Genomic DNA, 134,350 nt, shown 5'->3' with positions numbered 1-134,350 from the left:
TGCACGTAGAGCAGGTGCCTCCCTGAGCCTACACCAGCACCAGCAAGCCTTTCCTTACAGCCCAGACTTAATCAAGCCATCTATGGTATGTATTAGTTATCAGGCACTACATATAGACTACCCCAGAACTCATTGGCTTAGAACACAATGTTTATTACCTTACAGTATCTGCAGGTCAGAAATCTGGGTGCAGCTTAGCCGTGCCCTCTACTCCGGGTCTTGCACAGACATTCTGAGGCTCCGCTAGGGTGGGTCTGAGGTCAAGCTAACTTGTGTGAGTGTTGGCATGATTCATTTCCTCACGGGTTGTTGGACTGACAGCCTCAGTGTCTCAGGAGCCATTACAGCAGCAATAGAAAATGAACACAGGCTGTATTGAAGAGGAGAAACATGGGTAATGGATATGATTTTTAATGTACATAATTTGCTGATTTTAAACAATAAGAATCTTAAAAATGCTAAATTTGATTTACAGTCATCTTCTGAAGGAGAAAAGGCTACTTTCCTGGGTATAAGTGGATAAAGTGGCAGCAAGCTATTTCCCCTGAGAGAGAGCACAGTGCAATCTCGTCTACAGTAGAAAGTTCAGGTTCCTTTCAGTGTTACTAAAACCACTGGAAAGACCCACAAGGAAAGTGAAATCAAACGAGACTTTAAGAGTAGGAAATTAAGTTAATATGAAGTTTTGTGAATACGTTTTTTCTTTCTCATCTTCTTGCTTTGTTTTCTATTTCCAGGTATAGAATAGGTTCTTGACTTGTGGTTAGATGTTCAGTGTTAGGTCATTTAGAGTCTGTCCTCACAATGTGTTAAAATTTGACTGGGAATTTGACTTACATTTAGAAGCTGAGAGCTTAGGGCCGGGGCTTGGCATCCTTTCCCTCACCTACTAAAATGCATCCATTCAAATGGGGTGCTCATCTTAGATTCCAAGAGGGCCATAGTGCAACCTGCGAAAGGCAGTAAGTGAGGCAGTATGGGATATCTGCCCTTGGAGCTCTTAGAGAATGTCTGCAAGACACGTGTCACTGTGACACAGTCAACATAGTTGATTGAATGGAACCATAAATTTTTTATAGTAAAAAAGTCAGAATTTGTGATGTAAAACATTAAAGCTAAGGATCCTCCCCCCAAAAAATTGGTCTACAGATCAATATTGCTTTAAATACAAACAATCATTGAAGTTAAAACTTATTGTTTTGTAATTCTGCAAGAAAGATGGGGAGGGTGAATGATTTTCGTTCACCTGAATAACTTCTGCTACCAGGAAACGGAGATAGAATAAAGGAGTAACAATTTCCTGAGCACATGCTGTGGGCATCTTAAATTACTCAAATTGAGATGAGGGCAATGACATTCAGAGAAACAGAGACTTGTCCAAATTCCTACAACTAATAATTGGCGGAGCTGAGGTATGAATCCAGATCTGCACTCCCAGTTCTCTGCCCTCTTTTGTGTAAGCTGTGCGTTATTCCTTGGCCTTGGAATCACAGCATTGTTCTTTGCTGGGAGCAAGGCAACTGTATGGCTTGGGCAGCCAGTTCTGTAGGAAGATGGCAAGCTCTGTCCTCTCATTTCTTAAACTTTCTATCTTAGTGGTTTGTAGCTGTCACTAGAAAAGGGAAGTGGTGACTGGCAGCCCAGACAAAAGCACACTGTTGCATATCAACTGGAAAGTCAACAACCAGAAAATAATGGATTCTTTCCTCGAATTTACATATCAAGTTAGGAGGGCAGGAGAACAGGGCCAGAGGGTAAATCAGTAGGCTGTTCTGCTCAGCAATCATAAGCTTTATGTGAGCCTAACTCCAGGGAGAGAAGTTTCCTGTTAGAGGGCACCTGGAGGCTCCTATCTTGGCACAGGAGAGATACCAGTTATATTTGAATACACTCAAATTCCTAAATTCAGGTCTACATTTCACTCCATAAGTTTCCTATTTTTATGCTTGTGACTGAACATGAGGTCTTCTGTGCTTAGCAAGGGTGTCCCCCCAAAATGTATATATACTTTAACAGCTGATAGCTCAATTCTGAAAATGAAATGTATTTTAATAAACACTGCCTTTATAATTACTCAAAGTGTATTTATACATCTTTTCGGGACACCCTATAGAAATCACCAAGGTTAGGCTGGCAGGCTATGTTTATAATTTAATCAAACCTGGAGGTGCTTAGGAAAACTACAGCCCGTAAATGGAGACCCTAAGAATTTGGGGAGGAGCACTTAGAGACACTAGGGTTTTGTAAAAGGCAGTATTAAAAGACAAAAGCCAATCCAAAGTGTACAAAGAACTCATACTACTCAGCAAGAGGAGGACAAACAACCCAATTAAAAAATGGGCAAAGGACCTGAATATACACTTCTCCAAAGAGGACATACAGATGGCCAAGAGACATATGAGAAAATGCTCAACGTTGCTAATCACCAGAGAGATGCAAATTAAAAATGCAATGAGGTATCATTTCACAACTGTCAGAATGGCTGCCATCAACAAATCAACGAACGACTTCTGCTGGCAAGGCTGTGGAGAAAGGGGAGCCCTAGCACACTGCTGCTGGGAATGCAGATGGGCGCAGCCACTATGGAAAACAGTATGGAGGTTCCTCAAACAGTATGGAGGTTGACCCAGTGATGCCACTTCTAGGAATATATCCTATGAATCCTGAAACACTAATCAGAAAGAATATATGCACCCCTATGTTCATAGCAGCACAGTTTACAATAGCTAAGACCTGGAAACAGCCCAAGTGCCCATCAGTAGATGAGTGGATAAAAAAGCTGTGGGACATTTACCCCCATGGAATACTACGCAGCTGTAAAGAAGAAGGATCTCCTACCCTTTAGGACAGCATAGATGGACCTGGAGATTATGCTAAGCGAAAAAAGCCAGGCAGAGAAAGACAAACATCACATTATCTCGCTTTTATGTGGAATCTAAAGAACTTAATAAACTGACGAACAGAATAAATCCAATGACATGGAAGCATGGATCAGACTGACGAATGTCAGAGGGATGGGGGGGGTGGAAGGGGAGAGAGTAACCAGAGAATTCATAGGTATATATGCACAGCCCAAGGACAGGGACAATGGTGTGGAGAGGGACTGGGGAGGGGATGGGAAGGGGTGGAGTGGGTCATTGGGGTGAAAAAGGGACATCTGTAATATTTTAAACAAAAATACACACACACACACACACACACACGCGCCAAGAATCCAGGGCCGGCTCAGGATCAAGGGATTAGGAGCACTGCACGAGCGGGAGGCTGTGCCACCAGGCGCGCTCCCTGGCCCTGCGCCAGCCTTCATCAGCCATGCGGGCTGGGGTCGGGCTCCGCGGGTGCCTCCGATACCGCAAGCACGCCCACGTACTGATATTTAGGAACCGATGTCTGCCGCTTGGTCAAGTTCAAGTTGGCAGAACAACAATAAAACGAGGAAGGCTTAAAGATGTCGCTGTGAGCCTCTTGCAGGAGAGAGGGGCTAAAACAACTAGCCTTGGGCGGGACGACTGTTCACTAAGGATCTGGCCATTTAGGAGCGTCTGGGAGGCAGCTAACCCGGGGGGAGCGGGCCGAGCGGCAGGTCCAGCGGGGAAACACCGTCTAGATCAGCGCGGGCGGGGAGGAGAGGGTTCGGAGTCAGTGTGCGAGTTTTTCAGCACACGTCCAACCCAGGGGACCTAAAGCGGGGCGCCCAGGCCGGGCTCGGGGGCGTCCTCACCTCCCCGCGCGAGGCCCCGCGCGCCCACCCCCGGGGGAGCGCCTGGCTCCGCCCAGCCGACGCCTGCGAGCCGTCCCTCAGCAACGCCCAAGGCCCACAGCCCCGTTCGCATTTCGGAGGGCGCCTCCTCACCCTCTAATCCACGACACGCCGGGTCCCTCGCCGCGCGCGGGAAGGGACTGGGACGCTAATTTGAGACGGGTACCGCAGCCTCCCGCCCCCTCAGACGTCACCCGGAGGGAGATGGGCGGGGCGACGCCGCTGACGTCCGGGGAGGGGCGTCGGGGGGAAGTGACGTACACGCAGCGGCGCGGCGTTGCGGCGGCGGTCCGGGCGCGGGCTGGCATGTCGGCTCTGACGCGGTTGGCGCCTTTCGTTCGCGGCGGAGGCAGCCTCTTCAGAGGCCTCCGCCCGCGGGCGGCTGGGAGCGGAGTCCGTCAGTGAGTGTCGGCCGGGGGGTGGAGGCTTGGCCTGCTTCTGACGGAAAGCGCCAGGCTCCGGGACGCTCTCACCTTGACGCTGGGCGCCTGGGGAGGATTCGGGTCCCGCGGCGACCTTCACCCCGAGGCATGCTGGGACTTGTAGTCCGCTGCGCGTGGGCGGTGCCTCCATCCAGCTCCGGGACTCCGGGACCTGGAGAGCTGGTTACCGTGGGGCGGTGGGGAGGCTGTTCGCATGGCAGATATTAAACTCTGTGTATGGGGGTGGAGGGGGGCACACATCCCTGCACCAGCGGGATCCTGCGCTCGGGAAATTCACAGTCGGATGTGGACACAAATTGAAACTAGTCTGGATGCGAGAGCAGGAGCTAGGGGAGGGAGGGCGGTCCTGGCCGAGGGAACTATCAGTACCGTTTGTTTGGGAGCCTCAAGGGCGATGCAGAGTGGCAGAGGTGAGGCTGGAGACCTAGGCATAGGGAGGGAACAGTAGAGGATGCTGATGCCTGGTTGAAGAATTTAAAACAGGCGACAGCGGTCGTTGAGCGGTTTCAACCCGCTGTCCTGTGCCCCAGATTATAATTCCGAAAAATCACTCAGGCTGCAGGTTGAAGAATGAGCTCTCCAAGGCACGGGAGTGTATGTAGGCGATCACGCAGAGAGAGTGTGGAAAGGTGGGAGAGGAGAGCGCCAAAAGTGGATGCTTGGGCAATTTCAGAATTTTTTATTTTAAAAAGTAAGATTGGTTTTTTTAGAACAGTTTTAAATTCAGGGCATCACCTCCTCCATTGTCAACATCGCCCATCGGAGTGGTACATTTGTTACAATGGATGAGCCTACATTGACACAGCATTGCCACCCAAAGTCCATATTTTACCTTAGGGTTCACTCTTGCAACACCAGAATTTAAGAGTGAGCAAAAGAGGCACCTGGTGAGGTATGCAGCCCAAGGAACCAACTGGAGAGCATGGTGCTGGGATGCCAAGGGAGGGCACACCTACCAAAAACGAGCTAGTAGTGTAGAGAGGAGAGATTCAGTAAGAGCAGGACAGAAAATAGTACCTTGGATTTTTCCAGGAGGTGTTCGAGGCCCCTTCCCCCATCATCTACACTTTACCAAGAGGCAGTGCAGGATACTGCATGCCACATTAGCTGCGTGACCTTGGAAGTTTCTTCATCTCTTCATTTCTCAGTTTTCTCACCTATATAATAGGAATAATAATGTTAACTTCTAGGGAATCAAATGCATTACAGTTCTCTGAAGTGTAATGTGCATAGTAAGGACCTTACATGTATTGTTCAGCTGTTGTGAGGGAACTGAGACTCAGGGAAATTAAAGGAGTGACTTGCCTAGAGTCACATGTTTAATAAGAATGTGGAGCTGGGACAGGTATGGGGTGTGAAGGAAAAGGTCTAGGTGAACTGAGCAAAGACAGCAATGAACTACCAAGCCGTAGCCCTTGACCCTGCATGAGGGGACTGAGGTCTTGGTACTTCCATAACACATGCAGATTTCACAGTGTGAGTGATCATTAAGTGAATAAATATTTAGGGGGTATCTTAGAGATTCCAGGATCCTTTCTAGGTGCTGGGGATAGAGCAGAATGTAAGAAAGGTAATGGAGCTTCCATTCTGGAGAGGACACAGGTAGAAAGGGAAGAACACGTTTAGGTACCATTAAGTGGCATGAAGAAAATAAAGGGGGGCGTTACTCTAGAGTGCCCAGGTTGGGGGTGGGTGGGTTACTGTATGCGAGATGTAGGAATGCATGCCTGAGAGCATGACTTGAACTAGCACCTGAGTGAGGAGTCCGCCATGCAAAGATGCCAGAAAGAGCCTCTCCACAAAGGCTCTTGAGTGCTGCAGATGGGCTGCAGGACAGGGAGGCTGGTGTGGGGTGAGCAGAGGTGTGGTCAGAGAGACCAGCTGGGAGCCAGATTAGGGAGGGCTTTGTAGGTGACAAAGGCCGATGGGATGGGAAGCCATATAGACTCTTAAGCCTTACAGTAATATGATCTGGTTTATGTTTTAAAAGGTAACTTCCACTGAGAGTTATGGTGCATTTTTGTATTTAAACTTGACACTTAATCCTAGTTTGGAACACCCATTTATTTCAAGTCATAGTTAAAACAACAGGTCACTCTAGCAATAATGAAATGTGGAGAGTGGGTTTGAACTATAATTCTCAATTCATATTTAATTCTTATTTAACTGATGGGCCCTTATAACTAGATAGCATCTAAAACCTATCAGAGGAAGCCTATTGTTACAATACAGTTTCCCATAGAGTGGTCTTTTCATAAAGATTGTAATGGAGCAGAGGACATAATTTGCCTTTGAAATAGATGGCTAAAATAGAACAGAATTATCTTGTGTATTTGGTTTATTTTAGATAAGCTAGTGACTATCGCTACAGGTTCACAATCCCTTAACCAATACACATGCGTATTTCTGGTGCAAAATACATGAATATTCACTAAAAGAAAATAGCCATTAGTCTCATCAGTTTAGGCCAGTGTTTGCTGCTAACAAGTTTAAAGTGAGCTTATGAGACATGAGTATTCTGAGGGCGTGTGGAGCTCTGTCATTCTGTATTTCCTGGAGGACCAGAGAAACGTCAGCTCAGGGTTTTGGCTGACTGAATACTTTGGAGATGTATAAGCTGCTTAATGTTTTCCTTTTGCCTCGCAGTGCTGGTGGTGGTGTGCACATCGAGCCCCGGTACAGAGAGTTTCCCCAGCTCACCAGGTCCCAGGTGATCCAGGGCGAGTTCTTCAGTGCAACCATGTGGTTCTGGATTCTCTGGCGCCTTTGGCATGACTCCGATGCCGTGCTGGTAAGTGCGGGAGATACTCTCCTTTCTGTGGGTGGAGACAGAAGAAATATTAATAGCTTAGCTTGTTTGTTTGTTTTTCTGTGTGCAGACTGTTTTTCTAGCTGTGGTTTTGCTTTCCTCAGTTTTAGTCACCTGGGCCAATCAGGATCTGAAAATATTACATGGAAAATTCTAGAAATAAACAATTTATAAGTTTTCAACTGTGCACCATTCTGAGTCATGTGATAAAAATCTCATGCTATCCTGCTCTGTCCTGCCCGGTACCTGAACCGTCCCTTTGTCCAGCGTCTCCATGCTGTGTGCACTGCCTGCCAGTTAGTCACTTAGTAGCCGTCTCGGTCTCAGGTTCAGTCAGTTGTGGTATCACAGTGCTTTTGTTCTACTCGCCCTTATTTTACTTGATAGTGGCCCCAAAGCACAAGAGTAGTGATGCTGGCAGTGCGGATATGCCAAATGTAAAGTGCTTCTGTTTTTAAAAGTTTTTTAAAAAATTTACTGATTTTAGAGCAGGAGAGAGGAAGGGAGGAGAGAGAGAGAGAAACAAACACTGATTTGTTGTTCCACCTATTTATGCAGCCATTGGTTGCTTCTTGTATGTGCCCTGACCGGGGATCGAACCTGCAACCTTGGCTTATCAGGATGTCGCTCTAACCAGCTGAGCTACCTGGCAGGGGTAAAGTGCTTCCTTTAAGGGGAAAGGCATGTGTGTGTAGGAAAACGCCTTGTATGCCCAGGTTCAGTACTATCCACGGTTTCAGGCATTCACTGGGGGTCGTGGAACATGACCCCCTAGGATAAAGGGGGACTCCCGTACATCCCATCACCATATTGTCCTGTGTGGCTGCCGTAACCTTGTTAGTGAAACATCTCTACCCTTTTCTACTGAAGGGTGCACCTGGAGGTAGGCCATGTTTTATGTTTTGTGTTAGTTTGCGATATTTGGAGGGAGACTAGGTTTGTGTTAGTTTGCCATATTTGGAGGGAAAGTAGAAACTAATTCTTTTTTTTTCTCTTAAATATATCTTTATTGATTTCAGAGAGAGGAAAGGAGAGGGGGAGAGAGATAGAAACATCAATGATGAGAGAGTCATTGATCGAGCCCACAACCTGGGCATGTGCCCTGACCGGGAATCAAACCCTGATCACCTGGATCCTAAGTCAATACTCAACTGCTGAGCCACGCCTGGCTGGGCTAGAAACTAATTCTTTTACCTTCTGAACTCGAGGTTCATTGGTGGGTTAAGTTTCACAGTTAAATTTTTTATTTTTAAAAATATATCTTTATTGATTTCAGGGAGAGGAAGGGACAGGGAAAGAGAGAGAAACATCAATGATGGTCATTGATCGGCTGCCTCCTGCACGCCCCGACTGGGGATGGAGCCCACAACCCAGGCATGTGCCCTGACTGGGAATCGAATCGAACCGTGATCTCCTGGATCCTAGGTTGATTCTCAACCACTGAGCCACGCCCGGCCGGACCACACTTAAATTCTCTGAATGATGTTATATAGTCTGTCTGGAAGCCCAAGGCAGCCAAATTGAGGTGGGATAGATGTGGACCAATTTGTCTAGAGGAGGGAAGGTAGTTACTGGTGACTTTCTCAGCATGTTTTTAGCTTCAACTGAGCTTTTATTGCATTTGCACAGACCCGTTTTCTAGGAAATGATGCCTTTAAGCCACTGAAATCTGTGCTTGCTCCAGAATACTTTGAATTTTAGTCAATTTGGTTTTGTTTTTAGGGTAGGAAAACCATATTAAACAGTGTACAAATGTTAGAAGCATCAGGTTAATACCCTGTTTCTCCTAGAACTTCTCTATGCCCTGTTGCCCAGTAAGGCGCTGCGTTGTGTCTGCACTGGCAGCACATAGGTACCTCTCTCATTGTAGGTCAGCTGTCAGGAGGATTTGTGGCTATTTGGTGTCAGACCACGGTGCAGCCAGGTGCCCCTAGATCGGGATGGAAGATGAACGAATCCACCCGAGGCTCCCAGGTCTCCCACAGGAATGACAGGGTAGTTTGTGACATTCATTGAGTTTTGCCAGGGCTTCAAGACATTGTTGAGATGTGGGGTGTCTTTGAAATCTGTTGCCTCCATCCCCGCCGCCCGCCCTCACGTACACATGCTCAAACCCTGGCTCAGGCCGGTAGCTTCAAAATGGGCAGGCCTTTAGAGTTCAGGCCGCAGCTTGTATCGAACAGAACGAAGAACAGTTGGACCATGGAGTGAAGTGTAGGGTTTGTTCCTGTGGCTTGTCAAGGACTATGTATGTTACAGCCTTATCACATTCTTTCCCTTTCAGGATTTCTTTAAAAATGTACTTGTATGGAATATAGATCTTGACTATTTTTTTAAATGATGTCACCAGGGTCACTTTCCATATCCAGATCCTTCCCAGTGGACAGATGAAGAATTAGGTATCCCTCCGGATGATGAAGACTGAAAGTATGGACTCAACTCTTTACAAGTGGGTATGTCCCAAATTTCTTTTTTTTAAAGTTATATTTACCTTTTGTCAGTAAACATGTTTTGACTTTGTACCTATGATGGTCTTGAAGAAATACACATTTTCTAACAGCGTGAAGAACTACTGACTGTATCATGTGTCTAATTTGTGAATTTAGTATTTTCACATTTGCTGCCCTCCCAACTCCCACTCGCCCCAATTTGGTCTCCCTTTTCATTGTATATTTTTAAAAAATTGTTTTTCCTAAGTTATGTTACAATTTAGGGTCCCGGTTATCCATGAAAGGCTTTTAAGTACCAACTCTATACAGGTGTTACGGGGTGAACAAGACGGAAGCTTACAGTGTATGTTTGTAGTTGCAGAAGTACTGGTGTTCTGCCCTTAGCACTTACATGGCACTTTCAGCATATGGGGACGTTTATAACATGGATGTGCATGGACATGAACTCTTTAAACAGGAGGTTATGACCCTTCCACATTCCAGATCAGGATGTCAGTTTCCCTCCTTTCAAAAGGAAGGTACTCGGAGGATTTCCTTTCCCTGCAACCCCTCAGGGGTTAAGACATTCTCATTTAACATGTTTTTAAATTAATCATTGCACACTTTAATTGCCATCATTCAGAATGCCTTGGAAATTGTTTTAAAGGATAGGAAGCATTAAACGATAGTTGAATGTTCCCATTAAATTGTATTAATATTGCCTTTATAATTTAATTAGAAGTAGCTTGTTGACATGAAAATTACAGCAGTTTTTGGGTAGGTAGGGAGGAGGGGGATGGGGCAAACGTCACCAAAGGGCAGGCAGTTAAGCTGTTTTACAGCTTGTATGTCTTGGTTTGTTATGGACAGTGAGAGGTCCCAGCCCTTCCCAGGCCTCCTGCTTCCCATGCTAATGTGTCTGCCAACACTGACCCCTTCCTATCCTCTTACAGATTTCTTAATATTCCCACACACAGTCATTAACATTTTTAAACAATATATCTTTAATGACTTCAGAGAGAGGGAGGGGGAGAGACAGATAGAAACATCAATGATGAGAGAGTCACCGATCCGTTGCCTCCTTCACGCCTCCTACTGGGGATGGAGCCTGCAGCCCGGGCATGTGCCCTGACCGGGAATCGAACCTCGATCTCCTGGATCCTAGGTTGATGCTCAACCGCTGAGCCACGCTGGACAGGCAACATTTGTTTTAATAACTGGACGATAAGCCCTTTGCAAGAGCAAGGTGATTTTGCTTCCTTCCCACACAATTGGTGCTCAGTGGATGCTGGAATAATTGAATGAATTATAGATTTGAATTCTTGAAAATAAAAGTACTTAAAGCTTTCCACTTTTGTTTTTCTGCAGGAGCCAGGTGAGAATTTCAAGAAATTACAGACTTCATTTTGTATATTGAAGTTGCGAATTAAAGTGTTTTGGTCATGAATGAGGAACTGAGTTGTGGATGTTGCTGATGACAACCACCCTCTATGGTTTATTTTCTGTGCCGACTGCTTCAGGCCCTTTCAGTGGATCCTCTTGGGTACCCCCATGGCGCATTTTTCAGTGAGGACATTGAGGTTCAGGGGGACGGCGTAATTGCTTAGGGTCACTCACTGATGGGTGGTGACATTAAGTCTGACCCCACACTTTACACTGTCTTACCGCCTGCCTCCTTAGCTGATGTCTTAGACATAATCATACTTAATGTTGACAGTTAATGTGAAAACTTGCCATTTCTTTGCTGCTGGTGGATTCCTGCCCTGAGTGTACATAAGTTAGAGGTCAGGGCAGTCCATTTATTGTTTATCTCTCTTGTGGGTTGGGCACTGTTCATTGGCCATTTGTGTAACTCATAACGAGGAATTCTAACCAGGAATTCTTAGGGCTGGAGGAATGGGAGACGGGTGAAATGGGTATTTTACTTTTTCTAAAATTTGTTTTAAAGTACTTTCCAATTGTCTACAGCACCACAATTCTGAGAGTAGGTAGGACAGCATTTTCCTTTACCCACAGATAAAAATCTGCAGTATACAGTGGCTTAATGACTCGCCTGTTTAAGAGTGAGCTGTCTGAGCTGGTAAATATTTAGTCTAAAAGACCATAGAGCCCTGGCTGGTTGCCTCAGTGGTTAGAGCAGCCTGCGGACTGAAGGGTCCTGGGTTCAGTTTCGCCCAAGGGCATGTACCTCAGTTGCAGGCTCGATTCCTGGCCCTGGTCAGGGCACTTGTGGAGGCAACCATCGATGCATCTCCCCCCTGCCCCGCCCCCGTACTGGATTCTCTTTTTCATAGTTGGGCCTGGAAACCAGTTTGAGCTGATGCAGAAATTGTCCCCAGTCTTCTCTCAAAGGAAGGGCCCTCCACCCTGCTGTTACAGCTTATGGGAAAATACTTAACTGGAGAGGGTCCCAAAGAGATGCCTAGCACATTTGGTGGTTATATATGGTTAATAATAGCTAAAACTTACTCTAGGCCAGGCACTGTGGTCAGCACTTTACAGGTGTTAATTTATTAAATCCTCACATTCTTCCCATTTTATAAATGAAGTTGAGCTACAGATGGGTTGGGTAACTTGCCCAAGCTCATTCGGCTGTTAGAGAGCTGAGGTTCAGGTCCTGGCTGGCTGGCTCTAGGTTAAGTCAGCTCATCTCAGTACAGCCTGGTGTAAACCTTTCCATGGCCTACTCTAAGAAATAATTTTACGTTGCGGCCTGAAATATAAATTACATATATATGTATAAAATCTAAAAGTTTCATGAAATAGTACTTACCTGTGATGCACTCTGATTTTTTTAATGTACCTTAAAAAAACTCAGGCTTTGGAGCCAAGCTTGTGGACTAACAGACAGCTCTACCATTGACTAGCTGGGACTTTGGGCAGATTATTTGATCTGTGCCTCACTTTCCTCATTTGTAATGGATTATAACTAGATTAAATGGGTTAGCACATTAAACCCTTAAAATTATACCCCGCATGAATGAAATACTAACTGGAAAGAACTGTTATTTCTAGACCACTGTGTCTAAGCTAAGTTTACATGACCCCTCAATCCCAGTTTGATTTTTATAGAAAAGCCTCCAAATGAAGACAGACTCACCTTTAATCAGACATCCCAGCAGATGCAGTGCCTTCCCTCCCCTCCGCCTAAAACAAGACAGACATTTAGGATGTCTCCCTTCCTAATGAGCCAACGGTGCATTCAGAGCCCGTTTTAGGGTGTGCCTGGCAGGCGGAGAGCTGTACCTTCGTAAGTGGGAAGGCCGCTGGTGAGGAAATTGACGGCAACAGAGATCAGCTGTCAAAGTTTAACACAAATTTGTAACTTAGTTTTCTGTTGGAAACTTGGGGTTACCTAATAAAGTGTGTGGGGGGAAGGTACTGTATAAGGAACACCTGCCATAAGCATGTTACAGGAAGAGACAGGTCCTCTTGGTTCCACTTGCCACTAGGACTATTCTGTAGAAGAGGTCGACCTGGCTGCCTGCTGCCAGCCTCTCATCAGGAGTGTCGTTGGAACTAGTGTGCAGTGGAGGCGGCCGGGGCTGCTCGATCCGCTTCAGCAGCTGGGCCTTTGCCTTTTGTCACCTACACAAGCAGTGGCCTGTCTCATTAATGAAGACAGCAGGGGCAAGTGGAGTATGCTCTGTACAACATCCATTTCTAGCCACAAACTCAAGATCAACACCCGTTCCTATCCCAACTTCGTTACAGGCGTCATGACCACAACAAAATGGTATCACAGAGTACTGATCTTGGAAACAAAGTCCCGACTGAGTCCTGGCTCTGTGAGCCCAGGCGTCATCCTTGGGGCTCCAGTCAGTAACTGCGACGAGACTTGGACCAGGTTATCTGTAACTCTGTCTAGGTGAACTACCTAACCCAGACAGTAGATCCAGTTGCCACAGCTTCTGACAGAATTTCAGAAAAGCCAGTGTGGTAGGATTCTTTATAATAGGATTTTATCACAATAATTATAACATTCACAATTCTTGGCTAAATTTTAAGGAAAACCTCTTATGGAATAATACATTCTTTAAAAATAAGGTCATGATTGTAATCATGTATGAAGGTTATTTAGAAATGAGTTTCTAAGATGTTTATATTCCAGAATCAAACTTTTTAGATGAGAAAACTGCGGTTCTGAGAGCATACTTAAGTCTGGGCAGCATTTTATGATTAGTTGGAGGGGCATGAAGATCAGAAACCAGATTCCACAGATACGCAACACCTGGAAGACTTTTCTGTTCCTTCGCATTGTTCTCAAATGTTGTGTTTCCAGAAGTTTCAAAATCATTTGCTTCTGGAAACTTTCCTCAGTAATTTGACATAGTTTGAAGATACTATAGGTATCTTTTAAACTTCGAGTACTGAAATCAAATGCACAAAATTAACTCTTTGGGGTAGCCAGCATTTAAAAAAAATAAAATAAAAAAACATAGGTGCGTATTTTCATATATATATATATGTTTGTGTGCACATTCTGTGTTCCTGTAGAAAATGTATTCTTGGAAGTTGTGTCAAAGTTTGAAAGCTCCAGCCAGGCTCCTTAATGACTCAGTTACAGCATGCACGCCAGCTGAGCCCTGGGAGGGGAAGTCAGGTCCCAGAATCAAAATACTTGGTCATCACTACAGCTGCGTAGCCAGCACAGCGTAGCAGCCATCCATCACTTTTCTATACTGTTTCTTCCATAAGTAACTTCCACTCACCAAACAGCATTATACGTGTGAAACAAAATGTACACTTCTCAGGCCCTCCACTGCCTGAAGAACTGTCAAAACCCTACTTGTTACTGGATGTGACAGTGCTAGAAAAAGAATGTTGATAAAGACTTCTCCATGCAGTCAATCTTTATTATAGCAGTATTCGCATATTCACATCAAGTACATAGAACTTTTTTGCCTTTTATATAATACAGAGTTTTTAAATAACTTTACACAGAAATAAATTTCTTCAATCTGAGTTTCAGCTATCTTTTTATTTAATTCTTCATGCTTTCTATCCAAACTGAACAATATTTTCCATTGTACAAATTTACATGAGAAAAATTCCAAAGTACAAATGAAGGGACCTGAGCAGGAAAGAGAACCAAAGTATCAAGAAGTAGGTTAGGGGAAGAATTGAACAACAACAACAACAGAAGGTTCAAGCAAACACTGAGGATAAGGGGACAGAGGGAGACATCATCCATTCGACTGAAAATAAATGCCTTTTTTATGAATTGAAAAATAAGTTTTAAAAATAGTTACTCCATAATTTTTGCAAAGCAGGTATAGAGAGGTCTGTGGACCACTGAAAAGTCCCCATCTTTTCCCTGGGCACACCCCAGCATAAGAACCTTGTCAATGCTCGAGTGGGACTGAAGGGAACTAAACTCGCACCTTTGGCAGCGAGAGAGGAATGTATGTGAACTGCCATAGGTCTGGAGTGGTAAACCTGGAGCCATGAGTTCACCTCAGTTAAAACACAAAGAGTTTCCCTTTCCTCTCCCTTACAGAAGAATTGTCCTCAAACCATGAAGGTAAATGAGAAGGGGGTGATGTCCTTTGTCTTGGTCTAAACCAAAAAGCAATCATAACTACTATGTAGAATGCAAAGGAACATGTTGGTAAATGGTCAGATTCAATCCCGATCAGTTGTACGCTCCTGTATTGGAAGCAGAAATTGCTGAGTGAGGAAACGGCCGAGTGTACAACCAACAAGAGAGATTACCACAAAAACATACCACTGTGACCGTCCTTCCAATCAGGCGACATCATGAAGGCCAAACCGAGACTACGATGTGTGGCATGGCCAAAGGAAACAGGACCAGATGATGCATTTTCAGATGGAGGAGGGAAAGGTCCAGCGCACAGCCCCGTATGTAAACTAATGTGACATGAAGTTAAGTAAGACAGGAAGGCTAGCCACTTACGTTGGTAATTAACGTGAATAAAAAGGCATCATGTTCCCACAGCTGGTTTTAAGCAGCTGTGCTCAGAGCATACACACATGTATAAGGAAGGGAGGATTTTTTTAAAAAACCGTTCACAGCTTAGAATAAAAAGCACACTTATTGCACTCTTACATCTTATTTCAGATAATTATGGTTTATTTCCCACCCTCACATCAAACTTTCCCTACCCTCAGGCTTACTCCCACCCCCTGCCCATCCTATTTGGTCCGTTTTCTCTATATTTGTGCCTAGCCTGTGAGCTTTGTTGCTTATCCTAGTCTGAAGTTTCCTCCTATGTAACTCCTACTCCACAAACACACATGGGTTAAAAAAGCTTAATACACAGATGCAACACAGTAATTTTCCAAAGAAAACCAGTACTAAGCAACTTACTCATAATCCCCACCTGCACCCTTGTAACCAGAACCCTTCCCCTGCCGCATCTCCTAAGGGAAACCCACGCGAGAGTCCCCGCACCGGCACCGTGATGAGAACCAGTGCTCACGGGTGCTGGACAACCTGCCCTGCCGCCAGGAGGCGCAGACAGTTTGCACAAATCCTTCATTTTTTTGATACTAACATGAATAAACATATTTCAGTTCTTTGTCTTAAAAGAGTATTTCAACCTATAGAATTCTTTTAAAAAATGCATCACACACACAAAAAAAATACACTGGCTGTGTCCTCATGCACAACTGGTTATACCATTGTAATTAGTCAAAACAGCTAAATAAAATTAAACATTTTAATAAAACCGATTCAGTAAATCAATAAGACTAAATTAACAGTTGAGGTGGTGATGCTGAAATAAAAGATCTACTTAAACATTTTTTGAGGTGGGGACTAACTGTCCCTATGCATTTTAAAATAAAGCACTGTTACCTTAATTTAAGATTTTAGGACTAAGTTTTTCTCTTTTACCTTAAAAATATCTGACAGGAACGGTTAATTACCCTTTCTACAACTGAGAACATTTAGGACTGAATTTCAATGTAAAGGTCTTTGCCCACACAGAAGTAAAAATAAGTTATCTGAAAACAACAAAACAAAGCTTAGCTTACTGTCTAGTGTACTGATATAAAACAATCTCACCAGCGTTTCCAATTTCACCGGAGCTCGCAACACGGAACATGAGCACACCGGCCGCTACACACTCCGGCAGCAGCGCTGCTGCACCCTCCGGGCGCAACCACCGACGGGCCTCAGCAACACACCTTAGTGAGACACCTTAGTGAGAACACGCTGTGACAGCCCTTCTTGGGGTGGCGAGGAATGAAGATACAAGCGGCTTACCCTGGAGCGGGTCCAGTTCATACCCGCAGCCAGGTCATTAATATTCCACTGCCTCCGCATAAAGGAGCCCTGAGACCCCACTGCCCCCACAGCGCCCCCAAAAGCATTAGCAGCACAGTCCGGCTTAATTTGCCAACCAGTCCTGGAAGGTAAGTTTGTATTTCAAACTCTGAAAAATCAGCATCTAGGTCGGCAGCAGTATTCTGGGAACTGATACAATCTAATTCTGCCCCACATCTTAATTTCCTTCCCCCTTCTCACTGTTCACACACATGACTGCTGCCCAGCACAGTGCTTCAACCTTGAACTACAATTTCTTAAAACATCTGTCAAATATTTCTGTTATATAAAAGTTCCATGCTTTGAAGAACCTATGGGAGTAGAAAAAGTTTCTCTAGAAATGTCACTGAACTATAATTTCAACCTATTTGCTCTATGTGATAAATATATCTGACTATACTAGGGATTATGTGCTTTAAAAAAATAATTTTGTTCACTGAAAATTTACCTGTGTGTTTTTTCATTTTTTAAATGTGATTTTGGCTATAAACTCTTTAGTGCATTTATCTTTGCAGTCTAAATTGCACTCTAAAAAATATGAACACAGCTGAGTTAGACCAGAGTGGCTGCTCTCTTCGCAAATCACCGATTTCTGCTAAAATTTTAGCTTTTTTATTGCATCATGAAGGCACAGTAAGATCATTTGGCAAATTGTCAAGGTATTATTCTAGAGCCTCACCTACACCATTTTAACCAATGTATGATCCAGAAGCTATTTCCTGTTCAGCCTCACAGTAAGCCTCCGTGTCCTGCTACGTGTGTGTTTTTAGCCTAGTGGCTGGAATCTGCCAGTCTCGAGAGGTGCTGCTCTTCTAGCACTAACCATGCCAACTTGGACAAGAGGGGGACCTTGAAAGACGGGCAATCGTTCCCCATCCGCTGAGCTGGGCAGTCCGCCGGAGTGCCTGTGCACGTGACAAAGCTGTGGCTAACTCATTAAGGTGTACTGTCCTGCCAAACCCACTGAAAATTAAAATTATATCATTGTTAGTGCAGTGATACCATACTCTTTAATATCATGCAACTGACCTACGGTTGAGATTCTGAAACGTACCCTACACAGGTTCTGGCACCACCTGCAACAACGTTCAGACGCTCCGAGCTACATTTTCAGTATTACTGCTTAAATGTATAATGCCCTTTAGGACAAAATGAGAGCGCTCAAATATAAGCACACACAAAAGTTAAAATCCTAAATCATCTTCATGTTCTAGAGCTCCTGACTTCATATTTAAAAATAAATAACTATTCATTACCTCATTCCGAGGAGGTAGTTTTTTTGAAGAGGTCACCTGAACTCTGCGGTATGTTTCAAACTAAAGCTACATGAGGTTTGCCCGAGGCGGAGGGTGAATGTACAGGACGGGGGTGGGGTGAGGGCTGCGGAGGGGTGTGCAGTCCCGATGAATAAAGGTAACCGTATGACAGAGAGCTGTGACCACCCCCAGGAGAACCTGGGAAATATTTACAGTTTCCGGTGGACAGTGCTGAAGTCTTGAATTCTCTTTATACTAACTATATAGTGTCCTTTCTTCTCCAACACCAACATGAATATAACATGTATACTTTATATATATGATTTTATCTTCTAGGATGTCCCAGTGTGTCCTACAGATCTCACACACACTCAGGGACTGCATGTTCAGGAACCAGACTTTGACAGCTAGACAGAGCCTTCTTTTAAGGTGCATGTGAGTATAAATAACCACACTGGATTTTTCTATTCACAAATCCCTTTTATAAACTACTTGTTGGTCTATTATTTCACTGGCTAAAGTCTAGATCCTAGACTTTAGTTTAAAGATTTAAAAAAAAAAAAAGCCCATCAGGAATACTGTATCTTTTAAAACAATCTTCTATGGTTGTTCTCAAATTTTTCAGAAGGCTTCACCTTTCCTTACCCCAAATAAAATGCCCGACAGAAGGCACTGCAGCCACCTTACGGAAAGACAGAATTACCACCTTGCAAGACAATCAGTGAAGCAGCCACACACTATCTATACAAATTCTCATAAAGTGCTTAGCACATCAAGGAGTTCCTCCTTGCATTCTTAGGAGCTCGGCAAGTTTATCTGTAGTTAAGCATCAAACAGTAAAGCAAGTGAAACCCAGAGGGAAACCCCTTTTTCATGTCAATTGTAAACTAGACAAAAAACAATTGACAGAAAAAAGGAAGAAAAGGGAAATTTTCCAATCTTATTTTTATTTTTGAAGGGCTCTATACAAATTTCTCAAGAATACGCTGAGCCTGGCTTCTGGGCACAGTCACTTGAGATCAAGTCTATTTCTCCTTTTCAAATGAGACAGCAACCTATTCAAAAAAGAAAGGGGGAAAAAAAGTGTATCACCTTGAATTTTACGTGGAAAACTCCAATGCTGAGCTTCGTCCAGAACTAGTTCCTGTGCTGGCTCCTGCTGCCCAGGTAGCCCTGCACCTCTGCCTACTCAGCAGACTGCCTCTAGTTTAAGCCTGGCTCTCTGCAGTCTTGGTAAAGGGAACACAAGCATGCTGAAAAGCATCCATGGGGACATATTAGAAAGAAAAACAGACAATGCTTTTAAAAGAGGCAGCATCACACACACAAGATGCTCTTCCAATGAGCACACAACATTTCTATCTTTGCAATTTCTGCATTTTGTTAAGATACTGCTCTGCTTATGTAAGAATGAAGAACACGTTGCTTTTCAAACTCACTAATAACTTCAGTACATTTTTCATTCCACTGGGACAACCTTTTACAAGTCCATGGAATTTTCAGTAGGTCTTCCTGTGAATACAGGTATTTTAGCAAAAATCAACTACTGGCAGCGAGCTTTAATAGGCTGAAAGATAGCGGGGGAGTTGCAATCTGAAATTTTAAAGTAACAATTTCTAATTCCCTGATTTATTTTATAGGTCCTGTCCAGTTTCTTTCAGATCCTTGGCTACCTAGCTTGGTTGGGCTAAGTACATTTGATTTACATTACCAAATCCTGGTAAGAGATTCTACACTCATGATAGGGAGGTATCTGCCATTAACATGTCCAGAGACACTTTGTCACTCCTGTGACTTACACCACCCTTTAGAAAAGGCCAAAGGAGGCTATGACTAGGTTATATTTTCCATTTACACAAAGACAAAGAATGAGGTTTTTAATATCACAGCAGCTCTTGCTATAAAAACAACTGATGTGAGGCCTCACACATCCTCTTAGTCCCAACACGCCTAAAATTGCCGTATTCTCTGCCTGGGGAACTCAGCTGCCAAATTACCCAACCTTTTGAAGACCAGGCTTGGGGAAAAAGGAAAAAGAAGAGTGAATGGAGACACCACCGTTTTTATTTTAGGTTGCATATTCTGGATAAAAGACTACAAAGAGAATGAGCATGTAGTGTAAGAGTAAATGGGAAGAAACGATGAGTTATTAGCAGAGATGTTAGTGTGGATCCAGCAAGTACCATTATTTAAAAATTATAAATATTTGTCATACGCTAAGACTCCCCATATTTAGGTAGAGAAAAGGAGAATGATTTTTCTTTAAAAGTGGTTTATATAACAAAAATACAATTTTCCAGGGTATATAATTCTAATGGGAAGTATTCTTTTATTCCAATTCAATTAAATCTGAAAATTATTTTCTTTTCAATAAAAATATAATAGAAGAAACTTAGAAATTAAAAGCTGTACCTTACATTTAAATTACACAAATGTCTCACATTCAAAACTGTTATCGAGCAGTTTTGTAGGTATAATTAGATACCACCATGGCATTTTTGTGCCTTGGACAAAGTAGCCACGTAAGTACTTGGTGACTGGAAGAGCTTAGGAGGAAGGTTTTCCTGAGAACTTGCTATATTGTGGAGGGAAAAAAAATCCCCAGACCCTTCTCTTCATTGCTGGACCCAATGAGCAAAGAGGCAATGTGTACCAGCACTTTCCAGCCTGCTTGCTAGGCAGATACCCTCAGGGAGCAGGGAAACAGAAGGCCAGAAACCCAGGTCAGGAACAAGATGCAGCATTCCCTTTCCCTCTGCACCAAAACATGGCTCCGCTTCCCTCATCCTCCGTTTAAATAAAATAGCTTCATTTTGATAAAGCCCTGTCAGGGACTGAACATGCACCACACAGATGGGGCATGCTGCATTTTTGTTCCATCCCTCAGAAATGAACCAGTGGCGGCGAGGGGAAAGAGCTCCACAGCAGAATCCCAGAACAGGAAAGAGACGGTGCTTGGTGATTGCAACTGCCCCATCAGATGATCAGCACACATCGACCTGGTGGTTAGAAGGGCACAGTCGACCGGCAGGCTTTCCCAAGCTGTAGCAGCAGTTTCTTTCCATCATGCCTGACCGTCAAAAGGTCAGAACTCAGGGTCTCTCCTCTTTCTTCCTGGGACTGGGCAGACTTGTATGCACGTGGTGTTTGTGTTGCAGAAGAAACACTGGCAGCAGAGAATTCTGGTTCCTAAACATTCTTCCCTCTTTTCTTGGATGGGAAGTCCCACTCTGTTCCACACCAGCTTAGCACTGACAATTTTGTATCTTTAAAAAAAGATCTGAGGAACAGAACTGTGTTTTGATGTTAACAAATTGTACGAACACAAGACTTAAGAAATAAGAGTAGATGCTGCCATGATGGTGTGGCTACTTGAAGGCTGCAAATTCTCCTGTAGAGGGAGGACAAGAGCTAGTTTTAAAAAAGTTTTCTCAATTAACCTAGACACACAGAAAAGCCTCATTGAAACCTCACTGAAAGATGACTAGCTCCTATTACAATCTAGCATCATCACCACTAATTTAAAAAGCAAAAATGGCTGAAACTGTGAAAGAAGGTAACTTACATAGTACATAGAGTTCAATTACATCAATTAAGTATCAAGTCTGCAGATAATTTCCTAGTTGGGTTTTACATGCTATGGTTCTAATCAAGCTGAAAATAGTTCCAATGAACAAAATAACTCAGAAACTGACTGTAAAACAGTAAGGCTGATTTGCCCCTGAATTATAAGCTTGTTTCATTATAATGCCACTATTAGAAAGGAAGCAGCAAAAATTATCCTCATTTTGCAAAAGATAAAAAAGAAGAGATCAAATGACTTGTCCACATTACACATGACAGCAGGAAAGAAAATCCAGGCTCTCCATCTTCTCGTTCATTTCACCTTTTAAACTACCAACAAATTACATACAGGCACGTCACTGGACATCATTCTCAGCACAAGAATTCTGTCTGAAGTGTGACACTCCTTTAGCTTACTGAATTTGGAGGCTTCACTGGGGGGCCATTATTTTTCACCTGCCATTTTGTCCACAGCTTCTACTTGTAACTGGAGGTCGGTTCCTCTTATTATATACACTATAGTTAACTTCTGGGGGGTGGTTAATAATTGAGAACTACCAGAATTTGGCCAGCCTTAACATCATTTTTCAGTAACAGCAGCTTCTGATGAGGAACCAAGCAATCGTTTACATGAATACACTACTTAACCCAGGAGTAACCTACTCATTTTTGGCCTGCCATTAGATTCTGTTTACTAGAGAACACTCGCACGTTCCAGCAGCCAACAGGTTGCTAATAGCTGGCTGACTGGGCCCTTAGACTGAATGCTGCTAATATTAGCAATTAGTTGAGTACCTGCTATATATCAGGTGCCTCACTGAATACTTCACATGTTTGCATCTGATCCTCATAACTCTACGAGGCAGGTGCTATTACTTCTCTGTATCTTACAAAGGAACAAGCTGGGGTTTACAGTGGTTAACTTGTCTAAGATCTCACAGCTAGAAAATGGCAGAGATGGAATGCAAAGCCAGGTGCTGACTCCAAAGTCCAGGGTCTTAACAATTAACAAGCCCCTAAACTATTTTCAATAATTACTAATTTGTTTTCCCATTCTGGTTACAACTACGAACTGGGCTGCAGATAATGATACTATCTCTTTTCATCTAAAGATTCCTTTAAACAAGCAATTAGTCAAGATACTGGGAGCCAAAAGATCAAGGAAGAGTAAAAGAATTATTACCTCATATTTAAATTTAAAAGGACTAGGAAATTTGCACCAATAAGAAAAATAGCCAAATTACTAAGACCTTGGAGAGAAAACATTTAGAGCATAACCATAGGACAATATTTTATTAACAGAGACTCAATAAATATATAAACATTCCCGTTATGGTCTGAGTACCTTATGGTTTTAAGGTTGCTATTTTTTTTCAGTATTTTAATACATTTCTTAAAAGCAATTTTCAACATTCTTATGAGTAGTCACTGTATCTAGCAGAATCTAAATCTCATTAAAGGAAGCAAATGTAAAAACAGGATTTACCTAACAGAAATCTTTATAAAAAAATGGCTAGACTTTGTCTATTAAGTGAGAATATCAGAAAATGGTAACTCTAAGCCAAATCTTATATATTACATTAAAATATAACCTGACCATCAAGAGGTCAGGTTATATGAAAAAATCTTTAATGTTTCTTATTTATCAGTACAACTTAGACACTCCATTTTCTTGAAGTGCTCTACTCTACAAACTTCAATATTAACCTTAATAATGAAAAGCCTTAAACAACCTCCCAAAAGCACAAAAATCTTACCAACGCAGTCCAAATTGACTACCAATAAGGCAAACACTACCCATCATCCTACCCGAGCCCACTGCTTCTAATGAAATACAGTTCTTTTCATATTCAGACTTCAGGTCCAGGAAAAAACAAGGGCAAAAAGAAGGGATCAATAATCCTGAAGAAATCTAAGAAAAAGATGGGGTTAACAAGTGATAGATCTGCTTTTTGGGGAAAAAAATATTTTCTTGCTTATTCTTTCCTGCATTATCTGGAAATCTCTATTAGCCCACCTCCCGCCCTATTTTATTTGAAGTATGAGTCAATTTTGCTTGTGTGAAGTTATTTGAAGTGAAGTACCCAGACACTCTGTGATTTAAAAAAAAAATCTCGGTATATCATTTTAATTATTAACTGAAAATTCAATGAAAGGCCAAAAAGAAACTTTTTGTTTTTAACCTTGTTTCTGGTTGAGAAGAACCTAAGCTCAATTTTCCATTTGACTTTATTTAGGAATAGGGCAGAGACACTTGGGAAGACCCTGTGATTTTATTATTTTATTTATTTATTTTTGCATGTTGGGGCCCGGGTTTCACCTTCCCACATCAGGTGGGTGGTGAGCTGAGGCGCCATGTGGCTCTGAGCACCAAATCTCACCCACAGCTACGGCCAAAGCTGTGATTTTCAACCAACGCTGAGACCCTGTGATTTTAGACACCTCAAATATCATGGTTTTATTTGAAAACTATGGATTTTATTAACTAGTTTTAGGATATTACAAAATAACTACATTTTATTCCAGAATTGAATGTATTTTTCAGTGGCTGTTATACATATAATTTGATAAAAATTCCCCTGAATGAGAAAATATGCTATGAAAAGTCTAATAATGTTATTTTGTACATAAATCAATCAGTGCTTTAGATAGAGGGGGCAGTCATTTATAACCAGAATAAGCCCCATTCTTTCTTTGTGGTAATCTTTCAGGCTGTTTCAAAAGGATGAAGAACACTCTGGCATAGACACACAGGATTTCTTAAAATTCTTTAGAGAAATGACCCCAGAAGAGATGAAACACTTAGTAAAATAAAAAGTGCTATAGGAATGCTCAATAATTCTCAATTAAATAAGGCTATGACTGACAAAATGCTTTAGTCATGAAGTACCCATATCATAATACTGTATTAAAAAAAAAAAAAAAAAAGGTAAATCATTTCCTTAAATTGAGGAAGTGGCCAACTGGAGAGAAAGGCCAAGTAAGCTGGTGTGTTAAACAGATCCTATTTAAGAGAGGACGATTTTAACTACTGGCTTAGTATTTAAATGGCTAGTACGATACTGTAATATCAGGAAATAAACAGACCTGAAACATTTTAATAGATGCTATGATACCTTAAAATGAAAAAGACAAATCTTATTTCTCATCATTGACTAATAAAACTTCCAAAGTGTGAAACAAACTTTATGAAAAGGCTGCTTCTAAAAAAGGAAACCAACATCAATGAAAACATGTGAGGGCCCAGGTTTTAGGAGAGAAGTCACAAGAGAATGAGTGTCCTGTTGCAATGACCTAGTTAAAGTGATTAACTTTACATATGGTTAAGAAAATAATGTTTTTCTTTATTTGGAGAATATATCTAAAACTCAGTATAAAACAAACAACAGAAAGGGAAACTACCATATGTCATGCTAATGCTTCCTACTTCTCCAGGTCCATGTTATCTCGGCATCTCACCTGCTGCTGTTAATGTTCTTCCACTAACATTTCCAGTGGGCCCCATTTGGAAAGAAAATAATTACTAATGAGACCCTTTGGAGGTAGGTTTCAATGTTTACTGAGTAGCAGTTCTAAAAGCTTAGCAATGAATGCCCTCTGGCAAAAGAGACTGACCAAGGAAGGAAGGGAAGGATGCAGATGCTGGGGGACTGGGGGACTGGGCAGGCGGAAAGAGAGGGTAGAGAGGAAGGGGAAGGGCAAAAGCACACTGGGGAATTACAGAGAGAGCCCTACCAATCAAGAGCCTTTGACTCCCGTGCCTCCAGATGGTCTTGGAGCCCTCCACAGAGCAAGTCAGCCTTGCTAGCTACTTGCCTGCTGTCCAATTGTGAATAAAGCCCACTTAATAATTACTAATAATCATCTGTAGTCACTGCAGGATTTAGAAATCGTGCACTTTGATGTTTCCCAACATGTTACAGTATCTTGTCTTTCTTATTCTTTCAAATACAAAAAGAGTTTTTTCCCACTACTGTTCCCTAAAAGTGAAAACCATGAATCAATTTCTAAAAACTTGAACGGCATTACTTATCTTACGCTACCCAAATGAGGGGCAAAAGTTATGGCATACTTATCACTGAGTGGTTTTCCTGGATGAAATCTAACCTATTCAAATAAAAAAAGTATTTAAAAAACTTGTGATACTTAAAAACTAAGTTATTATTAACTTAAAGTCTTTCCAATTTTCATCTTTACTGGCTTCAGAGGACAGAATTTATGCGAATGCTGTCCGTGTGCCTGAATACCTCTTAGCTGTCGGCTGTATTTAAAACCAGCACAAATCCAAATCGAATAAATGAGGATGCACTGAAGAGGCTGACATTGGTCCCTAGGCTGACTCTGAAGCAGAGATGGCAATTTTTTTGATAAGGGGACAGCAATGCTGCTTCCCAGTAAGATTGTGGTTCACAGCAAGAATACACTGACTGCCACATTACAGTAATTTTCTACGTAAGACAGTGTAAGCATTAGAAAGCGCTAATAAATACTTTGCACCATGGAACACACACAAAAAAGAATGGTGTTCATTCATAATAAGTAGAATTGCTGGACAAAGGATATAAGGAGCATGGAAATTTTATGAGGCACATGGATAAGGTGATTGCTAAAACAGGCATCACAAGAGGTAAGATAATTTAAAGTAATAATAATTTAAAAAAACTCCATTACCTGGTGTTTGGAAACCAGAGATATCTAAAAAAAAGTAAACCTCAGAGTTCTCACAGGATTCTGTGAATATTTTTTGGGGGGAGGGAGCAGTGAATTTATAAGGAAGTTTGCTTTTATGTAAGATATCTTTAATATATAAAGACACATCTAAAAGAAACTCCAATTTATAACATTTCCCCACTAAAAATCAAAGTTAAACCATGTTACTCATGTCAAACATGCTATTCCTCAGCAACAGCTTCAGTTACCTGCACCCACAGTTTATAAAAAGAAATTTAGTCTAGTCTATTGCTTTAAGGGAATAAAGGACATTCACACTTTCCAAACTATAATAAAAAGAGATAGTTACAAGAAAAATATTAAGAATAAAAATAAGCTTATTCAAGTTTAGTGACTTCCTGAATGTGATCTGTCTCGTTTGCCTAACCTGACACAGCCTAACCTGCTGTCAACCTTCCACTGCACACATATACAGAGTGCTGCTGTTCTTGGGAGACCCTAACAGACGGGTGGCAGCTAATGACAAAAGGTACATGGGAAAAATTTAATTGAAGTTTAATAATTAGAATAACCGAGTAAACAAAACAACCTTGGGACAGGAAGTAAAGCATCTGGAAGAGGCATTGCAAATTTTTAGCAATGTCTATGCATTTAAAAAACCCTTGGATGTTAAAAATCCAATGCTAGGTATGAATTTTAGATCAGAAAAAATTACATCCAGTCTTTAAACACATAAGTGTTCTTTGGCTCACCTTAAAAAAAATTCCTATTCAATTTAACAAACATATATAAGCAAACATATGTTCAATATAAGCAAACATATGTGCATTTTCCTTTGTCCCTACCCTCCTACACTCTCACACATATAATATGTTTCAGTGGACAGGAAACGCACCATATCCCCCTGCCTGGATGGGTGTTTTTGGAGAAGCACAAGCATACAGACTAAAATCCTCTGTTTGGAAGCCAGCCCGATTCAAGGAGGGTTCTGATGCACTGCGGTGAATTTTTGGCAATGAGCGGGCCAGCAGCTCAATAGAGGCGAGAATCTGGAAAAAAAAAAAAAGACAGAATGAAAATCTAGGTGGTATTAACCTTTAAGAGCCCCATCATAATTTACAGTAAAGTACCTGAAACCTTACAGTGTTTTCAGTATTATTCTAAATGCTAGAAAAATATTTGAGAAACTGATATTTTTCCTTAAAAAGAAAATTATCAAACTACTACAACTTTAATCTCTGTAAAATGAATGGGGAAAGTCACCCATAATTAGCTTTGATTTACATTTTAGATCATTTGTCAGCCTTGAACAGTAAATAATAAAAAATTTTAAACCAATTACATGCCTATTTCTCACAGATCACAAGTCTGTTTTGGGAAGATGGGAGCATAAATGAGTAAAGCACTATGTGACCTCCTAACAGAACCATCAGAGCAACTCTGTCTTTAAAGAAACTTAGTAATGGGAAATGTTCTACATACATTATTAAACGTATGACCCCAAAGACCCAGACTGCTAGTGGCATACGAGTGTGAAGTGACAGGTGAGAACCCAAGAGAGGAGGAGAAGACAGGAAAACTCACCATAGAAATTCAGCATATTTTAAGGTATAAAGAAACAAGTTATGACTCTTCAAGGCATACAGTGTGGTAATGTATGAATGTAATCATGAGACATACGTATAAAGGGCTTAGCACAATGCCTGGCATATAATAAGTACTCAATAAAACTTTAGCAGCCATTATTATTTTTCTGAGCTACCAAAACTTTTTTTTTCTTCTTCTTTTTAAAATTGGGTAGCCAATTGGATTTTTAAGTTTTGTAACCCTTGAATTTTTTTTTTTTTTTTTTAAATGTATCTTTATTGACTTCAGAGAGAGGAAAGGAGAGGGAGAGAGAGAGAGAGAAACATCAATGATGAGAGAGTCATTGATAGGCTGCAGCCCGCAACCCGGGCATGTGCCCTGACAGGGAATCGAATCCCGATCGTCTGGATCCTAGGTTGATGCTCAATTGTTGAGCCACGCCTGGCCGGGCCAAAACTCTTTAAAATTAAACTATAATCTGTATAATGATTAGTATAAAAAGGTGAAAAAGCAAGCAATGTTACAAATTTTTAAAAATTACAAGCATAACACACAAATAAAAGTTCAAATAACAGGAAAAGTATAAACCCTTCCTTCCAGGGGTAACCGCTGTTGAAGAGTCTATACTTTCTTCGGGACCCTTCCTTTGCATAACATGCACATATGGAAACAGCTCACCTCCACACTCACCACCATTTAAAGTGGTATCCCACACATCTCTGGCTGTGTTGCTTTTTCCCTGTGATATCCATGCCATCTACAGAGCTACCTTGATCTCTATGTCTTTGATTTTCCCTTTTACACTCAAACATTCCTGTACGTATCTGAATACTTGTGGAAGCAGATTCTGTAGTACAGGTTTTCAGGAGTGAAATTATCAGAGCAAAGGGTATATGTAATTTAAGTTTATGGATCCTACCAAGTCCCTTCTAAAGGCCCAGTCAATTTACATGCCACCAACACTGTTAAACTTAAAGGGAAGGATCTTCCTCCATTCCCAGCATGTTCCCCATGCTGGCTACTGCCAAGCTGAGGGGCAAAATCAAAACACATTTCACTACTGTACTGTTCTGCATTTTAATGACTATCACTGAACTCTAAACATTTAGGCCTAAGTTCATTCACATTTGTATCTCTTCTGTGAGATGCTAATTCATACCCTTTGCTTATTTCCTATTGATTATCTTTGACTTATTGATTTGAAGAAGCCCTTTGTACAAGTATTTAATCTTTGTTATATATGCTATAATTATTTTTCTCTGTTTAACTTTCAGTACTATTTTTACTATATAAAAGCTTAAAAACTTTGAATGGAGTAATACCTGCTAATCTTTTCCTTTATAACTTCTGAATTTTATCTCTTGCTTAGCAAAGCTTTTCCTACCTCAAGGTTATAAAAATGATTTCATTTTTTATACAGTTTTATTTTTTACATGTAAATCTTTAGCCACTTAAAATTTGTTTGTGTATGGTGTGAAAAGAGATCCTCTAATGAAAATTTAAAAATAATACTTAAAAGGGGTAGCCTTCAATAATCTGGAAAATTCATGTATGGATTTCATTTTCTGATACCATGAAAAGAATGAAATGTTATTTTTATTTAGGAATATGAACATTTTGTCCCTTTAAACACCCTTTAAAAAGTGGGCCTAAGCATATGATTTGCATTATTAGTCTACATCAACCTTGTTAAGTAGGAAACCCTAGCACCTGGGATGTGAAAAGAACATGGTGTGGGGTCCTGCTGACACTGGCCAACAATACTGGCCTTTTACTCTGATAGCACCTTAAAGCAGTTATTTTCTGGGTTAAAAATACAACTCTTTCTCAAAAGAATTCCAATTTGTAAAACACATATCTACTCAAACAGTTAGCCTCCCCTCCCCACTCTGAGATAGCCCCTGAAGAGACCTGGTAAAACAATAAATTCCATCTTTAATTCTTTTTTTATTTTTAAATCCCCACTCGAGGATAATTTTTCCCATTGCTTTTCAGAAAGAGTGGAAGTGAGAGAGACAGAGAGAGAGAAATATCAATGGAGACACACACTGATTGGTTGCCTCCCACTTGAGTGCCAATGGGGGCTGGGGATTGAGCCTGCAACCGAGGTATGTGCCCTTAGCCAAAATTGAACCCGGGACCCTTTAGTCTGCGGGCTGACGCTCTAATCACTGAACCAAACTAGCTAGGGCTATCTTTAATTCTTTAGATGGGGATAAAAGGTTCACTCACTCCTGTTAACAGTGGCCTTTGTCGAAGAAACTTAGTTAGGACTGGGTATTCAAAGGCATAGGTTTAGAAAGGACCAACTCAGTAATTACGGTAGCTGAGTAACTATGGGAGTCAGCACTTCCCATTTGAAAACTGTAGTGACTGATTGAGACACATTTATACAGTTCTATCAGGAATTCCGAAGCATCATAAAACACTACCAGTGGGCTACTATGTTACAATATCTACTACAGCTAAACTTTCTAAGCTTATTCAGGTAATTGTTACAGTTTGTGAGGCTTACTGAAAGATTATTAATTTAAGGGCTTTAGCCTTATAACAGAAACAGATAAAAAGGAATGGAAAATATCCAAAAATCAGAGAAAGGCAGACAGTGCTGACAGCTGCCTTTTCCTTTAGACCAGGTGGAATGCCCCTCAAAAAGATCTAGTATTAAAGGAAAGTTTTGAATTTGTTTATTTTACCATCAAGAATAATTAAAGCAACAGTACTCAAAGTGTGCTCTGTGGAAAAGTTATCTTCATCATAACACTAAGGTATTATTTGCCTTTGTCACTGTCATTTCATAGGTATAAGTGGTGTTTTCAGAAGCTACATGATGTAAGATATTACATCATAATGAATGCAAACCAGAGAATCCAGCTGTCTTCTTTCTGCAGAGGTCTGCAAAAAACGTAAAACAATGCTACTTTTCTCACTCATTTAAAAAAATACATTTCTGTTGATTTCAGAGAGAGGAAGGGAGAGGGAGAGAGACAGAAACATCAATGATGAGAGAGTCATTGATTGGCCGCCTACTGCACACCCCCTGCTGGGGATCGAGCCCATAACCTGGGCATGTGCACTGACTGGGAATCGAACTGGGATCTCCTGGATCATAGGTCAATGCTCAACCGCTAAGTCACGCCAGCCAGGCCTCACTCATTTTTTGTTTTGTTTGGGAAAACACAATTAACTTCATAAAAATATTACTTAACATGTAACAGTTTTATTATGTTTAAATAAATTTATAAACATTTTTAAAACTTAAAAACTTAATTTTAAGTTCTAAAATGGTAATTAATAATTACTTATATACAAAAGCTCTTTGGAGGTCTTTAATCGTTTTAAAGTGCGTAAAAGCGTTCTGAGACCAAATGTTTGAGAATGGCTAGATAGAAGCGAAGTCTTTCTGAACATTGTGAACTGGAACCCCAAGTTTTTAAGGTAGTACCACTGTTCAATCTTTATGAAATCATCTCTGTGTCTACTTATTTGGAGTCTGAACATAATCACATGAATCCAAATCCATGAACTACAAACTGTGCGCTCTAAAAAGTGGTTAAAAATCTGCACCTGAATATTAGTCTGTCCTTTTAGGTAAGATAAAGTTTTTTCTTACTTGGGGAAAGAGTGGTCTCTCATCTCTCTTCTTTTTTAGGCACTCTGCCATTAATCTCTTCATGGCTTTTGGGCAGTTACTTCGTACCTTACTGAGATCTGGAGATAGATACCCTCGTCCCACCATAAAAATTATCTAGGAAGAAAAAAAGGCAAATCATAAAACTTGTAGATCTACAAGTTGAAAAATACACAAACATTGAAAATTCAACAAGCTGTACACTTAAGGCATGTGTACTTTTCTGTATGTACACTTCAATGAAAAGTTTAATAACACAATGCTAATATTCTGATGCCTACGTATACACTGGGAACCAGTATTTCATGGGCTGTAAGCTGAAATCTTCATGACCCCTGGGCTCTTGTTCAGGTCTCTTCAGGGTTCCCTATACTCCAGCTGCTTCATGAAATCCATCTTCCCACTGGTAGGGTCATCGTGCTAAAAGAGATCAGATTAAGCCTCTTTTCTACTTACATAATTTATTGGCTATAGTGCTAAGTCCTTTATATACATGTAGCAGGAAGCAAAAAAGTTAACCTTTTAGAAATTGTTTTTACATCAGCATTTTGAACTCTTTTGCTGAGGAAACTCTACTGGGGCATTTAGTTGTATAAATCTGAGAATCAGAGCTTCCTCCAGAGAGAACCAAAGTCTTCTGTTTAATAAGTAAAAAGGCTCGTCTTCTCTGTGTGCAGAGATTTGTAATTTTTCTAATTTCTTAATTTTTGGCTCTTTTGAAGGTGGTCAGAGACAGATGCGAGGATTCTTGGGACTCAGAGAGGAAAAAGGGGTTTTACTCTTAGAGGGAACTGGTCCAAAAGGGACAGACTAGAGGCTGATGTAGAGAGAGCCAGTAAGAGATCTCGTTACAGGGCAGAGCTAATAATCTTAAGGAAGCCAAGTTTGATATCCTACTTTATGTTATTTCCTATTTGGCGCTGTAACCACACTTGTTGAACTATAAGCTGACTGGCTAAGTACCACTAATGTGAAGGTATAAAGCAAATCCTCCTCCTACTTTACAGAAGTTACCTTCTACCAGCACAGAATTTCACTGCAGTACCCAGCTCCAGGGCGTAAAACTGCTGGGGTACCAAAGGGACACTTCCAAATACTGGTGTCTAACTGTACTCCAATGGATGGGTAACATTCCCTTTACTGGTTTCCAATTCTTTGCTTTTGTTAAATTATTGAATTGTCAGCTGATTATTAAAATAGTTATTAATGACAAATTATTATGTAATTTTTGGTATGTTAAAGAAATGAGTTCAAATAACGGAGTGGTATGGTGGATGGTAAAGAATTAATCTTGCCCACATGGAGGGCTGGCCTTTGCCTTTGGTTCCTGGGAGATAATCCCTAACCCTTTGGAATGTCCTGTCTGGTAAGTGTGTCTTTGTTTACCTGGGGCCCTGGGAGATGTCAGACAGTCTATGCTAAGAATGTGATTTATAGAGGGAGCTTGGACTCATGTGGTACCGGCTTGCCCTCTGGAGGGGCTGAAAACTAAGGTTGGCCACAGAGGTGGTAAAGCATATCTACATGGCTGAGTCCCAATAACAACTCTGAACTCCAAGGCTCAAGCAAGTTTCTCTGGTTGGCAATATTTCATCCCTGTTGTCACAACTTGGGTGCCAGGAGTATTTAGTGCTGTCCACAATTCCCCTGGGAGAGGCAACTGGAACTTCCATACCTGGAACTCTCCTAGATCCTTCCCTATGTGTCTTCCCTGGGCTGATGTTAATTTGTATTGCAATAACTACCTGTGAGAATTAACAACTTTCAGTGAGTTCTGTGAGACTTAGTGAATTACTGAACCTGAAGGTGGTCTTGGGGACCACAGAACTCTGCATACAGTTATAACGAAACCCCTGATTTTCTCATCTTCTTACTTATTTGTGCAATATTTCTCAGTGGAAAAGGACTGATGCTAAGTCCAGCTCATTCTAGCAAAAGTCATATTTATCCACAGATACATAAATGAATTGAAAAGAAAGGCAACACGTTGTTCAAGATACACATTTCCAATAAAATTTTACCTTCAATATTTTTATGTAATCAAAACTTGTTTTCATCACTTATAGTTATTAATAATGGAATGAGTCACAAATTAACAACTCATACCTGATAAAACCACAGGAAAAAATTTTAAAATTCTAAATTTAAATACTTTTGGTTGTTGCAGAGATGTAACTTGAGTGATCAATAAAAGAATTTAAAGCATAAAACTGTGTTACATTAGGATAAAATTCTGCCGGGAAAGTAGAATACATGTAGTTCACAGAGGAAAAAAAAGAGCCATGAAAAATTTCAAAAAAATTAATGAAGAACTTTTGTATTCTTTAAACAAGTGATGACAGGTATCAAATCAGTATGGCTTTTAGATTTTATTGGGTATATTTAAAAGACGGCTATCATGGCTGTATTTTGAAATGTTAATATAATACACAGGAAACTGCATTCTTCGCAATTATTTAAACTTAAGAGAGAGTCCTTCTTGGATGTAATTTATGGATAGAAGATTCAAGTGGCATATACGCTACAAAACCAGTAGCTTAGTTTGAAATTCTGGGGCTGGTTATTTTTATTCTCAATCTGCACTCAGCACTCCTGGCATCTCTACCCCTTCACTCACTCCTCTGTATACAGCTTGCTCACCCCCCTGCACTGCCTCAGAACCGTAAACTCCACCGAGTGCTCAGCCTGTGTTTTATTCATCTCTGTATCCCTCTATATCCCACAGTGCTTTGCATTTAGTAGGTATCAAAAAAAATTTATTAAAATAATTTGTGTATTGATAAGACACTGGTACTTATCATTTCCTGTCTCTTGAGAGCTTTACTTAGCACCCAGCCACCACGCTGTGAGCAAGTCCAAGTTTCCTGTGAAAAGATCTTCACATAAAGACCCAGGTGGAGAAGAACCGAGGGCTCTGGCTGGGCTTCCACCTGACAATCTGGTAGCACCTTGTAGGTTTGTGAATGAGCCATTTTGGAAGCAGATTCTTTAACACTCAGCGGATCTACCCCAGACTATACCATGTGAAACAGAGATAAGCCTTCACCACTGACAGCAGCCCAAATTGCAGATGCATAATTTGCTTAAGCCACTACGTTTTAGGTGGTTTGTCATAAGCAGTAAGTGGAATACACTTGAAACAACAGGTCAACATGTTATTTTCTTCTAAGGTGACACAGCACTTCTCCAAGAAAAGAAAACCATGAAGGTAGACAGTTAATATACGTAGCCTATGAGCACATTATTAATCTCAACTTAGAAGAGAAGCTGTACTGAAAAAGGGAAGAATACAGTAATTAGAGAACAAACTGGAATCATAAAGAGGAAAAAAAAAAAAAGAGCAGTTTCTCAGATTTTCAGCACTAGGGTAACTAAAGAGGCATGCTACTCTGCAAAGCAACACAGGGCTGGTCATCCCTCAAGGCGCTAAGAGACCTGTTTTAGATTTTTTTAAAAAATTGATTTCAGAGAAAGGGAGAGAGAGATAGAAACATCAACGATAAGAGAGTCATTGATTGGCTGCCTCTTGCACACTCCCGACTGGGCGTGTGTCCTGACCGGGAATCGAACCAGGATCTCCTGGATCCTAGGTTGATGCTCAACCACTAAGCCACGCTGAATGGGCAAGAATCTGATTTTTATAACTGGAAGGAATTCTTTAGTCCAATTTCTTATTTTTATAATTGAAAAATAAATAAAAAACCACCTAGAGAGATACTGTGGCCAGGTTATGCAGGTTGTGAGTCCCAGGTCTGCCATTACATCACACTACTTTACCAGAGTCTGCCTTGAATTCACTGCCACTAAATTTACTGCCTCTACCTCCGATTATAAGGGCGAGAGCATAGGGGACTAGTTCCTGTTATACAGGAAAAAAGCAGCTTTCCCATCTCCCATGAAAAAGAACAATATTCCCAGATTTTCAAGCAGAAGTCCCATCTGAGAGCCATGGAGATCAACGTGTAAGAGAAAGGAAGAAAAACCAAATGAAAGGGATGAATGAAGTAATAACTGTGGTCACACACACTTCACTGAGGATGACTAGAGTTATCAATTCAAAAGAGGGAGTTTCATAGAAAGTGCCACTGGAAGAAAACAGATGAGAAGATAATGAGGATGGTAATGGGAAGAGGCTATCATTCCTTTTTTTAATGATTTTTAAAAATAGATTTTTAGAGAGAGAGGGAGGGAGAGAAACATCGATGTGAGAGAGAAGTACCAATCGGATGACTCTTGCACCTCCATGAAATGTGGGGTCGAGCTTGCCACCTGGGCATGTGCCTTGACCAGGAATCGAACTGGCAACCTTTTGGTACACAGGACGATGCCCCATCAACTGAGCCACACTGGCCCGGTGAGTATACCATTCTTTTACCTCCATTTTCTTTATCAAATTCTTAACATGGTTTTAGGCTGGCAAATTCCACAAGCCTCTAACTATACTACCGGAAAGAATAAGTAGTAAAGGCCTTACCCTTCTGTTGGTCACTCATTTCTCTCATGGAAAGTAGGCCCAGGTGACATCGCTTCACTTACTACACTCCCATGGGGGACAAAGTACCTAAAATGCCAATAACTCTGGGATGCTTTTGTCTGTATTTTGGAGGTAATAACACTTGTTTTCATAATATAATTTTATTGTTTTATTAAAATAAGCATATTCACTGGCAAATGGATGTCATCTAAGCTCACAAATTTTTGTTATTTGTAGCCTCTATGATAAATCAACTAAAACTAAACTAAAATTTCCATGTAATTCCTCTAGAGAAATACTATGCACAGGAAAAGTGAACATGGCACAGGGGATTGTGCTGTGTGGCCGAGGAAGTAAGACTGCAAAAGGCAGAGCTCACAAAGCTTGCAAATTAGAGACAACAATCTTGCTACTGAGACTGCTGTCATCAGATCAACATCTCAGGGATCTAGAATCTGCTACAAATACAACAAGTAATATGTCTCGATTACATTTTTTTAGCTAGCATTGTGGTCCATCCTGAATCTAAGTTTTATGTGGGCTTAAAATATCAGATCATCAGAAGCCAGGTCATAGGTTTTTTTTAAAACACTCAAAGCTAACATTCTAAAGGTATGAAATAGTTAGAAAGACCAAATAACTAAAAAATTAGTTTTGTGTTGACTTGAATAGAAATATAGTCATTTAAAATTTTTTTCAAAATACAGAATTAAGACCACTATTGGGTAAGGGCCACATGAGCATATACCAAATACATGATAACTTAGATGACCCCTCTGACATCACATGACAGTGAAAGTTCCTAGTGAGAAAGCTACTTAGAGCTACCATCAAAAAGACGGAGTTGAGCCTTGGACTAAAACACACAGTACTTAAATGAAGTAACACATTTACACATAAAATTATCATTTCACTAGGCTGGGAGGTTATGATGAAACACATAAAATGTTTGCACTTTCAAAAAACAAAAATATCTTCAGATTGCTGATTCTCGACTTTGGTATGTATCAGAATTCCCTGGGAAACTTACTACAAATGCAGGTGCTCAGACCCTATCCCATTGAATTAGAATCTGCTCCAGCATCTCCCCTTTTTTAAACAAATTACCCAGGTTATTCTGACACAAACCACAGTATAAAGTATAAATATTATTTAATCACAGTTCATATGTCAACTAATTTTTTTATATTAACAGTGTAACTGCAATCTTTCCCCCCTCCCCTCTCTCTCTCACACACACACACATACACACACACTTAGTTTTAAAAGTTGAGGTATACAAGATAATTTCAGTAAAGACAATTCCTTTTCTTGGCCAGTGTTAAAAGCCTAGGTGAATTTAATAAACTGGGATAGAAAAGGCAGAGTTGCATAAGGCTATACATTAGTACATTTGGGAAGGTAAGGGACAGAGGAAGATAGAAGTTAAAAAATTCCCTCCTACTAGAATTCTCATTATTGAAAAATGAAAGCATGATGTCACAGTTCTTCCAATTACCTAGTTTTAAAAATTAAAAAAAAACCAACCCTGAGAAACCTTAATGATTTTAAAAGAATTTGCTATAAAGAAGCTCATGGCTGAGTATCTGCTCAAGTAGCACACTCTGTGAGAGAGTAAAAGGTGCTGTGGTAGCAGAGCTCATGCTTCTAATTGTGTCATGGTCAAGAAGCACGAGGAACAGCGATTGTTGCATCTCCAGGTTCAGAAGATCAGGAATTTCACTCCATTACAACACTTAATTAAGGATATTGGAAGGAAAGGCCTTACATGCTGCTATTACTACAAAAGTATCTAAAAGGTATCTACACTGGTAAGAAAGACCCAGAGATCTACCTTTCATACTTATCCAGGATTTAACACTTCTTTTCTACAATGAACTGGAACTTTATATAAATAGTAAAATAAACCCCAAGAGATGGTAAATATTTACCTGGTCCCTGTTGTTGATGTTTGAATAAGGTAACTGTCCAGTCATCAATTCATACAGAACTATCCCAAACGCATATACATCTGATTGAAAGCTATATGGGTTTTTATCTTGCATTCTGATTACTTCTGGTGCCTGTTAGAACATAAAAAGAAAAATATTGTTTATTCTTTTCTTCAACTGAATAAAGATGGAAAATCAAACTATTACTATTCCCAGAAAAATGCTTTTATCATTAAATAACCCATCCAATGTGTAATTAATTCTCTTATTAATGGTCAAAGAAATATAACTGATTAAGAAAGAGTAAAAAATGCCCTGTAAACTCTAAAAGAGGCAGTACTAGCTGGGATTCTTTCTACATTACTAGTGTTTTTATAATTTTAGCAGCCACCCGCTTTTACACAAAATACTGTCATTGCCATTTGAATTCCTCCCTTGACTTACCTATCAAGAATCAGCTCCCATTTCCCATTCCTGATTCAGCAAAGAAATACTATGCCTGTGGGTTGTAAGCTGTTTGGAGCAGTACAGCCATTATGGTGAATGTCTCAGATTTAAGTCTTTCCATTGGTGCAAACGACTCTCAGGGCACTGTACACAACAGTGGTACAATTTCAAGATAGACCAACTCAAATCCCTTTCCTGCCTCCAAAAGTGGCATAAACAGGCAAAGGGTGTCTTATCAGTAAAAGCAATCGGCAATGGGTGGATTCAGTTGAAGATGGTATAAAGAACCTTTTGGCTGCTACTTCTTGCGCAAAGATATGGACCAAATCATATTTGCTACATTTTCACACATTTCAGTCACTGATTTCTTATTGGCTACTTACATGAAATACAACAAATGGCTGGTTCAATATTAGCTTTAAAGAGTTCTTTCACTTTGAATCTTTCGTATTGTTTCATTTGAAAGGAATTAGCGAAATTGCAGGGTATTAATAAATTAATAAACACTTTGTGATAACATTAATTTGATATCAAAACCAGGACTAATTGCAAAAATGGCTGAAAGACCTGGGACAAGAGTCCTGGCTATTGGTCAGAGTGAGGCAGGTGAGACTATCAATAGCACAAGGTAGGCAATAATGGCACTAGCCTCACCTGCAAATCAGCCTCACTTGTACAGCCTTGAACCTTTCTTAAAGTCCATACTACGTCTCAGCCCAATAATACAACATCAGAATCTGGGGGTGCATTATTAGTTTTTAAAGCTCCCAGGTGATTTTAATGTCCAACCAAGGTTGAGGACCACTGATGGAAGATGTGTGGGAGGGAGATCCTGATGAGAGTGAAAGGACAGGAGTGAAGGAGAGGGTCATATCTACTTGTTTTTGTCTTACATTTTACTGATACTGCTTTTCAGTACAAAATAAACCACATTACAACTGTGATGCAATGAACAAGCCCGAATACTGAGAGGCTGGTTATGATACAGGCATAATTTTCAAAGCCAGAACAGAGTTTTTGTGAGGGACAGGGTAATAAATCAATTGAAAATTTGCCTTTAAACTTTAGTTTTACCTCACTGCCTCACTGTTGTTGGCAGATGGCTTGATGAAAAGTTGTATGTCATCTATTTACAAGAAATGCATTATTAATCCTCAGTTAATTTATTGATTTAATTGTAAAACTTTTTTTACACAAAGGTTTCTTTCTCCTCTAAGATATAAATAAGGCTGAGAAGACTACTGTAAATAATTCAGAGAACTATATAACCTTCGTTCTGACCAAACTCTTCTTTCCTAGTCTATGGATATTTTAAGTTTGTTTCTGAAGTCACTATCAACCCAAAAGGATTTATTCAACAATTAAGTGTACTATTGGCTAATCTCTTAAAACTCAGCTTGGTGAAATAAAAAATGAACCCATCTATTCAGGTATCAACAAAAAAAGAAATTAGAAGAAAATATAAAACTTCATGTGTAATAATCTATTGAGGTTTCAGAGAAAGGATAAACCTGAAGACCTGACTGAGCCTCTCCTATACTAATTAAAATAAACACACCTCTGAAACATGTATCAATTGTTTCTTTATAATTTTAATGCTTTTGCAATATCAGTACTTTAAAATCTGCTGCCCCCACTTCTTAGGATACTGCTGCCATCTTTTTTTTACAAAGTGTGTGCCTTAAAGGGCCTGAGATCTGCATTACAATTATTAATTAGTCTCTTGTTTTTAATTATTTATTAGAACAGCTAAACATATAGTAAAGAAAAATTCATGCTAGCTCTAATGCCTGAATCTTAGAAATAGAAGTGGCGTTAGAAATCCATGAGTGCAGCCCAACATTAAAGATGGAGACTTGGAGGAGGTTAGAAAAGGTGCAGGTAAGAGTCACACAGAGCATTAGCGTACACACCACCTAACTCTTAAGTCCAATCTCCCTCCCACCTTGCAGCTTGCCCTAATTTCAGTTACTACTGCAAGAAGTCATAGCTCAATTTAACCCTAGGCTTATCTTGACTAATTCAGAATCCTACCTTGCAATTCCCTTCCTGAGAGTTCAAAGAATTTAGGCAAAGGTGGCTTTGAAAGCCCCTTGCAGCTTTTCTGTTTCCAGCAGGGTGTCCCAAGTGCAGGTTCTGTTATTAAAAACTGCACTAATAGTTTTGGGACACCCTGTATTCAGCTTAGAGCAGCAGTTTTCAAACGTTTTGGTCTCAGTACTCTTACAGTCTTGAAAATTACTGAGGACCCCCCAAGGAGATTATGCAGATTATATCTGTGGATAAATAATCATATTAAAACAACTGAGAAACTACTAAAATATTTATTAATTCATTTAAATAATAAAACAGCAACCAGTAAATGCTAACACAAATCATGCATTTTTAATGAAAAATAACTATATTTCCAAGAAGAAAAAAAACTTTAGTGAGAAGACCAGTCCTGAAATTCTCTGTTTGGTTGAACAGTAGCCAGTTTGGGTTAATATACATTTGCTTCTGCATTTAATCTGTTGTGATGTGTATGAAGAACAATCTGGTCTTACACAAGGATGACCTTGGGGACTTTTAAAAGGGTCTTGGGGCCCCTTTTGAGAACTACTGGCTTAGAGAGTGACTCCTAGACTGCCCTGTTCATAGCCTGCTGAAGGTAACTGCACAGATGTTTTGGTTCCCTTCTTTCATATGTTCTTTCTTCTTTTTTACAAAGTAGAAACAGGAATAAAGAGAGAAAGAGCGAGCTATGCAGGGCAGCACAAAGCTGACAGTGTTAAAAATCTACCTCTCATATTTTTGCCTCTCCTTTTCCAGGTGCCCCATAATTATATGGTTCTTTCTAGTGTAAAGAAAGTAACTTTCCAATTTAGGCTTAAATAAGACTGTGAAACAGCCTCTCCCTCTTTTTTTTTTTTTTTTTTTTAAATTAACTTTTTCAGAGAGAGGAAGGGAGGGGGGGAGAGAAAGAGAAACATTTATGGGAGAGCCCTCATGCATACTGGGGATGGATCTGCAACCCAGGCACGTGCTCTGACAGGGAATCAAACCAGCAACCTTTTTGTGCTCGGGAAGACGCCCCACCGGCTGAGCCACACTGGCCAGGGCAAACAGCTTCTCTCTTAAAAAGAGGAGTTCTCTTCACAAACCTTAATAATGGCTGCAGATCACACCTGCTTAAATTGCATACTTTTTTTAAAACAGTATAAGGAACATTTGGAACAAAAAATATTCTAGAGACAATTTAAATAAACGTATTTAAAAATACATAATTTTGAAAGATACTGAAACTAGTTTCATAATATTCTTTTTGCAGATAAACAAAAAAGTTAAGATCTATTTACATAAATAATAAGATCAACGTTGACTTTTGTGAATACTGGGAACTATGAAAACACTATAGTTAGACTTTCAATGACTTTCTAGTACTCCGCAGCATCTCAGGGTCCAAAAAATTAATGGAAAAAAGCCTCAATTCTTACCATCCACAAGATGGATCCAGACAACTGTTCAAACTGATGGGACCCACTCCATCGAGATTTCACTGTGGCTAGGCCAAAGTCACCTATTTTTACTGTGAGGTCTTCATGAAGAAAGATATCTGTGGTGCAGTAAGTAAAGGAAAACCATAGATCTCACTTTCCTGTCAGAGCAAGCATCACAAAAAATTTAGGTAAGAGATATAATTTCTGTAATTCTGTAATGTTAATGAGGTCTATTTAGGCCTGAATAACCTGCTTTTAAGGTTTTTAGGGGTTTGACATGTAGCAGAATGAGGTGAGATGCTTTCCTAAGATTATGGGAGATCCTGAAACTTCCTCACAGGATTTCAGCAACATAGGCACAAATATCCTGCAGGCACTGTTGGCTCTTCACTGGAATGAGGGTGGATGGCAGACGGGATCTTAATCTGAGTTTATGGAAGATGAAAAATTGTTTTTCTCACCTCATGTTATTTGTAACTTAGAGCCTTTAGTTACATCTTAACTACTGCTGAGCAAGGTCAGAGTGCCAACAGAAACTAGCAGATAGCTACAAAACTTCCTGTTTTATAGTGCTGATAGTAAGGAAGCAATCAAAAAGAGCCCTGCTACCATAAAGATCCGATAGATTTTTATTGTAATGCTCAATCATTCAGAAACCAAAAGCAGGTTGTAGTACCTTGCTCTACTACACTCTCATGCAAACCCATTTATTAATTCTCTTTACAGTACATTGAACTTAGCATGAAACTGTTTTTACATAATGTGAAGACAAAATGCAGAAGAAAAGTCAGGATGTTTTCAAACTTCGCAGACAAATTTCAGGAAGGATACTATTACTCTTGAGGTCTCTGTGGATGATTGACTTGGCGTGTAAGTAACTGAAAAACAAAACATCATTTTAACCTGAGTAGGGCTAAAGACTCTGGCCTCAAAATTTCTAAAACATATTTAGGGGTATAAATAAAGATGTATTTTGAATCATGATACAACTGCAAACTGTACAATGTGATTAACTCCTTCATATAAGAAATATTAAAATAGACTGTGAATGAATTTAGGATTAGAGGAACATATTATTACTAATATGGTACAGCCCAAATCTTGTTTTCTATGAAAAGACTTTACTTTATCTTTTACTATTTACCAATACAAACCTTTTGCTCCAGTCAAGCCTATTTATCCATGTCCTTTGTACCTTAAACACCCCCTCCCCCGTTCCACCCCCAAATTAGCTTTCATTCTATTCTCCGCCTATCCATGCCTATCCTTGAAGGCTGAACATACGTTCTAACTACTGAGCGACCTTTCCCATGACTGACTTAGCTGCAAGTGACCTTTCACTGCTCAGTTACACAGAGATCACTGTAACAGCCTGATTCACGTGTTTATCTGCCTCTGTTCGATTTCTACTTAGAATGTAAAACTCTACTAGAATATGGAAGTTTAACCGATAAAACCATTCTTAAAGGTAGTATTAATATATTCTTAAAATACCTACTTAAAACTAATGAGTAGCAAACTTCCTCAATAATAGCTTTAGTTGAGTTCATTGAGGGAAAAGAGCTGCGCCAACTTATTTCTGTTTATCCCCAGTGCCAAGTACAGTGCGTGGCATAAGGTAAGTATTCAAAACACATCAGTTGAGTCAACTACACTGAGATGCATATAATGTCCTAGTCAAGGTTATCTTTCTTCATTTAATGCTGGAGAAAAGAGCTATATAAGACTCCTGAAACTTGACAATGACCATTAGGAAATAAGTTTTGCCTTAAAATGAGATTATAATATCACTGTTAAAAATAGGTCTGCAAATCATTAAGCTTATAATTTACGCTTTCCCATCTTCATTTAAACTTCCACATCCTTCCAGAGAATAAAATTTTGAAACTTTTTTTCAGATAAAATTTTCGTTTTAAATTAGTTTATACAAAGTAGCCCCTTCTCCAATTACTCTCTCACTTCACACTGTTTATTTCCTTTATAGCTTTCACTACAATCTAAAATTATCTTGTCATCATGGCTTTTTAGGCCTAGTGTCATTTTACAACACAAAAGTCTACTTAGAACCCAGAAGTTCTGCAGTGACAAAGAAAGGTAAAAACATATAAAAAAAAACGGGTCTCAGTCTAAAGTGTTTTCTAGAGGGGAGACCTTGTCTGCATTAGAAGGGGATGAATGATGGCAGTGGTGGTGAAGCTCCGTGCTTCCGCCAGGGGGCTGGTGTTCAGTTCACAGAAGGTGTTAGTGTTTGAAGAGGTTCTGTCTCCTTTGAAATAAAAACAACGGACGAGTGGTTCATGTGAAAACACAGCAGCATGATGAAGTGACAACAAAGGAAGATAAAGGTGTTCCTGATGGATTCTGTCAATCTTTCCAACAAATCTAATACAAAGAAATACAGCAAGAATAAGGTAGACAGAAATATAATAGAGGGCTGAGGAGAGAAAGTTTCTCCCCAAGAAAGTACTAGATAACTAATAAGACATAAATTTGATTGCTGAGCTAGCGATACAACCGTAGAAGTTGTTTGGCATAAACTATTACAGGTCAAAGTTGCATATAGCTGCAACTTGAAATAACATTATCTTATCCTTTGCAATCCTTTATTGTTTAAAACTTTGCTTTCCTAACTTTTATCTCATTTAATAAATTTCTTTCTGTAACATCTCTATAACAAAAACAGCAAAGGAACAGAAATCCAGGTCTATGTAATAGAAGGTTGGGGGGAAAAAGGGACTCGAATTCCCTAGCTGAAAAAATAGGGTGAAAATCATACCCCGCCCCCCACGTAATATAATGTCCCAGAGGAATTACTACACAGAGTGACACTGGAACATAATTTCCTAAGCACCTACCAGTTATAACCAAGATGCCAAAAAACACATAACTGGTTGAGGGTAGAAAAGGAAACAAGAATAAATAAACTTTACTTTCCGCAGATGATGCACAAGTCTAGCCATATCTTAAGGTAATTAAATTACCTCCTTCTTTTCTAAGATGTTAATGAGAAACTTACAGGTTTACAAAAGTAGTAGGAAAGAAAACACATATGCTATAAACTAAATGAATACCACTCTCGATAGGTTTCTCTTAGGAGTCTCCTTCCTTGAAGAAAAAAATGTCTATCTAATCTTAAAGCTGGGAAATGATCTAGTAAAATCTGTTCTCTATGCTGCTTCTTTCAAACTCTTATCCAAGATTCAGCTTTGCAACGTTCTTTTTAGAGCATAATATGAAGCCCCTAAAATAAATACAGTGCTCTAGACCTGATGTGACCAACACACTAGAGGGAGGCTCTCTTCTCCCTTTTCCCCTTGAATGTAAGAAACTCCTCAGAGAAGACAGGTGGTAAGCTCCTGTCATTGGTCTTGGTAATGATTTGTTTTGGGTTTGACAAACAAAAGCAAAAATAAACAAGTGGGATTACAAACAACTAAAAATCTTCTTCAATGCAAAGGAAACTTCCACCAAAATGATAAGGCAACCTACCATGAGGAGAAAATACTTGCAAATCACATATCTGATAAGGGGATATCCAAAAAAATACATAAAACTCTTACAACTCAATAGCAAAAAAACTTGAAACAATTCAACTTAAAAAATAGACACTTTTCCAAAGAAGGCATACAGATGAAGGTACATGAAAAGATGCTCAACATCACTACTCATCAGGGAAATGCAAATCCAAACCACAGTGAGACATCACCTCCCACCTGTTAAAAAGGCTATTATCAAAAAGACAAGAAACAACAAATGTTGGTGAGAATGTAGAGAAAAAAAGAATCCTCATGCACTACTATGGGAACATAAATAGATGCAGTCCCAATAAAAATCAATACAGTGGTTCTCAAAAAACTAATAGAATTACCATATGATCGAGCAGCCCCACTTCCGGGTATATATCCAGGTGAATCTCTATTAGGATACAGATGTCTGAGAGAGACCTGCAACCTCATGCTCACCGCAGCATTCTTCAGAACAGCCCAATCTGACCCAGGTCTTAAAAGGACCACTCTGGCTGCTGTGTTGAGAAGAAACTGAAGGTGGTAAAGGTGGAAGCAGGCACTACCCAGGCAGGAGCTAATGGTGGCTCGCATCAGAATGATAGGAGAGCAGATGATGAGAAGGTGTAAGACTGCAGATCTAGTTTAGAGATAGGGCCGGCAGGAGCTGATAGAAGACTGGTTATGTAATGTGAGAAAGAGAGGAGGCAAAGGTAATTACAAAATGTTAGACTAAGTGGCTGAAAGAACAGAGCTGCCAACTACTGAGATGAAAAGAAGGTACGAAGAGTGAGTACCAACAACTCTCCTGGGCAGCTTTACTGTAAGTGGAAGAGGAATGAGGTGAGAGCTGGAAAGGGAAGTGGGACCAAGGGAGCAGCCTCTACAACTTTTGTATTATGAAATGTATAAGCACAGAGAAAAGCTGAAAGAATGGTACAACCACCCACCAGATGCCTTCCACCTAGATTCAACAATTATCAATACTCTCCCAAAAGTGCATTATAAGAAAAATGTTTTAAAATGGAAGTCCAGTAGAAAAGAAAAACCTGATGATGAATGGGGGAGTCTATCTGCTCAAAAAACACAAGTGAGTAGGGAAAAGGGATGGGATCTAGTGCACAAACTGGAAGGACTGGCTTTTACTCTTAGTGATAAGGCAGAAAACAGCATGCATGTCGGCAGGTGGGTTAATGTGATGGTGCGTGCTTCTAGTTCTCTTAGTGAAGCGGCACGCTGACTGTTCTGGGAGAAGAGGTGCTGGAGACTGGAGGGCAGGCGGTACAGCAGTGTCTAGCAGAGGAGCCAATGAACTATGGAACTGAAAGCATGACCGCTATAAGGCATCAAGGGCCCACTTGGGGCTGTTGAAAGAACTGACTAAAATGGAGCAGCAGCGCGGTGTAAAAGGTTAAGGGAGTGCACTCTAGAGCCTAAGTGCCCGGGGCAAGTTACTTAACCTTTCTATATCCTAGTTTCTTCATCAGTAAAATGAGGCTAATAATAGGATCTATCTCACAGGGTTGCTGAGGTTTAAATGAGGCTATATGTATATAAAGTACACAGAACAATGCCTGGCACATAGTAAGTACTATAATTGCTAAATACATCACTGTATAAAAACCACAGAGCATAGTGGTATTAAAAAAAGAGGGAGAGTGTGAGTTACCAGTACGTAGCAGAGCTGGGGTCAGAACCTAGTATTTATTGACCAGTAAAGATATTTAAAGTAAGAGTGAGTGAAAAAAGGCAACACCACGATGATTCCATATTTAAAAACAGCAACAAGAAACCACTATATATAGTATTAAAATAACAAATTCTGAAAGAACACACAATCAATGGTAATTACTGGTAAGTCTCTCTTGATGGTAGATTACTTGGTGGTTACTAATGTTTGTTTACATTTTCTGATTATGTATTTCTTTATAAGTTTTATTTTGAAATTAAGAAAAACTGCAACAAAGGATAATGTAGAATCACTCATATTCTTACCATAATCAAATGTGTAAACTTTTTACACATTTTGCCTCCTGTTCCCCACCTCCAGTTTATACTTGTAAAAAGGTTATGAAAGTAAAATATATCTTTTTTATTAAAAAGACATAAACAATTAGAATGTTACAGGTAAACCTAAAACACTTCTGCTTCACAGCTGCCCCCATCCTGACCCCTTTTGCCATTCCCGGAGACAAACATTACTGAGCTTGGTGTGTGCCTTCTAATCCTATTTTTTAATACTTTTTCATATAAATATATGCACGACTTAAAAAACCCCAAATATAAAAAGTGTTGTTTTTAAAATATTAAGTGGTTTCATGCTACAGCTAGCTTTTCTTACTTGATGTATTTTAAAGCTGATGTTGATACACACATAATTCCTTTCTGCCGTATACTATTCCCTTGTACACATGCCAATATTTTATCTATCCAGTCCTCTACTGATGGCCATTATGTTTCCAACTTTCCACTATTAATGTGTTTTCCTATAATACGATTCTTCCTATACACATCTTTTGGAACAAAAACTTGTGTTTCTTGGGGGTAGAACACTTATTTTCTGTTTCAACAGATACTTCCAAAACACTCCCAGGGTGGCTGGTTGCATCAGGCCTGTCCCAGTAAACAATTCCTCTAATTTTTACCAACGTGTGATCTTGTAAGAATACAGGCATTTGTTCAATTCCAATGGGTAAAAAAATAGTATCTCTTTGTTTAGTTTGCATTTTTCTGATTATCAGCATCCTCGTTTTTGTTTTTATCCACCAAAAAATCATATTCGCTATATTTTTTGATCAGAGTTATTTTCAATCATTAATACATGCTCACCATCTTTCAGCTTCAACTCATGTGATCTTTAAGTAGATTTATTTATGAGTAAAGGGGGCATACCCTTCATTATTTTTATAAAAAGTAAATCGTGAGGTTTCATCCCCAAATTATTATTATTTATTTATTCTTTAAAATATATCTTTATTGATTTCAGAGACAGGAAAGGAGAGGGAGAGAGATAGAAACATCAATGATGACAGAGTCATTGATCGAGCCTGCAACCCGGGGATGTGCCCTGACCGGGAATCGAACCCCAATTGCCTGGATCCTAGGTCGACGCTCAATCGCTGAGCCACGCCCGGCCGGGCCCCAAATTATTTTTATTTGCCTTATATTCAGAATATAACACTTCTGTGAGTATAATGCCAGACCACAACTTTCTCTTTGTGCCTCCTTGATTTAACATTTAGTAAAGTTTCTAATAAAGCTAAGTTAAAAATTATACCATAAATATTATACTGACATTAAAGGTCCTGCAAAGAAATGACACAATGAATTTGACCATTCCTGAACTTTCTTTAGTAACAATATTCTTGAAATATCGTGGCCCTTAGGCTGAATCAATGACTGTCAGGTGAGAAGCTGATGAACATACTATATGAACCTTGATTTCTATGAGTAAGTCTGTAGTTATCTACCATTTGAATAGCTCTGCTCTCTTCAGGTAAAATCTAGGAATCAGAAATGATCATTCATTGAGTTCTGTCCGAAGACAGAATCACACAGGAAAAATGTCACCTATCCACTATCTGCTTATATTCTGTACGCAAATAAAGGCGACACATTTGAGAGTCCTAATGATTTAACTTTCCTAATGACTAAAGGTTTTATCTTATGAGTGACTGCAACCCCAGCACTGAGGTTGGTATACCCATGCAATGAGTTCAGATGCTCTTATTCTGCTTATGCCCTGGGACTTTAAAATACATTCTGGAAAGTAGTCAGAAAGATCAGTTTCAACAGCACCTGGAAAACATTCACATTCAAGAGGCAGACTATTTTGAAATGAGGGCTTTGCAAAAGCATATTATTAACGGCCATTTAAATAATGTATGGACGTGTGAAATGATGGTGGAGGACATGAGAGAAGGAACCAAACACTTGAAAGTTTAAATAACTGCAAAGGATGTCATTTCCAGTATACTATAAACATCAATATTTTAACTATTTTTTGTTATTGGAAAGTTTCTTTTAAAGCATCTGATCTGTTTTTGTTTCATGGATAGAAAAATCTTCTTTTATTGCTGAGGAAACTGACAGTTTTTTTGGGGGAAGGGGTATCTCTTCTTGCTTTGTGTTTATTTCTAGTTGCCTTCTCCCCAACCCCCATTTGTTTTGGTCTCTCTCATTGGCATCAGAGATTTTCCCTCTGATGTCTGAGGTGAGCCAGAGGTAATCTGTCTTACTCAGACTGCATGAGGAACTAAAAAGCTGTCTGAGAGCTTTAGCAAATAGATGGGCTGCTTGTTTTTGAATTTCCCTGTACAGTGATCTAGGTGGAATCCCTGATGTCACCACCTTTGGGTCTTTCCTCTTGGCTGGTAAGATTCTTCACAGAAGACTCTTCCAACGTCTTGTGTGAAGGAGAAGGTCTGGCTGCTCGCATTCTGGGAACCAATGAAAAGAGAGTGCGAGGAACTCTCCATTCATCATTCAATAAGCAGTCATTCAGTCCCTGTTTCTAGTAATGTATCCATGTCCACATTCCCAGTCCAGACATATTTTTCTCTCTCTACAAAATAAACGTCCAGTCTACCACCAGGGTAGGGACGGGGCCGCCATCCAGAGCACAGAGCAGGAGATGAGATTTTTGAGAAGCTTTTCAGACAGGCCTTTTCATTTATGCCCTTTCCCTCCTTGGGAGATACCCAATTCCTGAGACTTTTGAAGATTCTGTGGTATAAATCAAGTTAGCTTTCATTTCCCCATTGCCAACTAATGATTTAGTTTTTCTGGGTCTACTAAGTCCATGATTACTTCTCCATCTGCTTTCTAGCTTTTAAAATGTTGTTGACATTATTTCCTTCCTTTGTTTTATTTCCAACCTTATATGTTGATGCTTAAGAAACAATCCTTTACTATAGTTTTAGTGGAGTTTCAGAAGATAGCATAAATCTCTCACCTTATCTGAATCTTGCACAGACATTTTATTTATTAACTTTATTGTGGTAAACTATATATAGCATAAAATTTCCCATTTTAACCATTTTTAAATGTACAATTCAGTGGCACTAGGTAAAGTCCCAATGTTGTGCATCTACTACCATCTATTCAAAATTTTTCATTACCCCAAAATTCATTTCTTTTTTTTTTGAATTTCTTTGAGCAGTGTTTTATCCTTCTGGATACTATGGAAATAGAATTTTTTCTTTTTAATTAATTATTTTTAAAATTAAATTGGTTAGGGTAACAATGGTTAATCACACTATATAAATTTCAGGTGTACAACTTTACAATATGACATCTGTACACTCTATTGCGTGCTCACCACCTGAGGTCTGGTCTCCTTTCGTTGCCTTGTATCTGACCCCCTTTACCCTCTTCATCCCCTATCGCCCCCTTTCCCCCTGGTAACCACCACACACAGCCATGTGCTACATTCATAACCAGGGATACTCATTATATAGTGAGTGTTACTTAAAATGTAAGCAAAGTATTTCGAAGGAGATAAATAGACCGCAAAGGTCTACACTTATAGATTCCAAACTGGAAGCAATGGAAAAATATTGCCCCTTCACTGACTATCCCACAGACTAGAAAACTATTCCAATTTGATAGTGTTCTTCTCTACTGTCATCTTGTCTTAATCAATACCGGCATTTGACTGCCCCATCACTGTTTCGAAAAATAATTTTTATTACTATTCTTTGCTACCTCTCTTTATAGCAAAAGCCCTTCCTCCCTGCTATACTTTTATTACTTTGTTGACTAGTTTTCCTTTTATTGACATTTCTCAATTTTGGTATAAGCAGGATTTGGCTTCTCTTTTTTCTAAAAGGTAAACTTAATAATACTGAGTTATTTCTCCTTCATTTTTTTATTTCACAGATATGTACTGAGTACCTATCATAGGCCAGGCCCTGTTCCAGGCATTAGGGATAAAACAATGAACAAAACAAAGCCCCTGCTCTCATACAGCTTCTATTCTAGTGGGAGTGACAGGTAATAAACAACTATGTCATATGGAACTGGGTGTTAAAAATACAAAAACAAAGATCAGGTATAGAGAGTGACAGGGAAGGGTAGGGACGTTAGTTATATAAGGCAGCGATTTTTAACTGTTTTCATCTCAGGGCACACATAAACTAACTACTAAAATTTTTTGGCACAAAAAAAAATATTTTCAGCTGATCTGACAAAAAAATAGGTGTCATTTTGATTTATTCACACCAGATGGCTATTGTTATTTTTTTACCTGACAATCTAAGGGAAAACAGAAAGAGTCAGGTGTTGCATGTTTTAAATTTCTTGCGGCACACCAGCTGAAAATTGCTAATATAAGGTGATAAGGAAAGGCTTCTTTTAAAAGGTAACATTTGAACAAAGACACGGGGAGCAGCTCTGTGGATATGTGTGGCATGAGTATCCCAAAGAGAAAATAACAAGTAGAAGGCCCTGAGGAGGGTGCGTGTGTGGGGTGAGGGCTGGAGAATAAGCTTTGTCTTTTTCTCAATGCTTACTATTTTTGCCATTGTTTACTCTTCATAATATTTTAATATAACCTTTCGGATTTGAACAGATTCAGATTCTGGCCTATAGTAAATTTTATAAAGTTATTTTTTATCTTTTAAATTACAGAGCATAATTCAGTGGATATAAACAATCCAACTTAAAATCCTCTAAAAGGATCAGAATACAGATTTTCATTTTACTTTATTATGTGCAAATGACTATTTTGCAATAGAAAATATGGGCACTTGGAGAAAATAATTTGAAAGGATAACTAACAATTATTTTATATACTTCTATAACTGCTAATGATTTTTTAGTAGTCTTTTTGTTTTCTGAACCATTACTGCTTAGCTACATTACTGCATGCAAACCCTAAGTTTGTAGTCACATACTTATTATCAAATACTTTGTATGTTTTGAAGACTGTAGTACAGACTATTTTATTTCTTAGCATCATATTGCAAGTGTCCATATGCTATCAGGCAGTAATTTAAAAAGCAATCCAAAAGATTATTATCTAAAATCTTTCAAACACCCTCAATGGTCTTCAAAAATAATTTACAAGAGGTTTAACAGAATGGAACTTACTCCATGCCCTGTGCAGTCTGCCGTGCAATATCTATAAGTTTGATCATCTCGAACTTGGTCTCAATGATGTGGAGATGGTGATATAAGCTGGAGCCCTCACACCACTGGGTAACAATTGCCAACTGTGGCTTTGTTGAATAGCCCATGAAGAGTAGAATATTCACATGTCGAGTTTTCCTACAAAAAGAAATGTGACAGCAAACGTCAGCAAATCTTAAAAAAGAGGCCAAAGCGGTCTACTTATCAGTAAGATGTCAGAAAAAGGTATTTTTTTAAAAAGCGGTCTACTTATCAGTAAGATGTCAGAAAAAGGTATTTTTTTAAAAAGGCAAAAGAAGGATAAATTTTTAAGAGACTTTAATAATTATCTAGTTTAACATTCTACTCTTTTCAGAAATATCTTTTTAAATATAGCAGACAGGCAATGAGAGGTTGCTTAAATACCTTCAACTACGGGAAGCTCACCACTGAGGCTAAAGCGTATTCCTCCCCTCCCCTTTTTAAAGTGGTCCTAGTTTTAGAAAGTTTTTTTGGGTTGAGAAAAAATCATTTTCCTACAACTTCCCCACTGGTTTCCTGTTCTACTTTCTGCAATAAGAGTCTGTACCCTCTAGAATGTAACAGCCTTCTATGGACCCAATATCCTCAGTTCTGTTGATTACTTTCCCCCCTAAGTTACAGTTCTAGAATCATCCCCATCTAAGCTGTCCCTGCCTAAATGTACTCCAGTTTGTTAATGTTCCTCAAACTCCAGGGCATGATACAATCTCTAACTGTGTTCTGATAAGATTAGAATTCTGAGAGTACTATTTCCATAAGTGGAAGTATTACTTCTCATAATCAGAGCTCTACATTTCCATTAGTTCACTCTAGGCTTAATCCACCTATCAGCTGTACAATATAACACTGCACATCACTTAAAAGAATATGGTTAAAGACAAAATATTCTCAAACTTTGCTTTATGCACTTAGAGTAAGTCTTTATATCTAACAGCGGTGCCCATTGGAAAACAGAAGTTAAAGAAGATAATGTCGCCCAGCCGGCAACGGCTCAGTGGTTGAGCATTGACCTAGGATCCAGGAGATCGCGGTTTGATTCCTGGTCAGGGCACATGCTCGGGTTGTGGGCTTGATCCCTGGTTGGGGGTGTGCAAGAGGCAGTTGATCAATGACTCTCTCATCATTGATGTTTCTCTCTCTCTCTCCCTCCCTTCCTCTGTCTGAAATCAATAAAGATATATATATATATATATTTTTAAAAAACAAGATAACGTCTCTGGAAAACAATAATTCACACTAACTCACCTGAGTACTCCTACTTCATTTTTGAAGGCCTGTAACTGCTGAGGTGTGGGTGCTGTCACATTCAACATTTTCACTGCCACATCACCTAAAAGGTAATTGTCATTCCAAATGTCATTCTGGTTTTTTAAATTAAAAAATATTAAAAAAACTCTTGGGTATTTTCACTAATTACCACAGCGTTAAGTCCACACCACTATTAAATTGCTTTATGGTGTAACTTAACAATAAATTATATCATACCTTCCTTAACTGCATTAATTTTCTAAGGATAAAAACTAAACTAACAATGATTCTCTTACAGCGGCATTTCAAAACATCAATCCAAAAAAATAGCCAACTTGTTTTTCCCCTGGGAATTTAGTTTAACCAATTAAGGACCCATGGTATTTTCCTGGTTATTTAACAATATTAAATTAGACACATTTACTAACTGTTAAAACTACAAATGACAGGCCCAATGGAGCTTGGCTGAAATAGAAAACTACAAAACTTCTTTATCAGAGTAGTTAACATTTTTTTTCAGATCTATAGATGACTTGTTGCTTTGCTTAGGAAAGTTATTAAAACTGTAATCATTATTTTTAAAAAACTTTATGTTGCCCAGCTGGTGTTGGCTTAGTGGTTGAGCATCAACCCATGAACCAGGAGGTCATGGTTCGATTCCTGGTCAGGACACATGCCCAGGTTGCGGGCCTGATTCCCAGTGCAGGAGGCAGCCTATCTCAATGATTCTCTCACATCATTAATGTTTCTCTCTCTCTCCCTCTCCCTTCCTCTGTTGGAAATCAATAGAAACATATTAAAAACCTCCCGCAACTTTATGTGAAACAGGTAGAACTCAAACTGCCAGTGGGTGTGTAAATTGGTACAACCACTTGAAACATTGTTGGCAGTACCTACTAAAATGGAACATATGCATATCCAGTGGCCCACAATTCTTTCCTAGGTATATACCCAGCAAAAATGAACACAAATGTTCACCAAATGATGTGAACGCACTAAGAATATTCACAGAAGCAGCATTTGTAATAGGCACAAACTGGAAACTATTCAAATGCTCATCACACAGTACATAGAAAAAGGAATCGTTTTATGGAATACTATATAAAGCATGAATGATCTACAACTACATACAACAATATAGATAAATCTTATAAACAACGTTGAGTGAAAAGGGGTGAGACACAAGAGTACATACTATATGATTTCTGCTAAAGTCAGAATAGTGATTATCCTTGGGGTAGGAAGACATGAAGAGGACTTCTACAATACTGGTAATGTTCTGTTTATTGACTACAGATGTGTTCACTTTGTGAGATTTCAGCTACTTGAATGTTTAAATGCACTTTTCTGCAGGTATATTATACTTCAATATAAATGATTTTTCCTGATTATCAAAGTCATACAGTGCTCATAGCAAAAAGGTAAAATATTTTGAAAGCATAAAGAAAAAATATTTCCATAGTCATGTCACTCAGAAGTGACCACTGTTAATATACTGATGTATATTCTATTAGGCTTTTATATGTATCAGTGTGGATATTTATGAATTCATATGAAAAGATAACCTAAGAAGGTAAGTATTCAAATACTGATGATCATTTTAAATATTGTTAAATATATTTCTACATAGCAGCATAATATGGGATATTATACATGGTGCTTTGTAAAATTTAATATACCACAGGCACCTTTCCATAGCAGTAAACATAAATCTACCATACTATTTTAATTTCTATTTAATCACATATGGAGGTTATCAACTTATTTATATAATACTCTATTAATGGGCACTTACATTTTTTCCATTTTTCATTAATAAATCTCTAATTAATGTACTTGCACCCACTTCTGTTTATTCCTGTCCAATTACTTCCTCATTATAAATTTCTGCAAATGGAATTACTGGCTTGATGAACATATTGTCAAATTTCTCTCCAGAAAATTTGTAGCAATTTATTTCCCCACCAGCAGCATTATAATCACAACTCTGATTATGACCAATCTAAAAAAATCTCTGTCCATTTTTATTTCCCATAATTTTTGTAAGAAACCTTTAGGAACTCTTGAATATGATCAAAAAAGTTTAATGATTCAGAAAGTAAATACTACCTTTGATTATTTTAATTAAAGTTAGATATATCCTATTATTATAACTTATGACAAGGTCACCGTATTACATACATACCATGCCACTTTCCCTTGTAGACTGTCCCAAATGACCCAGATCCAATTCTTTGTCCCACTGTGATCTGCCCATCAGGAATCTCCCAATCATCACTTGAATCCCGTCTACCAAGTGTTTTCTTGATAAAAAGTACAAAAGTCAAGCCAAAGCAAACAAAAAAGGAAAATCTTATGTTTTACACTAAGTACATTCCCCAGTTTCTGAAAGGGACATAAGTTAGAAAGTGATAATATCTTCTAAAAGGAAAAAACACACACTCTGGCAGAATAATAGAAGTATGATTCTTACAATAGAGAACTTAAATTGAAGACCTAAGTCAGTATTAGGATGGAAACAATTTATTAAAAATTATTTATTGGGTATGAGCAGAAATATGTATCACTAAAATCAATAAGATAAGTCTTTTATAATTTGGAGGACTACTAATGGGCAAGGTAAGTTCCACACATCTGTGACTAATTCTGGCTCCAAAGGTGAAAACTCTAAGTTAACATACTACGGTAACTGTTGATTATTTATCTACTTACCTTCTTCCAGTCAGCACCAAATTTCCTAATATATCTTATCTGATCCAGTCTCTTAAAGAATTGTCAACATACGCAATACTTTGGTAGGGTAAAGAATACACCTATCCCCCTATTAATAAACTATTAATACACTATTGCTAAAATTAAAGTATTAGTTTTTAATATAGACTTACTGTGCAGCAGAAAGTTACTTTTTCAAACAGGAAAAAATGTCACTTAGTAGGTATCTGAATTTCAGATAAGCACTTAAGAACATTATGCCTAATGATGCTTCCTAAAATACTAGCTTACTCTTCCTTCCTTATTTTAAAAACAGTACACTACAGTTGACCCTCAAACAATGTAGGGTTAAGGGGTGCCAAGCCCCAGTGCAGTGGAAAATAGGTGTATAGCTTTTTCACCTAAAACTTAACTATAATGGTCCCTTGGTAGTTGTTGGGAATTGGTTCCAGGACCAATACTGTTTTCAGTCCTCGGTTCCTTGAATCATGGATGCAAAACCTAGGGATATGAAGGGCCAACTGTATATTTATTGAAAAAAATTTGCATGTAAGTAGATCCATGCAATTCAAATTCATATTATTCAAGGGTCAACTGTATTCTTACTCTTTCAAAACCACCTTTTACTTAATTACATTGAGTTGAGAGCAAAAATCTGTATTGTGTGAATATGCTTTAAGCAAACAATTATCAGCTCTTAATTTTATCTGATTATGGGAATTCTGTGTCACATATGGACATATCAGTATGTCTAAAAGGTGACATTAGATTTGGCTGTGACTTCTATAAAGAAAGACCACAGAAGAATAAAGGTACCACATGCTCTTACCATGCGATTCCTGTCTTCTGAGGATGAAGATGATTTCCTTTCCCGCTGAGGTCCTGGGGATTTCTGCAATGCTTTCACATTAGTAAGTGAGCCAGGTAATGAGGCAGGGGGCGTGGCAGACAAGCCTGTAGTTGATCCTAAGTTAGTGAAAGGAAAGATGTATCCATTAAAGGAAGATCAAGCTTGTTGATTTATTGGGGGCGGAGGGTAGGGGGAGATTTAGACTTATTTAAAAAATGCAGTGCATGTTCAAGTACAGACCTTTTAGAAAGGATAGGCCAAAAAAGGGCCTCACTTGGTAATTAGTACTACAATTTCTTTTAGTTTTCTGGCCAATTTAATGACTTCTGAAATGTCTGATTATAGATATACATTTTGCTTTTTGATGCATAATCTAAGGAAAAGAATCTCTCTAAAATAAGAGAAAAATCCAAAACAATACTCCCAAGGTCCTGATTCTTTGATTTAAAAAATTAAAAAAGCAAAATCAATTTAAAAGCCTATATAAAAAATAAAATTTTAATTATTTTATGTTGCTTCAGCAGCCAAGTAATATAAAAAAAGATGGAAATCCCCAAATGGAAACATATTCTAATAATGGCCTTAATGCTGAAAATATGTGGCTTTTTTGTATTAGCCACAAAAAAAAAAAAAAAAAATCCTACACCACACACTATACTACTTACGAGTGAGAGATACTGGTCAGTTTCATCAGTTCCTGAAGGCTTATTCTACTAAACAAAGATTATTTGTTGCCTGCATACAAAGCCAGCAGGTTTCTCAAGACTCTCTGAAAAATCCCTGCCTTTATAAGTGAGAAAAAAGTAAGTGATACAGCTTCTCAGCCAATTTACTACAAATGGAAACATTCTATCAGCCAACTGAGCCTAAGGGGTGCAATTCTCTGAAAGTAGACTCAGTTGGCAAGGTTGCATACCTTTCTGATGGGTACTTTTCTAAATACTGGCTCAGTGGCAATAATTCTAAGTTCATGCACAGTAGGGCCTGGTTCACAGAAGTTCAGGGCAAAGACTCCTAGTGGGGCCTGACTATAGTTAAGTAGGACTGAGATGTCAAAAAATATTTGCACATACAGAACAAAAAGACTTCATGGTTTTTTTTTAAAGAAGACTAATATTCTTGGGGGGGGGGGCAGTCACTATCTTTCAAAGAACAGGGATACCAATGGCAACATTTAAATGTTAAATCTGTGTAAAAATCTTCTCATTACTTCATTACATATGTTATCATGTGGAATTTCCATAATCTTATATTGAAATTTCTAAAAGAAAATGGTATCTGGAATGTCTATTAACTAGAGCACAACCCATTTTCTACCTTCCACTGATAATTTTCAACATCATAAAGCCTTAACTGCTTGCCAGGCTTCTCAGCTGTAATCTACTTAGTACTCGAATGCTATTACTTAAATTATGCTACTCGATCCTGTGTGACTTCCAGCCCATTCTGTGGATTTTCTGAGAAACAGTTCGGCTGAGAGCAAAAATTGGAAACACCACCACTATGCACAGAATAAGTGACAGGCACTAACTTGCAAAAGCCAGTAAACTCTTTAAAACTATTGATAGCAAATTCCTGTCTCAATTTTGACTTAAATTTTTAAAAAATCAGTTTAACCACTAATTAAAGTATGTTAAGATAAAATGAGAGATTGGAATTATATTGCTAACTTTTTCCTCAAATTAAGGCATAACTGAAAGTATCAATTCTCAAATTTTTAAGTATGCTAAAATACACCAAATATATGAAAAATCTTTTCAAAGTTCCCTATCTTTGATAATATAAAATATACATGCCCTACATTTTAAAAAGGACACTGTTGCTATTACAGAAAAATAAAATCAAAACTCTAGTAAAATCTCATAATAGGGATTTTCATTTCCATTTTTACTTTTTAAAAAATCACAGAAATTGATAACAAATATTAACAGTCATCAAGGTGACCACTTAAATGGATTAAAATAAAAGGAATTCAAATAGGACACCCCCTCCCACATTATTTATTACCACCCACTGAGTTTAAGATGTTATCAAGACCAAAAAGTAATGTAACAAAAAATATGATGGAAATCTCAGACTTTTTTTGCTTTTAAATTTTATGACAGACAGCATACAGAAAGCTTGTGGTAGTGAGTATGTGTGAGAAGCACATTCAGAGCATTCCAGCCAGGCCAAGCAGAAATTTAGTACTGAAAACTCTCACACTTACAAACACACACAGTGAGGGTGAGGCACAAACAGTATCTGTAGTTTATATTTAGTTTGTTTTGGGTGAAACAAGAAAGAAGAGCCCAACTACCTCTGAACACTGGGCCAGGCTCAAAATCAAACACTATTTCACTGGGGACAGAATGTAGGAGGGGACTGGGAGTCCGGGATTGGTATTTCCGAAGACAGCGCATCAGTTGGTTCAAAGGGGCTGTTAGAAGAGAAAGAGAGGGGCAGGCAAACACAGGAAGACAGACACACAGAAGAAATGAAAGAAGTCATGGGGAATAAATAAGATGAGTCGAAGCCTGCTTCACAAAATAATTCTGGATGTTTAAAAAACTGCTTATTTTCATAAAATCCCAATGATTTTTTCAAAAGTGACTCATAAAAAAGGACAAGAAATGCCACTTCATTTTAGGCACTAAGCAGGCAGTTTTTATGACTAAGTTAACTTTGTGATGCTAAAATGATGGTAACATTTAAATGCTGGATGTATTGGGCAAAATTTTCAAAAGCCACAGCTACTAAGACATATGAAAGTCAAACCGGCAGCAACATTAATCGGAGGGTTCATGGATAACAAACAAAAACCACTCTCATAACTATGTGCTACAGCAAATACGAAGTCCAGAGTACATAATGCAGGGTTATTACTTTGGTAGCTTCACAGGTACACAGAAACACAACAAAAGATGGTTTATACAAAGTTTGTTCAATAAAGTATCTTTGAGGCTGGGCTTAGACATTTTGAAGATAAAGCGGGTCACAGTGAAGAGACCAACTCTAAGCAAGATAAGCACGCGTATCGCAGGCCTTCCTTATCATACAGAAGACAGCTGAAAGGTAAGCATGGAGAATCATCTAGAAGAAAACTTTAAGATAGTTTCAGATACCATCTCTTGGGAAACATTATGTGGGGGTAAATTCTCATCTAAAAAGTATTTTTCTTAAGCAATGTTTTCTTATGCCCCTTATTTTTACTGGGTGCTAGAGTGAATGTTGGATGAAAATTCTATAAGAAATCTCAGTTTAATTTGTCATTTGCTTATTTTATTTACTGGACAAAAAAAGGCAACTGGGCTTTTCTATTAGGGGTCTATTATGTAAAATGTACATTTCAAACCCTTTTATAAGGCTGAGGGAAGTAGCTGACAATATCTATCAAATTGAGAAGTTGTGACAGACAATCCAAGGGATTCTCCAAGAATGGTTTAGGGAAATCAAGTTTTAATTGATTCTAAGCTCAATCTTTAAGTATTGGTGGAGGTTCCCCCCCAAAATTTTGCTTTTCAGCTTTGGAGATGGTTTGGAATCAATAAAGTGGGTAAAATAACTAAAAATCTCTCCTTGATAACCTTTTAAAGCCATATGTAGTACATTTCATAATCATTTTATGTCTTCTTTTTCTCTACTCATGTTATAAATTAGTTAAAATTTTACTAGAGATAATACTAAAGAAAAACAAAAAAAAATTTGGGTTTTCTCTACACATTTTTCTCTGTGTCTGTGTTTCATGAAAGAAGCAAATATAAAGGAGACAAGCAGCAAAGCAGTTGCATTTTTCCCTGAGTTTTTAAAAACTGAAATCACCACTTACCTCCATCACTACGAAACCCTTGGTCTCTAATCAAGTCCTACAAATAAATAGTAATGTATATTTTATTCAAAGCATGTGGTAATAACAATGAATTTTCCTTTAAGCATTAACAGAAAGGTTAATAACTGTCTTATAATTACTTCACAAAACAGAAAAATATGGAATTAGCTAGTGAATGTGATAAAATAAAAATGTGAAGCACTTGCCAACCTAACCCTACATTGAAGGGATTATTAGTCCTGACCAAATGCTGAGATCCACTTCAGGCCATTCAAAACCAATGGCTGCATCAATTCTTAAAAAAAATTCTATTGGCACATATTAAGAGCCATAAAATGTTCATACCCTTTGATCCTGTAATTCCACTTCTGGGAATTTTTCCTAAGGAAATAATTCAGAAGAAAAACAATGATATGCACAAAGATGTTTACTGTAGCATTATCATTCATACTAAAAAGTCAGAAATAATTATTTCCCTCATCTAAGCTTATTTCTATATTTGCTAAGTAAATTATGGTGTGTAAATTTAATAATTATGCAGCTACTAAAATAATTATGAAGACTGAATCATGAAACATATTTACAATATAATTAAAAAAATAGAATACAAAATTAAATGTAATTGATTACAATCATAAAAATATGGTACGTGAGGAAACACTAGAAGGAAAATAACCAAAATGGCTCAAACAAGGGTTCTGTTAAAATTGCTCATTATTAAAATACAGTTTTTTACATTTTACAACAGACAGTGTTAGGGGTGAGGGAAAGAATCTTCTGGCAAGGCAATGCAATGCAATTTGGAGCTTAATAGGAAAAACTTAGATTTAGTGTGTTAACCCACAGGATAATTTAAATGTGAGGGACTGAATGGCCCCAAATGTCTCTAAATAGGCCCAGAGGCTTTTTGCAAATAGACAGCTTTTTGTTTATGGGTTAAAACAAAGAGTGAATTCTTTACAAATGCATTTCTATCATGTTCAATGTATTATATAAAGCCTTCAACATTTTCTACAGAATATCAACAAGCTCTCACAGACCTGCAAACAAGGTGCTAAGTCTTATATGGCTACTAATAAATATAAAATCTCTAACTTTCTGTGTAAAGGTACTTTTACTTTTGCATATACTATTTCCTTAACAAATTTTCTTCCTAAAACCCCAACTAGTGCTTATTAATAAACTCCTACTCATTCATCTTTTATAATCTGGCTTAAATGTTGTCCCTTCTCTGCTAAATATTCCTAGATCCAATCAGGTAGAGTTTATCACCCCCTTCAATAAACATCATTATATATTTTTGTGATATTTATTTATACATCTGATTCATCCATTAGATTATGACTTTGTTGAGGGTAAAGATTGTGTGCTAATTTGTCCTTAATTCCCAATTCTGACACAGTGTCTATCCCAGAGTCAATAGTAAATCTTGTTTACTGGAATAATAATAATAACTGAAATTGAATGAAATTATTTGACACTGAACGAAAATGCTTAAAGGGTTTGTACTTTATCTTATAATTAATGGGAAGTTAACGACAGTTTTGGAACAAGGAAAGAGATGATTGAGGTGTTGTAAAAAATTAATATGGTGGTAGTGTAAAAAATAGAAATGGAAAAAGGGAAATCAACCGCAGGAAGTCCATTTAGGAGATTAATGTAGTGAGTAGTTCAAATGAAGAAATATGGGCCCAGCTGGTATGGTAATGAGAACAAATCTCAGTCCAACCGGTGTGGCTCAGTTGTTCAGCATGGACCCATGAATCTGGAGGTCATGTTTTGATTCCTGGTCAGGGAAACGTGCCAGGTTGCAGGCTCAGTCCCCAGTAGGGGGCGTGCAGGAGGCAGATCAATTATTCTCATTGATGTTTCTCTCTCCCTCTCCCTTTCTCTCTCTGAAATCAATAAAAACGTATTAAAAAACCAAAAAGTAAACCTCAGATGCATATCAAGAGGAAAAGGTGACCCCTTATGACTACCTGCTTAAAGGGGAGGACGAAAATGCAGTATACAAAGGCGGTGCTCCAGATGTTTAAGCCTTAGAGGATAGAAGTTCAGTGGTGGCAAGGAGAGAGAAAGCGGAAGAGCCTAAAAGCGATTTTCAACCAGAGTGCTGCAAGACTTTTTAAAACACGCAATACTGTACTATTTAGTCAGGGGCACTGACCTCTTTTCCCTTAGATTGTCAAATAAAAAAAGGACAACAACCAACACAACAGTAGCTGTCCAGTAAAATTAATCAAAATTATATCTATTTTTTTGTCAGATCAGCAAAAAATTATATTTTTTGGTGTGCCGCAGAAATTTTAGTAATTAGCTTAAGTGTGCCATGAAGTGAAAAGGATTGAAAATCGTTGGTCTAAAAGAATGTTCATTTTGAAAGTAAAGATGAAGGTTATAATTTTGAACATCTAAAAATAGACATAACCTAGAAATAAGATTTGATTTCTTATTTCACTGTTTATTCCTATAGTCCCTTCTCCTACATCTCTAAATTGAGGAAAACCTTATTAGTTGAAGATATTAATATTAGAAAAAAGTTACTTAAAATGAATCCAATAAAAATACAGAAAAAATTTCATAGTAAAAAGTGGGAAGAAAGTCAGATTTGGGAATTTATCTTTAAAAATGAAATTAAAATTTACAATACGGAGTATTTCCTTTACATTAAATAAAATTTAAGTTATAATTTTAAAAATGTTAATTCTTAGAATAAACATAGAAACAATCAAGTTTTTGTTGGTCATAATACCAAACTTATATGATAGCACAAACTGAAATTCTTAATTTCGAGTTCATCTTTTACATCACAATAATAATCACTTAAGAGAAAATTTTAGAGTACTTCACCCTTCAAGGGCCTCTATTAATCCTTTGATACTGAAATCATTTTCATCTGAAGAGCCTATTACACTGTCATCCTTATGGATTTTCTGTTTTCTGTTATTAACTGGACTAATTTCTGTGTATTTCTCAATGGCTTTATATGATTTAAGTAGTTCTCTGAAGTCACTTTTTACAGTTTCCATAAAATCCTTAAAATCTTTTTTCTTTTTTTGTGTGCCAGATTTGCAATCAGTTTGCATTACATTTCCATTGAAACGTTGGATATTGATGTAAAGGGTTTGGAATGTAGGCTGGTATTAAATGGGAAGGGATATGTTTGAGTGGAAACTAATATTAAAGTACTCTGTTAATTAGTGAATATTTTCCTGTTAGGAAAATTTTTGCTTCTCTACTCCACCTTGTAATTATGAGGACTCACGTAAGGAATTCCTGTATAATCAGAACCACCTTATTAACTCCAGGACCCTGTTTACATGCGGAAACAGTTTCAATTTCCTTTTTAAATATAATTACTTTCCAAAACAACAAAGAAAACCCTTGTGAATTTTCTCATTTTTGTTATTTATTACAGAGATTAAGGATAACCTATACTCTTTATTCTAAAGCACAAGTTCTGGAAAACAATACCTAATTCCAAGATTATTCCAAGGATCCCAGCCCACCACAGCTCAGACAGGACGCTTTTATCCTGTTCTATGTGATTCAGTTACCAGGATGACTCAATTAAATGAACCAGTTCTTTTGGACTGATCCTGTGTGTTTCATCTTTTTTCTCATCTCTTCCTTTCTTTGTCTATATTGAGGACTGGCAAAATACAGTGAGATGGCCACCTGTTCTTATAAATAAAATTTTAGTGGAATATAGCCACATCCATTTGTTTATAATCCATTGTCTATGGTTGCTTTCACACTACAATGGCATTAGAAATATGACCCACAAGCCTAAAATATTTACTATCTGGCCCTTTAAGAAAAAGTTTGTTGACCCCTGGTCTACATTATGGGGAATTTCCTCTGCTTTATTTCCTAACTCTTTCACTGAAACGAGCATTTTTTTGATGACCTATCATTTATTTAGTTCTAATATAGGTGCCAAATGAACTATATTAGGAATGGTTTCTGCTGTACAGAAGTTAAGATCTAGTTGATGAAGCGACACTAATGTGCATAATTAAGTTACAGTGTGCAAGATAAACTAGAAAAGTAAAAATGTCAAGAGTGACCAGCCAGAGGTGGCCAAAATAACTGAAGAGGTGAGATTACAATATAGGATAAGACCAGAGAAGATGCATTTTAAACAAGGAATGATTAAAACTTCATGACAAACTTTACATTAAAAAATATGCCCAAATTCAAGATGTGTACAGAGATGGAATACAATGGTATATTCAAGAAAGTAAAGGAGATAAAAAAGGCAGCTTTACATGTCAAATACATAAAGTAATGATTAGTCCTGAAGGGTTATTTAACTCAAAGTTGTACTTTTAGAAGTTTAGGTAAAGATTTCAAATTGATTTAAAGAAAAAACTTGCAATTGTATTCGTACTTTTTTCTTTACCATAAAATTGCCATGTGGATTATCTGTTAAATGAAGACAGGACTTTTACAGATGGTGTCATAAGGGGGAAAAAAATCAGAAGTTTGTAACTTGGTACCAGTTAAGCATTTAATGCCATCAGAGAAGATGGCAAGGCTTTTCTGATCTGGAACTCTTAGAAGTCTATCACTTATCACTGTGATTAATGAAAGATAGCACTTATTTCTGATTTCTACTATAACTGTAGCAGAAAAATAAATACACTTGAATTTTTTAGTTCTAATAATGCTGGATACTTACATCAATATTGACAGGTTCTATTGTGTTTATATGCACATTTGGAGCTGATGAGGACCGGTCTCGTTGTCCAAACTGATTTCGATGATCTTCATCTGCTGGTCGGAAAGGCTGTGGAATTGGAATGGATTTTGAAGGAGACGGACTGGTGAGCATTTGGGGCCTGGAAAAATCAAGTCATTTGAAGATAAGATTCAGAGCAACTTTATAGAGATAACAACATTAAAAAAATTGATGATATAAAGGTTTCCTTGTTTTCCTATTCTCAAATAAAATTGTTAAAATAAAGCACTAAAAACCGAGCAGGAATGGGTTTTAAAAAGTATTAGTTTAAAAAACTAATATATGCCTACAACTATTACTGACAAAAGTGCTTTGCTGAAGCAGACCCTCCAGGGACTATCAATGATAAGAACACTGATTCTTATCCAGAAAAACTCCCAGGAAATTTACAAATGTCTAGAAATTACCTGTGGTTAATCAGCTGAAGAAACTCTTGTCCTTTAAAGTTACACAAAAATGCTCTAGATAGAGACTGAGTGAATAAAATCTGCCATTTTTCCTACCTTTGCCATTTCTTGATAGCTGAAGTTACCAAAATGACATTTTTATGGAAAAAATTAGGCAATTATAAATATTTTGAGAATACGCATGAGTATTCCAGGACCTGAAAGATACACCTGTTGCTTTACACAAGAGGTGAATTAAAATCCTGAACAATAGCAAATGATCATTTCCAAATTCAAAAGCTGATCCTGATCCTTATAGCGTTAGTCGCTCATGTTTTGAAATGTTTGCCATGCCCAATAACTGACACAAGAGACACATAAGAATCATACAAGCACTAAAGCAAATTATTTATAAAAATTGCTTTTTGATGAATCATCAAAATAAGGTTACAGAGAGGTCTATATTTTGGTAATGCAAATAAATAACAAAGTGTAGGATCTCTCATCACTGTCCCTAAAATAAATCACAGAGCACACTAAAGATTTGACAGTAGACTGTAATAGCTTTGAGGAGTCTATGCCCCTCAGAAAAGATAGCCAAGGGAGCTGGGAAGTGGGGATCACTTGAAAGATAAGGTATGGCTGTCTTAGTGAGCTCCATCAGGACCAATAAGTGACTCCGTGCTAAAGGCCTCTCTTTAGAGACTAGTTATCATTCTACCCCATCTTATGCAAACTCTGTAATTAATCAGTATTACTTAGTGGTTATTAAGACATAGCCAGAAATACAACGTAGTGGGGATAAAAATATATTTTGTGAGGGGAGAGGGTTTAGAGAAGAATAGGAAGAAAATATAGTAGAAAAGAAATAAAGCTTTGAAGCGACAAAGAAGCCAAATAGTGACAAAAAATTTAAGAATAGAGCATGTTAACAAGTCTAAATCATACCAGTTTATAGTTTTACTTCTCTGAACCACACTATTAAGGGTAAGAAAAGAAACATACACTTTATCTGTTCATATTAACTAAATGAATCCACATAGAAGTGAAATACTAATAATAAAATATAAGTACTATAAAAAACTGGTATCAGCCCAATGAGAACTGTAGGCAAAGACTGATAAAACTGGCCTTTAGGAAAATTAGCATGCTCCACTGGCCCTTTTATTCTAACTGTTGAGAAAGTTTTAGTTTGTGACAGAGTCATCTTTATTTTTGCTCTAGGCAGCCAAATATACACCCTTTGCTAAAATATTTGGGAGCAGGTAAAAGAATGTAAAAATGACAATATTAGAATTTTTAAAAAAGTTTTGGAAAGTGCAGATTACAAAAAAACTGTTTTATATAGACTGATTTGAAGTCTCAAGGCAGTAACATACTTTAAGGTAGGACTTGAAGATAGAAAAAGTCTGAATTAACTACAAGATACTCTAATTTGATGTAGGCATAAGTGACAGCAACTCATTCTTGAAACTTAGTGAATTAAGACAGCAATATGTAATGCATATTATATCAGAAATATGTATGCAAAGGACATTGGTCCAGAAGAAAAACAAAAACCTGGATTTAATCTAATAAATTTTACTATCATATCTAAAGAAAAAATGGATATATTAGACAAAAAGGGTAGCTGCTTATTACACAAAGTCAGAAACACTATGATTTGGCAGTCAGTATCTAACAACCCCCCCAGGGAAAGGTATGTGCTGTTCCACAAAGCCAATTTATCTAGCTTTCAGGGCAAGTATATTATAATTTGAGAGAACACTTATTATATTCTGATGTCATTAAACATCTGAACCATGGCCTAATTCCATCCTTAACAATTTTTTGATTATAATTTGGTTTCTCATTAATATCTCTCAAAAGCAGGGTAAGTGTTGGTCGATCCAACATAAGAAGTTTAGTCTACACAACAGGCTTATTTCTCACTAAAATGAATTACCTGGCATTCTAAATTCGTGCTTTCTAATTCTGGTTAATGTAAACCAGTATATCCCTAACTCTCATCATTTCTGGGGACTGATAAAATTGAGTTTCCATGCTGTCAATTCTTTACTCAAACCAAGGCAATTTATACCCTGTGAAGTATGTTGGCAGTCAGCAAACTGGCTTTCACCTCATGATATTTCTATATCTTGCTGCAAACTTCTTTATAGCAGTACCAAATTAAAAATAAAAAGAATTTTTTACCTCTAACATCCTTCAGCAAATTACCAGTTTGGGTCTCATTTTTAATCTAGAATATTAAAAGCTTTGAAGCAAAGTGACTACCTCTGTTCAGCAAATTTTTAAATGCTGACTTTTCATTCCAAACTTACGCATCCCAAAGCATATTTTAAAAGTAGAAAAGTAGGTACCTCTAATTTTTTATCGAAACTGGACAATGTATCACTTCTCCAGTATGTCTTAGTTACATCTATTATTATATGTTTCTCATGACCATCATGATTATTATCAGACTATTAACAAGATGCAAAGGAATTCTGATAAAGAATAGGACTCGTGCCTGTCTTTTCACAGGCACACATATACATTTGTAACAGAAAAGTATCAGGAAGCCCAGCCTACGTGGCTCAGTGGTTGAGTGTTGACCTATGAAACAGGAGGTCACGGTTTGATTCTGGTCAGGACACATGCCCAGGTTTCGGGCTCGATCCCCAGTAGGGGGTGTGCAGGGGGCAGTGGATCAATGACTCTCATCACTGATGTTTCTCTCTCTCCCTTCCTCTCTCTGAAATAAAAAACATATTTAAAAATAATGCATCAGGAAAACAAAAGTTTGAACATCTTTCTCATCATTTGCTTAGGACCAGAATCTACTTCAGATTAGCTATGAATAAAGTGCTTATGGCGTAGGCAAATGGTTTCTTTTTTTCAATTTTATCTTTATTGTTGAAAGTATAATGGCCCCCCTTTCCTCCCATTGATTCCCTCCCCCCTATACCCTCCCCCCAGGCCTTCACCCCACTGTCTGTGTCCCTGGGTTACACATATATGCATATAAACTATGTTAATCTCTCCCCATCCCCGCCTTCCCTCTGAGATTAGTCAGTCTCTTCTATGCTTCTATGTCTCTGGATCTATTTTGTTCATTGCTTTATTTTGTTCATTAGATTCCACGAGTAAGATCATGTGATGTTTGTCTTTCTCTGACTGGCTTATTTCGCTTAGCATAATACTCTCCAGGTCCCATCATGCTGTCTCAAAGTGTAAGGGATCCTTCATTTTTACAGCTGCATAGTTTTCCAAGGTGTAAATGTCCAAGAAGATGCTTGATATGATTTCAATCTTCTTGAACTTGTAGAGACTTGTTTTCTATCCTAACATATGGTCTATCTTTGAGAATGTCCCATGTGCACTTGAGGAGAATACCTATTTTGCAGCTTTGGAGTGGAATGTTCTGTAAATGTCCATTAAATCCACCTGACCTAGTGTGTCATTTAGAGTCACTGTTTCCCTGTTGATTTTTTGTCTGGAAGACCTATCCAGTGAAGTCAGTGGGGTGTTAAAAAGTCCCCTACTATGACTGTATTGCTGTTGATCTCTCCTTTAATGTCCTCCAGAAGATTTTCTGTTTTGTTTTCCAGCCTGTGTGACTATTTTGTCCTGAGGTGCGTCTCTTGTAGACAGCATATATTTGGGTCTTTTTTTCTTATTTATTCAGCTATTCTGTGTCTTTTGATTGGGACATTTAATTCATTTATATTTAAGGTTATTATTGACAAGTACTTATCTATTGTCATTTTATTTCTTTATGCCTATTTTCTCATTCTATTTCAACTTCTTATTAGAGCAGTCCCTTTAACATTTCTTGCAATGCTGGTTTGGTGGTGATAAATTCCTTTACCCTTTTTTTTGGTCTGGAAAGCTCTTTATTTCACCATCTATTTTGAATGATAGCCTTGCTGGATAGAGTAGTCTTGGTTTCAGATCCTTGTTTTGCATTACCTTGAATACATCATGCCATTCCCTTCTGGTCTGTAGAATTTCTGATGAGAAATCAGCTCACAGGCTAACAGATTGCTTTTCTTTTGCTGTCTTTTAAGATTCTGTCTGTCCTGAATTTTTGGCATTTGAATTATGATGTGTCTGGGCGTGGGCCTCTTTGGGTTCTTCTTGCTTGGAACTCTCTGAGCCTCCTGAACTTGTGTGACTTTTTCCTTGACCACGTTAGGGAAGTTTTCTGCCATTATTTCTTCAAACAGGATCTATAACCCTTGCTTACTTTCAACCTCTCTGGCACTCCTATGATGCTAATATTGTTATGTTATATGTTGTCCCACAGCTCCCTTAAACTCTACTCTTATTTTTCAATTGTTTTTTCTTTTTGGTTCTCTGATTTTTTTCTATCCTGTCTTCTAATTTGCTGATCTGATCCTCAGCTTCCTCTAATCCGCTATTTCATTCCTTCCAATTTTTTAAAAAATTTCTACGGCATTCTTAATTTCCTTCATAGTTTCTATATCTTTTTCCATGCTGTTCAGCATCCTTATGATTAGTATTCTGAACTCTATATCTGACAGATTGCTTATCTCCATTTTGCTTAGCTCTTCTTCTGGAGAATTCTTTTGTTCTTTCATTTAGGGCTTGTTTTTTTGTCTCCCGATTTTGGCTCCCTTTTTGGAGTTGTTTCTACGTATTAGGTAGATCTGCTAGGATTCCCAGTCTTTTGGATGGTCTCTGGTGCAGGCCAAGGTCAGACGCTGTTTGTGACTGGCCTTGAGTATCACCGTTTGAAATTTTCCACACTCCACAGCTTCTGTTTTCTTCTGCTAGGGCTGGGTATGTTTGGACAGGACCAAGATATGCACCAAAGCCTGCTTTTCCAAGCCCTGGGTCCAGAAGCAAATCAGGCAAAGACTCAAAGAATCCAGAGGCTGATTGTTATTCAGTCTCTCAGTGAGCCTCAGGCTGTAGAAACTCCACAAGGTGGGGCCAGAGGTTTTCCAGCAGGGTGGGACAACTGCTTCTCCTCCAGGCAAAAGCTGCTTAGAAAGTAAAAGTCTGCCTGAGAAAGATGTCCTCTGCCTTATGGGGGAATAACTCAGCACCAGGGTTCAGATGGGTACCCTCTGAGATCTATTCCCCCAGCCAGGCCCCCTGGATTCTCCTCACACTGCTCTAGTCCACTCTGGCTTCCCTCCACCAGAGCTCAAGATGAATGTCTGCACACGAAACTTTGTGTGCTGACCCTTTAAGAGGGTGCCTGTATTTCCAGCCATCTCTCCCTGGCAGAGAGAAATCCTGCTGCTTTCACAGCCAAATGTTATGTGGGCACCTTTCTCAGTTCTGGTGCTCTGGGCTGGGGAGCCCAGCTTGGGGTTTAGACCCCAGAGTTCTCAGTGGGAGCCCCCCCATAGGTGAGATATCCCTCCGGACCTTCAGCTGCTGCCTATGGGAGCCTGGCCAGCCCTCTCGCACCTTCACACTTCCTACCAGTCTCTATGTGGTCTCCACTTTTCATCCTTGGTTATGAGGGTGCTCTCCAGCTAGTCTTCAGTTGCAGTTGATTACTCAGGGTGGTTTTTCTATATTTTAGTGGTAATTCCAGTATGGTCCTAGGAGAGAGTCAGTGTAGCTTCCACTTAATCCACCACCATCTTGGATCTTGGCAAATGGTTTCCTAATTTACAGCTAGCATTCCTGTCACTGCTAAACAAATGTCCCGATCATTACCATTAATAACCTTCAGAGAGGCAAAGCTAATTTCATTATGATGTTCTATAACTGCTCACAGAACTGGGATCTGCCATTTGAAAGGCATCACAGTCTATAGAATCCATCAGGAGTAAAAGTCATAGTCAAAGAATGAATTAAAAATCAAAATAACAACACTTTGATTTGTTCTCCTAAGAAATACACAGCTGCATACAAATAATGATACAGCAGGAATAAGATGACTACACCAGAGTGGGTAATTGTTACAACCTGTTAAGAGAACATAGCGGCTACATTTTCTAGTGGTCCAAAATATGTAAATACATCCACTCCTTAATACAAAAGTTTTTTGCTGAATTTTCTAGTCTATGAAACCTCCAGAAAGGCTGGCTTCATAAAAATTATAGGTCTATTGGGAGTGTCAACTTATTATTATTTTCTCTCTCTGGGAAAAATAAATAGCATTACACTATGAAGAGTGAGAAGTAGGGTAAAAACGGAAAATAAATATTTCTGATTTTAATTAATTATCTCTAGAATAGTCTAGAACAGAATGCTGTGTGGAGACTTTTTTTTCATTTTTTAAAATTTATTTTTATTGATTTCAGAGAGAGGAAGGGAGAGGGAGAGAGAGCGATAGAAACATCAATGATGGGAGAGAGTCACTGACTGGCTACCTCCTACAGGGCCCCCACTGGGGATTGAGCCCACAACCCAGACAGGTGCCCTGACTGGGAATCAAACTGCGATCTCCTGAATCCTAGGTCAATGCTCAACCACTGAGCCACGCCAGCCGGGCAACTTTTTCATGTTTTAATCATATGCTTCCAGGCATAGTATAATTTATCTTCCTCAAGTCCCATAGGGAAAGAGTAAACAGACCTGTTTGAGAAATGCTTCAAAGCAAACTAGTATCTTCTAAACTCATCACCACCTCTTTTTTCCCTAGTCTGAAACTTGACTATGTGGATGACTTAGCACCATCTTTAAAGTGAGTTCTCTCCTTTGTCCTCCACAACAAATTAATAACACTATTATTTTTTTTTACGCTTTATGAATATCCATTCCTTCTATGCTGCTATCACTCCAGTTCAAGTCTTCATTGCTTCGCACTGTTGTCACAACCAACAGCATCCTAGGTGGCCCTCTTTACCAATCTATCTGTATATCACTGTTAAGTGATTTTTTTTTTTTTTTTTTTTAAATATATCTTTAATGATTTCAGAGAGAGGAAAGGAGAGGGAGAGAGAAAGAGAGATAGAAACATCAACAACAAGAGAGTCATTGATCGGCTGCAGCCCGTAACCCGGGCATGTGCCCTGACCGGGAATCGAACCCTGATCGCCTGGATCCTAGGTCAATGCTCAACCGCTGAGCCACGCCCAGCTGGGCTGATTTTTTTTCTTTAAGACACTGTCATCAGGTTAGTCTTCTGCTCAAAAAACTTTAATTCTTTTTTCCCTTTTTATACCAAGTGTAAATTCCAGCTTAAATTCCTAGACTCTCCATAATCTAGTCTTACACATACTTCTTCTTGACTTAGATTAGGCTCTCTTCACTATCTCCTAAATATACCATTGCCATTCCCTTTATTTATGCTGTTTCTGCCCCACCCCATTCCTGCCTCCCGATCACCAAGCTTTTCTTACCCAGGTTAATTCAGATTTTAGAATTCTTCAAAGTCCAATTTAAATCCCACGTTCTTCATTAAATTCTTTTGACTACTCTCTCTCACTATCCTCTTCTCCTATAAACATGGTAATATTTGTCCTTATTACATAGTTTTAATACTATATCATAAACTACAGATTTTAATTATATACTATTTTTAAATTGTTTGCCATTGTCTCATGTGTTAATGCTACTTTTCTAAATGGAAGTCATGTACTTCTATATCTGATATTACCTAATAAAGTGATGAGCACAAGGCAAGGACTCTAAATTATCTGTTGCTTGATTTTCTTCAAGACTGGTCCTGAAACAGTCTATGTCAGCTTTAATCCCATATATCTGTACCAAATGCATGTTAAATACCTGACTGGTGAAATAATATAAGTTATCTGAGAAATAGTCCCTTTTTAACAACCCACATGTTGGAAAAGCTTATATTAAACCAAAGATTCAAAAGAAACCAGCTCAAATAGCATGTCACTGAACAGCAGGAGTCAAATCATACCCAAAAGAATCGGAGGGGGGTGCGGAAGGGGATGACCCAGACGTAAGGGCAGTCTCGGCTAAGGAGGCCTCCTCCTGTGGTATTGGGTGGTGTTCAAAAAACTTGGAGACAAACAGCAAACTGTGAGGCAAAAACAAAAACAAAACAAAACAAACCTAACTTGTGCAAAACCCAGAAGCTTCATACATCAGAATACATTATAGAGTTAACAGAAATATCTGAGATCATATTCCAGTTTTAGAAACGATTGTTAAATTCAATTAGTTGTGTTTTTGTCTAAAGGCTTATTTTTAAAAATTATATTGTACTTTCAAAGGCAAGCTCAGAGTCTAAAACTAATTGTTCTATATAGCAAATTTCTAAGTATCAAAAGGGAAAAATCATGCTCTATGGTTAAGGAATTAGAAGAAAATATAACTATTGCAAAGTTAGATTACATCATTATAATATTCTTTAAAATATGGAGTTGAATTATGTTTGCTCAAGTGCTCAAGAAAAGTAGTAAGACCTTAACAGCAGCAGCAACAACACACAAAAAGATTAAAACAGATTCAGTCTAACCCGTTAAGAGAAATTCTAGCATAAAAAGCAAATAGAAATTTCAGAAAAAGATACACTAGGTACAAAGATTTTATATCTTACTTTTAAATAAAGTGGGGGTGCAGGTGGGGTTAAAGGAGAAAGAGAGAGAAAAGAAGAGAGAGAAACATAATTTACAAAATAGCTGACAGAATCAGATCCCTTGATCTATGGTTCAAAAATATAATAATGGTTAACTTAACCAAAACAACACCTGCTCTCCTCCCAAAAACTATCTAAAAGTGATTTCTATGGACAAGGGATCTTTACTGATTGAAAGAGAATATAAAACATAAATGAAATGTGCAGCTGAATCAGAAGTACAATTTTGGAGTAAAGCATAGGCTATACTACATATTACTCTCTAGACACACTTTAAAAAAAATTCCCTGTAACAACTCTACTGGACACATTCAGAAAAATTAAATGTAAAATGGTAGATAGAAATCTTTTTTGATGACTTACTCAAGTTGGTCATAATTAACACACATCAGCGGCACCTCTGTACTACAACGCTGGTGAAATTTATAACCACATGTTTGACAGCGGAAACCCTGGAAAAGCAGCTTTCGACAAAAGTCACAAAATGCTAAGGTGAAAAAAGTTTTTCGTACCTGCAAAGTAAAACATAAATGAGGATTTATGTAAAACATCATAGAGGATTTCAAAACTTGCGAGAATCTATTTAGTAATCAACTAATCTACTCTCTTGTTTAAAACAACAAATTTTTAATGTTTATATCATGAGAACGGCCTTACACATTAAGATACTAAAATGAAAACCAGTGGGTTCAAGATAGTAGATAGAGTAATATGTACTATCTCCCACCCAATATCCAATTAAAAACTCAGAAGTCTTGACGGGAAATGAATAAAAGACTCAAAACTAATTTCAAGCTTGACTATATAAAAATAAAAGTAGAGATTAGATAAAAGGAGGGAACAGAAGAAGTAAAAGGAAAGGTAAGGGTACAATTTAATAATTGTACAAAGAAAGGAGTTATGAGATGCTTACTAGTGTTAAGAGAGTAGGAAACAAGGGTATGCTAGCACTAAAGTCACAAAGGTATCTGACAGAGGAGCCACAAAAACCCAAAAATAAAAAGAACATATTGGAGGAGAGGAGGAGGAGGAAAGGTTGTAATACCATGAATGAGCTAATTCCCAATGAAATCAGTAATCAGTAAATGATATCTAAAGAAAACTACATACATTTGATTAAAATGTAAATACACTCTGATTAAATGTAAAAACACTTAATAATTATAAAAGAAAAAGCTATTTGTAATTTTATGGAAATCAAAACAACCCTATCTAAACTTACTAACTAGGATAAAGAGCAAGAAAACAACCTAAAAGCCAGTAAGAACGACTTTTAACAAGTTATTTTGTTAGAGGATTAGAACACCTACATGCATTTCTGAACACCCCTCTACGTGAAACTTAAAAGACAACATGCAGAAACTCCACATCAGAAGCAAATGATCTCCAAAAGTGGTTTGCAGCCTTTTTCACCTGGCACACATAAACTAATTACTAAAATTCTGCAGCACACCAAAAAATGTATTTTTCGCTGATCTGACAAAAAATAGGTATAATTTTGATTAAATTACACTGGCTACTGTTGTGCTGGCTGTTGTCACATTTTTATTTGACAATCTAAGGGAAAAAGAGGTCAGTGCCCCTGACTGGAGAGTCAGGTATCATCTGTTTCAAACCTTCTTGCTGCACACCAGCACCAGTGTGCCTCGGCACACCGGCTGAAAATCACTGATCTACCACATGGGCCACAAAACAGAACTGTGCTGGGAAGGCTCTACCTATCTTTTTTTTAAGGGAGGCCCTACCCTGACAACTAGCAAAGCTAGAAGTTGTTTGAAAAGCATGTTTTGTGTGGACAACAAGCAGAAACCACGAGGAGGATAAACAAAGACCACGCGGAAGCAGCGCTTTCCGGCGTGGTGAGCGCAGTTGGCTTCTATGCTGTCTGCTGTTCTTTGCTGCATATTCTCAATTAATCTGCTTTTCAGACAGTTTTAACACAAACTGGAAGTAAGAAATAGATTTCACACTATGACCCAGGACACATCTGTATTCATGTAACATACTTGCCCTGATTACATGTAATGCACAATATAATTTTCTATCCTATTACGTGTGCTTTTCATGAGTCACTAAACGGATCTCAACACCCACAGGTTATGAAACCCTTCTTGATGAATACATATTTAACGAGACAAAAAGTTATTTAAAAATGTTTCATCAAGAAAATGGTATCTTGGCGCTCTGGCTTTTGAGAATATTTAAGTAGTTTAAAAAAATGGCTCTTGTTTTCTTCATCTTTTTTTCTATTATCACTTTCTAGGGGATTTAAAAAGGCAACTGCTTGTTTTTAGCTTTGTTCCTTTTCCATTTGTCTCTGGATATACAAGAAATGAAGAGATCTTTAATATTAATGTGACCACTATTTGCCATAGTCAAGAGTCTTTTATACTGCTAGCATAATTTCAGGAAATAGAGCACTGAAAAATATGAAACGTCTGCACAGGAATAAGCGTTTTATAGCCATCTGATCCTCTTTGCTAAGCACTCATACCTTCACTCTCCTGATAATCTGTATCATGAAACCCTAATTTATCTTCCTGAATTAATTTCCTCAATTGCAGTCTTTCTTCCTGTCACTGATGTACACTTGAAAACTATGTGTAACTGGTTGTTTGTATATGTAAAGGAGAAAAAAAAGAGAAAGACAAGGAAAGAAGGGAGGGAAACAGAGAGAAGAAAAATATCTAAGAGTAGAAAGCACGCGTATGCACTTTAGTATAAACTGCAAATGACATATAAAGGGTGGGGCAAAAGTAGGTCTGTAGATATGGAAAATACAATAATTAATAAATACAAGAATAAACTCACATACTGACAATTGTAGACCTACTTTTGCCCCACCCTGTACTTGTATTTGCGAGTATACCTTTGTCAATAAAGGTGAGCACAGGAAGGTGTATCTTATCTTGCATCACAATTTAGGCTTATTCTGAATTTGAGCATATCAAGACATAGATCATAAATTAATGGGAGGTGTAGACCGGCAATTTGCATGCATCAATTTGTAAGGTGTGGGGCTGTCTGAAGGAAGACATTATTAATCTGTGTGCCTATAGAAAATGGGAAGGGCTAGACAAATGACATTCATTTCAAATCTTGTTTCCCTATCTTCCCTTCCCTGCTTCACCGCACCCGTTCTCAAGGACTCCTGGGATGTAGACAAAATACTGAAGGAATTGCTTTTATAACAGACTCTATGAAACCATAATGCATCAGCAGCGTTCCTTGAGAGGCCAGAAAAATCCAGCAGCAACGCAAAGTGAGTACAGGCTCCTGCCTCTACATGGCACACAGAGTAACTGTTCTAAAATGCATATCTAATCACACTTCTCCCCTGCTCACAATTATTGAATTTCCAATTCTTTTACAGAAAAGTCCAAATCTTTAGCATGGCTTATGAGGACTGTCATGAACCTGGCTCTGCTTACTCTACCCATAATTCTTGCTACTCTGTAACATCCCCCTCCCCCAACTTTTTACCATCCATTCTGAATGTGTTTTTAAAACTGAAAAGGTAACATGTTTTCTTGCTGTTTACTGTCTTGAGTACTCTTCCCTTCACTCTTCATCTGCTATTCCCTCACCCATTAGTCCTTGGCTTAGTCTTCACTGGGAAACTTCCTGACGCCTCAAAGGCCAGGTTAGGAGACTACTCTGTGCATCTACAGCGCTTTATGCATACACGGTAATTACAAGTGTTATGAAAATTTCCTACTAAATCATCTCTACTCAAAGGCCAGGATCCTGTTTTTGTTGTTAACTGTTATAGTCCCAGATCAGAAACAGTGTTGGCAAATGGGAGGTTTTCAACATTTACTGGAAGGTCTCCAACTGTGCTGAAAGGATTTCTACACTCTGGAACTAACCTGCAGTTTGCCTTCATTACATTCTTATGGCCAGGACCTTCCTGAGGCACTTGTTTCAATACAATTTTCTGATTAGTAACTTAGGTCTTCTTTCACCTCCCCATATCCGATTTCTAGTTAAGAATAATAATTAAGAAAAAGAGTAGTAATCACTATGAAATGTAAGTTCAACTGTTTTTGGATTCCTAAAAACTCACCACTCGAAATTCTACATGGAGTTAAAAAACTCAACAGTAATGAACATCCTAGTTCATCACTCTACAGCTATTTGCTACACAGTAAATCTGACTGATATTAGGTGTACTCTACACTTGTCCAGAGGGTGTCTTAATTACTGAGACACCTGATTTCATCACTCACCACTAATGGAGCCCCAAAAGTACCCTCCTGGGAAATCATGCCATCATCTGCTTTAAGAGCCCAGCTGTACTAATCACCAAGGCACAGGGGAAAACACCTGACGCCAAAATGCTAGGAATAACTATCTATTTAGAAAAGAAATAAACTATGGTTAAAATTCCACATATATAGATAAGTAAGAATATCATTCCTGTCTTATAGATCATTCTAATCCTGGCTTTTGCCTACCCTTTTACAGGACAAGACCTCAAGCTCTGGTAACTGTGTCCTCATCTGTAAGGCAGAGAGGTCTCACTTGCAGGCTTCATGCTGGTGACATTTAGCTTAGGCTAGGTTCTAGCAAATGCAAAAACCAAAGGGAGAAGTCCTCAAGGAGAGTTTTAGCATCTTCTTTCAGTCCTCAAAGAGAGCTGTTCCACTGACCTATCCTTCAGAAAAATTTATGTAAGTATGCCAAGATGTATGCAGAAAGATTCTGTTTAGGCCTCTATGTAATAGATTTTTTAAAAAACACCTAAATGTCTATTACTAGAGGGTTGGTTAAATATACTGAATTTACACTACTCTTACAGACTATTATGCAATCATTATAAAAATAAAACTAGGTGTACTGACATGAAAAGATGTCCATGATGTACTGCTGAATTTTTTTAAGGTAACGAATATCACAAAGAACAAGGCTCCATTTTTAGTTTAAGAAAAGGAAAGAAATGGGAAATAATGAAGAGAAAAGAGGGGGAAAGAGAAAGGAGAAAACCTTAGGCTCACAGGTGTAAGCATACATGTCTGTATATAAAGAAAAAATTTGGAAGACTACACAATAACAAATTAATTTGACTAACGCTAGTTTACCTCTAGTATAGAATTTTCACTTTTTTACTTGGTATACTTTTTGAACCATTTAAATTTTCTTTTAATAACAAGCATGTATTGCTTTTTTAAATTCAAAAGAAAGTATAATGACTAAAGTAAAACTCTTTAGTTTAAATTAAAATTTTGTAAAGAACAGAACTGATTTTTAACTTAGGTAAAGTATTGATCCCCAAATTATTCACCCATATTTCCTAAATAAAAATTCATTCACGACATAAATATTTTTGACATTTCAAAAAAATGGAAAGGTACATACAAAGTTGTGTGTTGTAAGTGGAACATTCTCCAATACTTCTACATGCAATTCCTCTCCAGTAAGCCAAGAAATATCAGTGTCCCAACCAATTGGCTTCTTCTCTCTGAAAAGTGTAATCACAAGCCTTTCTTGGTAATCATACCTAAAAATCTTCATATGCCTCATGCTGAAGATATGAAAATTGGTTATTGAGGGGCTAGTAATGATGAGGGAGGTTTGGCTCCCTGGTCTTCCATCGTTAGAAATTTAAGTGGCAATAAATTAATTTTTAAGTTTACCCCAAATAAATGTATCACTCTTGGACAAACAGCAGGGTAAAGAGATGTACTGTTGTCTTCAAGTCAGCTCCAGAAAAGACCTACAACAGCAGAAAATGGATTGTTCCTGGCATCAAAAAAAAAAAACCAAAAACCCAGGCATGGGTATGTCTATCCAAAGAAAAAGAGCACTCAAGGGAAAACATGCCCCAAAAAAGGAAAATTTTAAAAACAGGATTCAAAACTGGGAATGGGCGGTGTCTTGGCATAATTTTAGATGCTTTCTAAAAGAAAAACAGTTCAATATAAAATGTTAATTTGATAAGCCTTTTGTGAAAACATGAGTTTGTATTTAAAATAGGGGCATGGCAATGAGTCCACTATTCAAATAAGTCACATTCTAATGGTTGAAAAATTTTAAGAATCACCTATTCCAAATAAAATAACTTGATCAGAGTACCACTACTGTCACACACAAAATTATCTAACATTAACTCCTCAAAAGGCCTACAAGATTTCTTCAGGCTAAACTTAATAATTTAATATTGTTTTCTAAAGCTGATTTTCAATTTCCTTGGTTTAGGTAAAGATCCTAGAAAAAAACCCCAAAGTTTAATGTCTGAGTTTGTTTTGTTTTTTAAACAAAATTTCACATCACATACAAACCATACCCATCCTGAATTCTGTAAACAGCACAGCATTCTGGGATTAGACCTCTCATCATCAAGGCTTTCTTTAGACTGTCCCGGACTGTAACTCCACACCTTGCAGGGACCTACAGTATCATAAATGCATAATATGAGGTAAAGGAAATAAATTACGTTTTTCATATCACTTTTTTTTTTTTTAACTATATCTTTATTGATTTCAGAGGGAGGAAGGGAGAGGAGAGGGAGAGAAACATCAACTATGAGAGAGTCGTCATTGATTGGCTGCCTCCTGCACACCTCCGACTGGGGACAGAGCCCGCAACCGGGGCATGTGCCCTGACCAGGAATCAAAATGCAATCTCCTGGATCCTAGCTCGATGCTCAACTGCTGAGCCACGCCCTACTGGGCACACATCACTTTTTTAAAAATAACTTACCTTCATAATATATAATACCTTTAATGTTACATGGATTACCATGTTAGATACAACATCATTTCTACAGCTAACTTAATAGTAAAGGGAAATTATGACAAGTATCTATTATTACTCACCAACTTAAAACAAAATGAATTTTAGTTTATTAAAATTATAAAATATTTTAAACATACAGAAGAAATAGCCCAGCTGTGGGAATGGCTCAGGGGTTGAGCATCAGCCTAGGATCCAGGAGATTGCGGTTCGATTCCCAGTCAGGGCACATGCCTGGGTTGCGGGCTTGGTTGGGGACATGCAGGAGGCAGCTGATCAGTGACGACTCTCTCATCATTGATGTTTCTATGTCTCTCACCCCCTCTCTGAAATCAATAAAGATATATATATATAAAAAAAGAAAAAAAAAAGAAATAGAGAATTTAACAGATCCCCATGTACTCGCCACTGAAGAACAAGAGGTGTCAACATTTAAAGCAAAACCAATGAAAAAAAAAAAAGATTTTTAAACACTTTACAGGTTTTTTGTTTGTTTGTTTACTGATTTCAGAGAAGAAGGGAGAAGGAGAGAGAGAAACATCAATGACGAGAGAATCATTAATCGGCCACCTCCTGCATGCCCCCTACTGGAGATTGAAACTGCAACCTGGGCATATGCCCGGAACAGGGATCGAACGGTGATCTCCTGGTTCAAGGGTTGATGCTCAACCACTCAATCAGGCCAGCTGGGCACAAAATCAATTTTGATCAAACATTGTTCAAAGCTAAAAACTGTGTAATCCTTCAATCACACTGATGGTCCTTAAGAGATGTATTACTGATCCTAAACATAGAAGGAAAAAATCCAAACTTTTCTTAATGTGTATAATTGATATTTGTTGTTGAGTTGCCTAGCACCCCTATTTCCTTGGGGAACCCGCCCTTCCCTAAAAATTCTAGTAGGAGAGGCTCTCAATCAGGGTCATTACTTTTCCAGCTATACATATGCTGGCTGTGTTCCATGTCCCTGGCAATAAGAACTGATCCAGGACTAGATATATGACCCCAATACTACCATAGTTCTTCCCTAAACTGAGAGATGGACACTGGTTGAGAGAAGCTCCTCTTTCTACTATAGTTAGTGTGCCAAGCAGACAGAAATCTGAAGCCCCCAGTGGTTATCTTTCCCACTTCACTGGTAAAATCTGGATACCGAATGAAGCTAACCTGGGGAGAAGTAGAAAAGACACTGGGAATGGGGAGGGAAGGCCCATTGGAAAGAGATAAAAAAAGAATCTTCCTGTATATTTTAAGTCACCCATTTTGGCCTTTTCCGCATGGACCTCAACCAGTGGTGAATTTGAATAATTTAAAACTGAAAAAGAAGTGACAAATACAATGTGGACTAAACTTAGGTAGTGGGAGTTCAGGTTGGGCAGTTTTAATGGTGGGAGCAGGGATGCAGGGGGACTGGAGACAAGGGATTTGTTAGTTAATAACAATAAAATTAAAGATTCCATTCTTTTTTTTTAATTTTTAAAAAATTTATTGTTGAGAGTATTACAGATGTCCCCCATTAGGTTCCATTCTTTTAAATCACTAAAGTATTTAGCAAAACAAAAGTTTCCAAAGAAACTGGGAATCTTTATGGTAGAGGGGCAACATGCAGTAAGGGTAGATATAACACAGCTGGATTTAAATAGTATACTGAAGGGGGATCAATCCTGAAAGCCAAATTAGGACCTATGATTAGAAAAAAGTAGAATGACAAATTTAGCTGAATATAACCATTAAAACTACCCAGCAAGGGAAAAGTTTCTCGTGAAGGAGTAGGCTCATCATTGGAAGTATGCACAAGACTGGATTGGTACAGTTGACCCTCTTTATTTATGCATTCTGCATTTGTGATTTGCCTACCTGCTAAAATTTATTTGTAACACCCAAACCAATACTTGCAATGCTTTTGTGAACATGTGCTATTTCAAATGGCTCAAAGATGTAATGTAAGAACTAAAGCTAATACTCTCAGAAGAAAATTTAGAGGGGAAAATGTCACAACACTGGATTTGGCAGTGGTTTCCCGGATAGGACTGCAAAATCACAAACAACATAAAAATCGAGAAATTGGGCTAAATCAAAATTAAAAACCTATGTCAATCAAAGAACACAGTCAACAGAAGGAAAAGGTCTACAGAACAGGAGAAAATATTTTCAAATCATGTATCTAACAAGGTCTACAGTTAAGAGTACACAGGGTAATCTTCAACCTTTATGTGGAGCTCTGGCAAAGACAGATAAGTTTCACTGTTGTTTATGTATGCCGTGAAATCAATTTTCTTCCAGTTCACCCTTTTGCTGAAGGTAATGCTCTTCAAGACTCAGCTTCATGTAAAGATCTGAGTCCCAACTATGTCTGTGACACTGGCTGAAGGCCCAGTCTTGTGTTCCCACACATTGACCCTCACATCCCTTTGTGTCACAGGGTGAAAAACTGGCCCCACTGGAGGTGACTATAGCACAGGTGAGCAAATTTTTCCATGAAAAACAAGCATTATTACTGATGCTGTCTGAGAAAAATAATTAAAAATTACTTTGACCCTAGTTGTATTTGGAAATGAAATGTTTTTTGTCAATATCAAAAGCAACCATATATATTACAAAAAGTAGTGATGTATACAGGTGCATTATTTACTAAGTCTACTGACAGTACTCTTTGCACTTGAGGATTACAGACCATCCAAAATAATTCTGCAGATTTTTCTGCTCTGAATGTTACTTACAGAATACTCTGTTCCAATGGTGATACTAATAACCAACAATCAAGTTATGTAAACAAGAGGAAAAATAAATCCAAATAGAGATTTCTCAAGAGTGAAGAATGAATTTTACCTGATAGATGTTAGACAACAAGCAAGCACTAGTCTTAAAATTCTGATTGATTCTGAACTAGTACTTGAGTGTGTTTCAAGTTTGATAGGTAGGTTTAAATGTCAAATCTGACTCTAAAAACAATACTATTTGTTACAGTTAAGGAACCAGACTTTGGCACCAAATAATTATCTTTTCCTCCCTTGTTTGAAATAGATGCTTCAATTTGCTTGATCACCGAGTATGAAGTATAACAAATTTCATTTTCAACAACTGGTCTTTATGAAAAATACAAAGAAAAGGCAATGATGACATTAAAAGCTGACTCACCACTGTCCTCTGTTTGTTGGGCAGGAAGACTCTAACAATAGGTTTTTGTGGTGACTTAGGGTTGCTCCGTGACACATCTGTGGGATTTTGAAAAACTGAAAGAGATGAAGGTAGCACTGAAAGGCTAGAAGAGGAAGAAGATGTAACGGTGTCCGTTGATGCAGAGCTAGAAACAGAAAAATCAGTTCCATTCCCCAGGGATTCCAATAACTGTTGTTCTCTTTGTTGGAGGGCATCTAGCTTGCTGGTGTATTCTTCATAGGCCTATAAAATAAAGTAGACTTACATTGAATCTGGACTTTTTCCTGAAAGTAACAAAAGGAAATGTAAAATTTAAGTCCTTGTTTATAATCCCTTTATAATTTAGCTAACAGGGTTTTAAGTTATAAGTTACAAAATAAGCACTGGAAGTATTGTAAATGAATACTTTTATCTTTAAATTGATAAATCTTTTGTTATAAGATACAATATTACATCAAGAAACTGATACACATATATAGAAGAGATGCCTAGAATATCTATGAGTATTAATAAAAGAAGATAGTATGAAACACTATGTACATCAAGGATAAGTACCCTCTTCATTAAAATTGTTTTTCCCCCCAAAAGTTGTAGGCATATAAAATTTCACACTCCTCTCCTCCTGCTCAAAGAACAAGCAAGTTGAAAAGGAGATGAAGTATTAGATTTGTAAAAAAAACAAGACACAGTGCCAGATCTCACCATTACCACCAAAACCTCTTCAATGGGCTTAGAAGATGTATAACTGCTGTATTCTTTCTCAAATAGCTATCAGTTAAAATGCCTTATTCTCACTATGAATCTCTGATGATCTCCTTCCTCATCAAATACTGCTTAGAGAATAAAATTTTATTTGAAAAGGTGGCTTACACACTGCAGTTAAGAAATTCTGGGACCACTGTCCATTTTAACTAAGGCTATAAAGACAAATGACCACATATATCACATTCTAAAAGTAAGAAAAATCTTGAAAACAGAATGATATTGAAAATAAAGAGATGGAATGAACTGAAATATACATGTCCATAGTTCTTTAAGGCAGTGGTAATCACCGTCCCTCAAACCATTCCTCCCTCACACCCCAAATAGATGCAGTACTACAAACATTTATGAAAGGCTACAGGGGGAATAAAATATTTAGAAATGGCAGTTCTCATCTCTCAAGGAGTTCATTATTGGGCTGCTGAGAAGCAGATGATGTATTTTTATTTGTGTAAGTATGTGAGAAATAAACAACATTCTTGATACAAGAACGAGGAAGGAGGGAATCTTAAAAGGTTAGCATTTAAATGGATGGAATAAGTGGAGAAGAGAGTACTGTGTAGAAGATAAATTGTGTAACAAAGGAGGTAGAAATTTTAAGACACAGAGGAAAAACTATAGACCAGTATAGCTGAATATCATACAATAGCTAGGACACAGTAAGGGATCAATATATATCTGTGGAATTTAAATGAAGACTAGGAACACAGGAAAACAAACAGTAAGACTGAAAAAGTAAGAGACCAGATTATAGAGAATATATATACCATGACATAAAGCCTGAACTTCCTTCTACAAGCAAGGAAGAATTATCGAAGGCAGACAAGAAGGAGGGAACAATTTCATTTCAGAAAAGGCCACACCTGGTATGCTAGATCTTACCATAGAATTTTGGGGGGGGGGGGAAGAGGAGAAAATAATAAAATGAGCTACTTACTGACATAAACAGCCTCCTTTACAACCTACTAGGTGCCCTACCCTGACCCTGAAATGTTTCGTAGTATTCCCGGGCATAAGTACCAAATCAATTCAAATTTTCTGAGCTGTATTTTTATACCAATTTCAGTCCCAAGGGCTAATTATTTAAGGGTGGTTCTTTCAATATGCTCCACTGATTGAGACTTCAATAAATACATATTGAGCAAACATGTCCCTGGCACTGTTGGGGCTCAGACCACAAAAATAAAGACCAATGCAATTCCTACCCTTTGAAGATTGTAAACATGCAGTCTGGGAGACAAAAGTTCCTCCTTGCATTGATCAAATACTCATATTTATTGGGCAGCACATTCACTACACAAAGTTAGCCTTAGGAAAAGTAATAAATGTAAACAAAACTTCTGAATGTTATTTATCAAAATGTTATCCTTAATTTTTGAAAAGATACTGTTCCCTCCATTGTGGATTACAAACTATTACTTCACTGCATTTATCAGCCCCTCTTCCTTTTAAGTACAAACATTTACTTACTCTACCTCTTTCCACTGTCACAGCTGCAATCTACCACGGCACTTGCCTACCTTGTTTTGTGCCGTGCTTGGCTCCTTTCGCCCCATTACCCTGGTTGAATTTAGCGTGGATGTCGATTACTCTTTTAACATTCTTCCCTTAAAGTTTTTATAGTTCTTATCTCTAAAGGTATTTATTTCCACACTACCTTCAAGATCCAGAGCTGCACTATATAGTTCTTTTGTAGTATTTATTTATTTTTAAAATATATCTTTATTGATTTCAGAGAGAGGAAAAGAGGAGAGAGAGAGATGGAAACATCAATGATGAGAGAGTCATTGATCAGCTGCCTCCTGCATGCCCCTGACTGGGGATCGAGCCTGCAACCCAGCATGTGCCCCAACTGGGAATTGAACCCTGATAGCCTGGATCCCAGGTCGACGTTCAACCGCTGAGCCACGCCCGGCCAGGCCATAGTCTTTTTTATATGGCTATTTTTTCCTCACTTGTGAAATATTTTGAGGATTAAATGAGATATACAAATAATAAAATTATTACAGAGCCTACCACATAGCAAAAGCCCAATAAATATTTTTATTAGTCACAATAAGTAGCACTAGAAATTCTTGTTATGGTTATTACTATTACCATGTTAGCCGAATTCTTGACACAATTCTACTAAACTGTAAGTTGAGTGCACAAATCATGTCATTTATTTTTGAAGTAAAAAAAAAAATCAAAAAATCAAAAATGGAAACCACATAATATTATTAAATTGATCAATTCTCAAATTGATCTACAGATTCAATACAATCCTTATCAAAATCTCAGTTGGCATTTTTACAGAAATAGACAAACTGATCTTAAATTTACATGGAAGCGCAAAGGACTCGGAATAACAAAGCAATTTTGAAGAAGGACCAAGTTAGAGGACTCACATTTCCTAACTTCAGAAGTTACCATAAAGCTATAGTAATCAGGACATGTGGAACCAGTATAAGGATACACACAGAGAACAAGACGACAGAATTAAGAGTCCAGAAATAAAGCCTTACATGTAGGGTAGCTGATTTTCTATTACTTTGTGCTTCCCTTTTTTAATCCTTGCCCGAGGATACGTTTTTTGATTGGCTGCCTCTTGTACGCACCCCAGCCTGGGACTGAACCCACAACCTAGGTATGTGCCCTGACGGAATCTTACCCGCAACCTTTTGGTGCACGGGATGACACTCCAACCAACTGAGCCCACCAGCCAGGGCTCCTGCTTCTTCAGCACAGCCAAGAACAGATTGCTATGTCTTCTCCTATCTCTGATGTTAATTATAGTTTTCTTCTGCTCTGCGCACTGTTTCTGAGTACCTTTCAACCATTTCTGCTGTTATCTTTCCTGTTAAAAACTTTCTTCAAATATCTGGTTATTCTTAGATGTCCATTCATATTTAAAAGTTAAAGACTCTTAACATGTCAATACTACCCAAAGCAATCTATAGATTCAATGAAACCCTTATCAAAATCCCAGTATGTTTGCAGAAATAGAAAAATCCATCCTAAAATTCATGTGGAATCTCAAGGGATCCCAAATAGCTAAAACAATCTTGAAAAAGAGTAAACTTGGAGGTTTCATACTTCTTGATTTCAAAACTTAGCTTTCAATACAGTCATCAAATCAGTGTGGTACTGGCATAAAGTTAGACATACAGAGAGTGGAATAGGGAGCCCAGAAATAAATTCTCACATATATGGTTAAATGGCCTTTGACAAAGGCATTTATCAAAATTTTCATTTTGAAAAGGGACTTTTCAACAAATGGTACTGGGAAAACTGGATATGCAATGCAAAAGCTGGACTCTTCTTACACCATACACAAAAGTTAACGCAAAATATATCAAAGACCTAAACATAAGAACTAAAACTATAAAACTCTTAGAAGAAAACACAGGAATAAACTTAATGATATTGAATTTGGCCATGGTTTCTTGGATATGACACCAAAGACATAGGCAACATGAGCAAAAATAGATAGATTCATCAAAATAAAAAACTTCTGAGTATCAAAAGACACTATCAACAGAGTGAAGGGGGAACCCACAGAATGGAAGAAAATATTTGAAAATTATCTATCTGATTAGGATTGATATTCAGGATATATATTCAGAATATATAAAGAACTCCTACAACTCAACAACACACAACTCAATTAAAAAATGGGCAGGCGACTTGAATACAAATGGCCAATAACCACACGAAAAGATGCTCAGCATCATTAGTTATCAGGGAAGTGCAAATCAAAACCACAAGATACAACTTCACACTCATAAGGATAGCTATTCCATTTAAAAAACACACACAACCACACAGAAAATAAGTTTGGGCAAGTATGTGGAGTAACTAGAACTCTTATGTATTGCTAGTGGGAATGTAAAATGCAGCTGCTGTAGAAAACAGTATGGCAATTCCTTAAAAAGTTAAATATAGAATTACCACATGATTCAGTTAATCCCACTTTCAGTTATATACCCAAAGAAGTAAAATCAGAACTCAAACAAGTATTTGTACACCTGTGTTTATTGTAGCATTATTTATAATAACCAAAAGGTGGATGTTTATCCAATGATAAATAAAATGTGGTATATGGGGCTTGGGGTGGTTTATAGTTGTATGTTAAACAGTTTATTCTTTTTTTTTTTAATCCTCACCAGAGGATATTTTTTTCCATTGCTTTTTAGAGAGAGTAGAAGGGGAGGGAGAGACATTGATGTGAGAGAGACACATCGATTGGTTGCCTCTCACACGCATCCCGACCAGGGCCAAGGATGGAGCCTGCAACCCAGGTACGTGCCCTTATCAGGAATCGAACCCGGACCCTTCAGTCTGAGAGCCGACACTAACCACTGAGCTAAACTGGCGAACACAAAACAGTTTATTCTTATATTATTATTTAATTATTATATTATTTTCCATATGAATAACTGTAAACCTACTTTTGCCCCCTTTATACATATAATAAAATATTATTCAACATTAAAAGGAAGAAAACTCTGCACATGATAAACATGGATGAACCTTGAAGACATTATGGTTAAGTGAAATAAGTCAGTCACAAAAGAACAAATATTTTATAATTCCATTTTCTATAAGGTCCCTAACGTAGTCAAATTCAGAGACAGAAAGGACAATGGTGGGTCTCAGTAGGTAATCAGTAGACCTGGCTTTTCACTAAAGGGATTTCAAATATCAGTAACCACAGGTCTTTTCCTTGGGTCTGCTTTCTGCAGGGAAGAATACTGTCATCTCCAGCCAGGCTCCTCTCTTCATAATATATCAAATGACAGTAAGTTCAATGTTTTAACTCATTTATATGTTTATTGTCTGTAATCCTCTCTTCTGATTAAAATACAAGCTGCTTAAAGATAGAGATTTTTGTGTGTGTTTTTTTTTTAAGTTGCTAAATCCCAGAGCCTAGGAAAGTATAAATGTTAGCAGGCACTCAAGTAACGGTTGAATTATTGGAGCACTTAATATCTCAGGAACTATGCTCTTTCATATTATAAACTCAATCCTTAAACTGCCACATGTGTGATATCATTCCCATTTTACCAATCTGAGGTGAGATAAAGGCAGGTTAGGTAACCTGTGTGCAGACTAAGGCACAGCTAGGATTCAAACACAGGGTCTATGTGACTCCATGGTTCATCTTAACCACTATATTATACTGTCTTCTACAGACAAATTGTATAGTGTTGGTCATGAAAATAAGAATCTACATGCTAATGATATAACCTATAAGATATCGTCTGCTGTACACTGTCCTAGTAAAATGTAATTAGAACACTAAAAGGCCTGAAGGATGTGTGTGGAGGAGGCAGTGAATCCCTGCTATAGTGAGACTTGGTTACTGATGCAAATGTATTACATGTCTCCCAGGACAGAAAAACGGTTGGCAAAAAGACCCTGCTGGTTCAGTTGTCTAATTCTGATTAACAAAGAATTACTATTTTCCCCAGGACTATTTGCCTCCTTATGACTCCTTTGCTTGTCCTCCTCATACATGCAAGTAAAACAGATAGCATGGGATATTAGAAAGCACACTAACTAGTATTCAGAGGTGTAAATTCTACTCCTAGCACTAATATTAATTGGCAGTATGCTCTGGGAAAAGCCACATGGAGAGAATAGTATATTAGCATATTTCCAAACTTCCAAATTTATTTTAGAAATGCAAACTTTCTCATGAAATACAGAAGATTTAACTTGCTCTTTAAAAAATAATTACATTAGCTCATTAAATTAGAAATTTAGTTTAAGAGTCCATCAATCTGTGCCTAAAAGTCTCTGTCATTTGAAGGCAAATGGTAACCTGATCATTTGTAATTTAGGGTTATATCCCTGTATGACTAGTAATTATAGTGGAGCCAGCTTTTACAGCGACAGGCAGAATAGTGCAGTGGTAAGCAGTATAGGCTGTGGAGCCTGACTGCCTAAATTCCATAACAGGTTGCTCGCTGTGGAACCTGAGTGACTTACATAAAGGAAACTAATGCCAAGAAAGCTTATCTGTGATTAGAATAGTGACTACTACCTCAGAAGATTAAGAACAATGACTAGCCCTATAAATTTAGGATACTCAAGGCTTGATACAAAAGCCTCAAGGCACTATTAAATAGTAAGGCTAAGTAATTTTGTGCTATTTAAACATTGTACATTTTACCTGTAAGGAAGAAAAACCAATTTGGGGGAGATCTGCTCTGGAAAAAAGATATTTTACAAAATTCTCCCCATTTTTAAATATGGTAATTAGTTTGCTGACCTCTGGAACACAATGCTTTCTACTCTCTCTTATTTTAAATAAGGTTTTTTGATTTTTTTGTGTGTTTCTTTTTTTACCAGACTAAAATTTTGAAGTTTATATACTTATTCTTAATTTTGACATTCTCAAATTACAAAATACTACATATTTATTGTAACAAGTGAAACAAGATTAACAAGCATGATAAAGACAAAGTGAATTCTCTTCCCATTATTTCTAATCCCACCCTCTAAAATAACTTGTATTATCAGTATAAATATTTTTTATATGTTCATTTTCTTTTCAAAATTACTACAGATATAATACTCAAAAGCTTACCTCCAGATATATTGATGGTGGATTATGCTCCCCACCAAATTTGTCCAATAGTGCCTCTATATGTTCCTGTGTCAACTTAATCATTTGTTTGATATTCCACACCTAAAAAATATTTTAAAACAATTTAAATAAAAACCATTTAGGAAAGGAATTAGAAATACTTCAAGATTTTTATTAAAATATTGCAGTAACTGCCACAGATCCTTGAACTTAGAAAACTTAAAGATCATTTAGTATAGTGGTTTTTCCCTTTTATTAAACATTTTACAGTTTTTTCCTAGACTAGTAATACAAACATGACTATTCAGAATAAACAAAAATCTCTTTTCACCTTCCCCACATTCTTGGCCCCTGCCAAAAAGGTAAGTGCTGTTTATCGTTAGGGAAAAAACCATACATACATACATACATACACACATACATACATATATATATATATAAAATACACAAATACACACAATATAAAGAAATATATATAAAAACATTTTAACACTTGCTTCCCCCCCCCCACTGTACAACATGCCTCAGAATTCTTTCCACGTCAATACATATGTATTTTATTCCTTTTTAAATGGTTATATATGTATCCTCTTAAATGGTTATATTAAGTATAGATACATTCATTTCATAATATTGTTATGACACTGCTTATTTAAATGATCTTCAAACTTCAATGGTAATCTAAGGTTAGGTGGACATGAATAATTTTAGGAATAAACTCCAAAGTACCTAACAAACAAGAGAAAATCCCCTGAGAGAAATGCAGGGGAAAATTAAGAGTAAGACTGTATTTTATCAATGAATCAAATTCTTGGCAAGGCTTCAAGCTTTATCCACTTATCCAGTCAGCCAGCCTAGAATTCAGAAGTCTGGTGATTGTAATACAGGTGCATATTATGTGTTTATTTTAAGATAAATGTAAGATAAATTTTTTTTTTTCTTGATGAAAAATGAGGCAAATTTATCTGAGTGGTTTGAGAATCTGCTTTGCAAATTACACGATGTGGTAGATTACTCTCTTTTAAATTGAATAATCTACATCTTCCATTTTAATGTGTGAACAAAAAATGTATTTAACATAAATATAATACACAATAGAAATTATGGCCTTTTGAACTACTTAAAATTATAATAAAAAAATGTGAGAAAATTTAAAATGTACAAGGAGGAATAAATAAGCAAAGAGATTTCAGGACTCCTGGCTTATTTAATAATTTCCTTACTAGACAGCATTTAAATTATTCAATTTTCCTCAAACTCAAACAATGTTTCAATGAATAGTTCTCAGGGCAAAAGTCCAAGATGCCCTTTTAGCTATCAAGGCAAAGGATTCCTAGATTGAAGGATATGTACATTTAAAAATTTAATAAATATGCCAAATGGTCTTCCAAAAAAAAAAAAGTACCAAGTCATACTCCTGCTCCCAGGATGTGCGTCCACCCTTTTCCTCACAATCCCACCAACACTGGGTATTATGAAACTTCTAAACTTTTGCCATTCTGAAGTAAAAAGGTGATCTTGTTGTTTTAATTTGTATTTCCTAGAAAGCTGAGCATTTTTCACGTTTATTGGCCATTTAAATTTTCTTTTGAAAAATTCCCTACCCATATTGTTTTTCCCTTCTATTTTTCTCTTGTTGATTTATAGATATCCTTAACTCTGAATATTCTAAATATTAACCCTTATTCTCCTACAAATGTTGCAGTCTTTCCTTGTTTTTCACTTTAGGTCTCTTTTGTCATATAAAGTCTTGCTACTCAAAGTGTGGTCCATAGGCCAGATGCAGCATAATCTTCTGGAAGTTTTTTTAGAGTAGGAGAATCTCAGGCCCCATCTCAAACCTACTAAACTTTAAAGAAATAATTCATATTAAAGTTTAAGCAGCAATGATAAAATTTTCAAAATTTTTTGCTACAGTCAGATATTGTAATATTTTCCTTTGTGACTCCCTGGCTAATTTCTCATATCCCCAAAAGAGTAGCAGATGTATTTTTTTCTCTAGCTACACTTACTCCCCAGGCAGGTGAGCTTGTCCAATCTTCTGGCTTTATATGTCAAATATGGACCGATAAAGCCGAAATTTTAAATCTCACTCTGGTGCTCAATATCTCTGCTAAGAAAACTAACAGGTATCTCAAATTTAACATGTTCAAAAACTAATTTCTGATCTACTTATACCCCTCCCCCCATTCTTGTTTTTCCTACAGTCTCTTCACCTAAGACAAATTCCCTCTATAATGAGTTTATTGACAACCCAGGCAGAACTGCTTTATTGTAAGAATTTGATATCCTAAAATTTATTGTTTTTTATATTTATTAACTACTTTGCGACCAGAAACATGTTTTATTCATCTTTTATCCTCTCGTTGCTTATCTTGGTATCTTAGTCCTAACAGCTGGAGCTAAGATTTAAGGTGTCTCCAGAATAGGATAAGAGAAAAAAATTACTCCTGTTCAATGATTCTTTCCAATTCAGTAAATTAAAGACTCTATTACTAACAGACTTTTTTTTTTAAAGCTCCACAGATAAAACTCACGTGCAGTTAGAATAAAGAACCACTCCCCCAAGGGATGGGGGAGAGACAGAGGGAAAATAAAATAAAGATTAGAGTTGGGGCATGAATATGGGGGAAACGTGGAGACTGCAGAGATTAGAGTGAGATTTTCCTGCTGGGGAGTAGAAATTGTTTAGAGAGGTTAGGTAGGGCAGGGCCGAACCATGAATAGTCCGGAAGTCTGATTTCTTAACTCCCTAAACAAAAGTAATTTTATATCCAAAGAGTAAAGAAAAATCACTATGATCCCTAGTTGAAATTAAAGATGCCTGGGAGAGAAAACTCATTCAGAGTTTCCCAGGAAACTAAGAGAAAGAACTTTGAGTAATACTTTTAAAATTGAGATATGAAAAGTAGAATAAGATATTGTAAAGCTAACAGTAGGTATATAGCTTTGGCCTTAAAATGCCTTCTTAGAAAAACAAGAAAATCTATTACAACAATCCTAAAAGAGAAATGAAAGAATTAAAAACAAAAAAAAAATATTCAAGAAAGGTATCAAATTTCCTGTCCTATTTTGATCTCTTCAACAGAACACAGAAATTACAACCAGGCAATTAACAATTGATCGTTTCTAGTAGTGACATTACAAATAGTAAAATTTCCTCTGCGAAAAAATGTTAAATTTAAAAAAAAAAAAGAAAAGAAAAAAGCCTAGCTCAGAAGATGCCTGTGTTAAAATGTAAATGCAGAAAAACTGCTATGGAAGGAACTGAAGGGAAGCAATGGCACAAAAAACTATAGCCACTGGCTCCCTCCTCCCAACAAAAAGGTATCAGGTACAAATTATTAAATGATTAGTTTCTATAAAATCTTTAAAGAAAATATATTATCAATTATTAAAAATCTTCCAAATTCATTTTATGAAGCTAGCAAAATCTAGATGCTAAACTTTATAAAGTTAATACAAAAAACCCATAAAATAATCCAATCTGTAAAGATAGACAAACTTTTAAATGTAATTTAAAATATATATTTTAATGCAAGATAGTCATTCATTAGCAATACAAATAATACTAAACAAGTCAAAGAAGGAAATTATAAGACTAGTCTAATAGATGCCAAAAAACAAATGATTATTACCAAAGGTAATAGTAGTAGTAGTAATAATAATATAATAATAGAGAGATATGGTCTTAAATTTAAGAAACTGTTAATGGAATCATGGTACTGAAAGCAAGAAGGCTAGAGCATCAGTCCTTCAGTCAGTGGGGAAAAATCTGAGCAATTCCTATAAAACAGAAAACAAATATAATCACCTGTACAGAGAAATCAAAGCTAATAAATTGCAGACCAAAATATAAGAGGAAATTTCTACTGAGATAATTCTAAAAGATCTTCAAGCTTAAAGACAACAGACAAAACAAACCATAAGGAAATTATAAAGATCTGAAGTTTGAATCATATAGTCATTAAAATAAAACCTTAGTTGAAGTAACAGATTAGAGCTAGAGAGAGAATTGAAGAACCAGATGATTCAGAGAAAATTAGCCAAAAGGTAGAGAAAAATGGATGAAAAACATGAAGGACACAAAGAATAGAATTAGTAAATTCAGAAGGCAAACAGAGAATGCTCTTTTATGTGAAGACTCAATATCATAATGATCTCAATTTTTCCCAAGTTAATTCAGTGCAGTGAAATAAACAAACCCCCCGAGAGAGATTTCTTCCCATGGAATTTGACAATCTGACTTTAAAATTCTTATGGAAGCACTGTAAAATAATAGTCTTTTAACTATTTTTAATAGTAAGGAGAATAAGACTGGTGTTACCAGACAGGAAGACATAAAGCAATAGTATGGTACAGGGATAGACAAACAGAGCAAAGGGATTGAAACTGAGGCACAGTAATTATATACATGGCATATGGTTTATGCTCACATTATAATTTAGTGGGGAACAGGATGGACTATTAATAAATAATGCTGGGGTAACTGGTTATCCTTTTGGAAAAGGTCAAATCATCCAAAAGAAAAATGGGCAAAGGATTTATGAACAGGTAGTTCACTAAAGAGAATCCAGAATATCCAATAAACACATGGTAAAATAAATGACCTCATTAGTGATCAAAGAAATACAAATTAAAATGAGAAATCACTTCACATCCATGAGACTGGCAAAAAATTTAGTCTAATAAAACCAAGAGTTGGTAACCATGTACAGCAATAAGTGTTTTTCTATTCTAAACGTGGGTATAATATAAACGTTTGCGAGTAAACTGGAAATATCTAGTAACTCTGAAGATGGGCATTATCCTGTCATCTAGCCACTGCATATGTACAAGACATATTCATTGCAGCAATGCATATAGTAGCAAAATATAGGAACGAAAACAAATATTCCCTAAGAGAAAAATGGGCAAACTGATTTATTTGTAAAATGGAATACTATATATAAGTTATATAAAATGAAGAACTAGAACTAAATATATCAACATGAATGTATCTCAAAAAGAAAACCCTAAAAGTTTTCTATAAAATAACTAGAATTAAACTGACATCAGATTTTTCAACAGCAACATTGAGAATGAAGACAGAAAGTTGGTTATTTATTGCCTAAGATCAGGGGGTTGGTGGGAATGGGGAGTGAGTGTCCAGGGTGTTCTTTTTGGGGTGATGATAATGTTCTACAATAAATTGTGGTGCTGGTTGCACAACTCTGAGGATATATTAAAAACCACTGAAGTGGGTGAGAAAGGTTGACGGGATTAAAAATTGGTAGTCACAGAATAGTCATAGGGATGTAAAGTACAGCATAGGGAATATAGTCAATACTATTCTAACTATATATGTATGGTGTCACATGGGTACCAGATTTATCAGGGTGATCACACCATAAGTTTTATAAATGTCTAGTGACTGGATTGTACACCTGAAACTAATATAATATTGTATATCAATTGTAATGGAAAAATAAAAAAAGTTATTTAAAAAAACACTGAAGTATACTCTTTAAATGGGTGCCTACTACAGTATGTGAATTATATCTAAAGTTGTTAAAAAGAAAAGACAATGGAGTAATGCCTTCATTGTACTAAACAAAAATGATTCTGAACCTGGAATTTTATACACAGGGAAACTGCCAATCAAGCATGAGGGTAAACAAAAACCTCTTTGGACATGGAAGTTCTCAAAAATTTACCTCAATAAACATGGTACTTGCTTCCTCCACAATCACATCAAAATTACAACTAAACTACAGAACAACCATCATTCAGAACCACTTGAAATCTGGCTGAATGCAAGTTCCACACCTAGGGAATTAAAGAAGCCACATCGAGACTGGTAGGAGGGGCGGAAGGGCAGAAGGGTAGAGGGGTGGAGACGAACGGGCTGGTTCCACACCCGAGTGTGGTGGATAAAAATCGGGAGGGATATCTGTGAAGGTCCTCCCTGAGGAGTGAGGGGTCCCAGCCCTATACCAGGCCCCCAGCCCAGGGTTCCAGTGCCGGGAAGAGAAGTCTCCATAACTTCTGGCTATAAAAACCAGCAGAGATTGAGGCTGAGGGAAGTAGAGGGCAGCTGAAGTCCCAGGCAGTTCCTCTTAAAGGACAGGCTCATGGACTTAGTCGGACTCACTCCCTCTGAGCTCCAGTGATGAGGCAGAAGCTAGAAAGGTATCAGAGGCATATGGGAGGGAAATGAATTGACCGGCATCAGGGCAAGAGCTGGGGAGACAGTTTTCTCCCAGACAGAAGTGCTGACAGAGGCCACTGTTCCTTTGATAAGCTCTCCCCTCACAGAGCCAGCACAGACTCCATTAACCTGGCTCACACTTGTTTGCCAGTGGCTTTTCTATATGAATGGTCTGTCTTGGCTCGTGCTTCAGATTTTCCAAAAATTTCTCAAACAAGCAGCATCTGGTCTCAGTGTGCCCCACATCTCCAGGCACAGCACTAGCGGCAGCTGGCCTTGGTTCACAGTTTGGCCTTACCTGGGCACCTCCAAGCCAAGCACAAGTAGCAGCCTTCTGTAGGTCACTTTGCAGCTCATGCTGGGTAGCCCTGAGCAGAACACATCGAGGCATCACCACCCAACCACCTCAATAAGCAGCTCACTCAAGAGGTGGGCTCAGTGGGCACCAAAGCCCTGCTAAAGTCAGTCCTGCTCTGTGGGGTGGGCCCCTGCACAGCTGATCCTCCAAATGGTCAGAGTCAGTCCTTGCAGCTGACTGGCCTAGGGATAAATCCCTCCCATTCTTGTGCCAATAGCAATCAAGGCTCAACTACAACAGGAGGGTGTACATAGCCCATATTGGGGGGGGTTGCATCGTACCCTGAATGCTCAGCTTGGGTAGCAGGGGAGGCTGTGCCACTGGACCCTACAGAAAACCTACTACATAAGGCCACTGTAGGAAGCCCGGGAGATGTAGCAGCTCTACCTAATATATAGAAACAAACTCAGGGAAGCTGACAAAATGAGGAGACAAAGAAACATGTCCCAAATGAAAGAACAGAATAAAACTCCAGAAAAAGAACTAAACAAAATGGAGACAATCTACTAGATACAGAGTTCAAAACACTGGTCATAAGGATGCTTAATGAACTTAGTGAGAACTTCAACAGAATAAAAATGAACATGAAAATCATAAAAAGAATCAGTCAGAAATGAAGGATACAGTAACTGAAGAATAATTTACAGGGAATCATTCATAGAGTAGATGAAGCTGAGAATCAAATAGGCCATTTGGAATGAGAAAGCAAAAAACACCCAATCAGAACAGCAAGAGAAAAAAAAAAATCCAAAAAAATGAGAATAGTGTAAGGAGCCTCTAGGATAACTTCAAGTGTACCAACATTCCAATCATGGGGGTGTTAGAAGGAGGAGAGCAAGAAACTGAAAAACAACTTGGAAAAATGATAGAAAACTTCCCTAACCTGGTGAAGGAAATAGACATACAGTACAGCAAGTGCAGAGAGTCCCAAACGAGATGAACCCAAAGAGGCCCACATCAAGACACATCATAATTAAAATGCAGAAAGTTAAAGACAGAGAGAATCTTAAAAGCAGCAAGAGAAAAGCATTTACCCTGTAGTTACCTCAAGGGAGCTCCCATAAGACTATCAACTGATTTTTCAACAGAAACTCTGCAGGCCAGAAGGGACTGGCAAGAAATATTCAAAGTGATGAAAAGCAAGAACCTACAATCAAGATTCATCTACCCACCAAAGCTATCATTTATAGAATCAAAGAAACGATAAAGAGCTTCCCAGACAAGAAAAAGCTAACGGACTTCATCATGACCAAACCAGTATTATATGAAATGTTAAAGGGCCTTCTTGAATAATAATAATAATAATAATAATACTAATAGTAGTAGTAGTAGGAGATCAAAATATGAACAATAAAATGCCAATAAATACATATCTATCAAAAACTGAATCTAAAAAACAAAATAAATGAACAAGCAGAACAGAAATAGACTCATAGATACAGAGAATATTTTGACAGTTGCTAGATAGAAGGGAGTTTGGGAGATGAGTGAAAAAGATGAAGGTGCTTTGAAGTACTAATTGGTTGTTACAGCACAGTCATGGGGATATAGAGCATACATGAAGGAGCATAGGCAACATAGTCAATAATATTCTAATAACTATGTATGGTGTCAGATGGGTGTGAGATTTATTGGGATGATCACTTAGTAAGTTATGTAATGTCTAATCACTGGGGTGTACACCTGAAACTAATATAATAATGTATTTAAACTGCAATTGAAAAAAAAATTTACCTCAATAAAATCACAGGTCTAAAAACATTCCTATCTTTTGACTTAGCAATTCCATTTCTAGAAATTTTAACAATCTCCCACAAAACTGGCAGAACATAGTAGGTTTCTGGTCCTAGCATTTATAAAGTAAATGATTCACCAGGTGAAAAAGATCAACTTTTTTTTTTTTTAATTGGCATTACCTTTACATGTAACAAAACAAACACAAAAGAAGAACATGAATAAGTTGGTCCTCCCCAAAAAGAAAATATATCCCACAAAAACCCATGTTTTAAAGTAGTTAAAAATAGCAAGTGTGCTTACAGTATGATAAACAAGGGGAGAGTGATAACAAGAAGCGGTAAGAGGTAAGGAGGCAGGTTATGAAGGGCTTTATTCTAAGTGCAATGAGAATCCAAAACTTCAAAAGCAGGTATGTGTGTATGACATAATCTGATTGATATTTTATCATTACAATTATCATCCCATCTTCATATATGAGAATATTGTGGCAAAGAGGTGCCAAATATTTTGCTTAGCCCAGGCCTGTTTGGCTCCATGGTCAGACTGTCAGCCCATGGACTGAAGGGTCCCAAGTTTGATTCCGGCCAAGGGCATGAACCTCAGTTGCAGGCTCGATCCCTGGCCCTGGTTGGGGGCTCATGCAGGAGGCAACCAGTCAATGTGAGACTCTCACATTGATGTCTCTCTCTCTCTCCCTCTCCCTCTCCCTCTCTCCCCCCCCCCCTTCCACTCTGAAAAGCAATGGAAAAAACACCCTCAGGTGAGGATTAAAAAATACATACACACACACATATATATGTATGTGTATATATATATATAGCTCAAAGCTGCCAGCTGGTAAATGATGGAATCAGTACTTAATTCTAGACAATGTCAATCCAGAGTGGCATATATCAGAGTGCCTCTAAATATCACTCTAGTAGAGAATTAATTCTAGGGAGCAAAAGTAGATGCAGAGAAGACCAGCTGAGACTATGGTGTAGGCTAAGCAAGAGATGACTGCTTGGGCTAAGGTGGAAGTAGCAGATAGAGAAAATTTGGTGAATCTGGGATGTATTTTAGAGGTAGAGAAATTAAAAGACTTACCAATGGATTACATATGTAGAGGAGTGAGAGAGAAAAATAAGAATCAAGCCTGACTCCATAATTTTAGTGTGGGCAATAGGGTTGACAATGATGCCATTCACTGAAGTGGGGAATGACGATGGGGAGAAATCAAGCCTTATGTCACCAATGGGAGAGGTTGATTAAATGACCAAGGAGGCAGTTGGCTATGCATCTTAGAACTCAGGAGGAGGTATGAAGCAGGAGATACATTCATAGTATAATAAGCAGATCTCCAGGGGATGGGGGTGAGAGCGTAGGTAAAGAAGACTCAAGCCTAGGGTCCATTGACATTTAGAGGATTGATATAAAGAACAGAGACCACAAAAATGGTTGAGAAGAAACAGACATTGAGGTATGAGAAAAACTAATCAATGAAGAAAATTTATTGGACAAGAATAGAAACAAGAAATAGTGGACAGAAGACAGTAGGAAGGATGGAATTCATACATTTGCACATATTTATTTGGTCATATTTCTATACCTTTGCATATATATCAGGGCCAAATAATATATCAAACCAGAATTTGGTTTCAGTGTCTATGGCACAGAACACCAGAAAGTTCCTTGTAGATGGCATGAAGATTAGAAGGTATCTGGCTATAAACATACCCATCTAATCAAAGCTTCATAATAAATTCTGAAACTGGCTGGAAATCCCATCCCAGATAAGACTCAAGTTGAGTAACACTGGAAAACAAACACATCAAAGAAATATCCATATGCTAGAGGTATCTAATTTTCCTACTCTGATTATGCATATATGAATAATTCTATTCAATGTGTTATGAACAGAAATGACCTGTGCTATTTAAGAAAAATCATTTTAAAAATATGATCAGCAATAGTCCTTAAAAATTTAAATAGTTATAATCAAGTTATCAAATAAAAAGGGGAGTAAAAACTTTTAACACAAGGAGGTAACTTTCACAGAAACCTGGTATATTCAATAAACCTCATTTAAACAGATTCAATCAAAAGAGAAGAGAGAAAAAGAAGGGAAAATGAAACAGAAGAGTAATCATCACTGTATGTAAATCTCCACATCTGAGGATCGAAGGGCAGTAACATCTGAGCAGAGATGAAAAGAAAGGTAATCAAAGACTTTCTTGTCATGACTGTGTGGGAGAAAATATCAGATGTAGAGCATTTAGATAATATTCACTAACAGGGACTACACACATGCCACAAAGCAAAGTTATGATAGTGATGAAGATTTAAAATTATCCTGACATCTATTGAAAGTTTTATTCTGCTTATAGTAAACTTTTAAGATGACTTTCTTTGTTTAAAATATGAAGTTAATTCTTTCCTCTATATACATTAGGAATCTATTAGTGATAATCAAAAAAAAATATACCCTTTTCTATGATTTCTTACATGAAGATGTACGTGCTTATTTAACATTAATTTTTAAGGAAATTTAAAATAGATTTCAAAAATAGTATTCAAGACTGCATTTTAAAATTATATGCTAAAACTCGAAAAAGAAAAAAAAGCACTTCTATATTTTCTCATTAATGTTATTAGCTTACTCTTTTTATGAGAGTTCTTGACTAATTGTAGAAAGCCCAACATTAAGGTATCTATGAGCAACTCACTTTAAATATAATGACACAGGTAGGGTGAAAATGTGGGAAATATCTATATCATGCAAACTCTAATCAAAAGAAAGCTGTACGGGCTTTGTTAATATCAGACAAAGTAGACTTCAAAGAAAAAAAATCCAGAAAGATAAAGTGACATTACACAATGATAAAAGGGTTTTTTCACTGAGAAGACACAACTACCCCAATGCTTATGCACCTACTAAAAGAGCTTCAAAGAACGTGAATTAAAAACTCACAGAACATGAAAGGAGAAACAAATTCACAATTATACTTGATAACTTCAATACTCCTCTTTCAGTAACAGAACTAGTAGACAGAAAATCAGTAAGGATATAGAGGAAATGAACATCTTCAACCCACTGGATCTAATTATATTTGCATAATATTCTACTCAATAGTGGAATATACATTCTTGTCAAATACACATGGAACATTCACCAATACAGATCATACTCTGAATCAAAAAACAAACCCTCACTAGTTGAAAATAATATAAATTATGTCCTCTGACCATAATGTAATTAAGCTATAAACACAAAGATAACAAAAAAACCTCCAAAAACTTGGATATTAAACAACACATATCTTAATGATTCTTGGATCAAAGAGGAAAACCAAACCACACACCAACATCCCTAATACACAGATGTAAAAAAATATTAACAATATATTAGCGAATTTAACCCAGCAATTATAAAAAGAAGGAATGAAAATAAAAAGGAGAAACAGAGTAATGAAAAACAAAGGGAACTAACAGAAAACAAATTTCTAAACTGGTAAACCGAAATCCAAACATACTGAATTTGTAGGATGCAATTTAAAGTAGTACTTAGAGTGAACTTTATAACATTAAATTTAAATCATTGTATTAGAAAAGAAAAATGGTCTCATATTCACCTTAACAAACTAGAGAGAGAGCTTAATAAACCCAAAGAAAGTAGGACAGATAATAAAGAGCAGAAACCAGTAAAATTGAGAACAGGAAAAAGGAGAAAAATTAATGAAACCAATGCTGCTTCCTTAAAAACATCAATAAAATTTATAAGTCTCTAGCAAGGCAAAGACGAAAAAGAAGACACAAATTACCAACATTAGTAATGAAAGAAGGATAAGCTATAGAGCCCCAAAGACATTAAGAGGTTAATAAGAGAATACTATGAAAAACTCAATGTACACAAATTTAAAAACTTAAGAAGAAATAAACCAATACTTCAAAAACTGCATGCAAAGAAATCTCCCCACAAGGTGGAAGAGATAATCTTAATGTTCCTATAACTATTAAGGAAAATGAACTCACATTTTAAAAACCTTTCTAAAAAGTCTCTAGATACAAATGGTTTCAAAGGCAAAGTCTATGAAATGTTTAAAGAAATAAGACTAATTCTACATAATGTCTTCCAAAAAAAAAAGGTAAAAAAGAGGAAACACTAAACAAAAAAACTACACACCGATATGCCTTATGAATTTAGGTGCAAAGTCAAAGAATAAATTACAAGGGAAATTAGAAAATACTTTCATAAAAGTGGAAATGAAAACATAACATACCACAACTTATGGGATACAGCAATAGTAGTGCTTAAAAGGAAATTTATTCTGTAAATGTCCATCCCTACACCTCACACCATATACAAAAATTAACTCAAAATGGATAAATGACCTAAATATAAGAGCTAAAACTACACAACTCTTAGAAGAAAACAAAGGAGTAAACCTTAATGGTCTTGGATATGGAAATGGATTCTTAGTTATGATACCAAAAGCACGAGCAACACCAACAAAAAAAGTAAATTGCATTTCATCAAAATTAAAAACATTTGTGTAAAAAACTATCAAAAAAGTAAAAGGACAACCTACAGAATGAAAGAAAATGTTTGCAAATCTTATATCTGATAAGGGTCTACAATCCAGAAGATATTTTAAAAGCCTTACAACTCAAAAACAAAGACTACCCAATTAAAAAATGGGGAAAGGACTTAATAGACATTTCTCCATAGCTGTACAAAAAAAGCCAATAAGCACATAAAAAGGTATTGAAAATCATTAGTGATTAAGGAAATGTAAATCAAAACAACAACTACTAGAATAGCTATTATTTACACACACACACACGCGTGCACGCACACACAAGTATTGGTGAGAATATGAATAAATTGGATCTTTGCTGATGGGAATGTAAAATGGTGCAGCTGCTATAAAAAGTTTGGTGGTTCCTCAAAAATAAATAAATAAATAAATAAATAAATAAATAAATAAATAAATAAATAAATAAACAAACACACAAAAAAACATAGAATTACCATCCTTATGACCCAGCAATTCCATTCCTAGGTATTCAAAAGAATTGAAAACAGGTACTCAAATACTTATACACCAACATTCATAGCAGCACTATCACAAAAGTAAAGTTACCACACACAAAAAGTTACAAATAACCCCCAAATGTTCATCAATGAATGGATGGGTAAACAAATTGTGGTACATACAATGGAATATTATTCACCTATAAAAAATAATTCACGGTGTGGATGAACATGGAAAACACTATGCTAAGTGAGAGAAAGCAAACACAAAAGGTCATACACTGTAGGATTTCATTTGTATGAAACATTTACAACAGGTATATATATCCATAGTAACTGAAAGCAAACTGGTAGTTGTTAGGGGTTAGGGGGAGGGAAGAATGGAGAAAACTGCTTAAAATAGGTACAGAGCTTTATTTTAGAATGATGAATATATTTTGAACTAGACAGAAGTGGTGGTTGTACAACACTGTGAATGTACCAAATGCCACTGAATTGTTCACTTTAAAATGGCTTTTTTGTTATGTGAATTTCACCTCAATTTACAAAAAAAGGAATGAAAGACTGATACGCAATATTGCATGGATGAACCTTGAAAAAATTATGTTAAGGGAATGAAGACAGACATTAAAGGCGACACATTATATGATTCCTTTTATATGAAATACCCAGAATAGGTAAATCTACAGACATATAAAGATGGGTGGTTGCCAGGGGCTACGGGAGGAGAGAAAATGAAAATTGACTGCTAATGAAAACAGGGCTTCTTTTTTGAATAATAAAAATGTTCCGGAATTAGGCAGTTGTGATAGTTGCATAACCTTGTAAGTATATTAATATCTACTGAATTATACACTTTAGAAGGACAAATTTTATATTATGTGAATTATATGTTAATTAAAATAATCTTAAATGGGGGAGGGGGAAGTTTGAAAGCTAAGGATCAGCATTTACAAAACTGATTATGTATTAGACCAGACAGGAAATCTAAGAATTGCCAAAAATGTAAATATTTATAGACCACTTTTCCTAACCAGAGGATAATCAAACTATAAATTAATAACAAAATCATGGCTAAAAAGTGGGGGAAAAACCCACAACCCTATGAATATAGCCACTAAGAAAATTTTTAAAACTCAGCTTTCAAATAACTCCTGAATTAAAGAAAAATATTCAACTGAAAGTACAATATTCAGAAATGACTAATATTGAAACACTACATACCAATACACATAAGATAAAGTCAAAGCAATATTTAAGAGCAAATCGATAGCCTCAAATGCACTTATTACGAAAAAAATAGATCCGAAAATAAATTGTTTAATGCAAGCTAGAAAAGCAGCTCAACAAAAATCCTAAGTAAAAAGAAAATATGTTTTAATAGAATTAATAAAGGGGCAAACAAAAATAAGTACACTAAGTTAAATGAGGGCTGACTCTTTGAAGAAATAATATTAATCAATTCCCTGAAAGTTTCAACAAAGAAAATACATTAGGAGTCAGAAAAATAAATACATACAAAGATTAAACTTAAAGATATGGAAGACAGTATTATAAACAACTTTAACAAAATGAAAAATCTAGTTGAAACAGACATACGGTATTTATATGAAAATCTAAGTTTCCAAAATCAACTCAAGAGAAGCTGGAAAACCTAACTAGGGCAATAAGTATGTAAAAGACATTAAAAGGTAGTCAAAGGTCTATCCAAAAGAAATACTAGAGCCTAAGGTTTCATTTTTTTTCCTTATTAAATTTATGGGGTGACACTGGCTAACAAAATTATACACGTTTCAGGTGCGCAATTCCACAACACATCATCTGTACATATGTATTGTGCATTCACCACCCCAAGTCTCCTTCTATCACCATTTATCCCCTCTATACCTTCCTCCACTGGCCCCCCAATCATCACACTGTTGTCTGTCCCCATGAGTCCCCCCCCCCCTTTTGCTCAATCAATCCCTACCCGCCCCCACCAGGCACCACCTCGACAGCTGTCAGCCTGCTCTGAGTCTGTCTCTATTTTGCTTGTTAGTTCATTTTGTTCATCAGATTTCATGAGTGAAATCATATGGTACTCATCTTTCTCTGCTGGCTTATTTCACTTAGCATAATGCTCTCCAGATCCATCCATGCTGTCACAAAGGGTAAGATTTCCTTCTTTTTTATAGCCAAGTAGTATTCCATTGTGTAAATGTATCACAGCTTTTTTTTTTATCCCTTCATCTACTGATGGACACTTGGGCTGCTTCCAAATCTTGGCTATTGTAAATAATGCTACAAAGAACATATGGGTGCATATATTCTTTCAAATTAGGGTTTCAGGTTTCTTTGGGCAATGTCCCAGAAGTTAAACTGCTGGGTCATAAGGCAGTTCCATTCTCAATTTTCTGAGGTAACTCCATATTGCTTTCCATAGTGGCTGCACCAATCTGCATTCCCACCAAAAGTGCACAAGGGTTCCCCCTTCTTCAGATCCTCACCATTTGTTGCTTATTGATTTATTGACGACAGCCATTCTGACAGTGTCTGGCAGTGACTGGTCTTAATGTGCATTTCCCTGATGACCAGTGATGCTGAACATCCTTTCATATGTCTATTGGCCATCTGTATGTTGTCCTTGGGGAAGTGTCTATTCAGGTCCCTTGCCCATTCTTTAATTGGACTTTTTTTTTTTTTGGTGTTGAATTTTACAAGTTCTTTATAAATTTTGGGTATTAACCCCCTTATCAGATGCACCAGTGAATATGTTCTCCCATTTAGTGGGTTGCCCTTTCATCCTGCTAACAGTTTCCCTTGCTGTGCAAAAAACCTTTCAGCTTGATGCAGTCCCACTTGCTATTCTTTCCCCCAACTCCCTTGTCCGAAGAGATATATCAGAAAAAATACTGCTTTGAGAAATGTCCAAGATTTTACTGCCTTTGTTTTCTTCTAGGATCCTCATGGTTTCAACATTTAAGTATAATCCATTCTGAGCTTATTCTCATGTATGGTGCAAGGTGATCCAGTCTCCTCTCTCTGCATGTATCTGTCCAATTTTCCCAATACCATTCACTGAATAGATTTATTTTCACCCCACTGTATGTTCCTGCCTCACTTGTCTAACAATTGACCATAGAGGCATGGATTTATTTCTGGGCTCTTTGTTCTGTTTCATTGATCTATATATATGTCTGTTTTCATACCAGTACCATGCTGTTTCAATCACCATGGCTTTGTAGTATAGTTTGACATCAGGTAGCGTGATTCCTCCAAACCTGTTCTTTCTCAAGATTGCCGTAGCTATTCAGGGTCTCCTGTGGTTCCATAAAAACTTTTGGAATATTTGTTGTAGTTATAGTTCTATGAAATATGCCACTGGTATCTCAATAGAAATTGCACTGAATCTATAGATTGCTTGGGTGGCATGGACATCCCAATGATGTTAATTCTTCCTATCCATGAACAAAGAGGGATTATTCTCTTAGTTTCCCTTTCTGATAGTTCACTATTGGTGTATAAAAATGCAACTGATTTCTGGATATATATTTACCCTGTATCTTGCCACTTTACTGAATTCACTGATATTTATAAGTTCCAGTTTTTTGGTGGAATCCCTAGGGTTCTCTACATACAGTATTATGTCATCTGCAAACAGTGATTGCTCCACTTCTTCCTTTCCAGCACCCGTTTCCAACCTGGATGCCTTTCACCTCTTCCTCCTGTCTGACTGCTATGGCCAGGACCCGCAGCAACATGCTGAACAAGAGTGGCAAAAGCGAACAACCCAGTCTGAAAGGAAACACTTGTAGTTTTTGCCCGTAGGTATGATTTTGGCTGTGGGTTTGTCATATATGGCCTTTATGATGTTGAGGTATGTTCCCTCTATTCCCACTTTACCGAGAGTTTTTATCATAAACGGGTGCTGGATTTTCTGCATCTATTGATATGCTCATGTGGTTTTTATCCTTTATTTTGTTTATGTGATGTATATCACGCTTACTGATTTGTGGATATTGTACCAACTTTGCATCCCTGGAATAAATTCCACTTGATCATGATGTGTGACTTTTTAAATGTATTGCTAATATTTTGTTGAGGATATCAGCATCTATGTTCATCACGGATATTGGCCTATCTTTTTTTGTAGTGCCTTTATCAGGTTTTGAAATTAAGATAATGCTGGCCTCATAAAATGAGCTTGGGAGTCTTTCCTCCTCTTGAACTTTTTGTAGTAGTCTGAGGAGGACAGGTGTTAGTTCTTCAAATGTTTGGTAAAATTCACCTGAGAAGCCATCCGATGCAGGAATTTTGCTTGTTAGGAGTTTTTTTTATTACTGCTTCAGTTTCACTAGTTGTAATTTGTCTATTCAGATTCTCTGATTCAGTTCTGGAAGATTGTATTTCTAGAAATTTATCCATTTTGTCCAGATTGTCCAATTTGTTGGCATATAGTTGTTCAGAGTACTTTCTAATAAACCTTTGTATTTCTTTGGTGTCAACTGCTATTTCTCCACTTCCATTTCTAATTTTATCTATTTGGGTCCTCTCTCTTTTGTTCTTGATGAGTCTGGTTAAAAGGTTTTTCAATTTTATTTTTTCAAAGAACCAGCTCTTGGTTTCATTGATCTTTTGTATTTTTTTTAGACTCTATTTGGTTTATTTCTGCTCTGATATTTATTATTTCCTTCCTTCTACTCACTTTGGGCTTTGTTTGTTGTTCTTTTTCAAGTTCCTCCTCGCTGTGTCACATAGATTTGGGGTTGCTGTGTTTCATTTTCATTTCTTTCAAGGTATCTTTTGATTTCTTCCTTGATCTCATTGTTAACCCAAGGTTGAGTGTAGTTATACATTTACCAGGACTTTTATTTCTATAGGATAGATTCCCAAAAGGGCAACTGTTGGATCAAAGGATGGACACATATACACACACACATAGCTTTTAATGTTTTTACTAGATATTAACATATACTTTCCCAATAGGCTGCAGAAATTATCAGTCCTATCAGCACTTTAATCCTATGGTGTCCATACACATGCTGATAAGATGCCAATTTCCCTATACTCCAGATAGTACTAAAAATAGTTTTGGCCTCAAAGACCCTCCAAAGGGCCTCAAGAACCCACAGGCATCCTTTACTATTTCTTCATATCACTTCTCAAAATTTATAGTTACACATTTGTGTGCACAGATTCTGTCAAGATCTGTACTCTCTCTAGACTACAGGTTCCATAGTGACTGTGGCTGTGTCTATTCTTGCACATAAATATATCTGCAATGTCTACACACAGTGCCCAGCACATAGTCATCACATTAATATCTGCTACATTAACATACTCTAATGCAAAGAAACTATTCTGCTTAAAAGGGGGTAAAATGGACAATACGTGTTTGTAGGCAAATTTGGAAGGCTTCTTATTTTACCTACACGATCCCAAAGGATGGTTAGAATTTTGTTAAGTATGTGGGAGTAAGAGTATTTCAGCCATAGTAAACAATCATCAGTGGCATCAAGGTATGTTCACAATAACTACTGCAATAGTTTAGTTTGGCTACAGCATAGGTAAATAAGAGATTATGAGGAGGTAAAGATAATACAGGTAGGCTGAAAAACCTTCAGTGGAGCTTGGCTTTTATTTTAAAGATAAGGGCCAAATTGAAAATCCATGGTTTCAATTCCTTACACCACACCATTTACACACTGGGCTTGGATAAATTTACTTCAAATCCTATTGTGCTCATACTTCACAGGTTAGTATAATAGTTTTAACAAGATAATTGTTTCACATGTTACCTTGTTTACTGTCATTACTCTAGTCTATACTATTATCCTTTGTCCCTGAACTACTACTTACAAAGGTATACTAACTGGTTTCCCTACTTCTTTTGCCCTACACCCATTCCTCTCTCATCCTTTCTCCACAGTCAGAGTAAAATGCCCCAAACACAAATCTGACAACTTCACTCTCCTTGTTTAAACCCTTTATGGCTCCCCAATGACTGAAAAAAACAACAACCCTAAACTTAGCACAGAATACATTTTTTCTCCTGCCTACCTCCTGCCTCATCAGACTCTATTCTATCCCTTAAATTCAACCACAAAGCCTTCACATGTTATTCCTTCTTCCTGGAAAACACTGCCTAGCACTTCTTCCAAAGTAGCATAGCTTCTTCAGATAGAAGAAGAGATCTTTGTATCTCACTTCCTCAGAGGCCTTTCCTGATCACCCTCCTCCCAATCTATATTAATCATTAAACTGCACCCTATATTTTTTCTTTGGGCACATAATCACAATTCAGAATTTGTGTGTATATATATGTATTTTTTGATAACTTGTTTACTGTACATCTCCTGATTACAGAAACCACATCTAAGCCAGCACATACAGAAATTTTTAAAAAGTGTAGTTCTTATAGTTATAGTTTTTGATCTGATTAGACATTTATTTTAGGATGTGAGAGTCCCATTAAAAGCATGCTACAATTATAGACAAGAAGTAATGAGTGTCTGAATTACTATTGATATATTTAATGCCCTCTCATAATAACTCTGTAAGGTAGCAAGGAGGAAGCTGAGTTCTGAGAACATAAGTGGCCATTCTAAAAGAGGAAGTTTGAAGACTTTTTGTATAATAATTCAGCTATTAGTTTAGGTGGTTAGAGAACTGGGGTGCTGAGAGAAACTGTAATCCCAACTCCACAAATTAAATCATCACAACTTTAAACTAAAGTGGGTGCAAAAGAAGCCCCTTTATTCAATGTAATAAAGTTTGGTGGTTGGTTAACTGAAAAGTTCAGTTAAATCAGGGAATCTTAAGCAATGGTAAAACCTTAAACATTTAACTTAAAATTGTAAAATAAGCATTCATTCTCCAATCTTTGATATATGGCCAGGGATCTTCCTTTAAATGTGACCCACACCTAAATTGACAGCAAATATATATATTTTTAATGGGCAGTACTAGTTAACCTGATCAATTGGTTAAGTGGAAGTAAGAGAAGTTACTTTCCCCTTTGAGTACTATGGTTGCAATGCTGAAAACTGAACAGTAGGTTACAATGTGATGGCCAAACCCGTGGTTTACAAAATAGGTCTCCACACACCTATGAGGGCACACAGGAGACTCTCTATTGGGGTTGTAGGCAGACTACATTATTTAGTACTGTATTAATCTAGAACATTAAGAAAAATTCCAATTTTTCATACTGAATATTTACAGAGGCACCCTCACCTAGGGTTCATATCAGATAGATATGTCGCATATGGTCAAAAGGTATACTGAAGACTAGACACTGCACACTGCAGAGCCCTTGACAGTGGGGTTCTCACTCTTTCTGCACGTTCATTTTATTGTGACATACTACAGCTTACAAATACTGAGTTAAGTAAATGTATGGATTATATTATCTAGTTTTAAATAAACTTTTCAAAACAGACAAGTGGCTTACAAAGAATTCCTACAAATTTCAAACCATATATTGAAGATAACACTACTGCTGATAGGAAAAGAGTATCAAAGCTCATACTTTGCCTACTCCCAGTACAAGCTATTTGTCAGCCACAATACAGGATGAAAACAATGATCTGGTCCTGGTGAGCATGGCTCAGTGCTTAGAGTATCATCCAGTGCACTGGAGGGTCATGGGTTCGATTCTGGCCAAGGGCACATACCTGGGTTGCAGGTTTGATCCCCACTCCGGTTGGAGGGAATGCGGGAGGCAATGAATCAATGTCTCTCTCTCTCTCACATCGATGCTTCTCTCTCTCTCCCCTCTCTCTTCCCTTGCACCCTCCCTTCCACTCTCTCTAAAAATCAATGGAAAAAATATCCTTGGGTGAGGATTTAAAAAAAAATTTACAACAATGATCTATTCCAGTGGTTATCAACCACAGGTAATTCTGCCCCCAGGAGACATTTGGCAGCATCTGGAGACATTTTTGATTGTCACAATTGAGGGGAGTGTACTACTGGCATCTGGTAAGTGGAGGCCAGGGATGCTGGCAAACATCCTGCAGTGCACACAACCAAAATTATCCAGGACAAAATGTCACAGTGCCCAGGATGAGAAATGCTGGCCTAATCATACCCGACAAGAAACTGGCTACTTTTAAAAAATTATCCAGATTATTCAAAATATGGTTTTGTGCCCGGCTGGTGTGGCTCAGAGGTTGAGCATTGACCTATGATCCAGGAGATCACTGTTCAATTCCCTGTCAGGGTACATGCCTGCCTGGGTTTCCAGCTCAATTCCCAGTAGGGGGGCGTGCAGGAGGCAGCCGATCAATGGCTCTCTGATCATTGATGTTTCTCTCTCTCTCCCTCTTTCTGAAGTCAATAAAGACATATTTTACAAAATACATATGAATTTGTATCCATTATTATTAATGATGAACCTTGCCCTTAAGTATGTATGGCCTGAGATGTGAGCTAAAGACAAAGCCATCACCACTCTTGTTTCATTCTGTACAGTAATACATAAATAATTTAGAAATAAAACAGACATTTAGTAAGGGCCATAAGTTCAAACTTTTCCTGATCGAGTACAAAACTTTTTAAAGTCTGGAGACTACAGATTCAAAAAACAAAAGCTAAAAAGAGGTATCGGTACCCTAATATATGTGGAGTTTATAAAAATTTATAATGCTAGCTGAAAGAAAAAAACCTAGTAAAGAAACGCTTCATTCTCTAGGACAAGCACAGCTCAAGGTAGTAAACAGATTCAAACTAATAATCCAGATTTAAAACCATCAGTAGGAAACCACTGAAGGTATCAAAGGTATAAAGAGAACAACATGAGCTGTCAATTGCAATTAACAACCTCATGAAAACAGTAGCTGCACATTATACAACAGGACATGGGGAGGCTCTGATCACATGGTGGTCAAGAGGATGGCCTCCAGAGTCATAATGTCTGGGTCTGAAATCCAGATCTTTCACTTAAGCAGTGTGCCAGTTGCATAACTTTCTAAACCTACTTCATCATCTACAAAATGGAATTTTGTAGGGCTCTTGTGAAGATTTATGGTACAGCACAGTAGTTAAGAACACAGGCTTTAAAGTCAGAACTCCAACTCTGTCACTTATTAGCTCTGTAACCTTGGGCAAGTTACTTAACCCCTAAGTGTAGTTTCTTCATCTATAGAACAGAGTTAGCTTGACATATCCCTAGAATTTGAATGATACAAACTACACAGAGTAGATCTGAGAACCAAATGGGATCCTCAGTGTCTGGCACAAAGTACATAATTAATAAACTAAAATACTCAATAAATGAACTAAAACATTATCTTGAAAAATTATAAAATTAAGTGGCACCTTCTCCTGTAAAACATTTTTGTGTATCAATAAGTGATCTCTATATGTTCAAAAGCAACTGTTTTTATTTATTTTCCTTTTTTTAATCTTGCATTTTATTTTTTTAAATTTTATTTTTATTTAAAATATTACAGTTGTCCCTTTTTCTCCCCAATGACCCACTCCACCCCATCCCACCCCCCTCCCCACCACTGTCCGTGTCCTTGGGTTGTGCATATATGCGTATAAATTCTTTGGTTACTCTCTCCCCCTCCACCCACCCACCAGCCTCCAACCCTCTGACATTTGTTGATCTGGTCTATGCTTCCATGCCATTGAATCTATTCTGTTCATCAGTTTATTAAGTTCTTTAGATTCCACGTATAAGCAAAATCATGTAATGTTTGTCTTTCTCTGCCTGGCTTATTTTGCTTAGTATAATACTCTCCAGGTACCTCCATACTGTCCCAAAGAGTAAGAGATCCTTCTTCACAGCTGCAAAGTATTCCATGGAGTAAATGTCCCACAGCTTTTTTATCCACTCATCTACTGATGCGCACTTGGGCTGTTTCCAGATCTCAGCTATTGTAAACTGTGCTAAAAGCAACTGTTTTTAAAATATGTAATGACAGATATGCTTTTATTCAGCCAAATTTACCAAATTCCTACTATGTGAATGTCTCTGCCCTCAAAGATCTGAGCTCACAGTAAGGCGGTGGTGCATAATTAACTATACTACAATGAGGTCAGTTCAAATAATCAGTATGTGCATAAAATGTTGTAAGACCACCAAGTAGGTATGACCAAGGTGGGGAAGAGGGGGGAAGGAGAGGAAAAGTAGTTAGAGAAAGCTTCTTGGAAAGACAACCAGAACTTTTTAAAGGCTGGTACAAGTTCAGTACAGTGTCCTCGAAGGATATAAATGGAATTTGGGGTGGGGCAATTCTTTTGCTGTGCAAGACTCTAGGTGCACTGCATTCCTTGGTCTGTGGGCATTAAATACCAAACAGCATCCCTCAGTCATTGCGACAATCAAAACATTTCCAGAAGCCTCCCAATAGGACAGGCTCCTCATTCAGAAACCACCAAAGGTAAGGGTGGAGGGAGTTGTTAGTGGGGAGGAAGAGAGCATTCTAAGCCAATGCATTCCTGGGAAACACAAGTTTGGTATCAGAACAGCATTTCCTTAAATGTTTCACAGTATGTTAACACATACTACACATAAGCATTGTTTCATAGTCAAGGAAGTTTAGAAAATTCTAATTTAAACAAAAGTAAGTTTCTTTACCTAGAGTTCTTCTCAATCTTTAATATACCAATGCCCAATTATGAAATCCCAAGAGGGGGTCATAGTACAGGTATCTCTTGCTCACCAAATTGATTTGGATACTTTTTAGATGAATCCCTTGATATGTAAAAGGCAAAAAGCAAATTAAAATTCAGATAACACAGTATCCTCTCATTATCTGAACTCAGAAACTGAAGAGTGAGGAACTTTTATAATTTCCCAAATTGTTAACTATGGAACCTATCTATGGAGAATACTTTGAATGGTTAGTATCCCATAATATATGCTTTGTGAAATACTGTGCCACAGCATTTAGTATGCAGCAAGAATTGCTGATGGATATGGGTAGACAGGTAGGAAAGAGCAAGATCACAGAGGACAACTATGACACATTATGGAGTTCTTATCTGGTTTAGACGTTTGCTTTTAGAGTACAGCACAGACCTCCCTATCTCCATCCTTCCCCCTACCCATCCATATAACAAAATATTATGGGATGAAACCACATAAAATAAAAGCAGTTACTTTGCTGAAGGGGAGCACTAGCAATTTTTTGATTCATAGTAGGAACCCATTCCTTTCAAAGGATGACAACCGAACATAAGATATAAAAGGTTAAAAGGATCAAAATAAAATCTAAATGGAATATTAAAAAAAAGATACTGGACTAAAAAATGGAAACCCAAACATGTCCTGTGCCCGTTTTTTAATTGGACTGTTGTCACTTTTTAATTTGAAAATCTAAGGGAAAAGAGGTCAGTGCCCCTGATTAAATAGTCAGGTATTGCATGTTTTAAAAATTCTTGCAACACACCAGTTGAAAATTGCTGTTCTAGAGTAATGGTCAATTCTCAAAGTATCATTCCTGGACCACCTTGACCAGCACCACCTGGAAACTTGTTAGAAACACAAACTACCAAGCTCCACCCCATTCCCACTGAATCAGAAACTCTAGGGGTGGGTCCCAGCAGTTTGTTTTAATAAGCCCTCCAGGTGATTCTGACAGCACACTCAAGCTGGACCACCAATGCTCTACAGTAATGCCTAGAAGTGGTACTGCTGGTTGTAGAACATCCTATTATTTTCCAAAGTGGGTTTTCCAATTTACACCATCACCAGCTGTGGGAGAGTTCCCACTGCTCCGTATTCTCACCAATGCTTAATACTGTCAGATGTTTCATTTCTGCCAGTTTAGTCTATACAAAATGGTCTCTTGTGGTTTTAATTTCTATTCCCATAATTGTTAATGAGGTTAACCATCTTTTCATATGTTTATTGGTTATTTAATTTTTTTTTTTAATCAAATGACTGCTCTGTTTTTTTTCCCTTTTCTTCTATTTGGTGTTCTGTCTTTATCTTAGGAATTCATACTTCTTTATGTATACTTTTCATAGCAGTCATTCATTCATTATGTGTTGTGGTAGGTAACCTCTAAAATAGCCCTCAATGATCCTCACCCTCTTGGTATCTAAGTCCTTGTACAACTTCTTTCCCTTGAGCGTAAGCTGGACTTATTGAATGTGTTCATAAGAAGCAAGTTAGAACAGAATATAGCAGAAATGTTGGTTCGTCATTTCTAAGATTCAGTTATAAAAAGACAGTGGCTTCCATCTTAAGAAGTCTCTCTTACTTCCTTCTGGATCTTTTATTCTGGGGAAAGCCAGCAGCCATGCTGCAAGGTGGCCCTGTGAAGAGGCCCATGTGAGTAAATCAGAAAGTGTATCTCCTGAGGCCTACCACACCCAGATAAGAGAGCAGAGAAGCAGATCCTCTCTTAGTACATATAGCCTTGAGGTAACTGTAGGCCTGGCTGACACCTTGACTTTAGCCTCATGAGAGACCCTGAGCCAGAGCCACCCAATAAGCTGCTCTCAGATTCCTGACCCACAGAAACTGTGAGATTAATGTTTGCTGTTTTCAGCTGCATAGTTTGGGGATAATTATTACACAGCAATAGGTAACTAACGCATGTGTATTGCAAATATCTTCTATTCTGTGCCTTGTCTTTTTAGCCTCTTAAGAAGGTCTTAACGAACAGAAGTTTCTATTAATATTTAGTATTTTTTAATGTAGTCAAATGTATCCATTTTTGCATGGTGTTTTCAGTCTTAAGAAATCCTTGCCTGCCTTGAGCTCATTAAAGTGTGCCCTGTTTTTAAAAAAGCTTTGAGTTTTCCTTTTTAATCTTCAATCTACTAGGAATTGATTTTTATGCATAGTAAGAGGTAGGATCCAACTTCATTTCTTTAATACGGTAAGCAATTGTTCCAAGCAAATGTATCCTTTCCAGATTACTTTGCCACGTAGCATGTATTCACCCACCTATCCCCAATATAAACATATAAAATTCATTAGCAACCTTTATCTATTTAGTATTACCTGTCAACTTGTTATTCACTTTCCCTTTTCTTTTTATAGTCTCCTCAGACACTCCACAAGCTGGGCCTCAAAACCCATGCCTGTGAGACTCTCAAAGGCACGCTCCTTGTTGCTAAGGTCAGGTAACTGCTCTGGACATCACTCAGCAGATCCTCCCCTCCCTTTCTAACAAGACTGTAATCCAATTGACATCTTAAAGATCTATTTAAAGTAAAACCTGTCTACTTCTAGGCTTCCTAGTGTTAAAAGAAATTTATAAAACTAATAAAAGAAAATAAAAAAAATATTAAAACCAAGAAAAATTTTAAAAACAAAAACCAGATAATAAAATTAGTGTGATTAAGTGTGTTGGCAGTCCTGGTACTCATCTGATATTTTAGGAAGTGGTCTACTAAAAACCCTCGATATCACTAGACGTGAATTTGAATATAATCTTTCAGTGGGAGTCATGTCTCATATTCACCAAGGTAGTAACGGGGGCCCAGTAGTGCCTCACGGATTGCAAGCATTCAAATTTTTTAACAGAAAAGGTGGATTAAAGAAGTCTTCCCATCTTATTGTTCTTTAAGAATATCCTGGCAATTCTTGACTCTTTCTAATTCCATAGAAACTGTTAATCAAATTGTCAAGTTTCACAGTAAAAGTTTATAGGGATTTGGATTTCAATAACTCTACTGAGCAATTTAAGAAAAACTGGCATTTTACCATACTCACACTTCCAATCCATCCTCAGTATATGGTATGAAACTCCATTTATTTAGGTATACCTTTATGTCTCTAAGTTTAATTAATTTTCTTTACAAAGGTCTTATACATCTTAAATATTTAAAATTCCAGTTTAAGTACTTCCTTTTCTAGAAAATCTTTCTGTCTTCCATCTCCTATACCTATCCTGAATTATGTACTCCTCTGCACCTGGGGCACCTTTTTTTTTTTTTTTTTTAAATATATCTTTTATTGATTTCAGAGAGAGGAAGGGAGAGGGAGAGATAGAAACATCAATGATGAGAGTCACTGGTTAGCTGCAGCCCGCAACCCGGGCATGTGCCCTGACCAGGAATCGAACTCCGATCGCCTGGATCCTAGGTCGACGCTTAACCACTGAGCCACGCCCGGCCGGGCTTGACACACATTTTATAAAAGCTCAATATTAGTGTCACATGATATACTGGGCATCAGGAATACTGTAGTGATAGTCCATTCAGTCTATTTTTAATGAAAAATCAACAAACTATAAACTGAGTGGCTTATAACCAAGAGAAGTTTATCATAGTTTTGGAGGCTGGGAAGTCCAAGATCAAGGTGCCAATACATTTGGTGTCTTGTAAGGACACACTCTGAAGTTCATAGATAGTGCTTTCTAGCTGTAATCTCACATGAAGGGACAAGCCAGTGCCCTTTTATAAGGGCACTAATCCCAATCACAATGGCTCTACTGACTGCACGGAAAAAATAAGGCAATAGGAGAAATCAGAGATGCTCTGAGGTTTCAAATATAAATTATGATTAAGTGGAGACTATTACAAGAAAAGAGGTAGAAGTAATTCAAAGGGAAAGATAACTATTTAGTTTAGGACTTTCTGACTTTGTGATGTCAGTGAAACAATAAGGTAAAATATTTAAGACAACTGGAAAAGCAGGACTGACACTCTAGCTCAAGGGGTAGCTTGACTGTTCAGGGCACATAGCGGCCTTTGAAAGAACAGATTCAGTTGGGTGAAAAGAAATGGAAAACTGACTTTCAAGAAGATCTAAGTACTAAGAAAAGGCATTAAGTGACCAGACAGAAAACAAAAGCTCACGGAGGTGCCAGAGTTAGGGAAGATATTTTGGTTTTGGATGGGATTACCATGACACATTTGAAGGCAAACAGTAAGTAACCAGTGTCAAAGAAAGGTCTAAAGGTGTGTGTGTTTGTCAAATAGTGAGAGAGTGGGATATGAGATAAAAAGAAGAAACAGACTGTTCTGTGCTGTTCCGGAGGACTAAACTAGGATGATGTTAGAACCTAGAGACAGAAGTTCCAGATGGTATATGTGAGCTGCACGTTATGAGGTATTGTTATTAACAGTAAAGATATTTAGCAAAGGAACAAGTTGCCTTACTAGTAAGGATTATTTAACTGAATGCTTCATCATTTGTCAGGCATGCTGCAGGAGAAATTCTGTATTATCTGAGGTGACCCTAGGTTCCATTTGACACTAAATTCTGACCTGTCTCATATTAAGCAATAACTCCCATTCCCCCTCCTCCTGGACCTGGCAACCTTTCTTCTACTTTCTATCTCTATGAATTTGCCTATTCTGATACTTTATGTAAGTGCAATCATATAATATTTGTCCTGTTGTGTCTGGCTTATTTCACTTACCACAATGTTTTCAAGGCTTACCCATTTTATATGCTGTATCAGAACTTCATTCCTTTTATGACTAATAACAATCCACTGTATGAATATACTGTATTTTCAAATCTGTTCATCTGTTGATAGGCACTTGGGTTGTTTCCAACTTTTGGCTATTGTGAATAATGCTGCAATGAACACTGTAGTATACAAGTATTTATTCAAGTCTCTTTTCATTCTTTTGGGTATATTCTTGGGAGTGGAACTGTTGGATCATACAGTCATTCTATTTATATTTTAGATTCTATATAGATTATTAAGGAACTGTCACTAAGAAAAAAATAACCTAACACAAAACTCACAATGAGACACCAATTCATGCCCATTAAGAGAGTTATAATTTTTTTTAAGAAAGTGTTGGTGTGGATGAGGAGACATTGGAATCCTCATGCATTGCTGGTAGGAATGTAAATGGAATGCTGGTGGGAAAACAGTTTGGTGGTTACTCTGATATATTTCACAACACAGATGGGCCTTGAAAACATTAAGCTTAGTGAAGTAAGCCAGACACAGAATGACAAATATTGTATGATTTCACTTACATGAGGTACCAAGAATAGGCAAATACATAAAGATAGAAAGAAGAACAAAGGTTACCAGGGGCTGGAGAAGGGAGAAAGAAGGAATTATTATTTTTTATTTTCTTTTTAAAATATATTTTTATTGATTTCAGAGAGAGGAAGGGAGAGGGAGAGAGAGAGAAACATCAATGATGAGTCATTGATCGGCTGCCTCCTGCATGCCCCCTGCTGGGGATCGAGCCTGCAACCCCATCATGTGCCCTGACCAGGAATCGAACCCCATTTCCTGGATCCTAGGTCGATGCTCAACCGCTGAGCCACGCTTGGCTGGGCTTAGGAATTATTTTTTAATGGGTAGTTTTTGTTGGGGATGATGAAAACATTCTGGATATAGATAGTGATGATAGTTCTACATTTTGAATGTATTTAATGCCTCTGAATTGTACACTTATGAATGGTCTAAATGATAACTATTATGTATATTTTACCACAATTTTTTTTAATTAAAAAAATGATTTCTTGAGCCAATAAAAATGTATTAATCAGGACCCAATGCAAAAAGAAGAAAAAAACTTTTTAGGTATTTCAAATCAGAAAAGCATTTAATACAAGGATTAACACACTTATTCAAAATAGGAAGGCTAGGGAATCAAGAGTAGCGACTGCAATACAAAAATAAAGGATACAATGTAAGTCTGAGGCTTAAAAGCTGCTGGGAATACTAACTTTACAGACCCATGAAGCTGGAATTAAACACTGGATTGCTCAGTCCAGACACCTTAGCTGCTTCTACTCACTCAGATCTTGCAACTTTGCTAACCAGCCAAAAAGCAGCAAAAAGAAAGCTTCTCTGTCCTTTTGCCTTCCAAATTGTGGGAATTAATCTAACTGATGGAACCTAAACTGCATCCACCTTTGATGGAAGGAAGTTCAGGAAATACACTATATTTCATTATTTATAAGACGTTAAACTATTTTTAAAAAGTGAAAACTGAGATGCATTTTACAATCAATAGTGTATCATGGTTGCCCAGCCATGGTGGCTCAGTGGTTGAGCATCGACCTATGATCCAGGAGATTTCGGTTCAATTCCAGGTCAGGGCACATGCCAGGGTTGGGGGCTCGATCCCCAGCAGGAGGTGTGCAGGAGGTAGCCGATCAATGACTGACCCTCTTATCACTGATGTTTCTATCTCTCTCTCCCTCTTCCTTTCTCTCTCTGAAATCAATAAAGATATATTTAAACAAATAAATAATGTCCCCCAAGAGGTTTCTTAAAAAAATAATGTATCATGGTTAACTGGCAATATTTTACTTTAGGAATACAAAAAGAAATAATAGTGAGCCTTAGAATAATATCTTAAATTTAATGAAACATAATAATTTTAACTTTCTAATCTAAAAAAGCTTTCCAAATAAAAATACATCTTCATATTAATCTTCTAAAAGTTTTATATTTTTGCATTTCACATCCAGGTATTTAATCTACCCAGAATTTGTGAACATAATGGAGTAAAAGTCCAAATTAATTTTTCCAGTACCATTTACTGAAAAGGGCATTCTTTTCTAATTTCCAGCATATTATCTATCATAGATCAAGTAACCTGTCAAGTATAGTTTTCTCCTGTTCCATCCATCACTAGACTACTCATGACTGTCATAATTCCATTGTAATGAGTCTTAAGTGGTGAAGTTAGGCCTCCCATACTGACTTCTTTGGGAGTTCCTTGGCTACACTAGCCCTTTATTGATTTTCCACAGAACTTTAGAATCAGTTTTTAAGTTCCACCAAAACAAACCAAAAAACCCTTAATAAGGCTTCTAGAAATCTTAGGCCATTTTTTAGACTTATTCCCGGGTACAGCATATGTTTCACGCTATTGTGAAATATAGTTTCAGATTTTCCTTCTTACCTGCTACTAGAATACAGTTTCTTGTACAATTCGTTGTTTATAATAACTTGTAGATATTTTTTAATTTTCTAAATACACAATCATGTAATCTGTGAATGACAGTTTTATTTTTCCTTTCCAATTCTTATGTTTTAAAATTTTCTTTTTCTTAACTTGGTGAAGGTCAGGACCTCTACTACTACAACTTTAACTAAAAACAGTTTTAATGGACCTTATCTCTCCCAGTCTCAGAGGGATTGCTTTCAATATTTCAACAGTAATTATGAAACTTGATTTAAAAAAAAATAGATACCTTTTATCACATCTGATTTGCTTTGGGTTTTATGATGAATGAATGCTGAATTTTATCAAGCACTCTTTGCAACTATTCAGTGGATCATATGTTTCTTCTCTAACCTGTTAAGATGGTAACATACAGTAGTTCCCCCCAACTACAGTCCAAAAATATTAAATGGAAAATTCCAGAAATAAACCATTCATAAGTTTTAAGTTGAGTGCTGTTCTGAATAGTGTGATGAAATCTCACACCATCCTTGCTCTGTCCAGGGTAGGACATGAATCATCTCTTTCTCCAGCATATCCATGCTGTATGCGCTCCCCACCACTCAGTCACTTACTAGCTGTCTTGGTTATTAAATCCACTGGTATGGTAGTACTTGTGTTCAAGAAACACTTATTTTACTTAATTATGGGCCCAAAGCACAAAAGTAGTAATGCTGGCAATTTGGATATGCCAAAGAGAAGCTGTAAAGTGCTCCCTTTAAGTAAAAATATATGTATGTACGGGGGGAAAAATACTGCCCTGGTGGGTGTTGCTCAGTAGTCAGAGCGTTGGCCCATGCACCAAAGCGTCATGGGTTTGATTCCTGGTCAAGGGCATGTACCTGGGTTGCAGGTTAGATCCCAGGCCCTAGTTGAGTGCATGAGGGAGGCAATCAATCGATGTGTCTTTTTCAAATTGATTTTTCTCTCTCTCACTTCTCCCCCTCCCTTCCTCCCCTCTACTCTCTCTTTTAAAAAAGACAATGGAAAAAATATCCTTGCATGAGGATTAACAACAACAACAACAACAACCCAAACAAATACTATACATAGGGTTCAGTACTATCCCCAGCTCAGGAATCCCTGGGGGTCTTAGAACGTATCCCCTGAAGATAAGGGGCACTACTGTGCATAGAGATAGAGACTTAAATTAAGTGCCAAACTCAGTAGTAGAAAAATCATCTGCAGTAGAGTTATCAAAAAGTTACACTGAACTAAATTCTCATATATAGTAAAACTTATCTTGAGATCATGTAACTTACTGTTAATATGAGAAGACACATGCAGACATGTGTACTATTTTAAGAAGCATGTAAAAACTAAAGAAATGAACACTTTCAGTGGTTGCAGAATAGGAATGTAAGGATTATATTGAATCATAATCTCTTCCCTGTCTAAAGTTCTCTGATACTATTCCCAAGAAAATAGTTATATGACATGTAAAAAGGCAATTGTGAATTATTCTGGAATAATTAACAGTAGCACTTTATCTTTTTATAGTAAAAAAAGATATAAAGGCAGAAATTGTTTGGTATTCATGGAAAAGATAGCATGTTTTCATAATGAATGTTAATTAAATTACCTTCATACAACATTACCAGAAATCATGCTAATCACTCTTTAAAAATAATCATACCCACTGAAGACTCTTCCCCAGCCCCCCCAAGCTATGGAGAGATTTCTAATAGAGAATATAAAGTTTTTTTTTTTTTTTTTTGGTTAATCCTCACCCAAGGATCTCTCTTCCATTGATTTTTAGAGGGAGTGGAAAGGCGGGATGGAGGGGGAAGAGGAGAGGGAGAAAGGAACATCGCCGTGTGAGAGACACATCCACTGCTTGCCTTCCCCATGCTCTCCGGCTGGATTGAACCTGCAACCCAAGTACGTGCCTTGACTGGGAATTGAACCTGTGACGACCCTTTGATGTGCTACCAACGCTCTAACCACTGAACACACTGGCCAGGGTGGGACTATAAACTATAACGAGAGGAAAAGGGGTAAGACCCAAGTTGACAATACAAAAAATATAGGTTCTAATAACTATTTACAATGTAGTTGAAGCTAGTAATCCCCTTTAACTTTTGCAGTACATCTATAAACCTGAACAGAAATTTACTTTGGAAAAGTAATGTAGAAAATACAGTTTAAAAATCCTAGGTCACTGAAGGAACAACCCCTAGCAGTATTGTAAACTGTTTGAAAATACTCAAAGATAAGTGACTAATTCAAAGCATCCTAAAAATAGAAAGTCAAATTTTTCTGGTGATATTAATTTAAAAGTTATCTATTTAGTGCAAGAAAAAAATGTGAAACAAGTATTTCTCAATTTAAATACAATTAAAGCATCTTTTACAACAAGGAGATGAATATTTTTTTTAAAAAACCACACAACAAAACACACTAATTTTGAAGCAACCATTGGAAATGGACTGCCAAAATGTTATGTTTGTCTCTCCCTGGAAGTGCAGTTTCAAAATTTGCAAGGTAGCCAAAAACAATTGAAATAACGCTCATTACAACATGAACAGAAACCTGAACACTATCTACCTTCCCAATTGTCACATGACCCTGTACTGATCAGGTATTTAAGACTTACACTCTATAAACACATTTCCTGATTTTTTGTTTTTTAATCCGTAAGTAAAAATCATGACCAGAGCTTCTGGAAGATACAAGGTTAACTGAGTTCAGAGCAATTTTTATATTCTGTATCGAGGCTTTCCCAAGACCCAGAAAGGAATGTAATGTTACTGGGCATCAATTTTCCTCTCTATATGCATAGTCTTGATGTAGGAAGGAACAAGAATAATCATTTTTTAAGCCCATGAGAAAACATGGAAACCAAAATAATCTCAGAGGATAGAGGGGAGAAAAAAATAATTGCTTAATGTTAGGGTGGAGGTTAGATTAAGAGTTTCTTCTGACTACCATGCTAATTATGTATGACAGTAAATTAGGGTGGTAGCCAAAAGAAACTGAAAAATAAAAACTACCTCTCAGAATGCCAATTCCTCCATCAAATATTTAAGGAAGAAATGGAACAAATTAGGCTAACTTTCTGATTCTTATTTGGTATTAACATTAATACTATAATGTTTCACCTAAAAAAACAAAAAACAATCCCCCCCACCCCCAGAAAAGCTCCTATTTTGAATTCAGGAGTTCTATAACTACTTTACAGAATAATTAATGTAGGTAAAATAGACCCAAAAAATGAGTCAAGGATTTGAAACAATTCAACTTTAGAGGAATACAAAGTCCAGTAAGGGCTACTAACAATAAAGGCTTATTTTAATGGCAATTTGAGGCAGACATATAGGAAGCATAGGAACATGCTAGATTTCATAAAACAAGGGGGTTATGACCAAAAAAATGCTCACTAACTACTCAGCTAAATTAGTATCAAGATGTCAAAGGACACAAAATGCACTTTTGCAGTTCTAAAGGAGAAACTGTTATGATCGGAGAAAAAAGGAACAAGGTAATCATAGTCTTAGAAAATACTTTAAAAAAAAAAGCAATATAACCTGATTCTTTCCCTCCCTTTCCCACTACTCATAGAACATAAGTTTCCAGTGGTTATGATGGGATCCTAATTCTTCATCATAATCAGGAAAGCAAGGAACAGAAAAAAGAAAAAAAAAAAAAGTCAGACTTCGGTAGCCTGTTATCCTAATGTAATTTTTCTGGCCTATATCCAAATACAACTAAATCAAGTTTGCTCTTATGTTTCTACATTTGGGGATTCAAGCACCCAGTCCCAACGTTCCTTTCTTATCTGTTTACTAACAATCAATTCCTTTAATAACCAGCACATATACGTGACTGATATCAGAAGAAGTGAGTTTTGTCCACCTTCAAATACATCCAGACAAGTATTAACAGCAATAGCCAGAACTGCAAAAGCACATACCTTAGTGGGATTTCCACTTATTAAAAGTCTGATGTAATCTACTCTGGTTTGCCTGGTTCATAAAAATGTGTTTTAATACAGTGGACCTCATTATAAAGGAGATTCCATCCCAGAATACTGTCTAGTCAATGCATTATTACAACTACACACCTTAACACTGGCAATAAGAGATCTTAAAAACAATAAGTTTTCATTGTAATGTGATTTTAAGACGCTCCCTTCTACATATGCACAGCACAACAGTTAATAAATACCATACCCTGTTACAATGCATTTTTTCAATGTATTTATTATACCATATGGTCATATTGTCCCATCTTATACCATATGGTCATAGAAAGTAACATCAAGGGAATATAAATGGTCTGAAGTAAATGTTTAATGCCAAAAGTATAAGCACATTCAATTGATAAATATTTAATAAGCTCCTGTCATTTACCAGAATATTCTATTTTGAGCATCTACAAAGTAATACTTACAAATATAGGGCATGCAATTTGTTCAATTCCCAACATAATTTTACATTTAAGATATTTGATAACAAGAGTTAAAAAAAATTAGAAACAATCTAACATCAAAAAATATGTTTAGGTTAAAAATTGCAGTGTATCTAATGACAGGTAAAATATTTTGGTATATTGTTAAGTTAAAAATATTACAAAACCACATACACTGTATTATAGAAGCATAAAAATAGTGTATAGATATATGTACTACATCAAAATGATTATGTAGCCCGGCCAGGCGTGGCTCAGCGGTTGAGCGTCAACCTAGGATCCAGGCGATCAGGGTTCGATTCCTGGTCAGGGCACATGCCCAGGCTGTGGGCTCGATCAATGACTCTCTCATCATTGATGTTTCTATCTCTCTCTCCCTCTCCTTTCCTCTCTCTGAGATCAATAAAGATATATATTTTTTAAAAAAAAATGTTTATGTAATATCTTTAATGGCAAGATTACAGATGATTTTTTTAATTTTTGTACTTATATCTAATTTTTCAACAATGAATGTGCTTTCCCTCCATAATTAGAAATGTTTTAGTGTAGCTGAAACTTCCGTGAGAAACTTTTTAAACTTATATTTTACTGTCAGGTAAGGTAAATCTTTGACTGAAACGTCATTTTACATGAGCGCAATTTTTCATTTCTTTCCATGCACGTGGCAATTAGAAGATATCTCTTTAAGTGAATATAAGGAAGACAGTTCAAAAGACCACAATACATTTCACTTTCCACTGAATACCAACTTCAAATTTAAAACTATTTCTTGGAGAATTTTATTCTACCATCCATGACATTGAAATTTATACTCAAAAGAGATCCATTTTTAATCACTTATCCCTTCCTCCCCTTGCCCCCCCGCCAGGAAAAACTACTATTCATTACTAAACATTAAAACATGGGCGCAGGCAGTGGGAAACACTTCTAACTAATTAAAATTAGTTGTTCCACTTATTTATGCATTCACTGACTTTCTTGTATGTGCCCTGACCAATGAACCAACCCACAACGCTGGCATATCTGGACGATGCTCTGACCAACTGAGCTACCCCAGGGCCACTAATTAAAATTAGTTCAAGTATCCTTATGGTTTCAGGAGATATAAATATGCTTTCTAGTTATTGGCAATTTAAACTTAAATTCATCTAGCCTAGAGGTTCTCAAGCATTGATACATGAGAACTGCCCAGAAGTGTGTCAAATGCAGAAACTAATGGCCTTAGCAGTTCATCTAATCAGAATCTTCAAAGGGTAGAGTTCAAACAGACAGGCCCTTTCAAATAAGATAGCAGAGATTCTACTTTACAAATGCCTTCTCTATATCATTGCTAACTGTTCTAATAACCCTGAAGCAAAACTGTCAATGTAAACGTTATAATCAGAAAATTACAACTTCATAACCTATACACACTAATTCATCCATTCGTCTAGATACAATTCAACAAACCACACACACACTACAGAATAAAGCAAGCCTAGAGGCACCTGTGCCTGGTAAGACAAAGGCATATCCTATTCATGGAAAAAATAGACAGCAGATGTGACCCCTAGTATTTAGCCATTAAAAACAATGTATCCTAAAAATAAATTTCCATGTCAACGGAACAAAGCTGTTTATAAATAAGAAGGAATGTGGAGGTGTGGGGAAGACAAGAGGAAGCTTCAGCAAGTTAAGTACCAAAAGCCAGGAAACAAGGCAGAATGAATGGCAACTGGGACAAGGAAAACAGAGTCAACTAGTAAGTGGAAGGGGGAAGAGGAGCTCTGTCCTCAGAATCCAAGAAGATGGGGAAATGAACAGATATCAGAGGAAACCAACCTGAGCAAAAATGCAAACTGTAAAGTGGAAAATGGTGTAATTCTGTTAAGAAAGAAGAAAAATATGAGGGAATTTAGAGATCAAATGGTGGTATAGAACACATCCCGGGCATAGAAAGAGGTGGCATAAGAGGACAAAAAACAAACACTGTGAACAAACTTATATTAATCAGAGCAAGCACAGCAAATGAATTTCCAAAGTAAAGATGATGAAGCAGGAAAAAGAACTGCACAGTCAGAAGAACGAGATGTTATGAGAACTGGGAAACAAAATGTAACTAGTAGGACGGAAAGAGAACTTTGAGCAAAGTCAACAGAACAAGTCACGTTATCTAATCAATCATTGTAAAGCACAGTTTTACCATATATTATCTCATCATCTGTACAGTATAATGAAGTGTATTACTTTCTGCAATAAAACGCCAAACACTAAATGTAACACATTTTACGTAATAAAAAACACAATGTAAATAAAGTCGTTTGACAAGGTGATAAGAGACTGAATACAAAAAAATAAAGGCTGAGAGAAGCAAGGGCTAAAAAGCAAGACGTGAAAGAAAGCAAGAAAAAAAAAAAAAAAACTGGGACAGAAAGAAGGACAACAGAAAGAAAGCGATCAAACCTACTTTTTAAAGAATGGGTAGAAACACCCAGAGAGGTGTGAATGGAGATGGAAGAGCCGCCACAGAGCGCGGGCAGCGCAGGTGAAACCTGATGGAATCTTGACAGCTCCGGGATCCAGAAGGGAAGCGGCTCCCCAGCGTCCGGGGGGTTTGCGAGGAGAACGGGCGAGAACAATGTCAGGGAGCCGGCGGAATGGAGCCGAGGGCCTCGGGAGGACCAGGGCTGAGCGAAGTGCAAAGATGGGCTCGAGTACAAGCTGAGGTCAGGCGGCAGGGAACGGGATGGGGGTTACCAGTCGGCGACGGGGCAGGGACGCCGAGGAGCGCGGGGGCCTGAGGCCGTGGGGGGGGAAAAGGGCGGGTGGAAACGGTGGGGCGGAGGTTTGAAAAAGTAAACCTCTGGGTAAAACAGGTGAAGAGAAATCTCCAAAAAAAAAAAAAAAAAAAGTAGAGAAGCAAAAGGGAGGGCAGCGGCCTGGAAAAGGGGGCCGGTCAGGGAGAGGAGGGAGGGAAGGATGCGCCCATCATCCCCGCGACCGTGGAGTAATTAGACAGCACGGTACCGCGGGCTGGGCGCCCGGCCCCGGCCCCTGGCCCACGCCGTCCACCTGGATGCCGCCGCCCCCCACCCGAAATAACGAAACCACCTCAGAGCAGCGAGCCGGCCACCTCCAGCCGGCCGTGACCTTCCAGGACCAGCCCCGAGTCTCGCCCCCTACGGGGAGCCTCCTGCTCCACCGCCGCTGCCCGAACCCCCCCCCCCGGCTGGGGTGCCGGCCGGGGAACCCCCCCGCCATCGTGTGTGTTTACGTAGCGAGGAGCTGCGTGACGGAGAGGGACGAGGGGGGGATGCCCATCTCCCACCCGCAGAGCCCGGAGGAGTAGGCGGCGGAGGGCACCAGAGCCCCCAGCGCCGCCTGTTTCCCCCCAAATCCACACCGGCGGCCGAGCCCGGGGACGGGAGGGGTGCGGGGGGCGCCGGCACTCACCTCCTCGGGGATGGCCGGGTCCGCAGACGAGGAGGCCGCGGCGCCGGCGCCGGCCTCGGGCTCCATGTCCCCGTTGAACAGAGCCTGGCCCTGCTCCGTGCCGCCGTCGCCGCTCAGCGCCGCCATCTTATAACCGAGAGCCGGGGCCGAGCGACCGCTGCTGGGCGGGGAGGGGGAAGGGAGGCGGAGGGCGGGGGGGAGCGGAGGCGGAGGCCGGGGGGCGGCGGGCGGCCGGCGGCGGGCGGCGACGGCCAGGCGGCGCGGCGGCGGCGGCGGGCGGGCGGGCGCTGGGCCACCTCAGGAACCGGCCCGCGGCCCCGGCGCAGCCGAGCCTGAGGGGATTGGGGGAAGGACGCCGGGCTGGGGGCGGGGGAAGGGGGCGGAGACCACTAGAAGTCGCCGCGGCAACGGCGTCACCCGCGTGTCACGGCCGTGACGTCATCCGCGGTGCGTGACGTAACCCGAGGAGCGCCCTGGCGCCCGCGCCGGGGGAGGCTGCCTTCGCGCGCTGCCCGGCGGCGCTCGGCGGTTTCCTCCGCGCGGCGGTTTCCATGGCTTCGGTCCTCAGCCGGCTCGGGAGCTGGGGCTCAGCGGCAGCCCGCGCGGTGCGGAGCAGAAGTTGAAATGAGGGAGGGCGGGAGCGAGAGGGCCGGGGAAGCCCGGGCTACCTCAGCTATTTCCTGTGCAGCCGGCGGCTCTGTCATAAAAATAAGCCCTGAAACCCCAGGGTTGACGCCGCCGGTAGGACTCGGTAGGGACACCCTGGGGCGCAGCCGGACGGTGCGAACGAGGCGGGCATCCCTCTCAGGAGAGGATCTGGCCTGTCACAGTGGATCTAAATCGAAGTCTGAAGGGTTTTTTTGTGTGTGTGTGTTTTTTTTCTTCCTTCCCCATCGTTGGGAATAAAATGTTCCCTTGTAGAATATTTTTTCGTTTTCCAGGTTCGTTCACTTAACCAATGTCCGTGATGATGGAGTGCCTGCCGTGGGCTAGGGCCTGCACGAGGCACGGAACACGCTAGACGCCTGCGACATCAGAACGGTCACCATTTTTGTTTTTGAAGAAAACCATTCGAAATATTTTAAAGACTTTTCGCGCCTTTCACAAGCAGAGCGCTCCGAGGGCATTCTCGGTGCACACTGGGCGCGAAAACCGAGAAGGAAGGAGAGGTGAATGCCTTTGGAGAGGCCCAGGGGCAGGATGGAACGAAAGGAACCCAGTTCCTTATTAAAAAGGCATTTATTTTAAAGGAAAGGGGGACCATTCCAGGCGGGGAGAGGGGGGGGCAATTTAAGGAAAGGAGAATTAGGAGTGACAAACAGTGGACGTTCCTGTGGCTCCTGAGGGTGGAAGTTAATCGCCAAAGGAACCTAAAGGTCAGCCGTGGGACGCTCTGAGTGGCCCCTGCGCTTTTGTTCTGTCCTTCCCACGCTTGGGGAAGCCACCAGGGACCTCCTTATTGTATTCAGGATGATTCAAGAGGTAGAAAGCTGCCCTACTGACCCTCTGGAGCAGGAGGTCTGCATTTTGATAGAGTCACCATGAGCCTGGGAGCTGACCCTTAAGTCCCAAGGTGAGTAGGTTGTGAGGCTGCTTGATTCCTCAGAATACTGATATCCCCGTGCATCGAAATATACAAAAATACAACCTATCGAATGAGTCGTGGTGTGTTTTGTTAGTATATTTGTGCTTTCTCTGCCAAGTAGGAAAGCCTCCTTGGGCTAAATTTATATCCAAAGGTAGCTTGGAAAAGTAGAATAAATGAAGATGACCGGAAGGGTTAAATGTCATCAGGCCATAGTCTAAAGTGCCCCTCTTTACTATAAATAAAGACGTACTTCTAGGCAGACTAAAATAGCACCACCGGCCAGTTTGAGCTCATCAGAAACACAACTGGAAGGTTTTTAAATTCTCTAAAAGTCGTATTTCGTTTTTTAAAATCAGCCTCTGAAAATATTACATCATTAAAACACTCATAACGTGAAAAGTCCTGAGGTTATTTTTCATTTGTTCCATTTTATTTATTTATTTATTTTAAATATGTCTTTATTGATTTCAGAGAGAGGAAAGGAGAGGGAGAGAGAGAGAGAAACATCAATGATGAGAGAGTCATTGATCGGCTGCCTCCTGCACACCCCCGACTGGGGATCAGCCCATAACCCCCGGCATGTGCCCTGACCCAGAATCGAACCCTGATGGCCTGGATCCTAGGTGAACGCTCAACCGCCAAGCCACGCCCAGCCAGGCTGTTGCATTTTAAATTATAGCCTTCCTTACCAGCAACAATCTGTAAATCATATTTTACACAGTTATTTCTTCACAGGATAGCTGATATCACCCATTTAATATTGCTTCTTGTTACTTTCCATTTATTCAACACTTTCTGAACTTATCTTCAAATTCTGGATATGTTTTATTTGATTTTCCTAGGCCATTCTAAAGCCCCCCCCGGTATTCAGATGGGAAAATAAAAAGAAAGCATGAGCTTTGGAGTCTGAAGATCAGGATTTTAGTGTCAGCATGCCACATTTTGGCTACATAATCTCAAAGTAGGTAAGCAGTAATCCCTGTTTTTTATTGTTTTAATCTATAATATGAGTGTGGTAGTAATGCCAGTGCAACCTACCTAACTGTATTGTTATGAGGATAAAATATAGTTTTGTGCTTTACAAAATACAAAGTTACCCTCTCATTCAGAATTCAGACACGGTGTAGAAGAGATGGTTTATCTGTGCTCTGTGATATCTTGGGAGCTCTCACCTGGGAAGACAGTGCCTGGGGGTGTCTGAACACGTTGGGACTGGAATCATCTGGAGGCATATTTCCTCACATGTGTAGTGACTGAAGCTGGGACTTCACCTGGGGCAGTCAGCCAGAATACCTGAGCATAATCTGTTCTTGTGGCTTGAGCTTCCTTGTGGCACGTTTGCCTCTGGGTAGTCAGACTCCTTGCAAGGTGGCCGAAGGCTCCACATGCTTGTGTTCCTGCAAGTAAGGTGAAAGCTGTATTGCATTCTATGACCTAGCCTCCAAAGTCACACAGCATCACTTCTGCTGCATTTTATTGGATGCAGGTAAGTCACAAAGTCCAGCCCAAATTCAAGGAGAGGGGCGTTAGATCCTACCTCTCAATGGAAGAAGTGTCAAAGCATTTACAGGTATGTTTAATTTACAGACAGGTGGTGTTTAGAGTAATGAACTGGCCACTCATTGTCACCTTCTCCAGAGGGGATTCTACACTCAAATTCTCCCTCTTTGATTACTGGAAATTACCAAGACACCCCAGTATGCTAATGAAGAAGTCCTGACCTTTTTTCTTTAGCTTCTGAAGCCCCGCTGCGTGCAGAAATAAATGCAGGTCCTTGACCATTGGACACACCCAATTTGTCTCCTCCTGGGCACTTCCCCCAAAATTGTAATGCTGCTGCCATAGGCAGGGTTGAGGTGCTGAAACCCTCTACAC

General features: G+C 38.0%; 2 protein-coding genes and 1 non-coding gene across 6 annotated transcripts; 1 reads left to right on the top strand and 2 right to left on the bottom strand.

The window, feature by feature from the left end:
- Nucleotides 1-4,044: 4,044 nt before the first annotated feature.
- Nucleotides 4,045-10,895, top strand: NDUFB2 (NADH:ubiquinone oxidoreductase subunit B2). Of its 2 annotated transcripts, none has more exons than XM_016205074.2 (4): nucleotides 4,045-4,161; nucleotides 6,850-6,994; nucleotides 9,363-9,461; nucleotides 10,810-10,895. In XM_016205074.2, exons 1-3 carry the CDS (start codon nucleotides 4,067-4,069, stop codon nucleotides 9,435-9,437), a joined length of 315 nt encoding a protein of 104 aa, XP_016060560.1. In that variant the 5' UTR covers nucleotides 4,045-4,066; the 3' UTR covers nucleotides 9,438-9,461; nucleotides 10,810-10,895. The 2 variants fall into 2 exon arrangements, with proteins under 2 accessions (XP_016060560.1, XP_016060558.1); XM_016205072.2 differs by having other exon boundaries at nucleotides 4,051-4,161; nucleotides 9,363-9,465.
- Nucleotides 10,896-21,253: 10,358 nt separating this feature from the next.
- Nucleotides 21,254-131,033, bottom strand: BRAF (B-Raf proto-oncogene, serine/threonine kinase). 3 transcript variants are annotated; one of them, XM_087820978.1, is made up of 20 exons: nucleotides 130,888-131,033; nucleotides 91,924-92,025; nucleotides 84,567-84,830; nucleotides 80,980-81,083; nucleotides 80,052-80,154; nucleotides 75,057-75,205; nucleotides 74,013-74,132; nucleotides 65,730-65,889; nucleotides 61,046-61,082; nucleotides 59,537-59,656; nucleotides 57,217-57,353; nucleotides 55,861-55,978; nucleotides 53,673-53,757; nucleotides 52,368-52,544; nucleotides 42,604-42,650; nucleotides 41,770-41,888; nucleotides 37,847-37,978; nucleotides 31,424-31,558; nucleotides 27,119-27,272; nucleotides 21,254-21,379 (listed from the first exon to the last, which is right to left on the bottom strand). In XM_087820978.1, exons 1-20 carry the CDS (start codon nucleotides 131,011-131,013, stop codon nucleotides 21,357-21,359), a joined length of 2,412 nt encoding a protein of 803 aa, XP_087677104.1. In that variant the 5' UTR covers nucleotides 131,014-131,033; the 3' UTR covers nucleotides 21,254-21,356. The 3 variants fall into 3 exon arrangements, with proteins under 3 accessions (XP_087677104.1, XP_016060578.2, XP_016060580.2); XM_016205092.2 differs by lacking the exon at nucleotides 59,537-59,656; XM_016205094.2 differs by lacking the exons at nucleotides 21,254-21,379; nucleotides 27,119-27,272; nucleotides 31,424-31,558; ... (2 more) ...; nucleotides 42,604-42,650; nucleotides 59,537-59,656 and adding an exon at nucleotides 42,986-44,154.
- Nucleotides 23,850-23,969, bottom strand: LOC148092177 (small nucleolar RNA ACA64). Its single transcript, XR_015715249.1, has one exon. It is a non-coding gene; the product is annotated as a small nucleolar RNA ACA64 (small nucleolar RNA).
- Nucleotides 131,034-134,350: the final 3,317 nt, after the last annotated feature.

This window comes from Miniopterus natalensis, chromosome 10 (assembly GCF_054644295.1).
Source record: "Miniopterus natalensis isolate mMinNat1 chromosome 10, mMinNat1.hap1, whole genome shotgun sequence".
NCBI lineage: Eukaryota > Metazoa > Chordata > Mammalia > Chiroptera > Miniopteridae > Miniopterus > Miniopterus natalensis.
The sequence above is the reverse complement of the archived record's forward strand: the minus strand, read 5'-3'. Positions and strand labels throughout refer to the sequence as shown.

Coding starts and splice junctions, on each gene's coding strand:
- NDUFB2 (XM_016205074.2), top strand. CDS start 4,067: ATGTCGGCTCTGACGCGGTTGGCGCCTTTCGTTCGCGGCGGAGGCAGC. Junction 4,162..6,849: donor GCTGGGAGCGGAGTCCGTCA/GTGAGTGTCGGC, acceptor TTTGCCTCGCAG/TGCTGGTGGTGGTGTGCACA. Junction 6,995..9,362: donor ATGACTCCGATGCCGTGCTG/GTAAGTGCGGGA, acceptor TGATGTCACCAG/GGTCACTTTCCATATCCAGA.
- BRAF (XM_087820978.1), bottom strand. CDS start 131,013: ATGGCGGCGCTGAGCGGCGACGGCGGCACGGAGCAGGGCCAGGCTCTG. Junction 65,890..74,012: donor CCCCCCTCCGATTCTTTTGG/GTATGATTTGAC, acceptor TGATTTTTCCAG/GCCCCAAATGCTCACCAGTC. Junction 57,354..59,536: donor GCCTGGCCCAGTGTTCAGAG/GTAGTTGGGCTC, acceptor TCACTAACTTAG/GATCAACTACAGGCTTGTCT.